General features: G+C 35.0%; 3 protein-coding genes and 1 long non-coding RNA gene across 5 annotated transcripts in view; 2 read left to right on the forward strand and 2 right to left on the reverse strand.

Moving 5' to 3' along the window:
* The window catches only part of LOC126969862 (G patch domain-containing protein 1 homolog), a 13092-nt gene extending 4206 nt beyond the window's left edge, over window positions 1-8886 (reverse strand). Inside the window, exons 1-7 of the mRNA XM_050815440.1 lie at window positions 8565-8886; window positions 8241-8431; window positions 6408-6546; window positions 6009-6190; window positions 4213-4434; window positions 2503-2652; window positions 1043-1190 (exon numbers count right to left, since the gene is read on the reverse strand). Coding sequence (XP_050671397.1) covers window positions 1043-1190; window positions 2503-2652; window positions 4213-4434; window positions 6009-6190; window positions 6408-6546; window positions 8241-8431; window positions 8565-8634 — 1102 coding nt within the window. The 5' untranslated portion in view covers window positions 8635-8886. The remainder of the gene's footprint in view (window positions 1-1042; window positions 1191-2502; window positions 2653-4212; window positions 4435-6008; window positions 6191-6407; window positions 6547-8240; window positions 8432-8564) is intronic.
* Window positions 8887-11513: 2627 nt separating this feature from the next.
* LOC126969970 (uncharacterized) lies at window positions 11514-13064 on the forward strand. Its single transcript, XR_007730510.1, has 3 exons — window positions 11514-11716; window positions 12259-12526; window positions 12610-13064. It is a non-coding gene; the product is annotated as an uncharacterized LOC126969970 (long non-coding RNA).
* Window positions 13065-26319: 13255 nt separating this feature from the next.
* On the reverse strand, window positions 26320-31562 carry LOC126970054 (divergent protein kinase domain 2A). The gene is made up of 3 exons (XM_050815735.1): window positions 30796-31562; window positions 27989-28170; window positions 26320-26840 (listed from the first exon to the last, which is right to left on the reverse strand). The coding sequence occupies exons 1-3, from the start codon at window positions 31405-31407 to the stop codon at window positions 26408-26410; spliced, it is 1227 nt and encodes a 408-aa protein (XP_050671692.1). The 5' UTR covers window positions 31408-31562; the 3' UTR covers window positions 26320-26407.
* A 3429-nt stretch (window positions 31563-34991) lies between these two features.
* On the forward strand, window positions 34992-102623 carry LOC126969923 (transmembrane protein 68). Of its 2 annotated transcripts, none has more exons than XM_050815558.1 (7): window positions 34992-35641; window positions 83502-83640; window positions 89051-89145; window positions 90201-90365; window positions 91072-91265; window positions 92641-92844; window positions 93965-102623. In XM_050815558.1, the coding sequence occupies exons 1-7, from the start codon at window positions 35584-35586 to the stop codon at window positions 94187-94189; spliced, it is 1080 nt and encodes a 359-aa protein (XP_050671515.1). In that variant the 5' UTR covers window positions 34992-35583; the 3' UTR covers window positions 94190-102623. The 2 variants fall into 2 exon arrangements, with proteins under 2 accessions (XP_050671515.1, XP_050671514.1); XM_050815557.1 differs by lacking the exon at window positions 34992-35641 and adding an exon at window positions 54441-54915.
* Window positions 102624-105748: the final 3125 nt, after the last annotated feature.

Here is a 105748-nt window from a genome sequence, read left to right on the forward strand (position 1 = left end):
TTAAAACAGATTTTTAGCCATACAGGCCTACTGATGGTGATCACCGCCGCCAATATCGTTTCTCTCTATGGTTAAGGCCAGAAGTCCAGAAAATAAGTGAGGTATAATGAATTAGGTAATTGTAATTGGTGCGATTTCATCATTGCACCACCATCCTCCACCTAAAAAACTGTCCTGATTATACTTATTGAGTACTTTTAGTTATACTTTATTAAGTGTTATTTTAAATGAAGTAAATTATACAACAAAATAGTAAATAGAAAAATTAATGTAATAAAGTAGGTATTTAGATAAATACACACACGCATTCATGTAGACATACACAATACACACATAGGAAAAGTTGCACTATCCAGCGTCCAGATATCTCTAACAGGTAAGAAAGTTTAAAGTGCCGAGTTGCCTATCTATATCAGTAACGAAAATTGTCGCGTAGCAACGCTTCGACGTATATGACGAGAGTAGTCAAAATTCAAGGCATATCAATTTCGACAGCTCCGTCAGCAATACTCGTAGCTGAGCGGATAAGTGTTTACTTCAGACGCTGTAGTTCGATAGACCTACCAGTGTATGGAATTTCTAGTAAGTTCAGGATCATATCGAACAGAGAAAAAAGGGTGGAAAATGTGTAAGCAGGATAAAAATAGTTTAAAAGAGATTTCAAGTAAAATTTAAATTTAAATATGGAATGGGAGAATTATTTTGAAAATAGAACAGATCCAGGGGTATATAAGCCATACTAAGCCAGGCCTACGGCAGTTCTAGTTCAGACTTCAAATAAGTAATAAAGAAAAGAAGGAAGAAAAGAAAAAGTAGTGCAAAGTGGAAAGTGATCCAGGAGAAGAAGAAGATAGAAGAGAACTAGTGTTCCGTGCCTTGTGATCTGCTGAGGGCACCGCCATCGACGAGAGGAACAGCGGCAGACCTGCGAAGTTCTAAAAGTGATCTCAAATAAAGACTCGTTCCTATAAGCGGAGTAATAACTCCAATCCCTGAGCCACTCTCATGTCATTATTGCTCTTATCTATGTACATATTATTACCTTGATCTCGCTGCTTCGCGGTGGTGGCGTCAAACCGGGTGCGCTTGTTACCAGCCGGGGCAGGGACGTACCCTCGGGGCAACATCGGGGGAGGGTACGACGGGACGGGGGGAAACGGCTTGGTGGCCTTCACGAAACCGGGCAATACCTGAAATGTTATACGAAAAACATTGTCTAAGAGCTGGATGTTATTTTATGTTGACAATTTTAGTTTTTTTTGTATGATAATAAGGGACGAGACGAGCAGGACGTTCAGCTGGTGGTAATTGATACGGATTGCTCATTACAATGCAGTGCCGCTCAGGATTCTTGATAAACCCAAAAATTCTGAGCTGCAATACAACTGCGCTCGTCACCTTGAGACATAAGATGTCAAGTCCCATTTGCCCAGTAATTTCACTAGCTACGGCGCCCTTCAGAGCGAAACACTGTAATGTTTACACAATACTGCTTCACGGCAGAAATAGGCGCCGTTGTGGTGCCCATAATCTAGCTGGCATCCTGTGCAAAGGGAGCCTCCCACTGGTTAAAAAGTTTTAAATTTAGTTTAGAATTTCTCGAGGTGCCATAATAATATAAGTATATATAGCGGCTGCGTAGTTATGATGACAATTATAAGCTTACATTTAAAAAGAAATCCACAAATACATTAATTAACCTAATGCAATGGATTTAACAATAGACTAAAGTGGAGATATTGAATCCACGTACTATGTGAGAGACTGTACGTGTGTGAGCAGAAACTGAAACTGAAAAGCTTATGGATCGCGACACGTCCTGTTACAGAACAAATTACGATACAGTGCTACTGAGACCTGCTGACCAATCCAAGGTTGTGAATGTGTTAAGTCTCCGTTGCTCAATATTTTTACACTCGTTTCTGCTCCGCCCAAATTCATTATCAAATTCAAATATTTTTATTCAAATTAGGATATGAAATTCGTCATGTAAAGAAACCCGACCTCTCTCAAATTAAGCAAACCATCGCCGCACGCAAGGTGCTTATTTCCCAAAAGCATTTTGAAGACACAGTCTTGCGGTGAGAGAGAACTTTTAAAATCATAAGAAATCATCGCTTTTTGAAATCTTTTCGACTTAATTCCATTTTCGTTGCGTACGCAGAACATTCATGTGTGATAAAAAACAACTGACAAATGATTTCCCGCCACTTGTTTTTTTTTATTACCAAGAAGGTTGCAAAGTTACAAAAAATATAACATTCGAAATTCAAATAGCTACGAATAGCTAGAAGTGCATAACTTTTAGTGTGACCTATGTAGTAACCACACAAACGTTTTTTAACAATTATTTCGAATTTCGTAATGCATTTGTTTGGAACATATACAAAAGCTTACTATTATTTAAATATTCAAGACAGATATTGGAAAATATGCAATGTTCCCGTTAGGTACAGTCAGACCCACAACCCGTTGCTAGTAAAAAGAAAATATTAAACTTACACTATTACTTGTCTTAACAGTTTTCTTAGTCGGTTTCTTGTCGCTATCGCCTAAGGTGAAGTCGTAGTGTGACATATCTTCCACGGCGTAAATATCTTCATCATCTACTTCGAAGGCCCCCACACCAAACGCATGGCCCCGAATTGATACCTGTAAATACATAACATATTATGCAAATGTTAGATTGCCATTTTATATCGCTTCATAGCTATTGGCTTGGCAGCTTCCATAAAAATTAGGATGGTCAAGGATCAGGGTCACATAGCGAAAGGTCTGCGAAAAAACTATTTTGAAAATTGGTTGATTTTTAATAAATTTGCATCCGCGGCAATGTTTCAGAGTTATATTATGTATGAAAAATGTTTAACACATTAAATAAAATTGTAAAATCATGTGGTGAGTATGATTTATAAAGACAACTGATTTTGGAAGGTCTTCTCTTGACGGACAAACAACCATCATCATGATCCTATTACTAACTGTTCCTGTTTTGTCATAGACATAAATTTCATAATTGTCAAACATTCATTGTTTAGGCATGCATAAAAATTCAGTAGGTGATATATAAATTATCTTTATGAAAACAGTTCTTTGCTTTCAAAGAATTGCCACACACGCTGTGTGACCTGCGGGCCTACCATGAACTCTTATTGCGATTCAATTGACAACCTAAAATGAACTGCTTTGCTATTTCGTACCACGACGTCATTGGAGCTATCCATTTTAGGTTGACGTCAAATCAAGAAATTGAAACGCAAACTGATTTAGTTCGTTCATGAGGTAATATTTCAATCTAAACTGGATAGTTTATGTGTCAAAGTGCTCACTTTGACACATAATAAGATTCGAAAAATGTTGCTACTTCTTAAGAGGAAAGTGAATCGTGTTGTTAATAACATTAAAAAATACTGAAAAATTATAGAAATGGAAAATTTTATTGATGAAAGATGAGATGAGAATATTTTGACGTTTTTGTAAAACAAAATACTGAAAATAAATACCGAAAATGAAAATACTAAAGACGAGGCAGTAAGGGCCCGTGCTATAGCCTGTTCGCAAGAACGAATTTAAAAAATGTACTCTGCGCTCATAACTCGTTATTTTTACCAAAACACCTAAGCAAACATATAATTTGTAATTCAAAGAACTATATATATAAAGTAGAAACGGACAGGACATGCAATCAGAGTCGGGCTACAAGAAATATGGTCAAAAACTTTAATAAACTGGTATACAGGGAATAAAAAAAGAAAGCGAAGTAGGCCCGGGCATACGATGATGGGTTGATGACAAATAAGGCATTGGCTAATGACAGAGGAGAATGGCAGTTGGAGACCTTTGTACAGAGACGTACACAAAAAGTTTCGGAGGCAGAAGATTAGTTTTACTTTTACTCTATTATATTTTGTTTATACTTAATAAAAAGCAGCATTACTAATGAATATTATTAATTAAACAGGCTTAAAATGAGTATATTTATAATGAATAGTTATTACAATCGTTATTTACAGTATATTTGGAGAAAGTAGAACATGCTCACTGGATCTTATTAATCATTCAGTTTTTGTGTGCTCAAAAGAGTCACATAAAGGTCAAGTTTAGGTTAAGCACTTTCACATTAGTGTTGCACAGTGCTGGATCGTATTTGTACGAATCAGCTTAAACAATCAATCCACGAACCCAGCATATAAAACAAAGAATACTATTTACCCGTCTTCCTTTATCCTTCATTATTAAGTGACTCCTTGTCTCTTTCTCTCCGTATTCCCCCGCCAAGTTTCCAAGCACTGAATGTCTGCTCAAGCCGCTATATCCAAGACCAAATCTATTGCTCTTATGTTGTAGAACATATGGCTCATAGTCGTCTGGCGCAAATAGCGTGTCATATTCGAATTCAGACTCCGAGCTGTCATCAGAGTGTTGTTGATTGTGCTGAAATATTAAACAACTATTAAATCATATCAATAAGTGTTACTTATTGATATGATTTGAATGTCAAAGTTATAAATACATTTTACCATTTATTACCACTGTCGAAATGTTGAACATTAATGAGACAAGAGGCAAGAAATTCACTGCCACTCTTCAGGATTTTATAAAAAAATATACAATTAAGTTAAAAAAAGCAATTAAATCATAAATAACCTCAAAAGAGTGTGTAATAAGTGCAATATGTAGGATATTGCACTTATTACAGAGGACAAATTTAAACTTTTTATTACAAACAAAACCCGAGTTTGCAATGACAAGATCGCCACTTCACCTAAAACAGCTATTGTTCACAAACATGCTGCATGGACCTGCCATATCTTTAAAAGAGGGAAAGAGATTGAACCACCTCACAACCTCCTAAATGTTATAAGATATGTCAATTGCACATGTAGATACTACCAAGCAAGAGAAAAGATGGGCTGATTACATTAAACAAATAGCAAGGAACAACTGACTTATTATAGTAGAAGAAAAAATTTATGATATGGAGGTGCTTTCATCAAATAGGTATCACTTTACAATATTTAATACTTCTACCAGACTTAATTCACTTTAATGACTTTTGATACTTTTAATTAAAATTTTCTTTTGCCCTCTTGTGGTCGAGGGGTTGAATGGACTAGACTTTGTTAGAAGACTGTTTACGAAAATGACTAGCAGAACAATTATTATCCAAATGCTTTGAGTTTTCTTGAGTATTTATTCCGCCAATATTCGTCTTCAAACAATTCGACACGTGTTTCGCCTCTACACGAGGCATCCTCAGGAGATGTTGGCTAGAGTTTGGCGAAAAATAACGCCTACTTCAGTAATTTTATTTTAGGAAAATTATTGTTAAATCTACATCTCACACACCGGCAACCTCACATTGTTGTTATTATGCCCCCTTCATAATAATTATTATGCTAGTCCAACTCTAATATCGGTAGGTAGATTTGATAAAAGTAACAGTAACCAAAGAATGACCAGCTGTAGAATGTATCAAATATGGAGTGTACTGAAAAGCTGTTTGACACGGTTCCTGCAGGTAAATTCTACCACACGCCACTAACTATAATATGCATCAACATTTCAATGAATGGTACAAATTAAATTTGTAACCAAAATGTATGACCAATGCGGGACTCAAACCCGGGACCTCTCAGGTTCCATCTGAGCTCTCTTCCACTGAGCCAACCATTCGAGTGACATATCATTCGTAAATCTTGATATGTCTTGTTCAACTCTCAGACTGGCTACATCTACAGGATCTACTTTACAGTTGATAACCTGCTCAACCCCAATAATAGCATATTAGGAAATTGACTTGAGATGTAGCACTTTCAAATCTTAATGGTTACCACTTTAAAACTAACAAATTGTTTGTATGAATTGTGTTCCTCTACTGTGCCATTATTTAGCGCTCCTGTATCTCTGGTATTGCAAGAGAGTATGATCAGGTACAGTGAGGTGATTGAATGCTTGTTTCTTTTCTTAATTCATTAAAGACTACTAAAGTCTAATTTTTGCATTACCTCCCTTAACTCCTTAGGTATATAGCACCCATATACTCTATGTTCCTCTTTAGCTTTCTTCTTCTCTCTCTTTCTAAGTCTGGCTCCTGTACCCTGTCCTTCTCTCCACCCCATAGCTTTAAGCATTCTTACAGCTGCTGTCTCATGGACAGGACGGAGTAGTTGTTTTAACACTGGTTCACCTACAGATGTTCATTGAAATTCATAAGCAAATTAAAATAATCAATCAACTATGAATTTATTCATCAACTATTCCTATTGATAAAATTGGACTAGAATAATTAAATGTTCAAACTGTAAATCAGATCAAATTTAAAAAAAACAGAATTTAGTTAGTAATTCAAGGGCATTATACATATACATTCGTTTTTTTAATTTTATTAAATAGATATGTTATACCTGGTATTGGACCTTGGGAGACTACTGCTGGTCGAGACCTCTTTTGACCGGAGAATTCTCCATGTGTTTGAACATGTTTAGGAGCAATACCAAACTCTCCTCGGTCTTCATCATCCATAAAATCTTCAGGTCTTCGGTTCTAAAGATGGAAATGATGAAATGCTATTATTCCTCTAAAATACATGTACATATGCAAAGACCAAAGTATATGCATGTTTCTCTTGCTAGTGAAATTTGATATTTCATTTATTATTGTGTGGTTATTAAAGTGGTGGTTTTACAACATGCACCCTCTCGCTCCCTCCTATCTTCTCAACACCCTATAAGGTTTGATACTTTTCTTAATGAATTTTGATCATTACTATGACCAGCTGTGGTCACAGAAACTCACCCATTGGTACCCGAGAGATGCTAAAAGAAAGGAGGCAGACAGATACTAAGGTGGGAAGATGACATAAAGAAGGTTGCTGGACCAGTTTGGAGTAGAGAAGCGCGGGAGAGAGAGCACTGGAAGGTCCTAGAGGAGGCCTATGTCTGTGGACAAGCTAGACACATTGTTAAAAACTAGAGGAAAAAAATATAAACATGTTCAACTTCATAACTAGTGTCTAGAAATAAAGGCTTTATCTTTATGACCAGCTGTTGTAGTAAATTTTAAAGTAGTTTTCCATAAATTGTAATCTGCCTAAATAATGATTCAGAGTCACACTGATAGATATAAGATTTAATTGATGGCTTGTATTCAGTTTTTTTCTTGATAAGTAAAATTGAGGGCCTAATGTACATTAGGATTTTTTTTTTTCCCAAAACCCTAAAGGTATTTGTCCTTGTAATCGCATTACTTGAATAATGCTCTTGTTGTTTAAGAGGCAGGAGGATTGAAACGAAAGAAGTTTCGAGTAAGCCAGTTTTTTGTTGCTTTATAAAAAAGCATGAAATATATAAGAATTACGCATCAAATATATAAGGCAAGTGTGTGTGGGCAAGTTGGTGACGTTTTGAGAAAAGGGGAGGTCCGAAGCACCGGCAACTGGCGAGCATGTATGAAAAGAGTAATGAATGTAGAGGAAGCGCGTGAGGTTTGTAAGGATAGAAGCAAATGGCATTCTATTGTCTCTGCCTACCCCGACGGAAACAAGGCGTGAGTATGTGTGTGTGTGTTATTCAAATGCTCGTTTTGATGTTGTTTGAGGAGTTCCCTCGACATAGACCAACATCAGGTTTGAACTTTTACTACAGGACTAATGTACATTATGCTTTCACACAAAATAAATCAAACCAGTCCATAAATAGTAGAGGTAAAAGGTAACAAACATATAAACATTAGGCAATTATTTCTAGAACAACCAAATTAGTCATTTTTCATTTTAATAATATTGGCTGGTGGTTTTTGATTCAAACTACCAACTGTTCAATTAATTTGAGATTTTGTTGATAAAAAAAACATTTTTTTTTTTAATTTAATAAGTACTCAAATATTAAAAAAAAAAATCAATCCAAAATTAAGTAGTTATATTATTATTATTTTAAACTGGAAACATACATTCATGTTTCAAAAAGTATGAGTAATTTAATACAACTAAAAACAACCTGAACATCATTAGAAAGATCATATTATTTTACTTATTATGTGCATCTAGAATTTTATTTTAATGTGAAATGTTATTAGTCAATATTAACACTTTATAGTGCACGGCAAAAAGTTTTAATTATAATAATACTTATGTATACTATACACTACACCTTCATGTGGCAGGATTAATTAAATACTTTTTAAGGATTTTTGCTCAATTCTACTTTAGAATAAAAAGTATAAATGGCAACTATACTGACAGCTAGTTGTGCTTTTTCACTCCGAGAGCTTTTGAAGCTGGATGGTGTCCATCCTTCCAATGTACCAACTGTATTGCCATATCCAGCTGAGAAGCCTCCAGTGAATGCTCCATGAAAACGTCGTCGCCCATGAGCATCGACAGCATATTGATCTGATGGTTCTTGAAACTTTCTTTTTGATGGTATTTCATCTTTAAAAAATTATAAAATTTACTGTTATGTTTCACTATATCAATATATTTTTGGATCTTATTAGTAATTTGCACAAGCATACATAAAACAAAGAATAGAGATTAGTACTAAATGTAATGCTATAATATTCACCTTCTTCGAAAGGCTCGAGTGGAGTACCATATCTTACAATATTCTCATCGTCTGAATCAGAGCTTGACATAATAAAACTCTCACGCGTAAAATAACTTAGTTAGTACTTTAAATCATTCAAATTTATTTTAAAACCACTAATATTAATTGTCTTTCAATATCAACAATCAAATCATTTTATTCATTTGTTGTTGTTATTTTATATATAGCATAGGGTAACAACACCATCAGGTCAAACCAAAATACAATAAAAGGAGAACATTTAAATTGTTTTATACTCGATTACAAGAAAACCACCGCCGTTAGGTTTCATTTCATTGATTAAAATTTTATTCTAATCAAATATCAAAATCAACATGTTTTTGACGTATTTTGAATTTTTTTTTTTTAATATATAATTCGTTCTTTCGAACAGGCTATAGCCAGGGGCCTTACTGCCTTGTCGTTAGTATTTTCATTTCTCTGGTATTTATTATTTTCACTATTTTGTTTTACAAAAAGTCCAATCCAGTTTTCTCATTTTATCTTACATCATTTCCATTTTCCTTTTCCAATTATGTATATTCGATAGCGAATATTTATAGTAGTTTCTTTCATCAAATCCAATCCAGTCTTAAAGTCATCAGTTATTTTACCATTTCCGTTAATGTATAATTCTCTAAAGAATATTTTCCATATTTTCCTTTTAGTAAGTCCAAATCTAGTAATATAGTCTCTAATAATTTCCCCCTTTTCTTAAAGTCAAATCCAGTGTAATTTGCATAACTTTTTAGAATAATACCTACCTATTTACATTATCTGTTCAGTTCGCGAATTGCGCTATGCTATTACTAGTTATATATGTACAAGTTATAACGTATTTACATAATTATAAACAAATTTACAACGTATGTATCTACAAATTACAATGTATTTACAGTACTACATACAAATTTATACAAGGATATATAAGTTGATGTGTCCTTTAATAGATCTATTACTGAGAGCGGGATTATATTGGGTGCACCATATATTTCCAGTAGCTCATCCATCAGCACAAGGCGCTGTATGCCAAAGGACGAACAATCAAAAAAGATGTGATCCAGAGACTGATCTTGTTGCTTATTACAATGGTCACAAAAAGGAAAGGAGACAATTTTTTTGCGATGAAGATGAAAATTCAATCGATAGTGACCAATACGCATTCGTGTTATTGTAGTATAGAACTTTCTGTGAGCGTAATTTTTAAACTTACAAAACCAGGGTGTGCTATTAACGGGATTATCTAACAAAGTATACGAATGAGCCTTATTTTCAACTTCTGTACAATTGTACCAATATCTTCCCCAAAGAAGAGTCATACGCTGTTTTAGATTACTTATTATATCTGTATATGGTATGTTAATGTCTAGATCTTTGCAATCAGGATATAGGGATAGATCGGATATATTAATGATAGTTCTAGCTAGAAAATCAGCGCTTTCGTTTCCTGCTACTCCTATATGGGACGGGACCCAAACGAAATCCACTTTAATATCGATTAAACATAGTTCGAACCACAATTCCTTTATAGCAAAAATGAGGTAATTGATGTTAGCACTCATTTTGTTATTTGACAAACTTTTTAACACACTCATACTATGACTAACTATTACCCACTTCTTATTAAGTTGATTTTGTTTCTTAATATGCTTTAAAGCAAAAAGAATAGCGACGGCTTCAGCAGTAAAAATACTGGCATATCTATGAATCTTAAAGCCAATACCCTTCCTAGTTTCAGGAAGGTAGATTGCAAAAGAAACATTATTATTGTTTTTTGCGCCATCCGTATAAACAAATTTACAATTAGACCATTCTGACAATAATACATGAACCTCCTCTTTTGAAGTTAAATTTGGATCTATTACAACATTAATTGCAGAATATTTACATCGAAAAGAACCAGCATGGCAGGGAAGTATATCATTATTCCGATGAATATTTAAATCTTGTAGAAATTGAAAAAATGAAGAAAAATCTTGCAAGATAAACAACTGTCTCTGAAATGAAGACGATTGATAAGCAATAAGATTCTTAAGAAGATTGTTCGTCGGCAAGCTATAGAGCTTTAAAATAAATCTTTCTTTAAGATAACTAAATCTAATACACAAAGGAGGAAGGTGGTTGGATTTGCATAGCAGCTATTGGGCTAGTTTTAAGTGCACCCAATATTGTACGCATACATTTATTTTGTATTTTATCCAGACTATTAACAATTTTGCTGTCTGCGGCGAAACAATGAAAGCCATATTCAAAATGACTACGAATAAGCGATTTATACAAAATTAACAATATTTTAGGGTCCGCTCCCCACGACGTTGCACACAAAGATTTTAATACATTATAAGCTTTATTCGCTTTAATTATAACACTATCTGTATATTTTTTCCAAGAAAGTTTTGGAGTGAATGTTACACCTAGAAATTTTATGTCACATGAAATAGGCAGTGGAATGCCATTGTATAAAATGGGAGGCAATATGATGCGTTTACGACCAATCACAAAGACTTTTGATTTGGTTGGACTTACATTTAAATTAAGATAAGAAAAGTATTGATATAAATTTACAAGTGCTTTATTAATAGTAGCTAAATTAATCAGATCAACTCCCGATACATAGACGACTAAGTCATCTGCATACTGTAGGTTTACTATATTTGGCCCCAAAATAAGGTTCAATCGTCTTATGTACATAATAAAAATTAAAGGAGACAATATTCCCCCCTGACAAACACCTAGAGAAGAAAATCGTGGTCCATACAAATGTTTATTAAATTTTACATATACTTTTCTGTCAGTCAAAAAGAATTGCATCCAATTTATTATTTTACCTGGTATCCCTAACATTGATAACTCGTCACAAAGCACGGCAATATTTACACTATTAAAGGCACCTGAGATGTCAAAAAATACAGACAAAAGATACTGATTAGGTAGGTAGGTACTTGCTAAACATTGATGCGCATCAAGCTGTAACTGCGCTATACTCTCCCTAGAAGACCGACCTTTGCGAAAACCAAACTGATTATTAGGCAAAAGACAATTTTGTTCTATAAAGAACTCGAGACGTTTTAGAAGCTGCTCAAATATCTTCCCAACACAAGACGTGAGAGCTATAGGTCTATAAGAGTCAGGTAACATTTTATTTTTGTCTGGCTTTAAAACTGGGATTAAACAGTCTGTTTTCCATTCTGCAGGAATAGTATTCTCCTTCCATAGGCGATTAAGAATATTTAAAAAGATGTTGAGACTGTGGCAATTAAGTTTTTGAGTAAAATATATGGAATGGTATCAAGACCGAAAGATGTATCTCTTCTAGTAAATAAAGCGGATTTTAGTTCTTGTAAAGAAAAAGGCTCTATCAAATATTTATTACTATCATTAACAACATTTACATAGTTAGTTAACTCATTTGATACAAAGTCAGAAGTATACTTTTGTAGAAAATCTGGAATCCAACTATCATTCAACACACTGTCAGGAATGTAAGTTTTGTTAAATTTGCGCATGTATTTCCAAATTGAAGACAAAGGAGTACAACGATTAAATGAATTGCACAAGCCTATCCAGCTTCTTTCACTTTTTAAGATAAGTTTCTTTAAAGCCCGCAATCTCTTAAACTCCACATAATTTTCATCAGTGGTGTTGTTTTTAAAATTAATGTAACCATTTTTAGCATTTAAAACTGCTTCTGTACACTTCTGATTCCACCAAGGCAACCAAGAATATTTAAAAGATTTTTGTGAACAAGAACTAGTAACATTATTACTATTAGAACTTTTGGAAAACAGACAGCTAGGGATTGACTGCTTGGCAGCAGAAAGTAAAATATTACAAATGGAATTAAAAGCATCTATTGAAGATAAAGTGTCAAATTTAACATCATCCAAATAAGAAACAACTAAGTTACTATACATATTCCAATTCACCTGCTTATAATTAGGGTGAGTGGGCAAATGTAGATTATTACATAATGTGTTTTGCAAAGTACTACTATCACTACTTACTGCCATTTTTATTATGACAGGGAGATGATAACTACTGCCCAGAGGACTGTCAATAACTGACCAGTCACATAAAAGAGCCAATGATGGAGTTACCAAAGTCAAGTCAAGAGCATTAGGACGCCAAGATGGAGATCCTATTGTGGTAGCTTGACCATTATTCAGAATAACAAGACCATTCTCATCTATAACCTCTAAAACATCTTTACCTCGAGGCAATGTATCAACACATCCCCACAACATGTGATGAGCATTGAAATCACCTGCAAATATCATTGGCTCTGGAATAGACTTAATTAAACTGTTTAAATTGTTTTTATTAAATGGAGGATTTGAATTGGAAGGACTGTAAAAACTCACAATACTCAGTTCTTTGTTATTAATTTTAATTTTAATGCAAACATTTTGTAGAGCACTATCAAAATATGTATTTATGTTAGAAAATGTGATATTATTATGAATAAAAATTGCTACACCATTGTGTTTATTACCACAATCATTCCTTATTGTGTTACAGCCTTTTATTAAAAAATACTGATGTGGTTTTAACCAAGTTTCCGAAATTATAGCAATATGGATATGATTTTCATATAAAAACCTTGTAAAAATAAGCCTATTACTAATAATACTTTGAGCGTTCCACTGCACTATATTCAATGTATCCATAATAACAATTAACTAGATGTCTTTTTTCTAAAAGTGTTATTCAGAATTTCCTTAATACTATTTGAATTTATAGTTAACTTATCTTTATTCGTACAAATCTGTAAAACTGCTTCAACCAAGAGGTTCATAAATTTGTCAGATTTTATAAGATTGCTCAGGTGTGTGTTAATATACTTTGAGTTTAATTGAGGGAAAGCAGATTCATTGAAGAGATCTGAGTATCTAACACTACGGGACCTCACTTTGTTTTCTTCAATTTTTTGTTTTTTCAGAGGACAGGTAGATGAGATAGCTATGTGATCTCCACCACAGTTGGCACATTTTGTTAAAGTTTTTGGACACGTTTTAATATTGTGATTGACAGAACATATGGAACAAACTTCATTGTTTCTACAAAATTTAGCAATATGGCCAAATTTCATACAGCGTAGACACTGTTTAATAGGGGGTACATATACATTAACCTCATGCCTCCAGTGATCAAGTGTTACATACTCAGGTAACAACGTTGATGCAAATGTGACTGCAACAGTTTGCGTTGGAACAAAGGAGACAACACCCTGTGGGTCCTTTACTCGCCGCATGAACCTTCTCACAGCAATAACTTTTTTACTCGATGCAATTAATTGATGAATTTTTTTGTTGGAGTAATCAGTGGGAACAGAAGTAAGAACTCCAGTGACCTCCGTTTCAGAAGCCGGAATTGAGGCAACCATCTCCAACTCGCTAAGTAACTTTTCATTTTTTAAAAATACATTCGCATTGTTAGGCAGGTCAAAGGTAACACCAACTTTAAAAGCATTAACGGACCTCAGGTGCAACACACCCGATACGCAATGCCTCCTGATTCCATTTGACAGACCCAACCTGTCCTTGTTTGATATTTTGACTTCACCCTGCTTGCAATTGAGAAATACAATAAATTCCTTCCTATTTGAATTTTCGTCGTACAACCTATAATAATTTGTCGCTCTATAAGGGGTATACTTCTCTTTATCCTTTCTTCTTACAACGAGACGTTCAGTCACCTCCGCGTCAGATACCGAGGATTCGGATAGGGGAAGTTCGTCTGCTGGTTCTGTGTCGCTCTGGCCGTTCTTCGGCCTTTTACCTGTACGCTTCCCCATGGCGATGGGGAAGCGCACTTAACAATTTATATATACAAAAATCGAATATTTATAAACCAGGATAAACAATTTACAAGTATGAAAAATATATGCACAATGAACAATAATTTAAACAATTTTTTTTGTATAAGCGCGCCTTCCTTCGTTCACTCGTTCCCGCCAAAAAAAAAAAATCGACGTATTTTGAAATTTGAACTTTTATTTATATTTTTTTTTATTTATTTAATGGTACGGGATGACAAATCCAAAGCCGTATTATTTATTCTGACATGTAGAAGCGGTGCTCCCAGCTCTGAAAAATATTTCCCAATGCTAAAGTCAAAAGACCATAATCAGTAGGTAAGTTGCTATTTTATAATACAGACTAGCTATGAATACCCGCTTCGCTGGGTCATTTTTAATTGTATACTTATTTGTTAATGTTAATAATCTATCACTACTTACTTCACAATTTTTTCACATAAAAGACACATTTTCTTTTTTCTTATTAATTTATTGATCTTACTTATTTTTACATTAAAATCTTACGACTAAGTAGACATTAATATCTTTTATCATCTAACATTAACTGATATCCTAAACATTTTTATTGAAATACATTCTTATATACTACATTTACAGTTTTGCATTCTGGTGCATAAACAAATAAATTTTCTTTCTGTCCTACGCGTGAAAAAGCTACATAGAGTTGACGATGTGAAAAACAGGATTCTTTTAAATTAACTCCACAAAATCGGAACGTCTGACCTTGCGCCTTATTGATAGTCATACTATAAGCTAATCGTACAGGAAATTGTAACCGTTTAAAATAGAATGGTAAATCATTCGAAATTATTGGAATTCTTGGTATAAAAACCAAGTTTCCTTTTTCTTTGCCAGTGAGAACTTCTGCCTCAATGATGTTGTTCAAAATTTGTTTTACGCATAATCTTGTACCATTGCACAATTTTGGTGTATTAAGATTTCGCATTAATATGACTGGTGATCCAATTTTTAGCTTTAATTCATAAGAAGGCATACCAGGTGGGTTTAATGAATTTAAAAATTCCGTTGGAAAGTTTAAACTTTCATCTTGATTCATCATTGTATCTATTGATTTATAGATTTTTTCCTCTCCCGGTATCATTTCCTGTATTTTTTCATTTATTCGTTTTACTGCATCATTTTTTGTAACCAAAATTGTTCGCTCAGACAACCATGTTTTATTTAAATAATTTTGTTGTATGGATGGATAAATTTTGTCTATAAGGTGTTCTTCGGTGTCTACCACATGACATATCTCTTCAGTTAAAATTATTTTACCTAGCTGTGGATCTAGTGGGTAGGTGCCATTCCCAATTTTCAAAAGATTGTCGGCAAACTCTTGTGCTTTTGGATCTCCAGTAATTAACGCTCGCATATTTTCTGTCAGTGATAACTTTTCAACATTGTTCCAAAAAATTGATCGCTTTAAACATGCATTTATTTCGTCAGCTGGTGTTGATTTTGGAATAACTGGTAAAGTTTGTCTAAAATCCCCTGATAGTAGCAATAAAGCATCTCCCATTAGTTTTGTATTTTTCCGAAGATCCTGTAATGTTCTATCCAGCGCTTCCAGTGATTTTCGATGAGCCATCGTGCACTCATCCCATATTATAAGTTTGCATCTTATTAAAATTTGGCCACGTACAGAAAATTTTGTGATATTACAGACTGGGAATTCTTGTTCAGCTACATTTAATGGCAAATTTAGTGCAGAATGTGCCGTTTTTCCACCTTCCATTAATGTCGCGGCAATTCCAGAGGATGCCAATGCTAATGCTATTTCATTTTTCACCCGAATTGTAGCTAGGACCAAATTAATGAGGAAAGTTTTTCCAGTAGCTCCGGGTGCATCTAAAAAGATTATTCCTCCTGCATTCGTCTCAATACGATTTATTATTGTGTTATATACTATTCGTTGTGTTCGTGTTAATTTTGGTTCATTTTCTTCAATGTAACGTTGCAATTCATCTTTATTATAATTAAGTTCTTTTGATAATTCAGAATTAGTCACGCTTAATTCGTTTCTTTTAGGAGATTGCACTCCGAGAGTAACTAAAGTTTGATTACATATTGCGAAACATCGATCTTCTAAAATTATCAAAGCTTCATTATAAATATTATCGTTGAGTGTAATATTCATATCTTGATTTTCTCTACGTAGTCTTGCTAGAATATCATCACTCATACTATCACGATATTTCAGCCATAGTCTATTCGGATTTGAAGGATTACACGATGTTAGAATTATAGCAAAGAGTTCTCGCAGTTGATTCGCTGTTGCTGTTTCTGCTGCCTCTTTCATTGCCTGCTCCCATTGATTATCATTTTCTAATAAACCACGACGCTGGCATGCTTCACGATACGTTTCGCAAATGTAACCATCTACTGTTCGAAGATCTTCAAAAGAAGTTGGTCCACGTACTTCATGAAGTAGTAGACGTAAATAGAAACATTCAGCATTCTTTGGATGTACCGTATATACTCGACCAATAGCTTTATCTTTAAAGACACCTTTAAATCCTTCGACCGAAACTCCTTTCTTTCGTCGATTAAATACTTTTCGCGATGAGTCCCATGTGTAATAACATCTCCATAAAGAAGAGTTCTAGCAAACAGATCACTTCGACACAATTCGAAAAATGCAGTTAACGTAGTATTAACAGGTTGGTTTGCAACTTTTTGTGCTGTTTGATTAGTAAAATATACCCGTTGCCCATTCTCAAGGTGAAATGCTAAGTGAAAAACAGCTGGATCCCTGCCATGAATCGGAAACCCCAATATACGCCAAGCTGCCTCATTACTATTTATATATCGTCCCATTTGATAACTTAAAATTTCATCATATCTATTTTCATTTGTAATTTCAAAGACAGCCATATCACTTCCTTTGTTAATATAGTTACACACATATTTAATTGACTGAACTGAACTGCAATATTCTACATTTATATGTGCATTAAACATTTTCGATAATAACGGATTATAAGGGACAACCCATCGATTATCAATTTCGATTTCTTCACCCCGTACTCTAATTTTTGCTGTAAATCCTCCTTCACTCGGTGGTCGACGTCGGTATTGCGGATATCCATCATTGCGTCTCACTCAAAAATGATCTTGGATATCGTTTTGAGCATTTATTATCTTTTATACAAGGTGATTGCATATTAAGTGCCCCGCAAGGTCCATGTATCATTTGTTTCACGATTATTTCATATAGGACAGGATCTTCAACCGGATTTGGGAATTCTGCTTTAATAACGTCATCGATTTGATTTGAGTGAATTTTTTCTTTCAGCCAAATTAAATTGTGTGAGTGTGGCAACCCTCTCTTTTGCCACTCAATGGAGAACATCCAGCTATTAACATTTCCGAAAATACAACTCTTCACAATTGCATTAATGAATTTTACTTGTTTCTGTTTAAACACGCGCGCAATTAAATCATGTCTGTCATGTGACTTTTGTCCAAATTGTAACTCATCTTTAATTTCCTTCCATGACGAATTGCACGTAAACGTTATGAATAAGTCAGGACGACCATATTTTCTCACATACGCCATTGCGTTTTGTGCATATTGAAGCATATGCCTAGGGCTACCAATGAATGTAGAAGGCAAAATTACTAATCGTCCCAAATTTTCAACGTCCCCATCATTGGCTACCGCATCTCGTAAGTGAATATATTCATCCGTTCGTAATTTATTTTGATTTAGACGAATAAATAACAATCTTTCTGCTTCTATTTTTGCTTGCATATCAACAATAAACTGTAAAAACAATTTCCGACAATTGAGTATATGATTGTATTTATTCACTCTCTCCATTATCCGATATGCGTAAAATTCCTTGGAAGAAACTTTTTTGTTTGTAGGGCTATTTGTTTGTGGATCAACATGCTGAATATTAAACTGGTAACCGTCTTCACCATGACAAAATATTAGTGGATACTGTAAGGCGTCATACATGTGATGAGTTTCAGCGATGCGTTCCAACTTATTACTTCTTCGTTGTACCACAATATCCCTATAACTACTTTCATTGTCCACCATAACTACGGCTATTTCATTTACTTGAGGTGCATTAAATCGTCTTTCGTGTTCGCCAATTGGCTTTTTATCTGCCCGAATTATTATTTTATAATTATCCGAAACCATTTTTTCCATCGCAGTCTTAAATATCTTTATCAACTCATTATTTTCATGTAGAAAGCGCTGTAAATGAAGAATTATATCTCGACGCAATTCTGTAAAATTTGAAAGCCTTTGATCCAGTTCGTCTTCTTCATTTCCTACAAAGTAAATTTGTAAAAACTTCGGAGTATTATTTGGGAGTGACAATAATGATCCAATTTTATGATATACTTGTCCCTGTATTTTAAATACTGGATTAAATCCTTTTTCTTCAATTACTGCAGTTGCTCCAAATGAAGTCATTTGAAAGCATGCATTGTAATTTCTAATTTGTTGTAAGAATTCTTTAGAATTTTGTGTTTCTCCTTTCATATATTCTAGAAATTCCGGTGGCAGTGATTTTAACTCTGGTAATTTAATTTTGCCACTTGAACAGCATATACTTTGCGTTTCTCCTTTGAATTTTTTAGCTTCACAAAATTTGCATACTTCATTCATTCTTCCGATCACTATACTTGAATGTTCAAAATAATTTCTAGTAGGATTATAATGAAACGCCTCTTGTTCAAGACTGTATTTTTCCCGACGTTTTTGACGAACAGAATATACAGTTGTTTTAGAAACTTGAGCCTCCATTTGTTCATTTAGTCGAAGATCACGCATTCTTATTGCATTTTGTATTCTTCTATCATCTGCCTGTTCATTTGTCTTTCTTTTTCTTTGCAATCTTTTTCTGATTCGGTCCGTTTCTTTAGAATCATTAAGCTGCTCTTCAGTCTGATAATTTCGACTTTGATGATAATTTTCTCGAAGTAATGTGAGACGTTGTTCTCTTTCGTCTGTAGTTTCATTTCTCCGTGACATTTTTTGCCTTTTCGATACAATTCGAGAACGTGAGAATACGCATTTACGTTTCGGCATCATTAGTAATATTTTAATTTTTTTTTCACCTTTTTCACACTGCACTAAAATAAAAAAACTAAAAAAAAGAAACAATATTGTGTATTACACTGCACGTTAAAACTTTTGATTCTTCACTTTAAAAAACACTATACGCTGTTATTTATGATTATTTAATTTTTAAAATTTTCGTTTTCGTTATACAATTCTTATAAAAAATCGACTGAAGCACGGGTTTGACATTTCGGCTTATATAGTCGCAAAAATTATCCCCACTACCGACCAAATTTTCCGGATTGTTCTAATAATTTCGACTTTTAAGTATCTCAAGAAATTTTAAAAGTTTCTAGAACGATCCAGCATATTTCTAATCTATCAAAAAGTTGAGATACATTTTGGAGCTTTCTAGATCATTGGAGGAATTTCCAGAACATTCTATATTGATCAGAAAATTAGCATACAATCTAGATCAATCTAGTAATATATAGAACATTCTTAATCGTGCAAAACCGTGGCATATAAATCATTTCTAAAACATTCTGGAATATTCTAGATCATTCTAGAAATTTCTAGGTGATTCTAGAATTTTTTCGAACATTTCAAATATATTTGATCAATCAGAGCCTTGGAATACATTCCAAAGATATCCAAATTATTCTTGGATGTTCTAGATTATTCGATAAATTTCTAGATCATTCTAGAATTTTCTAAATCATTTTTATTCAATCAGAATCTAAACGTAGATTTTAGAACTCTTTATATAATTCTAGAATTTTCCAGATCATTCTAGACATTTCTGGATCATTCTAGAATTTTCTAGAACATTCTCATTCGATTAGAATCTAAATGTAGATATTAGAACTTCCCAGACCATTTTAGAATTTTCTAGAACATTCTTATTTAATCAGAATCTAAACGTAGATTTTAGAACTCCCTACATCATTCCAGAATTTCCCAGATCATTCTAAACATTTCTGGATCATTCTAGAATTTTCTAGAACATTCTCATTCGATCAGAATCTAAACGTCGATTTTAGAACTTCCCATATCATTTTAGAACTTCCCAGATCATTTTGGAATTTTCTAGATCATTCTAGAATTTTCTAGAACATTTTCGATCGATCAGAACATTGGTATACATATTAAAGCTTTCTAGAACATTCCAGAAATTTCCTGAACAATCCAGACCATTTTAGATCAATAATAGTCACATTTTCAAAGTTAACATCTTTCAACCCCCGTATCTTTTACACCCTTATAATTATCGACTTGCAACCACCATAGTGCACAATGGGAACCTTGTACCTATTGCCACATACAAACACTTTTGGTCTGCGATGCGTAGTTTTGGCTGCAAGGTGAAATATAGGGACACACACGTCCAATTTTATATATATAATAATAATAATAGATAGATATAGTATTTCTCTTTCATTTCCAATACATTTACAAAATTATAATAATTTAATATTATATTTTGTTGATGTGATATGAAATCTCACAATATATACTTAGTCTGGCCATAAATACTGTTACAATTTAAAATAAACACAATGTTACATTTGAATTTGTAATTTTTATGATTGTTCTAAAGAGCAATCTCTTTGGTTCATTGACTATTGAGTTCTCTCATTTTGGCGCCAATACATTGTGCAATATTTTGCAAAATTAAAATGGAGTGGGGTGATAAAGAAAACCGAATCGCTGTGTTTGCATTACACAAAGTAGGTATGGAGCCAAATGTTATTTTTAAAACTCTTGACGACGACTAGTTTTCAGCTCTGATGAAGTCCGAGACGTTCCTTTCCAACCAAGCGTAGACCGAGCTTTATGACCCGGCGCCGAGTCTTGCTGGAATTCTTGGTTATTGAACATAGTGTTACTTTTTGAACTAATTGGACCATTTTTTCTAAGTTTTAACTACCATTGCATATACTTAACTAATCATGCATATACGGGCAGAAGACACGCGAGGGACCAGTAGATCGCCACTAGTTAACTAATGTAAGGCAAATTATATTACTTAAATAGAAGGAAACAGGCAATTAATTATGTGTATCCCTGTTACATTTGCATATATTTTTTTAAATTTTTTGTAAGTAGTTTATGTTTTAGTGTGCGATTGTGGGGTTCCGCATAAATCCTCCTCCTCCTTAGTCGTTCACTCTTGACAGAGTGGCCATGGTTGCATGATGAGACTGTAGGTACACAAGACGTATCTGTGGTGGATAATGCAGCCTTCGCAATGCTCCTCCACTTGCTACGATCTTCAGCGTTACGGGAACATTGGACTATGGTGGTTTGTGTCGCAGTTTTTATCAGATCTGTCCAACGCGTAGGTGACCGATCTCGTGACTTGTCACCACTTACCTGTGACCACTCGTCCTTGGACGACGAGTCGTTCCATGGAGTTTTGGTTTCGTGTAACGTGCCCAAAATACTTGAGGATTCGTATTTGTACAGTCGACAATAATCACTCCTATACCTTGAGTTCTTCTAATATCGAAACATTGGTCCAAAACGCAGTTCAAGGAATTCGCAGCAGTCGTCGCCAGAACCACATTTCTAGTGCGTCGATTTTGCGTCGGTCTTTCAGGCGCACCGTCCACGTTTCTGCACCGTATAAAAAAATTGGGAAGACTAAGCTTCTCATCAGGCTGACTTTCGTGGCTCTAGTGATGTTGCAGTTGCACCAGACCTTATTCAGTTTGTCAACAGTAGATCGGGTGATAACACATCTCCTACTGATCTCGTCTTCACACCCACCAGTGTTCGTGATCGTGGAGCCGAGGTATACGTAGCTTCGGACAACCTCACAGTTGCCAATCAGGGAGATATCAGGTTGATTTTGTTCCATTCGGTCCACGATCATCATTTTGGTCTTGACTCTGTTGATTGCGAGTCCAAAAAAGAGGCTTGTTGTCTCTAGGCATGCCAACAGCTGTTACATGTCTTCTCTTGTTTGAGCGAGAAGAGTTGTATCATCAGCGTATCTTAAGTTCGATGTTTTCCTTCCTCCCACTAAAGCCCCCTTGTTCCATTGCTCTAAAACAATTCTCATGATGCAGTCTGTGTATATATTGGATAAAAGTGGATAGAGAATGCATCCCTGCCGAACACCAGCGCGTGTGTGGAAAATTTCCGAGTCAACGTCATCAATCCGAACAGTCGCAGTTCCGTCCTCGTAGAGTCGATGTATGAGACGAACTAAATGATTGGGAACTTCCATCTCGCGTAGAACGTCCCAGAGCTTATGCCATTTCACGGTGTCGAAGGCCTTGCGAAAGTCAACAAAGCAGATATATAGTGTGATGTTAAACTCTCAAGATTTCTCGATTATTTGTCGAAGTATTAAAATCTGCTCCCTGGTTCCTCGACGAAACCTGCTTGTTCCTGAGCTATTTCCGGATTCAGAAAAGTTTGCAGTCTGGTGTTGATGACATGAAGGAGGACCTTGCTGGCTTGTGAGATCAGAGCTATGAGTATGTAGTTGCTACATTTTTTTGTGGGCCCCTTCTTGTGTAGTGGTACGAACACGGAGTGCGCCCAGTCTTTAAGCCATTTTTCTGTGTCCCAAAAACGATTACAGATTACATGCAGCATTTCAACTCCGTGTTCCCCCATTGCTTTGAAGATCTCTATCGGGATGTCGTCACTTCCTACAGCTTTGTTTTTCTTCAGGTGATGAATTGCGGCTCTAATTTCACTCATCAGCACCCTAGGTTATCATTATAGGTACCCTCCAAAGAAGCACTACTGTTAACCGATGATGTACTGCTGTCGGTAAAAAGATCCTCGCAGTATGCTCTCCACACATCCACAATATCCATGATTTCCGTTACAGTCACTCCATTTGAGTCCTCGACAGCCTAAGTATGTCTACTTAAAACAAGGTCTTCTTAGTCGGACACTCTTGTCAGAGTGGTCGTGGTTGCGCTGACGAGGTACATGGTGGTGTTCGGTGGGTCAACATCCTTTCTGAGGGTAGATCTCCTGGCGATGTGCTTCCATTTCTGACGGTTAAAGGCGTTGCGAGTACACTGGACTATGGTGGACTCAGTAGCCTTTGTGATGGTGTCTATCCAGCGGGTTGGTTAAAACAAGGTACCTAACTGAAAAGTACAATATTTTGTGACATTAAGTGTACTGATTTTGTTTAAACGCAATACTGCCGCGTGTGTGAGCTAGGATGAAGGAAGTAGGTTTTGAGCTTATCAATATTTTAGAAACCTGGGAGGAATTCCTTCCTTCCTTAAAGGCAGGCAACGCTCCTGTGATTCCTCTGGTGTTGCAAGATAATGTTTTTAATAAAAAGATTTATCTGAGGCTTTCGATTGTGGTCAACATTCAACGCCAGTCGGGAAGCCATGTCACTTTGGCATAAAAAGAACTGCGCTTGATCTCATGTTTAAATGATAGAATTCAGAAAGTCAATGTGAAGGGCTAGAGATGTCCTGAGACTCCTCTCGGTATAAGACTATCACAATTAGGTATACTTGGACCGTTCTTCTTCCTTATTCAGGTAAATGATGATGAAAGTGCCAAATGCCAAAAATGTAAATGCAAATATTTTGTTAAATGGAGAAGTGATAAATACGGTTCAATTTGCTATATTTCTTGATCTTACTCTTGATTCCAAATCACAATGGAGCCCTGATATTGAAGGATTGGCTAAAAGACTGCAGCATGTGCGGTTTGTACTGTATCTACAACCAATAACATCAATTAATATGTCTGCTACCTGTAACGTAATACCTTCGTAGCATTATAGATCGTAGAAACATAAATCGTGCATATTACGAGGGCGACACTGAAAATTTCGGGAATCAAGGAAGTGACACAACATTACTATTTAAAAATGTATTTACGGCTTTTCGAAGTAGGTATTCTCCGCGAAATTTGACACATTTTTCCATACGATGGAACCAACCATTAAAGCAACCATTCCATTAGGAAGTTGGGGTCTCCAAAATGGCCGTTTTGTAAGCGTCAACAGCTTCTTCAGGTGATGAAAATCTCTGACCACGAAATTTATTCTTTATTTTATGGAAAATATAGAAATCATTAGGGCTTAGGTCGGGGCTGTACGGCGGATGGTCTAACAATTCTGTTTTCTTGCTCTAAAAACTCTTTTGTTCAGTGCGTGGTGTGAGAACTCGCACTGTCGTGATGGAGGATGATGCGGCGGTTGCAGTTCTCTTTACGGAATTCAGAAACGACCTGTGGCAAACAAATGCTAGTATACCATTCTGCATTTACCGTTATTTGTCCCTCAAGAAGAATAGTCGCAACATGGCCGTCTTTGGAGACAAACGTGGCCACCATTTTTTTTGCAACACTCCGTGAACGAACAGTTTTTGTTGGCTTTAACTCATTTTAGAACACCCAAACTCGTGACTGGTTTTTTGTTTCGGGTTCGTACGCGTATATCGAGGATTCGTCATTCTATCCATCGGGAAAACAACTTTTTTACACCTAATTGTTCATGCAAGATTATTTGTATTTGACTCATGCCAATGTCTATAGTTGCCTGAATTTCGCGGTATGTCACATGTCGATCTTCCTCAATCAGCTTACGCACAGCATCAACGTTTTCTTTGGTGGCTGCAGTTTTTGGACGACCTTGACGGGGATCATCACTGAGCTTGACCCGTCCACGTTGAAATTCAGCAAACCAGCGATAAATTGTGGTTTTGGATGGGGCTTCATCACCAAATGCAGAAATCATCCGGTCAACACACTGTTTTTGTGTTAAACCACTTCGTAAGTCATAATAAATCGTCGCTCTAGAATTTTCTCGAGTCAATTCCATTTTCTCAACGACTAAACAAGTTTGACAAGACCGAGAATCTTTTTTTAAATAAATAAATGGTATTCGATTTTTAAAACCAAGGAGTTTTCAATTAAAAAGATTTTAATATGACAGTAACAGTGGAAATATTAAATTCCCGATACTTTTGGTGCAGCCTATGTATATTACTCATACTACAAGCAGTTGTTTTATTCAACCTCCAAAGTACAAACGCTCAGCCTCTGAAGGTTAAAAAGATTTTCCTAAACTTATATTATTAAATTAAACCGACATAGATACGGCGGGACTAGAATTCTTTTGTTATTTCCATAGTATTATGCCCTATCTTCTTATCTATCTCTTATCTTATAGCAACCATAGTTGTTATGGGGCCGTGCAGCCGATATTAATACCAACTTTGTGCTGCATAAGAGGGATATTCAAGTTATTTTTTATATTTATTTAAAAATGTTTGTGTGGTAAAGGTTAGTATTAATAATGTCTTTATGATACCACAGATTTGTAACGGAGCGACTGCCCTCTATGCTATGTAATAATAAATTTAATTGTAAGTACCTACATTATATTGTAATGAAATTTTATCAAAAAACAAATTTCTTAGGCCTATTCTTCTCAGGTCTGAGACACATTTTCGAATAGCTAGAACTTTACGACTGACTGATTTTGCATAATTTGAATGAAAATATTTGAATTTGATCTAGATTTCATCGATTTACATGCCCGTCACCCGAAAGAGACAATGAAACCTATAACACGGACAAATTAAAAAGCAGTCAAACGTGGTGGGTAAGCGTTGTCTTCGTTCCAAGAAAGATAATTGCAACTCACTACTGATTTTGTTGATAAATCCATTACAATACATTATTTGTAATGATGTGAAATTATTTATCACAATAATAAATGGTTGGTTTCGTTGATTTTTAAGTAATATAAGTAAACAATGTAATAACGCACAAAAGGTGCTTATAAAAAGCATTATATGTAAATGTTTTAAGTTCAGGTTCCATACCGAAGTTAATTTAATGTTTTAATAAAGAAAATAGCAAGGATTATTTAAAATAAAACCATATAGTACATAATAATTGTATATAAACGGCGGGATTTGCACAAAAATATCACAACTCAAAGCTTAAAATCATTCATCAAGACTAAAATAAGATTTATCTTATTACATTTGAGCCAAGCTTACTGTCAAGGAGATCATCAATTACATGTTGAAGTTTGGTAAAAGTTTTAAACCTATCATCACTATTCCTTAAACAATCTTCCAATAACCTATAAAGGTGTGGTTTGGTTTCATTTGCCTCACTTGGAATAGGGTAAAGGTAAGGTTTATCATCACCCGCTAATATGTAACAAGCGGCCCATAGATTATGGTCGCTTAAATGATGTTTGCATAAATTTTCAATAGAAAATGTGAACCCGGGTCCCAACTGTTCTCTACCGTAGCGTTTGTACCAGTCTGGAAGATCTCTCTTGGGTAAAATATTTTTGTCAACTATTACAACATCTTCTAGATCTACAAATGTAACGACATCATTATCATTTACCACAATGTTGTCTAGAGACCAGTCCATTAGGTAGAAACGAAATCTGTAACAAAAGATTTATATATCAATATATATTATATATAAAACACAAAGACGGTGTTGGAAAAATTTCCCTCAGCATCTACAATAGGTACATACCCTCATAATAGATCGTTGGAGAGGGACGTGCGGGTTGTCACTAGTAAAATAAATAAGTTTTATAGACAAACAAGATTTATGCGAACATAAAGAACTTAGAGTGTAATACTTCGAACATTACTGAAAATATAGACTGAAAATTTACTATCATTGAATCAAGAACACAAAATCTTCAAAAACAAGTCGAACTTCAACAAAAAACAATAGAATACTTAGAATGGCAATCCACGTACAATACCAGAGGTCCATAGTAATCATAGGAGCGTAATCGGCCTTTTAGAAAAGTGTACGAGTTTTTTTTAAAGTAGGTACCCATGTCATAACGTCCTGTAAACACAGTACTGTGGTGTTCTTCTGTGTTTCAATATAATCTAATATTAAACAATACAAAAATCCACTCAGAGCAGGAAGTTGCTTCTGCTTTTGAGATTTTTTTCTGACATTCCAGTTTCTATCACAAACACTTGCCTCTTGAACTAGTATTGCTGAGACACTTCTTCTGGGTAATGTCATAAGACACCACCCACCTAGGGGAAATCCAGCGTTCGCGGGCAAAAGGTCTACGCAATAAACCTTCATGCTGCGCCCAGTGAAAAAGCTGGATATCCACTTGCTAAAACTCGCATGAAAGCCATATAATGGAAGTTAAGAGATAAACACCTTGTGCCATACTCAATTGTGCGCTTAAGGCATTTATTAGCCAAGGCTTCTACTAGTCTTGCCTAAGTTATTCATTTATTATTAATATATATTAGTCGCGCCCATTTATGGGTAAGGTTCGGAGATCGCCTGTTGATCGACCATGGCGAAAGACAGACTCGAGATCGTTAATCAACTAGCGATCCTCTGAGATAACCCGTGGAAAACAAGGGCAAGGAATTAGAGTATCACTTTGAGAATCACTTTGTTGTGGGTTTACTGATTTTCAAGAATGCATATTGGTATATCAGGTTCAATGTAACAATAAAATTACCTATCGTTTCCCCTTTATCTAGTGAAAACTTATATTATAATAAAATATAGATATATTTTTCACTTTTCAGCAATACTCACCTATCATGCTTAAAAGTGAAGTCCATTGCGGCCTTCAGTATTTTTTGAGCATACTTCAGTTTTTTATACCATGTAACATCATTCAGTGAGGCCAGTGTCTCCCCTTCATAAGCAACCACTTCCAATCTTCCACAGACACCACCATAAGCTGGGACTGGCCATCCCTTTGATTTAGGTATCACCTAAGATTAATCGAAAATAATATGGTATGATTTATGCTAAGGACAAACTTCCAAAGTAGGTTTTTACCTATACTTCACAGGGGAGAGGGAACCTTGATAGTTGGCTATCAATCTGTTTATGAGGGTGACCCTGAAAGTTTATAGAACTAGCCACTTGTAATAATAATAAATTAATCAGTTTAATAGCACAAAATATTTATTAAGTACCTACTTATATTATACAATATATCTTTAAAAACCAAAAATCATTCAATTTCATAATTATAGGTTGAGTCTACTGGCCGATGTCGTGAGCGTGATTAGAAAGAATAATACAAAATTTAGGTTTATTTTTTATTTTAGTTGTTTATAAGAACACAATTTTAAAGTGATAAACAACATACAATAAGATAGTTGAATATACTAAAATCACAATTAATTGGTATTGAATTTGAAAAAATATATACCGTTTACGATTAATCGTAATAATGTATCAAAAAACCTTTCAATAACACACACAATAAACATTTTGCGAATACACTGAAGCAATGCTTAACACCTAATCAGCAGATCAGTAACAAGGAATAAATCTTACACTACCCTCAATCCACGTAAGATCTTTTTTCCTGAGGTATTCCGTAAAAAGGGACTTAATAACAAGTAGGTTAACATGGTCGCAGTAATCTCACCAACGATCTGCGTGAGGGAGTGCCTTCTACAACTGTAGATAACATCAGTGTTGTCCGACATTTAATATAGACTGATAAAAGAGTGACCAATCAGCAGATTCGGACAAGCTTATGCATTAGTATCAGTCAAGTACATAAAAACTGTTCATACAGGATTTAGTGGTCAGGAACCTTTGTATCTAGTAGATACCTCATAATTTTATGGAGGCCCAAAAACTGTTGTGTTGATTGCTGCCGTAAAATGGTTGTAAGAATTAACGGAGGTGACTCAACCAATAAAACTGTCTGTTACGAAAACTATCAATTAACCCAAAGGATTTGGAGTTTTTTACTAATATTTGTAAAAATATGATAAAAATGATAAATAATGCAAATTTAAGCAGTGGTCAAATTGTAAGTAGAGTTATCTAGTGATTATATAAATTAATGATATGTAGTGTAATATGTAACATAAATGAACATTCTTTTTTGTAATTGGTTTAGTTCTCGTGACTATGCTTGCTTAAATGTCACTGCTTGTGGGGGTGTTGTGGGACAGGTCAATCCCCAATAGAATAATCCCTAAAATATAATTGAGGGAGGCGATGGCTGGCCCATGCGTTATAAATTGTGAACAGTCATATGTCATACTTATGGTGGCAGGATAATCTTGTTACCAGCAATTGTGCTTCATGTTTTGAATTCCTGCTGAAGAGTTGCCAAATAAATTGGAGATCGACTATTTGGCGAAGACACACGTGAAATTATTGGGTCATCCGACACATAGTCCCCATACTATGGATGTGTGGCATTTCTCCACAGTGTGGTTTTCAAAGCACTTTAATTCACATACAACCAGTCTATGGAATAAGCTTCCTTGTGCGGTGTTTCCGGGACGATATGACGTGGATACCTTAAAAAAAACCAGAAAAGCTTTCTAAAAGTCTGGCAACGCTGCTGTAATTCATCTGGTATTGCAAGAGAATATGGGAGGCGGTGATAACTTAACATCAGGAGACCCAAATGCTCGTTTGTCCTCCTCTTCCATCTCTCGTCATCCAAACCTCGAAACTTGCGATTATTTATTACCGAAAATAAAAGAAAAACTTATAAGGAAAAATTTTTATGGATGCTGTTGCAGCTGTGGCTGAGTTTCAAAAGGCTGTAGAAGATTGATAATGATGAGTGGGCAGTGCTTTTCTTAGTCTTTTCATTGGATGCAGCCATGTATTGATGTGAATGGACACTACTTTGAAAAATATAACTATTTCAAATATAATAAAATTAACAATTACCTAGTTTATGATTTTCTTTCTATTCTGAAGAACTTAGAGTTAGACCATCATATAAAATTATTTTATAGCAAGCTAGTGGTTACAGGGCAATATATATTCACCTTAGTCTCTGGCATCTTCCAGACTCTTTATTCAAATAGACATTGACAATTGGTGGCTTATCCTTTCTGACCTTTTTTTACAAGGGGGCAAATTTGCAAGAGGCCTACATGATGGAAAGTGAGCTGAGTTAGAAATAAACACATAGTTTATAGTTTACTAGTATCTGACTGAAACAGGACATCCTATTGCTACCAAATCTTTTGTATCTGTTACAGCTTTGGCCAAAACAGAATCCAAAACTTTTTCAGACATGTTAAAACTCTACTGTTTACCAATAATTGGCTTACAAAGTCGGTTACAAAGAAATAACAAACATAATAGAATAAAGTGATAATAATATAATATATCTTCTTTTATATGACTGCTATAAATGTCAATAAATTTAAGGTGTGGCCTTATGATTTTTCTGAGAACAAAACAAACCTTCAGTCAGTCACTCATTTTTTATAAATATCTTTAGAAGTATTGTTTAATGCTTGAATGTGAGACAACAGTGATGCTGACAACTCGCCATGGACAAGCTATGAGGTCATCTGACAAAACAAAACACAGCTAAACAGCTAAATATATAACATACTCACCTGCAGGATAATAGGCTCTGGATTCAAGCTAAGCATTGTCCATATATTTAATAACTCTGCTTTATGATTTCTTTTTGGATAAAAAACTGGATTAAGTAAATCATAAAGGCTATAAGAATATGGACATAAAACCAGACCCTTCCTTGGCTCTTCACCTGGCCAAGATAAATTAAGGTTTACAATATCCAATATCTTTGCATCAACATTTGTAACATTCAACAACTGGTTTGGATTACAGTCTTGACTTAAATTCCACGTTTTGCATATTTTAGAATCGAATTCATCAAACTCCCAGTTGTGGGCAAGTTTTTTTAAAACAACTTTTCGATTTGTTCTCGTTAATCCGTAGAATATATTCTTAGCATTAAAAACATATGACCATTTACTGAAATCTAATAATATTTGATTGGAATATAATTCAGGGCAAACCGAGACGCCAAAACACGCTGGACATCTAGATAAGCTTGTTAAGTGTATAATTTGAGGCCCTTTAAAGTTACCAAACAATAATATTGAAATATAAAAGGATAATCCAAAAACTACAAGTGTGCAGAATACACGTTTGATGAATCTACGTCGTAATCGCATTTTAGGGTGACTATGATCATGCATTGTACTCTATTTGAATATCATATTTTATTATATTGGTTAATACACATTACACACGCAATTTCCATGCACATTTTGTAAAATTAAAAATTTATAATCATAAAATAAGATGAAAAACCACAACAATAACAAACACACAAAATAGTCACATTGACATTACAGCAACACAGACCAAAGAGAATTTAAGCACTACGTTGAACACAGACAGCCAGTTTTTTTTTCTTCTTTTTACAATAGCGTTTACTTTTTGCCATAACGATGATTTTTGCGACTAACAATAATACATTTTTGCCAAAAGAAGGAAAAAAAAAAAAAAAAATACATTTCTGTTGCTCAATGTTGCGAGAAAAAATATATTTGTTTTAATGAAAATATTATTAAACTGGAAACTAATGGTTTGCTCTCTGTTGGATGAAAAAGAAGTTATTAATCATATTATTCTTAGAAAATGGTCTTTCTTCTGCAGTTTAATTTGAATTATGAAGATTGGGAACCTAAGTTAAAAAAGGATACGGAACACGGGAAAGGATCAGATAAGAAGAAAGAAGATTGAAACGGATAATAAAAATTTCATAAATATACATATATACTTGCTACGTACACAACAAATATTTAAACTTTAATATGATTCTGAAGAATGAAAGATGACAATAGTTTATAAAATTTACAAGGATACATAATTAGACAGGATATACAGGTAGGAAAAGGAACATTAAGTGATATTAGATCATTCAGGAATGAGGAGCGGTCGTATAGAGAACATGAAAAGAAAATGTGATCTAGATCACATTTATCGGATTCACATTCACACATGTCAGTAGATACAATGCCTAATCTATTAAGATGAACAGGAGTGCAAACATGACCCAAACGCATTCTTATGATAGAAGAACATACTAACTTATTGCATTTGACACGGAAAAACCATGGTTTAAATGAAATAAGTGGCTGAAGGTTAAAATATTTCCTGCCTTTTGACTGACCAGTTTCAGTCTAAAGTCTATTCCAACAATCCTGAAGGTGAACTATAGGAAGACCACCTAGATCCTGGCAAAAAACTTTATAAGGGAAAATGTTGCCATCGACCACGGCTTCATTATTGGTCTGCTTTTATATTACCAGGAATGTCCCTATGGCTGGGGATCCATACAAACAACACAGAAAGACCAAAGTGATTGCATTTATTTAATAGATTTCTTATTTCTATGACAACAGAAGAAATATTTTTTGATTTAAATGGGAACCTATTGAGAGACTGTAAGGCACTTTTTGAATCAGAGAAAATTATTGTTTTTGGAAGTTTAAATAGAATAATATATTCAATAGCCTTAAAAATACCATAACATTCCCCAGTAAACACCGATGTTTCCGGAGGTAGTTTAATTTTCTGTGATATTTTAAATTGAGCGTGATAGACACCTACACCAACAGGATCCGAGGAGGAATGTTTAGACGCGTCTGTGTAAATATGATGGTAATCAACCCAAACAGTATTTTTAAGAAGATTAAACGAAAAATTTGTACAAATTTCGTGCTTATTTAAATCTGAGTTAAAATGAATTTCTGGAAGAAACATTAATGCTTCAAAGCTAGTACTGAAAAGAGGATAATTAATGGATCGATGAATGGGAGCTTTTATGTTGATAAATTTCTTAAATCTAATATCCAGATAAATCTATATAATGAGAAAGTTTCTGAAGTTTGTTATAAAGAGAGTGGTTAAGAAACTGAAAAGATCGGAATATAAATTTGTCTGCTAAATATTGACGACGTAGATGTTGTGGAGGATCACCACATTCTACTTGAAGAGCATTGATAGGACTTGACCGCATAGCACCAGAAACTACTCGTAAATCTTTGGACTGTATGAGATCTAGTTTTTTTAAATTCTTTAACACTACCAGGCTCCAGCAAGAATGTACCATAATCTAATATACTTCTTATAAGAGTATTATATAACAATTTCATGCAAAAACGGGTGAGAACCCAACCAAACACCTGACAGACATCTTAAAATATTAAGAGTACACTCACATTTAGCATTTAGGTAATCACAATGTGGAATATCAGTTAGTTTCGAATCTAAGACAACTCCCAAAAACTTAACATTATCTTTAACTGGAATCTGATAACCCTCATAAAATATAGAAATAGGAGGAGGAGTTCTTGATCTCGTGAATAAAACTATTGTACTTTTTTCAGGTGATAGATCAAGGCCATTTAAGTCCAACCAAGTTTTTAAATTTATCAGCAGTTGTGTTATAGATGAACTAGCTTTTTCAATAGAAATATCACGACAGTAAATTAATAGATCATCAGCATACTGAAGAACATTTACACTATTAAGTGATGATTTTAAATCGTGTGTATAAATATTATATAATATTGGGCTAAGTACTGATCCCTGGGGGAGGCCCTTTGAAACAAGTCGAGTAATTGACTTCCCGTCATCTAGTTTCAGGATTATGTATCTTTCGGAAAGCATGTTTATGATAAAATTTGTTAATAGCAGAGGTATATTAAGTTGTAAAAGCTTATTCTTTAAAATACTGATTACAACATTGTCATAGGCGCAATTTATATCTAAGAACGCAGCTATTACTGATTTATTATTTAAAAATGATAATTGAATATCAGAAATGAATATACTTAAGCTATCAATAGTACTTTTCCCACGTCTGAAACCGAATTGGGATTCACATAATAGACCGTTATGCTCAACAAACCATTCTAAACGATTTTTTATAAGATGTTCTGTAATTTTCATCAAAACAGAAGAAAGTGCGATTGGGCGATAGGCAGAATGGTCTGAAGAACACCTATTAGGTTTCAGTACGGGAATTATTTCTTGACGTTTCCACGTGGAGGGGATATTACCGGATGTCACTATGGAATTTATAAGAGATAAATAATAAAATAAAGCCTCATCATCTCAATGAGAGATAAAGGGATACAGATTACCGTCTAGTCCAGAAGCAGAATCCTTAACATGTGACAATACACCTTTTAATTCAGTGAGAGAAAATATACGGTTTAAATCAAAACAGTTATCATTATTTATATTTATTACAGGGTAACCATTTATGGTTACGTCTTCAGGAAGGAAAGGTGGAGCCAATTTATCTAAAAAGCTATTAACTAAATGAAAAGGGATTGATTTTGGAGATGAATCTTTGTATGCAGATCTAAACCTTCTTATATTTTGCCATACAAGAGATGGTTTGACATCAGGTGATATTGAATAGCAGAAGTTTTTCCAGCCATCAAATTTCTTTTTCTTTAGAAATTACCCATGTAGTATTGTCCCGGAAACACCGCACAAGGAAGCTTCTCAATTCGATCCGTATATTTTTTGGTTCAATTATGTTTCTTGCTTTTTTATCTGACCGTTTATTTATACATATACGTATGTATGTACGGGTATACCCGTACGTAATATATATATTAGAATGATTTTGTTTCAATTATTTGTGTAGGTATTGATCTCTAACAGTCAAGCAAACGGGGTCGTAACATAACCCAAAAATTCTTAAAAAACAAACTTAACTTATGACTCCCAACTTTATAAAAAAAAAAGAAAATGAATACCACATATTCCTAAACAATGATCTATTAAATGTAAATATTTCATGTTTCAACACGACTTTTTTTGGTATACGAGACTTCCACTGAATCCTGCTATGGACCCAACCTAATCGGCCACTAGCCAGTAAAAAAGTTGGCCTTGATTGAATATGCGGAAGAAGATTGAGCAGTGGCACCAACAGTTTTGCCGATGAGACTGTAATGAAAAACTGAAAATTAATAAAAATATGATAAGTCGTGGCTGTTTGGGCTTGAATCCTTTGCCCGTCTTAACATTGTACGAAGAAACCAAAAAGAAAATGTTAAGTCAACATCAACAATATCAATACCTACATATCGCGATTCGCGGAAACTTGACCGCGGAAGCAATAATTTTGAGCGCAACGGATGTACACTTTTTGGTGTTTTCGCCTTTGTTTGTACAAAATACCTAAAGAACATTATTATATGTATAATACCTGTCAATGCAAATAAAGCAAACTGGAATGTTAAATATTTGTGCGTGATTATAAAGCCCTTAATTAGTTAAACACCTAAGAACTTAGATGTGAACATTATAAACATTGGGTGAAAGTGATCAGATGTTTTGCAAAAATGAGTTTTATAACAGATTTCTTGGATAGCTACACCTCAAATTTTTACAGTATGATTGGTATGTAAACCATATTTAAATAAGGGTTAAGAAATACGTGCACTTTTATGAATTCCCGACTCAGTATTTATATTTTATCATTTAGTTATCTCTTATCATAATTTACTTTAATATCTGCTGTCATTAAAGTTAATATTTGTATTTATTTAGTAGGTTATTTAGTAAGTAGTTAATATAGATTTATATATTTTTGATACTAATTAGTTAGTGTAGTTTTTACATTGCATGTGCTACACATGCTTGCTGTTAACTGTATGCTTTATCTTATGATGCTTTGACTGTGTACTTGGATCTTCAGTTTAAATACCCCTATTTCACAATTATGCAGATTTTTGGTTTAAAATCTATCATTTCTAGTTTCACATCACCCTTTGTTTGATTAAATTCAATATAATACTATTATGTATATTCAATTGAGTGTTGGTCACAGTAAAAGGGTGGCAGATGAAGCACTTTGTGTCCAAGCTCTTTTAATAATTTGTCAACAATATAAAATGTTTTTGGTGGTTTATTATCGTAATGAGATGGTACATAGAATTCCACTTTTGCTTGGAGGATATTTCTTTTGGAGAGACACTTCTGCATTACACTTTTCAGGAACACTGGTAGATATCTTTTCCATTTGAGTAGAATAGTATGAGGAGTTGTCTATGAGAACAAGTAATTTTTTTTAGACATTTAGTATAATTGTTTGTATTAATTCCATGATGATAATCACAAGTGAAGGTTATGTATTCATATGACAACACGGTATAAATTCATTTTCTCCACTGGTGTGATTTAATATTCAGTGTTGATCCGGATTTGTATTTCTATAAGGCAGCGGGCATACTGTTCCACAACCATTTTCTCACTATGTAATGAAAATTAATTGATTTTTCATCTTAATATTAAGTAACATGGGCTTTTTTTGGCAATTTTCTTTATTGCAACACAAGGAACAAGCCTTTCAGAAAGAAAAATATTTGTAGTTATGTCAAAAATACATGGTATTATGAATATGTAATAATAAAACCAGCATATACATACTAGTTAAACAGCTGCACTAATAGCTATTTTATAACAAATTCCTCATTTTTGTCATGTAATGAAGGTTAAATTATTATTGTTACAAGTTTTAAAATGTTGAGTAAGTGATCTAATATAATATAAAAGTTAATTGTTTTTTGTTACTCTTTAATGTGCTGCCGTTATAATCACTCCATTGTAATGAAACTTGGCCAACAAATTGCTTGCACTTGCATGAAGGTTAGAAGCAGAGTTAAGGTCAAATATACTTTTCTTCCGTGGTTGGTACTTCATGACATTACCAGTGCAAGGCTCCTTTGCACAGGATGCAGGCTAGATTATGGGTACCACAACAGCGCCTTCTTCTGCTGTGAAGCAGTAATGTGTATTTACTGTGTTTCAGTCTGAAGGGCGCCATAGGTAGTGAAATTACTGGGCAAATGAGACTTGACATCTCATGTCTCAATATGACGAGCGCAGTTGTAGTGCCGCTCAGAATTTTTGGGTTTTTCAATAATCTTGAGTGGCGCTGTGTTGTAATGGGCAGGGTGTATCAATCACCATCAGCTGAACATACTGCTTGTCTTGTCCCTTATTTTCATAAAAAAAAAAACTCAAAATTGTTCTCACTTGTTCATTTGTATATGTTAACATGTTTGGCTGTGTATAGTTAGTATTATATTATACAAATATCCGGACGATCAAGTTTTTTTGTTTCCTTGATCATATTTTTAAGAATGTACAAAACTTGAACAAAAAAAAACTAATAGCACATCTAGATTCAAACCGTCTCTTCTGCTTTCCGCTACCCAATGTCCTATCTGAGCTATTACGGTCTTGTACATAGTGGCAAAATTTACCTTTTGTATTCCAATGTTATTGTAGCTTTTTCTCCTTAAAACACGGATAAACCTACTTTTTTTTTAATTAAAACCTAGCTAGATCAATTTATCGCCCCTGAAATCCCCTATATACTAAATTTTATGAAAAACATTGGAGCCGTTTGCGAGATTCAGATTATATATATTTATATACATATAAGAATTGCTCATTTAAAGATATAAGATTATACATAACATGGCCTAATCAAGAGGCTAACCCCCTTATTCATAATAGTCTGCTAACTTAAAGCATTGCTAATTCTCACTCTGTCTTCTTCTATTGACCTAAGTCAGAATGAGAAAAAACTGAAACTGAACAAAGATTTATATAGCAGTATTAACTTAGAACACTGAATCAAATATGATATATTAAGATAGATTCCAAACACTACTCACTTTATCAATATCTAGAGCTATTGATAAGTGCTGTTTATTTAGTTATTATTGCATGCTATTGATTTACCAATACTTAAAAATATTTGTATTGGTTTTAAGGTAAGCAGTTACTTATATGTTTGTTGACAGCTACAGTTTATTATTTATAAGTAAAAATAATGTGTTCCAAAGCAAAGCCTCACTTTCATAAGTGTATAGGTACAATAAATGAATTAAGCTTTAATGCCTTAGGCCAGATATTTTGCTATATTTGCTGTCACAGAACCATATTTAGTGGTTTAAATTAAAATGCGAAAGTTTCTTCTCACTTTAAGGTCATATTTTTTTGATGTGTAACTTATAGTATGGTTTTGAGTTTGAAATGTATTATTTGTTAGTTTTAACACCTTGTAATCTGACACTGCCTATTGCGAGATACCATGATGGTTGGTATATTAATTGAAACCTACAGAAAAGTTTTTATAATTCACATTTGCGTTAAACATGTCGTCTCACTGTCGACTTATAGACTTGGTAGAGACGTCACTTGGTAGAGAAGGGCAAATTGGCCTTAACGTTTACACTTGGTCTTCTTTTTTTCCTACATTAGGCGTTCCTCAGGGCTCACATCTTTGCCCAGTAAAAGGCATAAAAGGCATTTATTTTCTTAAAATTGATTCCTTTAGAATTCTTTTTGGTGTCATTTCTAATAACTACAAGATACTACTACCGCTTCGGAAACAAATGGCGCTCTGAGAGAGAAGAAGCGGCGCAAGAAACTCTCCCAGCATTCTTTTTTTGCGCTCTTTTCAATAAAAATATACAATATTGTACAATCATTTCTATCGCTATAAAATAATCACAATCTAGTCCCAGGCTGTCCGATCATTTAGATATTCAGCAGTGGAGTAATAGGATTTACGACAGAGCCATTTTTTATAAAACATTTAAATTTATTTATAGATAATGTCTGAACAGTGACTGGGACTTTATTATAGAAGTGTATACATTTACCCTTAAAGCTATTATGTATCCTATGAAGCCTACTAGAATTAGTTACAAGCAATCCCTTATTTCTAGTGTTATAATAATGAAAATCACTATTTAGAGCAAAAAGGTGACGATTTTTGTGAACGTATATTAAATTTTCATAAATGTACTGATAATGAACAGTCATAATATTTATTTCTTTAAATTTTTCTTTGAGAGACTGTCTATAACCAAGCTGATATATAGCACGAACAGCTCTCTTTTAACAGTACTTCTCTCTACGAACAGTACTTTTTATTAATCATTAATTAGACATCTAGCAAATCTTTAATTCTGTTTTGAGACGTCTTAAAAATCTATATAGAAATTAAATCTCAGAAAGACACCGTATTATTCTTCAAACTGAATTGGGCACCATTCGTCACTGGTGTGATGTAAATAAATGACACTTAATCCGAAAAAAAAATATATTTATCATGATCACTAGAAATAGAAATGAAATTGGCGCATTCTAAGTCGTTAGTAATGTTTCTTTGGAGCAAACACCATTAGTAAGTACTCTCTAATTCCAATATCACGAATATTGGCATACTTATTGACGAAAATGCTTGGTTTTATCTTTTTTTTTTATGGAATAGGAGGACAAACGAGCGTACGGGTCACCTGTTGTTAAGTGATCACCGCCGCCCACAATCTCTTGCAACACCAGAGGAATCACAAGAGCTTTGCCGGCCTTTTTTTATCTGCAAAGATTTCAGAATTGACTTGTAATTCTAAACAATGCTTTGGTACCAAGTGCACTTGAATACGTTTTACCGATTTTAAATTCCCAATATAAAGTTTAGCATAGAAAAGTTACAACGGTATTCAACGTAATTTCACACGCCTTCTAGCGTGCAGACTATAATACAAGACTTCATTACTACCATTTCAATATTAAGTCTTTGGAGATAACTCGAAATATGAATGATATTCTTAACGTTACATTATATTATACATCCCCAGAACGTCTAAAAATTTTAACCTTACCGTCACCAGTAATAGACGAAGATTCCCCATGATAAGATTTTTAGCAAAACATCCACCACCACCACAACGGCGCCTATTTCTGCCGTGAAGCAGTAATGTGTAAGCATTATTGTGTTTCGGTCTGAAGGGCGCCGTAGCTAGTGAAATTACTGGGCAAATGAGACTAAACATCTTATATCTCGAGGTGACGAGCGCTTTTGTATTGCCGCACAGAATTTTTGTGTATTTCAATAATTCTGAGCGGCACTGCATTGTAATGGGCAGGGCACGTCCTGTTCGTCCCGTCCCTTAATTTCATAAAAAAAACTAAGTTAAGAGTACCTAATCAGCCCTTATGATCACATAATTGCAATAAATAGTAATATAGATATTTTTCATATAAAGTATGGCTATTTTCAATAAATTCAAAATCGTTTGTATTAAATTATTTTATAAACATATTTCATGTCATATTTTAGTTGACTCTTTATTTCTTTAACTTGTTATGTATAAATTGTTCACATTGTTATGTTCATTACAATAATAAAATGCTGTTTACATTGTAAAGGCATGGCATGTTGCACTATCCCTTATAACATATGTGTTGTTGGTGTAACTATCTGTATATCTATACTAATATTATAAAGCTGCAGTGTTTGTTTGTTTGTTTGTTTGAACGCGCTAATCTCTGGTACTACTGGTCCGATTTGAATGATTCTTTCAGTGTTGGGTAGTCCATTTATCGAGGAAGGCTATAGGCTATGTTTTTTTTTTCAAAATTAGGGATCCGTAATAAAATTGCTATTTTGTAACACAAGGTGTAAAATCGAAAACCTATTTTTGCGTGCGCTGCAAAAACTATTGACAATAGAACAAAATGAAGTACAGGCTATAATATAGGCAATATTTTATTACTTATAAAACTATCGCGTGAATTATACTTTATATGGCAAAACAACGTTTGCCGGGTCAGCTAGTATAAAATAAAATGTATAATTATTCAAATATTTTTAATCACCCACGGGCGCAAATAACGGAACCCTTATGGATTCGTCATATCTGTCCGAAACTATAAGAACTATACTGTTGAAATTTGTTAAGTAGATGTCGGCCGTGAACCGCATTAAGATTTTCATACAAAAATAAAAGAAAAACAATAAATTTTGGGGGTTCCCCATACTTAGAACTGAAACTTAAAAATTGTTTTTTTCAGCAAAACCATACGTGTGGGGATTCATATACATATACTAGTTTGCGTGAGAGACACTTCAAAAGTGATAAAATGTCCCCTCCCCGTAACTTCTAAAATAAGATAATGATAAAACTGGATTTTTGAAGTGAAAACTTTTCTAGGCGCGTTGGGCGCTTTTTAGTAGGGGAAAATCTTATGGGTTTGCGTCACCGACATGCACTTGACTGGCACACGCGATAAATAAATTATTTTAAATTAAATATAAATATATATTAATATTAAATAAATAAATATAATAAATAATAAGTTTTAGAAATACATTGAAATTAATGGTTTAATTGTTTTTAAACATAATGAAATTTAAAATTTTAGTACTAAAAGTTCTAAGCGTTCACTTCAATCGGAAGTCTCTACAGCTGCAAATTTTTTTTATAATAATGTAATACCGTACAATAAAATTTATTATTTAATAGCCTGAGCGCGGTCGCTCCATTCCCAATCTGTGGTATCATTATAATATCATATTATATATTAGATGTAGGTATATATTTGTTGTGTTATGTACAAACATAATAATATTGACTTGGTTAAGTTTTATTAATAAATAATATTGACATTGTCATTCCCGATCGTCGATAAGATATCTTATGTTTACCATTTACTCTATATTTGTATGTACAATAATATATTTGTGTGAGACTCACAGACTAACGGCCGTTCCCAATATTCAGTCTATCTCTTACTTGAAATAAAAATTGTAACTATCGTTGACTTTTCTGTCCCAATAAACTTATCGACGGTAACTCACCTTATCCGTGCACGCTGTCTGTCAATGGGACGACGAATAGCTTACCAGCGATATAGAGTTTGTATGGAAATTACAATTCCCGCGTCCCAATATTACGGCCGTTCCCAATATACTATGTACAGATAGAGATAAATAACTACCTTCTACTGTCAGTAATTAGCTGTCAATAATCTGAACCTGTCCCAATATACCCGATAAGTCATTCTTATCGCCTTATATTGGGACGCGTGAGTTGCAGTCTCCATACAAATTTTTATATCGCTGGTAAGCTATACGTCGTCCCATTGACAGACAGCGTGTACGGATAAGGTGAGTTACCGTCGATAACTTTATGGGGCAGAAAAGTCAAAGATAGTTGCGATTTGTAAATGTTGACAATGTATCACGATTATTATATTATTCTACTTCGAATTTTTTTTATTTTATTACTTTATATGGCAATACAACGTTTGCTGGGTCAGCTAGTAATAATGTATAATTTCTCCTTTGAATGCCAGGCTGCCTCATCGTGTGAAATGCCGGCGCTTGGATTTCCAGAAGCTCTATTGAGACGCGTAGACAGTTCTCTGTAAAATTTCATCGCGTCTCGGTCCCATGGGCCAAATGGTCGACACCAAACGGCACAAAGTTTTAAATTTGCTGTTTAAGCGAAGCAGTCGCCCCAATACCTATTAAAGAGAAGTCGCTTCTCACACCAGCGCCCTTCCCGTGCCCAGGCTACCGTCGTCAGATCATCAGGACGCATCATCTTGGCTAACAGCCAAATAGCAGGTTTGGCTTGACGACTGTAACAGACTTCTGATAAACATTATTATCTTAATATATATAAATAACGTGATACGTTATTTGTCCGCGATGGACTCCTAAACTAATGAACGGATTTTAATGGGGATTACTTAGGATAGTTGTTATTTCGATTTGGGACCCATAATTATTTTTATTTTCAATATTTGTTTTGTTCCATACAATATTTCTATGAGAGAATTTAGTTACGCACGGTTTGACAGTTCCACTGTGAAACAGTTTCATTATAACAACAGGGAGCATTTTTTATGAAATAATTCTTGATGTTTTGAAATAATAATATATTGGCAAATTCCTATAAGACAGTATTTTATTTATTATGAACAGAACAACGTCTGTCGGGTCAGCTAGTATAATATAAAAATAGGATAAACGTAAAATCATTATTGAATTTAACCCTTCGCCAATCGATTTTACGCGCGCTAAAGTGTATCTATGCGTATTATTTTACGTATAGCAAAATAATGCTTATAGTTAGGATAATATCAATGAATGTATATGAAAGTTATCGAAACTATAAGACTATTACTAATTATTCCAGTCGTGTTTTATTTTATTTTACGCACACGACACAAAGGTGAAATGAAAAAAAAAATGGTTTTATTTATTAGTGTTTATGGTTTTATAATAATCTTTATAATTATGTTCTACTACAAAACTACAAAGAAATAATAAATACATGCGTTCATAGTAATAATTTGAGGTGTTCGTACCGAAAGACTAAGAAGAATCCCTTGACCTTGATCGACCTTGAAGTGCGAGATTGCTGTGTGTGAGTGTATGTTTTAAAATGTAACTATGCGATATTCGTACAAGATAACTACTAAAATATATTTTGCGATAGTTTTTCAAGTGAAGTAAAAATATTTCATCATATTCCAAAATAAATAAATAATAAATAACAGACAACGGACGGAAATGACGCTTCAAATCCGTTCATCCTTCTTAAATTTGAATGGACGCTATTTGAAGTTGAATTCATATGAAAAAAAGTATATATCATACCATTTTAATTATTGTAATATCTTGGAAATATAGTATAGACGTATTATAAATATAACATCTTACCAAATTAATATTGGGTGTAACTTGAAAAAAAAAACTAATTTTCTCCACACTTCTTTAAATCACCGCACGATAAGATGTAAACAGACGTTTCTTCCTAACCTTCTTAAAAATGACGCCATACACTTCAAATACTACCAAACTAAAATACCGAGGCGCGTTCACGCTCAGGTGAAGCCTGGATGGCCTGTTAGCTTACGGTGGACGCAACTCGCTCGTTACCCGCCAATTTACACCCCTATTCTATTTTTTTTTTATGAAGAAGTACAACTGAACTGGTCATTCAGCCGACAGCTCTTTGGCGGAGCACGCGTCTAGCCCGTAACTATGCCGCGCTGGTTGGATTTGCATCCTGCATGTAGACTAGTAAAACTTTGCTGAATGAATATTGTTCATAACATTTTAAGTTAAAAAGCTGACACAAATTATATTTATGAACGATACGGGACTCAAACCCGCGACCTCTCATGTTCATAAATCATGTCTTCAAGGATCTACTTTACAGTTGATCATCTGCTCAACTCCAATATTTTCTTAGGAAATTCACTTGAGGTCGCGGGTTCGAGTCCCGCATCGTTCATAAATTTTGTTTACAAATTTAATTTCTGTGATTAATCCCAGAAGTGAGGGTTATCACTTTAAAAAATAAGAAATTGTTTAAAAATGCGAATTTTCAGAATAACAATTAGATTGTATTGCGTCATAAAGCCACGGCCAGATCATCATCACAGTGTTAGAGCGACGATATAGTCGGGCTATAAATTATAATTGCATATTGTTAGCACCGAATCTGTATTTGGTTAGTGTCATTGGTCGTGGTAACAATTGATAAATGTCGTACACAGACGACGTTAGCTTGATGATTTTTCTTACCATCGAGGCATTTGAAATCTGATTCGGGCTTTTATACAATGGTTAGTTGTTGGTTTGGCGGAGAAGCGGGTAGAGCTAGAAACTAGAAATGAGTTAAAGAGTTTAGTTCCGATAGTTTTGATGATCACTCGCATCACTTGCAAATCCTGCTAGATTACCACAAAGGCGCCTATTTCTGCCGTGAAGCAGTAATGTGTAAACATTACTGTGTTTCGGTCTGAAGGTCGCCAGTAAGTGAAATTACTGGCCAAATGAGACTTAACATCTTATGTCTCAAAGAGAGCAGCGCAATTGTAGTGCCGCTCAGAATTTTGGGTTTTTCAAGAATCCTGAGCGAACGTCCTGATCGCCTTGTCCCTTATTTTCATAAAAAATCATAGCTGGGAGTTTCTCGGCAAGCTTTCTGACAGCCCTCATCATTGTGACATTGTCGGACATCTACTTTGACAGCACTTGTCGCTGCGACAAACTACTGGAGTCAGTCGCGGGCGCGGCAGCGTGAACACTCAGTGATCAGTTATTAAAAATATATCTCTTTGTCTCACAGAGGATTATTACATCTATCATATTACGTATTCTCGTGCTACTAAATATTCGATAGTTCGCTTTATGAATGGTGGTGTCTAAACAATTTGTTATGTTTTAAAGTGATTACCCTCACTTCTGGGATTAAGTACACAAATCAAATTTGTAAACAAAACTTATGAACGATCGACTCGAACCTTTATTCCTTAAAATAATATGTTTTACCACTTTAAGCTCTTATTAGTAAATTTTAATTTTTAAGGAATGATTCATTTGTAATACCATTAGCTCAGCTTTAACTAATTTTAGACTGGCTCTATTGCGCTCAAACATTTTGAGTTTGATGCCTGTTGCGGCACATCACTACTCACTAGTGCCTCGGGTGAGGTGCGAGAACGAAGCCGTCCGCACCACTCAGTTCGACAAGGACGGTAAACCGTCGCGTAACCTATCGGCCGCGGCACTCAAGTCATATTTGTAGAAGTCAATTAATAAACCATAGATTCAATACAGTTTTGGAGTATTTATTTATAAATAATGGAATGTATAAATATATTCCCGAGAAGGAATAATGCCATTGAAATATAGTAGTTTCACCTGCTTTATATTTTTTTCAGAAATATAGTAGTTGGGCGTCTGATACAATATGATACTATATTTTAAAGTATGGTTGGTAACTCTACCATCAGGTCACATATGACTCGTTTGCTGTTCCATAAAACATGTTGTAAAGTGGACCACCTGATGCGGCTACAATAACAAATTATAAAAAAGATAGTTTATTAAATTGTCGCTGTATTTATCAAAAATGTAAAATTACAAAAGTATTTAAGATGAGTGTTAGTTCTTTATGAAGGGTTCCGTATCTGTACGATGTGTATAAATAAGATGAGCTCATTCCATAGCTTTGTAGCACGTGAAAGAAAGCTCCTTGAAAACTGCACTGTGGACGACCGCCATACATCCACGGGGATGATATCCTAACTTGTGGCGTGTCGTGCGAAGGTGGAATTCGGCGGCAGGAATCAGGTGAAACAGCTCTTCGTAACACTCCCCGTGATAAATGCGGTAGAAGGCACACAATGTAGTGACGTCCTACGCAACGCCAAGTGATTCAGCCGTTCACAGAGCACTCTGCGTTGCACGCGGTCAAATGGATCGAGCTGATACTGGGGTGCGCCAGACCAGAGATGACAGCAATACTCCATGTGTGACCGGACCTGCGCTTTATAGAGCGATAGAATGTGGGCCGTATTGAAGTATCTCGCACTTTATCGTTTTATTTTAATTAATACCATAATAATTCTGTAATACTCATTTTTTTGTACCCTGACAAAAAGCTCTTTGAAAACTTTGTTAGACATTCCTCACTCCAGAACCGGCTCTGGACGTAGAAATTGAGATCGTTATTCATAACAAATTATAATGTTACGGGATGGTCTTTGCGATAATAGGGCCGGAGCACACTGGCGAGTTTTGCGATTTTTTAATATATTTTTTTTATGTTATTTGCTATGATTTCATTCAACGATATGAAATATATTTAAACAAATACTTGACCTCCGCTTAAAATTCGCAATGATACTGATCAGTTACTAAAACTTTAGAAAATGTAATTATTTATTTTCAATATTTAATTTAATCTACGACATAGTAGCAATTGTTTTTTTTGTGTAATTAATTAAATTTAAAAAATTACTTGACTTTACTTCACCAACAGATACGGCGTACGGTACGGTATACGTATACATAAAGTACAAGTTACATGGGCTGTGTATTATTTAAAAAATCATAGAGAGAGAGAGAATAATAATAAGAAAAAAATTTTATTATAAATCATAATGTAACGCCAAATTGCCTACTGAGCCTAATAGCCTCAGTTAGCAATGTGGCTTTGGCAGTGTGTCGCGAGCTCTCAAAGTGAAACATTATCACAAAATTAGGATTATATGTATACCAACCGTTCCCGCCCGCTTCGCTGGGCGTATTTTAAAAGGAATTTTTATTACAAATACAATAAAAAAATAAGTAGCCATAAACCATCTAGATTAAATTTCGCATCGAATGGTGGTAGTTTCATGGCGACACGATCAGTGGTTTAGGCGTGAAAGAGCCTCAAACAAAGACCATTTTCATTAGATATCCTGTATATAACATGATCCTGTATTACCTCGCCCACGTTCTCGTTTCACTTTTTGTATAGCATATCTTTCACGTCTCCCCAAAAGAAAAAATCTAATGGTGTAAGGTCCGGGGATCTGGCCGGCCATCTAATCGGTCCATTCGTACCAATCCAAGTAGGAAAACATTCATTTTACGTTGTTCCTTTCTTTTAAAATACTATGTTACTTAAGAAGAGTTATTAGTTTTTGGCCATTCTTTCGATTGGCATCATAAGAGTAGGGTTGTTTTATTTTTTTACATTTAAGTCGGTGCGATTCCCAGACGAGGCGAGTAATTTTTAGAAAATCTTTGAATGCAGAATTACTAACTTTTAAAAATAACATAAAGTCTTCTTTCAGTAAAATAGCCTATCTTCGATATTTAAGGTACTTTCCCTTCCCATAACTTTGGGACACCCTGTATACTAGCTGCCCCGACAGATGTTGTCCTGTAGATAATAAAAAACTGTTTTATAGGAATTTGCCAATAATATTTTAAATCATCAAGAATTATTTCATAAAAAATGCTCCCTGTTGTTATAATGAAATTGTTTCACAGCAGAATTGTCAAACCGTGCGTCACTAAATTCTCTCATAGAAATTATGTCCATACAAAACAAATATTGAAAATAAAAATAATTATGGGTACCAAATCGAAATAAAAACTATCCTATCGCTCAAGTTGGACCAAACTGCACTCCATGGAGTAAGCCCCATTAAAATCCGTTCATTAGTTTAGGCCATCGCGGACAAACAACGTGTCACGTAATTTATATATATTAAGATATAGATTCACTGTCATTTTTTGACAATTTTAATATCCGGTTAATCTGCGTAAATTGGTCGTTCGTTATTCCATATATTTTTGAGTTTTTGGATTTGTCCGGTGGTTAATTCGTCTTGGTTGGGCGTGCGAAAACTATCATTTTTTTTCTTCCTCTAGGGAACATAATAGTATAGTTACTATAAATGTTGCCCCTCTCACATTACAATCTAGCCTTAACTGAGACTAAAAACTAGACTTAAACTACTAGATAGATTAAACTAAGAATGTGTCCACTAACACATTTCTTAATGTCTCTATTAAGGGGAAGTCAGTTTGTTCAAGTGTCTTTTATAATATCACTTTTTTTTATATTGTATTACATTAATTCACTAGCACTACATACATATATTTATAATCGCTTATAAAATGCTCACAGAATACCTTTATTGATTTATGGTGCATGTGGATGATGCAGCTACTGTACTCAATAACTTTTGTATTAATTTACATTTACTTTTTTGACTTACTCGTGTAAGACATTGACTATTTGACGTTTGAGTATGTTTGTTGCATTATTTTGCATATTATATTGTAATTGGAATTATTTGTAAATCGATGGAAATGTAATCTTGATATAAAAGAGTGGCAATGAGTTTCTTGCTACTTCTTCTCATTAGCTCAACCCTTTACGAAGTAGCGGTAGATTCAATAACAATTTTTTTTTGACATTCATAAGTGTCATTTCCGTGACCCACTATGTGATTTTACACTAACTCAAAAGGTTTTGTCCGTTTTAGTCTTTGAAACTATGAATGGTAAATGAATTAGGCTTCGATATCATTTTGGTGAACTTAAAAGGAACAGAGACAGAACCTTGTCATATTGACGTTTCAGTGACGTACTCTTAAAACATTTGATTCGTGATTTTTCAAGTGTACTAATGCCTGGATATTATGACGTCACTACAATGGCGGCCTATCCCTGTCTCAACGCGTCGAATTTATATTATACTAGCTGACCCAGCGAACGTTGTATTGCCAATATTAAAATCGCGATACAAAAGTAACTGTTGATCGTAGATGGGTGAAAATTTATGTATTTTTTAATGCTGACTCATAATCAAACAAATTTAAAAAAATATGACAAAAAAATTAAAAAAAACGTTTCGTGTGGACCGGACCATCCTTAACATTTAGGGGGATGAAAAATAGATGTTGTCCGATTCTCAGACCTACCCAATATGCACTCAAAATTCATTAGAATCGGTCAAGCCGTTTCGGAGGAGTTCAAAGTTTAACACCATGACACGAGAATTTTATATATTAGAAATACGAAAAATATCAGGGTTTGCGGTCGGTGACGCCAGTGTAATCGAGCCCTAAGTACCCATGCAGCTGTTGTGATGTATTTATTTTGATGGGTCCCGTGTTTAAAGAACTTGTCCTGACAGGTGGACAGGATAAGGCAATGACCAACACCTGATAATTTCACCTTCTTTGAAATATGAATAGAAATTACGTTCGGCGTAATTAAAGGTCAATTGCAAGAGCGTTCAACCTTGAGCAGCGGCTGTTTAGTATTTTTTTTTATGAAAATAAGGGACGAGACGAGCAGGACGTTCAGCTGGGTACCTTCAAGAAAAGCGCGTACACCTTCCTTAAAGGCCGGCAACGCTCTTGTGATTCCTCTGGTGTTGCAGGAAAGTGTGGGCGGCGGTGATCACTTAACACCAGGTGACCCGTACGCTCGTTTGTCCTCCTATTCCATAAAAAAAAAAAAAAAAAGCTGATGGTAATTGATGCGCCCTGCCCATTACAATGCAGTGCCGCTCAGGATACTTGTAAACCCCAAAAATTCTGAGCTGCACTACAACTGCGCTCGTCACCTTGAGACATAAGATGTAAAGTCTCATTTGCCTAGTAATTTCACTAGCTACGGCGCCCTTCAGACCGAAACAGTAATGCTTACGCATTACTGCTTCAAGGCAGAAATAGGCGCCGTTGTGGTACCCATAATATAGCCGGCATCCTGTGCAAAGGAGCCTCCCACTGGTGAAAAGTATATCTTATGGTAGAGAAACTGGCTGATGTATGTATACAAAAAAAACAGGATGTTACAAAAGTACCCGTAAAGCCGAAAGAAGGTTAAATGGGGCCTTCTAACGGGTCCATTCACAATATTTAAGAACCGTAGTAACGCTGTATGGCATACCCAAAAAAATAAAAAATATTATTATTTTCACTGATGTGCAAATCCTATTTCGGTAAAATTAAAGAGTAAACTACGCAGAATGTACATACTACATTTCTACCTAATTCGCGGACTGACAAAAAATTTAACAGATCTAACCTAACGAAACAACCTAAACGAACACTTACTTTTTCAACATAAACGTCAAATTTACCCCTTTGTCCACTAAGATCCATTGAAAAGATCCATTGATGGATCTTTTTCCACTTTTATGTCCACTTTGATCCATTAATCAATACTGTTGTCGGTACATAGTGGATTTTTAAGCACAAATGAGTGTCAAAAAATCTCAGTCTTAGTGGACAAAGGGAAATTTACAGGAACGGCTCAAATTGTGCTCCGCCTTGCTCAATACACAATCTCTAGTCGGGATATGGCTTGTGTGGCATTTCGCACCATCGCCGTTGATTATTGATGCGAAATCAGATCCAACACGCTGTTCCATCTCGGCAACCGTTGGGCAATCGGAGATATACACTCTGTCCTTCACATAACCATTTTTTGAAGCCAGTACTTGAGTATAATGACATCCTTGTATTGAGGTAGCAATCATTTATGAATGATAAATAAAAAACTATTAAAATAGACAATTATTAGGTAAAATAGCTACGTAGGCCTTTCTGTTTAATAATCTGGTTCCCTGACAGCTTACAAGGGCTGACAAAATTTTTGGCCTTGATAATTAATTATGCAAATCATTGCAAAATTCTACACATGCTTCAGATTCACTACATATAAAAATAATAAAAAATTAACAAAACAACAACCCACGTAAAAATACTATTCCAGAATAAAAGATATAATGTGCACTAAAAAGTAAAAAAAATGTGTATTTTTATACAATCTAATTAATTAATCTAATTCTTGTCACAATCATTGTTATTTTTGGAGTCGGTGTCAGCCAAGGTAAGGTAATATACATAGTTAGGTGAGATGTGCTTGCGTCGCACGCGCAGCGTGATAAGGCGAGGGGCGAGAGCGGGTCGCGGCGGAGGGACACTGATTCCTAAAATAACAGTAATACTAACTATGTAGAATTATATTAATTAATTAGATTGTATAAAAAACCGCAATTATTTTATCACTTTTTAGTGCATATTATATCTATTGTTTAGAAATAGTTTTGTTTTTGAAGTCGGTTGTTTTTTTGTTAAATGTTTTAGTAATATTTTATTACTATAACAACTAGATTCTCATTATAACTGAAACACCACAGTTATACATTGGTACTCCTGTAGTCAAAGTCAAAGTTAAATAAACTTTTTTCAATTAGGCTTAAACTAAGCGCTTTGGAATCGTCACTGCGATATATATATATATTTATCGAATATTGGATGCAGCAACCTTTAGAGCTTGAACTCATTGTTTGTGTAAGGATGCTTCATGAACATGATGGTCGTGATTACTGTCACAAAAAGTAATTGCCTCCCACAAATAAAAGGCATTTATTTTCTCAAAATTGATTCCTTTAGAATTTAATTCTAATTGAGAGTAGAAGCGGCGCAAGAAACTCTTCCAGCATTCTTTTTTTGCGCTCTTTCAATAAAAATATACAATATTGTACAGTTATTTCTATCGCTATAAAATAATCATAATCTAGTCCCCCAGGCTGTCCGATCATTTAGATATTCAGCACTGGAGTAATAGGAACGACAGAGTCTTTTTTTTTATAAAACATTTAAATTTATTTATAGATAATGCCTGAACAGTGGCTGGAACTTTATTATAAAAGTGTATACATTTACCCTTAAAACTATTATGTATCTTATGAAGCCTACTAGAATTTGTTACAAGCAATCCCTTATTTCTAGTGTTATAATAATGAAAATCACTATTAAGAGCAAAAAGGTGATTGAATACAAGCAGTAGTCGTTTAGAAATAATCGTAAATAAATAAGCACTAAAAGCAATTAATTCCAAATATTTATATTGTCAAATATTTTCGTATTCAAAATAGTGCATTGGATAAAGATCAATATATACACATATTGCAAGAAATTAACATATTATAAATATGTAACAGGTTCTTTCGCGCTTATATTTAAATTTTTTAATGTCAAACATATAATTCTTGTTTTATTTTAAAATTTTAGTGTTAGTGTTATCGAATTTATTTTTGTTCTAAAAACATTTATATTTCCGGCTTGTATTTCTGTTTTTCAAATTTGCAGTGCTTCAAAGAGCGCTCAAGCTGTCATCCTATGGACAAATTCCTCCGCGCGAAAAGCGAGTCGTAACTCTGACATTACCTGATACATTACACTAATACCCACCGCCCAATACCATACAACGCATCTCAGGATTTTAGAAAAACTGAATGCAGAGATTACCCTCATCGTCTTGAGGCACAATAGTAATTTAACAAATTTTGGCGCCCTTAAGACCAAAATAAACATAGAGCCAGTGGGAGGCTCCTTTGCACAGGATGCCGGCTGGATTATGGGTACCACAACGGCGCCTATATCTGCCGTGAAGCTACTGCTTAATTACAGTAATGTGTAATCATTTTAGTGTTTCGGTCTGAAGGGCGCCGTAGCTAGTGAAATTACTGGGCAAATGAGACTTAACATCTTATGTCTCAAGGTGATGAGCGCAATTGTAGTGCCGCTCAGAATTTTTGTGTTTTTCTACTAGAAAGCTGAGCGGCACTGCATTCTAATGGGCAGGGCTTATCAATTACCACGAACTAAACGCCCTGATCGAATCGTGCCTGATTTTCATAAAAAAAAAGGTCTCAGGTGTGAGAGTGATTTTAAATCATATTTTGAATAATAATATTTGAATTTGAACACTATTTGCTTTGGTGCAGACAGATCACCCTTCATTTCCTCTAGCCGGCAAACTGCACTAGGCATAGGTAGGTTTCGCTGCTATAATTATTTGCATTGTATTTTTTTATGTTGTAATTTTTTATTTGTTAACCGACGTCAAAAAGGTTCTCAATTCGATCGGTTTTATATGTATGTACACCGATAATGCTGAGATTTATTATCCGATTTACGTAGTTTGGCCCAGTAGTTTTCATTTTGTAAACATTTTTTATCTTTAGCTTTAAATCCTTTATTAAAGATTCTGAACCAGTTAGCTTATTGCCAACATTAAAACACCCAATGTTCTAATAACCATTACATCATCCAAAAGAGTGTTGTAATGTTGTACTGAATTTCATAACAACACTCCAATGTTTTTTTTTATCCCTTCATGCGCAAAGAGTTTCAACATACAGCCACATTCTTATTGCTCGATGCGTGGTATCTGTATGAATTTAAAAAAAAAAATAACATTTTCGTTTACGCGCGCCCCACACTCCCAGAAAGTCGCGCGTCGTAAAAAAAATTAAGTCATTCGAATCCCCGCCATTTTTCTTCGATATTTTTATTGTTTTGTTTACAAAAAATGAGCGATTCATTTTAAATGCTGCAAAAGAACATTATATTCGAGTGAATTTTAATTGTTGCACTATACAAAATGTAAATTACTACTAAAATAAATAATTGTTTCATTAATACTTATTTTATTTGTATATAATAATCAGTAATGAATGATATTAGGTTACTACTAGGACTGGTGTTTTAATGTTAGCAGCAAGCTAACTGTTCCAGAATCTTTTACAGGATTCATATTCTGGGTGTAGATAAAGTCTTGTATGCAACTGTTGATAATTAGGAATTAAAACACTCATGTGATACTATTATCACACTCGGCTTCGCCTCGTGAGATAAATCCACATTAGTGTTTTAATACCCCTTATTACACAACAGTTGCATAAATAACTATTATGATACGTTGTTGTTTACGTGATGTTATGGTTTTTTGTGTACTTTTTTAAGCTTTAAGCTTATTCAAATTGATTATATATTATTATTATTAACTGACACTAAAAAGTAAAAAATAAAAATAAAACTACACTTAAAAAAACCGACTTTAAAAACTGAAAAGTATAAAATAACTAAATAAAAATTTAATTTAATACACATTTTATGCAAAGGTACCTTTATTATTAAAATAGCATTATTTGTATGCGTTACATATTGATAGCTTTGAGGTCGGTGCCAAGCCGTAATAGTAGGTACCTACACTCGCCACGCGTGACATTGAGCGGGATCTAGCTTCGTCTAGAACAATACAACCCAAGCGGGCAGACACATGCGGCCAGACGAATACAAAGGGATTGAAGAGGCTTAGTATAGTAGGTACGTGTACATATAATGTGCATCAGCATAGCAATAATCGGTTTGGTAACCGGCGCGGTGACCGCCGGCCACGATGCCTGGGTCAGCACATTGCCGCAGACGTGAGCCAGTAGGAGTTACGCCAGTCAGTCACCGAGACCATTCAGAAGCGCGCGGCCGCCTCAATCAAACGCATCGTCCCGTTATCAGCGGGCGCGGGTTATCAGTGTGTGAGACTCGTAGTTTGGGAGCCATGGTCGACAGCCCTTGCGGCGCTGGCGTGGTCAAGGCTTGCATCATGAGCGATCTGCTGAAGAGGTTCAACCTGGACGCGACCAACGATGTCGCGAAGCTGGCCATCGCCGTCGCCGGCTTCTACGTGGGAATATTCTATAGTATGTATTTATTTAATTTTTTTTACTGAAAATATACATTGAAGTTATACATCGTGTACTGCTGTAGTCAAAGTCAAATAAACTTTATTCAATTAGGCTTAAACTAAGCGCTTTTGAATCGTGACTATAAATATTTCTTTTAAATTACTGAGTTTACCATATATTTGTAAATAGTTGAGCTTGTGAGAAGAACATATAAGAAACTCAACGGCCACTCTTTTCAATCAAATAGAGTATTTTATATATATATACATAACAAATTAGTTCGTAAGATAATTTATAAGATAAATAATTTCATAAAAAGTAATAAAGAATTAACTGTATAAATACAAGTTATCGTATATTGGATGCATCAATCTTTAGAGCTTGAATTCATTGTTTGTGTAAGGATGCTTCGTGAACATGATGGTCGTGATTACTGTCACAATTAGTAATTGTATCCAACTAATACAATTAGATGTCTCGAACTGGAAGACTCGAGGGTGAGACACTTCATATCGGGTTCCAATTTTTGAAATATGAATCAAAAAGCGGCTAAGTGCGAGTCGGTCAGAATATAAAAGTTCTTGTAGTATATTATGACTGAGTAGAGTATTCTGGTCATTGTTTAAAATTTGACCAGTGGTTGGTTTCCCAGCAATGATGTTAGATGGACACCACAGTGGCTTCTTTTTCTATACCGTCAAGAAGACGTGTATTTGTGTTTCTGTAGAACGTCGAACTAGTGGTACTACTACTGGGCCAATAGAACTTAACAAGTCAAATTTTAATGTTACAAGCGAAAATTGGATGCCGCTCAGAATTTTTTTTGAAGTTATACTTCTTTAGGTGCGTTATGAAAAAATTATGAGAGTGAAATTTTAAGATGCGCGCGCATCACTGTTAAACAAAAGTAACAGGGTGAAGTTGGTGCCTAAATTTTTCTGACGTTTGCGTTCGTTTTTTTTTTTGGTTTCTTCGTCCATTATTAGGAAAGGCAAAGGGTTCAAGGCCATACAGCCATACAGCCATATTCATTATTTAATAACTAATTGTCAAAGCAGTTTTTGCAAGATTTTTACAAAATTGTTCATTCTCAAAATGTAGAATAGCACGAGGAATAAATCATTTGAATGATTTTGTCTTCGTTAAGCCAAAGAAGTATAACTTCTTGCGTGCATACATAAGTACACACACTCTTTTTTTTCATAAATCCTGAGCGGCACTATTAGATTGGGCGCGGACCGGGGCACATCACCAGGCGAACACCTTGCTGGTAACATCACTAGCTCTCACATAAAATTCCCTATGCAAATGGCAGTATTATAGGTGTCGCCCCCTCTCACCCCCCTCCACCGGCGACACGATATTAAATTCTTACCAAATTATGTTTAAGTCTTACCAAATAAACCTTATAAATACCAAAGAATGTACTTTTTGTCATTTCACGGAATCAACTCTGGCATTTGGTCAAATCACTAGATTTGTTTAGAGAAATTATAAAATCGTGTTGTTATTTTAACATCTTTCAATTCTATCCCTGCGACATATATATATGTAGCGATCGTTACCAATTATACTGCTGTAACTTGTTATATTATCAATACTACAGCCCGAGTCAAGTTGAGCGACTAGTTTGCAGATATTTATATTATAATTGAGACGGCATTTTTTCCTTGCGGCCATCTGATAATAATCAGTATAGAGGATACACAACAAACTCTACATAATTGATTCCTGCTTTTAAAAAAATATTACAGAATTATATAATAACTAGCTGATCGGACAGACGTTGTTCTGTAAGTCTTGGTATTTTTTTCAACAATAATTCATTCTGTTTATGGATTCTTATGAATAAGTGGGGAAATTACTTAAAATTTAAAATAGTTTTGAATATAAAAAGATTTGTAACTGCTCTATTGATAAGGTCACATATAACTAGATAACAGAAATCTCTATGTTCTATGTATTTCAACAAACTGAATTCGTCTATCTTATTAAAGACAGTACAGATAAAATTGTTGAGAATTGTAAAAACACAATTATTAATGATTTATTCGTCAATGTTAGTTAAGTTGCTTTAATGTTATTATAATATTAGTCAATGATTTAATTTACCATGGACATGGTGTAATAATAAAAAACGTATATAGTTTTGACTCGTTTTGGCAACGAAATATGGCCACCTTGATTAGGGATGTGCCGCACTGTGCGTTAAGATCGATTGTTATCGGCTATCGAATTGCGTCACTATAGATCTTTTTAATTGTGGACAAGTCAATTATATCTATAATTTATTAATATAATTTCCTTGCATAGGACAAATTAACAGAGGCTGAATTTTGTTAGCCCTAATAAATTGTTTTTTTTTTTTTTTATGGAAAAGGAGTAACAAATGAGCGTACGGGTCACCTGGTGTTAAGTGATCACCGCCGCCCACTTTATTTTGCAACACCAGAGGAAAGGAAGGTGTACAACTGTACACGCTTGTTTTGAAGGCACCCATGTCGTGCCGAAGCTCATCCCACAGCTTTTTAATATGTGGAAGAAAGCTCCTTGAAAACTGCACTGTGGTGGACCTCCACACATCCACATGGTGGGGATGATAATAATAATTTTGAATTGATTCGACAGTTATTGTTATAAAGTGGCTATAAAAGTCCTTTAATTATTCTGACAGTTGACAGATGGTTGACGCTTGAGTTGTACCACAGATAGAGCAACTAAAACGTCTTCACAATAAATATAAAAAAAGAATACTAGATAGCGTATAAGTGTTGGGACAGCTACGAGGTCATAGACTGGCTCAAGCGGAAGATAGGCGCTGGACATGCATGATATGTGTGTCAGCATATGCCAAGCTTGTGCCTATTTGCGGCCGATGTTTTAACTAGTTTTATTTTATTATGTATTTATATATTTGTTCAATCCATCAGTGATATTTACATTAATTCAACCAACAATACAATATCTAATCTAAAGTTTTTTTAAAAAATTGAGAAAAAGCGTTCGATTCTTTGTTGAATGTTGTTTTGTTTATATTAAATATATTCAAGTACTATTTAACATGATACTTCGCATGAAATCGTTTTGGCGAGGGCGATTTGTTACCATTGAAAGTAATTAAATATTTCAAAGTTTCTGTTTTATTTTTGTGCTGTTGTTTTTGTTGCTGTTAGAGTTTTTGTCATCATCGTTATATTTCAAAGTGCAATTTAATTGAAGTGGAATGTTTTGATGACTAGAGATGTTAATACGTCGGCTTTGCGTCAGAATTTGTCTCCGCTGGTACCCTTGTAGTCTGCCTCCCATAGATTTCAGTATTTCAAATTCAAATATTTTTATTCAGAATAGTATATAAAATCACTTATTGACAGTCAAAAACTACCACCCAATCTAAAAGGTATGACACAGACCTGCGAAGAATGGGCGCAACAAACTCAGCGGGCTTCTTTTTTTTATATAAAAACATGGTTACAATATAAAATCGTACAATAAAATTTATTATTTAATAGCTTGTGGGCGGTCGGTCTATTCACAATCAGTGGTATCATTAAGAAAGTCATTTATGTTATAGTAACCTTTACCACACAAACGTTATTTAACAATTCTTTTGAATTTCGTAATAAATTTGTTAAAAATAAATTTGTTTTGAACGTTATCTGGGATCTTGTTCTAAGAGCATATACAACGCCCCACAAAAGACTTGCTAACTCGACTTACTCGAGTAGTAAGCATTATAAGTTTATGTCTGTTCCTGGTGTTAACATTATGGTTATGACAGTTTCTGGCAAATTCACTTATGTGCCTATGAACATACATTACATTATCAAGAATATATATATCTTGTGTATGACTTTTAGTTTATGGCGGAACTAATTTCGAAATAACAATTTCAACGTTGTTTTTCGACATGGTGTTATGGAGTTAGGCCGGTGCTTCAATCTCAGACAGTCTCTATCGTTCCTGTTACGATTTAATAATGTGATTTTATGAATTTGTCATGATAAGTATTGTCTTGTAGGGACCGTAATGATTGTGACAGTTCAACTGTTCCGTTAACCACATAACCGCATGCAACATGCATAACTTTCCTTCAATTGCTATTGCACATATTATATTTTACTTCTCAGTTTCAATCGTGAATGTTACATAATTATTATCCTGGTATATAATAATATAATATTGACACACTTTTACACAAATTATCTTGCCCCAAACTAGGCAAAGCCTGTACTATGGGTGTAAGACAACGATATATTTAATACAATATAATTACTTAAACATACATAAATACGTTTATAGATCCATGACTCGGAAACAAACATCCATATAGACCATATAAATGAATGCACCTACCTGGTTTCGAACCTAGTACCTCTAGCTTAGTAGTCAGGGTCACTAACCATTCGGCTATATGGCTATATACAGGATTGTAATGTTTAATTATTGTTCTCAGGCGATTATTCCTGTGCTACACTTCGCTGTTGCTCAACCTTATAGTAAAAGGAAATAATGTTTTCAAATGTAAATCGAAAAAAATATAAGAAAAAAATTACCAGTGGGACTTACTTTATTATTTACTCCTTTGCACAGGATGCCGGCTAGGTTATGGAAACCACAACAGCGCCTATTTTTACCGTGATGCAGTAATGTGAAAACATTTTTGTGTTTCGGTCTGAAGGGTGCCGTAGCTAGTGAAATTACTGGGCAAACGATATTTAACAATTCAAGGAGACGAGCGCAATTGTGGTGCCGCTCAGAATTTTTAGATTTTTCCTGAGCGGACTACATTGTAATGGGAACTGAACGTCCTGCTCGTCTCGTTCCTTATTGTCATAAAAATATACAAAAATAGGCATCTAGTCTATATAACCATTATCTACGAAAATTTTCGCATTTAATGGGCACTATCCATAACCTGTTTAATATGATAGGTATTAGGTAAACATGACCAATGAGCATTCAAAACCTGCGTCTCCTATTAGTTGGTTTTTTGATTTGTGTACTCGCAACAGTACCTAATAGGGATCTAGTGTGAATATCTGTCTGATATATAAATTTCTCGGGTCCCGGTGTTTGTGACCAAACTCCTCCGAATCGGGTAAAACTATTTACCACCCTTAAATATTAATCACTTTTTCACCTGTCTCGTCATTTGTTGATCGTCAACACCTATTTTTGTATCGCAATTTTTATATTATTCCGTTCCATCAAAAATCCGATATAGGGTTGCAAGATGGCAATCGCATACAATAATTGTAGTACGATATATTTGGTAGGTCTGAGAATCGGTTGCATCAATTTTTTTCCCCCAAAATTTTTCAGCTAGTCAAATATTATCAATAATAAAACTTGAAATATCCAGTTACTATGTGAAACAACTGCCATATAATGTAAATTATATATTTATTATCGGCCGCTCCCAATATTCAGTCATCTCTTACTTGAGATAAAAATCGTAACTATCGTTGACTTTTCTGTCCCAATAAACTTATCGACGGTAACTCACCTTATCCGTACACGCTGTCTGTCAATGGGACGACGTATAACTTACCAGCGATAGAAGTTTGTATGGAAATTGCAATTCACGCGTCCCAATATAAGGCGATAAGAATGATTTAACGGGTATATTGGGACAGCTTCAGATTATTGACAGCTAATTACTGACAGTAGAAGGTAGTAATTTATCTCTGTCTGTAGATAGTATATTGGGAACGGTCGTATGTTATTCGTAAAGCTTACTTTAGCTTATAATATTATATCTAAGTTTTAATAAGGACATAACTGTTAATAAATCTCATTTGTCAAATTTTTCCTAATCACGTTATATCGCAATTAGTAATGTATAGGTCAAAAATTAAACATCGATTATGATCATTTTGTGTATACAGTTAGTTAGTAACGATTTATCGAATTAGTAAAGCATCTTAAGCTGGAGCCACATACAACGATCAACTACGAAAGAGAAAGAATACATCACCAGTGGAAGGCACAGGATGCCGGCTACTTTATGGGTACCACAACGGCGCTTATTTCTGCCGTGTAGCAGTAATGTGTAAACATTACTGTGACTCGGTCTGAAGGGCGCCGTAGCTACCAGGGGCGGATCTTGAATTTGTGAGGCACTGGGCTAATACTGCTTGTGGGCCCTACCTAATTACTAAACCAATTCCCATTTATATTCCATATATAATATATTATGCTAAGTACAGGAAGAAAAATGGGAAAACAAACTATATTATTTATTTTATAAAACATTATTTATTGCAAAATAAATTGACAGGTTATGAATGGTTATGTTATATAAATTATAAAGCAACCTTTCTGCATTTTTGTGCTGCAAATTCTTTTATTTGGTAATCGCACTGTATACTAAAATTAGATTTCTTCCTCTGAACCTCTAAATGCTAAGATAATACTCTGTTTCTTTATTTAATTGCTCCTGCAGCTGCATGTCTAAAACAGACTTATTTTCTTTTCGTGCCAACCACACTTACATTTTCTAAACAAAATCCTATGTGTTTCCAATCAGAAAATCCGGTTGTGTATTGAGATTGAGAAGGAGTTTTAGAAAAAAGTTTGCAAGTCAAACAAAAAACAGTACCTACCCTTTTTGAATAACCTAACCAAGATCTTTCTAGTAATTGGCCATTTTTCATTTTCCTAGTGAAATACCTATTTGAAAAAGATCTGTTTTGTTCTTTGTATTTCTTTATTGAAGTTTTCGGATCTTTATATGAAAGTCGGTCATTTCATGTGAGAGGACATCATTAATAAAATCATTATTTAGCTAATCTGGCCACAAGCCCACGTCAACATATCTCTAAAACGTCTACTAAAAACTTAATATTTTCTAAATTTCTTTCCACCTCGGTATCGGTATTACGTTCCTTTTGCTGAACACCAATGTCTTTTTAAGAGGAACCAGAGGGTTGCTAGAAGTTAAGATCTTGCGCATTTCATAGTTGCTTTTTTTTCTGGTTTTCAAAATCTTGTAGGTATATTTTCATCATTTGATTATTTTTTCTGGTTTTGCGATTTTTTGCTCCCTTCGGAAGAGAATCTAAATTCTCTTCGCATAAAATACCTTCCTTTACGTCTTTTATAGATTTGTCGCTATTTCATTCACGATTTTATGTTCTGATTTTAAAAAGAGTCTCAGTTTTTGCCCATTTCTTTTTTTCTTTATCTCGATCAGACTGTAATTTTCGTTTTCCAGCCCGACTTTTATTTTATATTCTTATTATTATTTTATATTATATTTTCTAGCAGACATATTGTAAAATAGGATATTTTTCTGAAAATAAACAAAGAACTTGAAAAAACTTTTAATTTTAATACCTACTTTGTAATGAGTGTAGCAATTCACAAATTATAATTAAATATCAAACGAGTTCGATTCATTTAGTTTTGAAAACTGAAATGAAAATAAAAAAGTCATGTATTATGATTCTTTTTACTTACCTACTGCCTGCTAAAAGCAGGAAGTCTACTTATGGTGAACACTTTCAATTTTAGTTAATTAAAAGAAAGGTCCGGGCCTTATTACTTTTATGTTATCTATCACTTAGTAGACTAAACAACATTTCTAACAATAACGAAGCCAATTCCAACGGATCGACTATATCAACATATAGTCGACGATAGCAAAGTGCGGAAAAATAACAAAATTGCGTCGGGCCATAAGCCGAGGGAAGTCCCCAGTAATAGACAGTACCTACACGGAATACACGTTTCACCGTTTGATAGATGCGCACACGGGTTGATTGATCGCAGTGTTGCCAACCTTATGATCAGATTTTTTTTTAATCTAGATAAATTTTATTATTGACAATATCGTCTATTGTTTTCAGTTCCGTTGGGGGCCCTCTGTGTCCACGGGGCCCTGGGCTGCAGCCCAAAAAGCCTTTAAGTAGATCCGCCCCTGGTAGCTCCTGAAATTACTGGGCAAATGAGACTCATTGTGTCAACTGTCTCAAGGTTCCGAGCACACTTGTAATGCCGCTTAGAGTTTTCGGGTTTTTCAAGAGTACTGAGCGGTACTGCTTTGTTATGGGCAGGGCGTATCAATTACCATCAGCTGAACGTTCTGCTCGTCTCGTCCCTTATTATCATAAAAAAGTCTAGTGAACAAGAAGGTAGACCTTGTATTAGGCTCTCATTCGCCTTCGTTGTCTGTATGTGGAACAGCTCTTATAATACGTCTAAGTAAGAATTCCACGTAAATGCAGCTTATAATGGTGTTAACCGAAACCTCATTTATTAATGTTTGTGCTTGATGATGTGTCATTTCACTTTCATTTCATCTTTGTCATAATAATGAGCCTTTTAATATACTGTGTCCACAAGTTAGTAAAGTCGTTAGCTGACCCAGCAAACGTTGTATTCCCGATATTAAAATCGCGATACAAAAGTAACTGTTGATCGTATATGGGTGAAAATTTGAAGTTGTATGTAATTTTTAAATGTAAAAATAAAAAAAAATAAAATTCGTGTGGACCACACTTAACATTTAGGGGGATGAAAAATAGATGTTGTCCGATTGTCAGACGTAGCCAATATGCACTCAAAATTTCATGAGAATCGGTCAAGCCGTTTCGGAAGAGTTCAAAGTTTAACACCATGACGCGAGAATTATATATATTAGATATTTTTTTTATTATTATTTAATTATTTTTGTTACTGTCATTGTTTATTTTTAGCAACATTTTTTGTAAATCTATTTTTGTATAATATTTATTTTAGTGCCACATTTAATTATTATTTGCTTTTAAAATATGTCAGTTGAGCTCCAAACTTCGCACAATGGGGTCACTGAAAATCAGTGTTGTGTTCATAATGTATGGACACAACAACAACTGAGTGGACTCCAGTTTTGGAAGACCATTGCCACGTTAAGTTTTGCTTTTGTTTCTTTTGATTAAGTAAGTTAAGTATTAGATTAAGCATTTTGTTCTCATTAACTTTTTTGTGTGAATGTGTTAGTTTTTCTTTCAAAATAATTTCATTTTCATTTCATTTAATAAGCCTATTAATATGCTGTATTTACAACTTAGTGATGTTAGTTAGTTTCATCTTATTGTCTAGTTGTTAGTATTGTTAATGATTGAATTTTTCTGAACTCATCGTCGGGTGAAGGCCTCCCCATCTTCTTTTCCTTCTTCTCCTGTTTTTGCTCAAGCGAAGGAAGTCCTTGTCCACAATCTGAGTTAGGTGACCAGTCCACGTCAGTTTGGTCGGCCATCATTTGTTTTCACTTCTGGTGGATGAGTGGCCATGTCGCTTTGAGTGTCCCCTTTGATCAGTCAAGCGAGATGTGCAGTCTAGTTCCATTTAAATTTTAAGGCATGATTAAGTCCAATTGTTTTTACATTTTATTTTATCACAGGAGCGTCGCCGCCCTTTAAGGAAGGTGTACGCGCTTTTTTTGAAGGTACTCGTGTCGTATCGTCCTGATGGTGGGGATGATATCCTAATTTGTGGTTTGTCATGCGAAGGTGAAATTCGGCGGCTGGAATCAGGTGAAACAGCTCTTCGGAACACTCCCCGTGATAATTGCGGCATACAATAAAGCGACGTCTCTACGCAACGCCATGTGATCTAGCCGTTCACAGAGCAATGGGTCTCTGACAATTCGAGCAGCTCTCCGTTGCACGCCGTCAAATAGTTCGAGCTGATAGAAATAAACTATGATATAACATTTAATGCCGATAATAATGCTCTTAAATGATACGCAGGAAAAACCGCGAGGCACATATAGTCGATAGAACTCTAATTGCATTGACAAATATATCTGCACTAATAGAATGAATACATAGAATCGAAAACTGCAAGACATATCGATGTACAAGTGTGTTAGTAGAACGGTCTGTGCTGCTGCCTCGCTCTGGCGCGTGTCATGTCAGCGAATTTCATGATATGACAACTGTTTGCGTAATGTAAACAAAACTCTAAATCACATTTTATAGTCACATATTATTCATAAATTGAGATTTTTTACGAGTTGCAAGATGCTTACTTGTGCAACCTGTTTTGTTTCGTTTCATCTATACTTATTTCTTCGTTTTATCTTTACTTAAAGAGAAGATCTGTATTTAGTTATTTTTTTGTAGTGATTAATTTTAAGAATCTAATTCACGAAGTATGTTAGAAACTCTATCACCAATAATAAATATTTATTTTTACACGCTTTTTATTAGCTTCACCAGTATGTTTGTTTTGTAACCGACTCATTTGCTCGCGATTTAGACCTAAACGGCCAGATTTCGTCCAAACTTCGTAAATTTATCGAGGACCGGTGACAATACATTAATTTGATAAAATTATTCCATTATCCAATTTGCAACATAAGATTTCTGTTATTTTATGTAATTTCCATCTAACGTCTATAAGGCAGGAATTGATGTTTATTTTAAATTTCTTTTCTAGTTTTAGTTCGGTTTTCCATTAAAGTGTGTTTATAAGTTTTTTTAACTACTATTTATTTTTTCTTTTTGTTATCATCAAAACCTACACATCCAAAAGTCGGTCGGTATACGCGGTTTTCAAGTGACTTTGTGGAACTATCTTCACGTCGCGGTGTCTCCACGTCAACTTGACATGTATATTGTATTTTTTATAAAACGCAAGTGTTACACATTGAAATAAAACACTTTTGATAAGATTAAAACGCGTGTAATAGTAACTGTGTAGTTATATAAGTCCTCTTACCTCTTACATACCAACAAACATGCCATAAAAAAGGACACTGTCAGTAAATTTTGCCAAAAACCATCTGTCTACAGCAAATACCACCTCCGACGCAACAAATGGCGCTTAACTTCTTAAATCATTTCATCTCCAGTCCCCCTGCAAACGAGATCTGGAAAGGTCTTGACACGTCGGGTTAACTAAAATGATAATGAAAATGTAACTTTTACGCAAAAATGTAATGTAAAAAGCAGTAACAATTACATGCGTTTTAATCCTTTAAAAAGTGTTTTATTGAAAAGACATGATTATTTACAAAAGTATCGCCTTCTCTCATTTGAAGATCACTATCTTAAACAAAATACTTAAAGGCTATCTTGGGCTGGATCCTCTAGTTTCACGAAGGTTTAGCGGTCCATATATACCATAGGTGCCCCCCAACCTCATTAAACCTATTGCATAGGAATAGTACATGAATAAAGCTTTTTACGAAGGAAAACTGAGGTTAAATAAATATTTTAAGTTCACTGCTGGCTACGATATTGTCATTTATGAAAATTTTCCACTTAACGATGAGGTTACCAGTGGATTTAGCTGTGCGAGGCTCCCTTGCACTGGATGCCAGCTAGATTATGGAGTTTTTGGGGTTTTTCAAGAATCCTGAGTGGCACTGCATTGTAATGGGCAGGGCGTATCAATTACCATCAGCTGAATGTCCCGCTCGTCTCGGCCCTTATTTTCAAAAAAAAAAAAAACGAGGAAAGGTCAAAGAATCACCCTTGGCGCGTCCCGATATTCGGAGAAGTCGAGTTCCAGAAAAAAGAAAACAGATCGTCAGTCACCGGGCGTGTGTATGTACACAAGATAGATTGGCAAGTACCAAGTGATTAGTTATCGGAGTAATAGTTAAATAATACTTTATTATCAGTTATATTTTCGCTGGACGTATTAAAAACCGTATCGTGATCTTGAACCCTCGGTGCGTGTCATTGTGCTGCTCGGATTCAATGTCAAGTTGTATCTTATCGGAGAGAGCCTCGCTGTTACACAGGGTGTCGCAGTTTTGTGCTAGCGGTGTATTTACTGCGGACAAGTATCAAATATTAGCTCATTCGTTATTACTTAGAGAATTGCGAAAGGAACATGCTGCTCCTTTTGCTGGTGTGGACAATCTTTTGTTATGAAAATAAGGGATGAGACGAGCAGAACCTTCCGCTGTTGGCAATTTATACGCCCAACCCATTACAATGCTGTGCAGAGGATTATTGAAAAATCCAAAAATTCTGAGCGGCACTACAACTGCGCTCGTCACCTTGAGACAAAAGTTGTCAAGTCTCATTTGCCCAGTAATTTCACTAGCTACGGCACAGAATGAAACATAGTAATGCTTATACATTACTGCCTCACGGCAGAAGTAAGCGCCGTTGTGGTACCCATAATCTAGCCGGCATCCGGTGCAAAGGTGCCTCCCACTGGACAATTTTTGGCACTCGTCCCTCTCGCCTCTGCGAATCAAGTACCCCATTCCATCTAGGCACTCTCAGCGTAAGGTTCCCTGCATGATGTTATGTCGAGTTGGCCCGGATATATTTTATTCATAATATCTAACAGCAAAAATGTATCTAATTTAGAAGTTGTTTTTTTTTAAATTATCTATTGCAGCACAAAAATGGTACAAACAAAGTAGTAAATGTGACCTTCTATTAACTTGTGCCAGAAGGCCACGCTCTTCCAATTTATATTCTTCATCCAAAGAGAATATGGCGCTTCTCTCTCAACCCTGTATTTTCCATCGAGGTATAATTCTTCTCTATAAGAAGGTTGCGAAAAGGGTTAAATCGTAGATGAACACCAGAATACTCAGATTTAAGCATTTACCATTAAAATACCCAATGCTCTTCGCTTGAATAATTATTTTTAATGTTAGAGCAGACACATAATAAATTGGCCCACGATAGGTCGCTCTGAAAAATCAACATGCCTACAGTACTAGTGGTTGAGATCGTTGCCGGTCTTTGGTATATATACCTAGTCTTGCCACAAAATACTGAAACAATTAAAACAAAATGTTCAATTGCAAATAACATTTATGACTTTTACTTGTGATAGTTAAATACATACATATAAAACAATCTAAAATATGAAAAGCCTATTCGAAGTGGTCTCCATTGGTTGCAATACAGTCCTTTAAACGTTGAGGCCAGTTATCAATAGAAGCACGCACTCTTTGTATGGGAAAATTTTTCACTGGCAATCTTACGGATTGTTTTAGGGACTCCAAATTATCAAGGCATTTAGAGCAAGCCGTACTCTCTAAAACTGACTATAAATCATGATCCAGCGGATTAAGATCGGGACTAGACGACGGCCAGTCTTCAGCTATTATGAAGTCCGAAACGTTCGTTTCCAACCAAATCTGCGTAGATCGAGCATTATGACCCGGCGCCGAGTCTTGCTGGAAGGACCATTCTTGGTTATTGAACATGGTGTTGTTAAGAGACTTCACTACCTTCTCAAGAATGATATCTTGATACACTTGTGCCGATGTTTTCATACCTTTTTCACAAAAGTATAGCTCAGTCACTCCATTTAGGTTACAGATGCTATCTTCATCTCCCGAGATAAAATCTTTAGCTTTCCTACAGGATTTCTTCGAATTCTTTACCTTACTACTTTGACCACCTTTTTCGTACAAATAATCTGTTTCTGTCACAAACAGCTTTTTTTGCTAACACCAAGCGTATAGAGACTTTAAAAAATTGCATTTGGCTCCATACCTACTTTGTGTAATGCAATCATAGCGATTCGGTTCTGTTTATCACCCCACTCCATTTTAATATCGCAAAATATTGTCATTTATTTACTTTAACTTTGTCATTTATTTACTTTTGTAAAACGTTCGAGTGTTTGTGTTGCGTCAACTTGCAGAGGTTGTGGTAATATTTTGTAAAATGCTGAAGCTGTAAATATTGGTTAGCGACTGCTGAATGGAGATTTCTAAGTATTCCTGCCATACAGATGTCTGCCATATTGTATTGCACTATCGCTAGTTCCGTGCACTGTCTGTAAAGGTTTGTTTCTTTAGGATTTGGTAGGCATTAAAGGAATACTGTTGACTACTGAGGCCCCGCTGTCTGTTGTTCGCCTGTGAGTGGGATGTGTCTCATAAACTGCACTGTGACTTTGAGAGTTTGGCAGGGTACGTATTACTACAGTAATAACATTCACAATAAAAACAATAATTATAAAGGCATATAATTTATTTTGTACTATTTACTCTAACTGCTTGCTACCAGTAGGAGGCTCCTTTGCACAGGATTTCGGCTAGATTATAGGTACCACAACGGCGCCTATTTCTGCCATGAAGCAGTAATGGGTAAGCATTATTGTGTGTCGGTCTGAAGGGCGCCGTAGCTAGTGAAATTACTGGGCAAATGAGACTTAACATCTTATGTCTCAAAGAGACGAGCGCAATTGTAGTGCCGCTCATAATTTTTGGGTTTGTCAAGAATCCTGAGCGACACTGCATTGTTATGGGCAGGAGGTAACAATTCAGCTGAATGTCCTGATCGTCTCGTCCCTTACTGTCATAAAAAAACCTTACCTTAGTCGAATCGATCAGACCCAAACGAAACGCCTTTTTTACTTCAATAATATGACATCCTTATTCCTTAAGAAATTGTAATAACCAGGCGTTATAAAACTCTAAGTGAGCGAAACCACGGGCTGCCGCTTGTATATATAATACATTCCTTAGATATTATGCAAGTGAAAACATAACATTGATTCAAGCAGTTTGACCTGAGACATTTTGAATATTGTTTCGAACGTAAAATATATTTAGTTGGACAGGTTTGTCAACTCAAAGTCAAGGGCAAGTTTTTATTCGTGCAGTGTAATTTGATAAGTTATGGTGGGCAGTAACGATGTTGTTAATGACAGAGTGATCTAAAAACATCATTACAATATAACGAACCGGTGAGGCTTTTTTGCAAAACACTAACGGTCGTTTTGTTGCATCTGTTCGGCGTTACTGCTCGTTCACATTATGTAGGATAGACAGTTGAACCGGAACGAATAGGATGCGTATTGTCCGTTACCGGTCCGTGTTCCACGCGGTCGCGGCGTCCTTGGCTAAGTGTTATGTTGCCACTGTCTTCATAACTGTGTATAAACATGACATGATACAAGATCAAGTTCACTTGACGTATGAACTGCGGCAGCTTCTGGAATTGTAGGAGTTAAAGTAAAACACTATAACATATTTGTATGCTAATCCAAGAATTTATCCTTACTATATTTGTGCCATCTCTCGAGAAGATCATTAAATGCCTTCGTGGTAGAAAATTATAAATGAGGTGATGGGTAAAACAAATAAGAGAAGTAATGAGTTCAAATTAAAGGTTGGTAACAGAAACATAAAACCAGATTCTGAAATAGCAAATGCATTTGAAAACTTTTTTACTGATATACCGGTCTCTACTTAAAAATATTTAATTTCCTCACCTATATCTGCAATTAAACTGCTACAGAAAAACGTATCTTTATGTAATACAAACTTTAAAGTTAGGCATGTTGATCGCATAGAGATTACTAAAACGTTTAGACTACTAACTAATTAAACTAGTTAAAACTAAAGATCTCTGGGGAATCTCTGTTAATTTAGTGAAATCTGTAATAGAAATTGTAGCCACACACTTAGCTTTAATATTCAATAAGTGTGTAGATTGCGGTATATTTCCAAACCTAATGAAACAGAGCAAGATCACCTATCTATTTAAGTAAGGAGATAAAGCTGACCCCACCAATTTTAGACCCATACCTGTACTACCAACCTCTAGCAAGATTTTCAAAAAAAATATGTTAATGCAACTAATTAAACATTTCTAACCTCATCAGGTCATGTGATGATCAAAAATTCATGTGATGCGTTAAGAGTGTTTTGTGATTTATCCAAGGCATTCGAATCCATCCATCATGAAACTTTACTTTAAAAAATCCCACTATGGGGTTAGAGATGTTTCTCTCGATTTTATAAAATCATATTTGTGTAGTAGGATGCAAAGAGTAGACATAAATGGAAAAAGATCAACTGGCTCTATCATATCAATGGGTGTACCACAGGGCTCAATATTGTGTTCTGTTTTGTTCCTGGTTTACGTCAGTGATTTGCCATATCTTTAAATCTTTGAATTTTTGAAATCAGTCCAGTTGTTTTTGTGTGAAAACATTACAATCATACATACAAAAACATTTGTGTTTCCTCTTTATAATATTAGTTTAGATAATGTTACGTTCAGTATATATTATAATACACAATGGAATGGAAATAACTTATTTGGACAGTCGCTTGGTATCATAATAAAAGATAACTTTTAAATTTTTCCTATAAGAATAACATCTGCGCACACAACAACTTTTATTTAGTTTTGATGCCTTTTTTTATCCTTAATTACGTGCATGTGGTTAAGACAATTTCTAATCGAAAAATAATAATGTTTGAGTGTGTAGACTGCGGCAGCGCTCTCTCTGGCTTACTATCTCCCCGCGCGGAACACACACCAGTATGTTGCTTCTATCTTGGGTGCTGATCAGGGCATCGAGGACCGGTTCTGGTTGAAAGAACCGGTATTTTCGGTACTCGCCTATGCTGGCACCGGGACTTATCGGCATTCTCGGGATTATTTTACAACCGCTTTGCCCGCGTAAGAATAAGTTATATCACGTTTCTTATTTTATCTCTCAAAAGCATTCAATAGGGATGAAATATATTCCACGTGTTTCACCATGTAAGAAACTATCTGTTTTCTAAATTTCACCCAATTCCGTACAGCCGTTTTGTTGTGACTGTGTAACAACTAACTATCAAACTACCTCACATTCAAACATAACTTTCGCATTAATTGTATCAAAGGACGATAAAGTAGGATACTTATAGCTTTCGTAAATAAAACACATTAATGTACCTATAAGTACTAAGTGTATTATAAAATTGAATAATATAACATTTATAAGAAAATAGTCTACTATTATTATTAAAATCACACAATTTTATTCTAGTCTTTAATAAGATAACGTTCCTAACCATTCTGTTATTGAATGAAAAACAGGTATGTAACGTATTCATGAAATATAATTGGTATGTACTTATCATTTTTTAATATTTGACTAAATATAAAAAATACCTCTAAAAATCGAAAATAAATCTTAATATTTTTGAATTGAAAATAGTGTAAGAAAAATGATTTTATTGTAAAAAATAAACGCGGGGTGCATGGTATCAATACTTATAAATATTTTATGAACAGATATGAGTAGAAGGGTTATTTTGATAATGTCCTGAAAAGCACACCAACGCTTTTTTACATGCCAAATTTATTAAGATTTATTTTTTATTTTTTAGTGGGATTTTTTATAAAATTGTATTTTTTAAACTACTAGCTGACCCAGACGTTGTTCTGTCAGTAAACGCTTCGAGAGAGGTCGGTCATTGAGATCGGTCGAATAGTTTAGGAGTCATTAGGGAATATACAAACATACATTCTCTTTTTTTTTTTTTTTTTTTGTTATATTTAATTGTCATCGGTCCGTAATAAGTATGCCGAATTTCGAGTTAATCCGACGTTTTGAAGGGGGTCAAACTCATGTTCAAAGATTATAAAGATGAAGCTAATAAAGGCGTTTTAAAAAAATAAATATGTCCTCTTACTAAAATAAAAAAAAAATGAAATTTGAACGAATGAGATATCGTGTTTTTAAGTTTATTTGGAAAAAAACAGTAATGTTTACACATTACTGCTACACGGCAGAAATAGGCGCCGTTTCTTTGCACAGGCTTCCAGTGCAAAGGAGCCAAAATACGTTGGGAATATGTTGAATTACCAATAACTCTATGTTATAATACTTCTCCGATTTATAATATTGATGAGTAAGATTATTAAGTTTATATTAAGATAGAGATTATAATTTAAGTACATTCTGTATAATTAATATTTTTTTGACCCTCGCTCAGGTCAATTCGACGATATTGTTTAACTGTTTTATATGATATAATAATATCTTGTTTTCTTAACTTTCTATTTTCAAATATTACACAATAGTGTGTAGCTATTACAATTTTATAGTTAAAACTTTTTTAATGCATGGAAAATATGTATTTCATATGTATCAATATATTGTATAAATGAGTAACTGCCTTTATTCCCGCCTGATCCGGGGATTGTTGAACGGAGCGGTAACTTATAGTTATTTATGCAACTGTTGTGTAATAAGGGGTATTAAAACACTAATGTGGATTTATCACACGAGGCGAAGCCGAGTCACATGAGTGTTTTAATACCTAATTATCAACAGTTGCATACAAGATTTTATCTACACCCAGAATATGGATCCTCTAAAAGATTCTGGAACAGTTAGCTTACTGCTAACATTAAAACACCAGTCCTAGTAGTAACCTAATATCATTCATTACTGATTATATACAAATAAACTAAGTATTAATGTATCAATTATTTATTTTAGTAGTAATTTACATTTTGTATAGTGCAATAATTAAAATTCACTCGAATATTCAGCGTTTAAAATGTATCGCTCATTTTTTATAAACAAAACAATAGAAATATCGAAGAAATATGGCGGGGATTCGAATAACCTACTTTTTTACGACGCGCGACGTTCTGGTAGTGTGGAACGCGCGTAAACGAAAATGTTCTTTTTTTGAAATTCATACAGATACCACGCATCGAGTAATAAGAATGTGGCTCAATTGAAAGTCTTTGCGCATGAAGGGATCAAAAAAAAACATAGGAGTGTTGTTATGAAATTCAGTACAACATTACAACACTCGTTTGGATGATGTAATGGTTATTAGAACATTGGGTGTTTTAATGTTGGCAATAAGCTAACTGTTTCAGAATCTGTAATAGAGGATTTAAAGCATGGGTGTAGATAAAGATTATTATCGCTCTCGTGTACAGCTTTATAATATGTAGAGTTCATATAGTCAAAATTTCAGCTGTGCAGCTGTTTATGAGATTATTTGCGCTGGTAGACAGACAAACGGACAGCGGTGTCTTAGTAGCAGGGTTCCCGATTCTTGCCCTTCACTCCTTGGGTATAGAGCCCTTCACTACGTCAAACTGTTTGAACCTACGACAACGTCTACTCGAGGCAGCTGCAGAGGATATACCGGCTACTATCAGAAACGGACGTCCTATAGTCGTCGGCCGCTGAACTCAGTAGTATCCCATATAAGTACTTACTGGGTGGAAATACATAATAATACTAATAAAATCATTAACACACTCATACACAAATAATCTTGCTCCAATCTAGGCGTAGCCTTTACTATGGGTACAAGACAACGATATATTTAATGCAATATACTTAAACATCCATATTCATCATATAAATGATTACCGGGATTCGAACCCGGGACCTCTAGCTCAGTAACCACCGTGCTAAAGGGGTCGTCAAATGTAATATATAATATAATAAAAATGTACACGTCTTTATGGAAACAAACGGATGCAATAGTGAACCTATTTACAATTCCGTCTGAAAGACAGGCACGTACTAGACCGCTCTTGGAGATCGGTTCAGAGTTGAGTGAATAAAGAAGTACAAGGCGCCAGCTGACCAAGAATTACGGTAGAAAAAGGCTACAAAGAAGAACTAAGTCTATCTCACATATGTGCTACCTGTATATTTCAACAAACCCGATTAATTGCCAAAACTTAAATAGAATTCATTTTTTGTGACCTATAATCAAGTGGTGATCCCGTAAATATTAAAATACTTGGTAAAGCTTAATTAATTATTACAGTTCAGTTAAGTTAATCAACGTGCTACTCGTAGGAGTCATAGGCAGTGGCGTAGCGTGCCTTGTAAAGATTTCTAACAAAAGAAAAAAAAACCTTTGCCTAAAATTAAAAGAAATATTTATTCATCATAATTATCTATCAGTCACTTTTTTAAAATTCTTTTCAAAACAATTCAAATTAACTATGCACTATCCTTGGGTTAAATGATTAATTAAATCATATTATATATAGCTGATGATGACTTTTGTTTTGTTTTTATTTTTGGTTTTTTTGACATTTGTCACATCTGAAAAAAAATATTGGGAAGTTTTTATTAATTTTTGCTTACACAATTCGGGGGCCCCGTATAATTGTTACGGCAGATAAGGCGGTAGCTGCGCCCCTGGTCATAGGTATAGATGGAGTGGTAGAACACTATTACCACCAATATGGTGCGCTGGATTTTTCGTCTTATAGATCAGCTTATTGTCCACTACGGAAATGCTGCCAGTATTCGTGGTACACTTCCTCGTAGTTACAGTTTTTTCTTCATTTATCTATATTTAGTATTGTAAATGTACTCATAAGCATATTTATTGACTCATAAGCATATTGACTATACTGAATACTCGCGGAGGAACAATAAGAGTGACATGCAGGGATCGAAGGCAATGAATACGCCGACGAACTTGCAAGAATTGTTGCTAAAAGTACTCAATTTGGCCCTGAACCCTTCTGTGGTGTCCCAAGGCCTCTTGTTAAATCAACCCTTGATACATTATGTTCACAAGAGTGCATAAACTCTGGAGCAACACTCCGGGCTTAACCCATTCCTAAACCCTAATCCAAGCCTTCAACAAGAAGGCTGCGAATGAGGCACTAGGGCTAAGTAGAAAAAACACGACACTAACGGGTCACTCCAGATTAAACAAACATCGCTCAAACAGGTCTCAGAGATTGCAGAGCGTGTAGATTCTGTAATAGTGCAGATGAAACCTCGCTAAAGATTCCCTCTGAATGTGGTCCTTTAATGCGTAAACGTAGCATCTCTTTGGGAAATCCAATTCTTCAACCACTTGAGATACGTCAGCTCACTGTAAAATACATAATAAGATTCATGAAAAGAATCAATGTTAGCAGTGACCTATAGTTAATAGTGGCTATCACAATAGATCACATTGGTTGCAGTAAAACAGGGCTGCACTGAACTGTACTAAAGCCACTTTACAAACCATAACCATAACCATATCTTGTTGTAAATGATGGCTATTTTGCTTTTATCGTGTTGACGCAATTGCTGCAATCAAATATTTCTCTTTTACAAAATATATATATTTAAATCTGATGTTTGTTTATGCGAAATCGTAAATCATTTTATTCTGTACGTAATGTTTTGGAATGTTTACTCAAGATTTTGTCCACATACATTTTTATTATAGCTATTTATAAAATTGACAAGCAGTGAAGTGCAACCGGTTTTTAATCAATAATTTTCTAAACATATACATACTAGTAGTTGCCCGTTGCATTCGCAACTAAAGTTTTTATCTCAATAAAATGTTTAATATGAGAATAAATCATGTCATAAACACGGACTAGTAAAGAAGTACTCCGCGCCGTGATATTGCAGCAAGTGAAGCACCGTTGTGCTAGTGTGTGTGCGGTTACGGGGGATACTAGTTACACAATGTTTTCTACCTTAAATAATCATATATGGCCACAAATGCTTATATAGTTTTTACACTTTTTCACAACGCACGACGGCATTTTTAAAATATTTTATTGAGACGCAAACTGATCTTTCACAGACGATGACAATTCTCATAATGGCCGCCTATCGGCATGTAGTAGTGTAGGTGTGCGCGTGGGGCTATGTATTTACACGTTAATCGGCTTGTTTTGGTGCAACACTGTTATGTAAGGTGACACAGAGTTCTTATTTTTTTACTAGTCCGTGGTCATAAACAGAGGCGTCTGCTAATTCAATTATCATCGAGTTGTCATACTGAAACATCCAGGGCAAGCTTGTCAGCCATTAACGGCCGTTCGCAATATTCAGTCTATCTCTTACTTGATATAAAAATCGTAACTATCGTTGACATTTCTGTCCCAATAAACTTATCGACGGTAACTCACCTTATACGTACACGCTGTCTGTCAATGGGACGAGCGACGTACAGCTTACCAGCGATAAAAGTTTGTATGGAGTTTCAATTCACGCGTCCCAATATACGGCGATAAGAATGACTTATCGGGTATATTGGGGCAGCTTCAGATTATTGACAGCTATTTACTGACAGTAGAGGGTAGTAGGAAGTAGGAAGTAATTTATCTCTGTAGATAGTATATTGGGAACGGCCGTAAGTTGACATAGCGACATCCCAGTCTGCATGGACGCATGCCAAGAAAGGGAAGATATTAGTAGGATATATAAAATGATAGAGATTTTCTTCCGTATCACTGAAGAGCTACTAGATTTCAGTTAAGTCTTCTATGTTTTATTTCTTACACTTGACCCTTATTAAAAAATATTGTCATATCTTCATTATAATAATATATTATTATATTCTATATCTAATATATAAAATTCTCGCGTCATGGTGTTAAACTTTGAACTCCTCCGAAACGCCTTGACCGATTCTCATGAAATTTTGAGTGCATATTGGGTATTTTTCATCCCCCTAAATGTTAAGGGTCCACACGAATTTTTTTTTTAATTTTTTTTCACATTTTTTTTTAAATTTGTTTGATTATGAGTCAGCATTAAGAAACACATAGAACTTCAAATTTTCACCCATCTACGATCAACAGCTACTTTTGTATCGCGATTTTAATATCGGCAATACAACGTTTGCTGGCTCAGCTAGTTCTTTATATATTTTTGTATTAATATTTTATATTAATAGTATAGATAACGATTTTTGTATCGGCAACAAGCAATTATTTACAAGACATTAGTTATTTGCTAGTAAGCAAACTATTATAATGGTTGCAAGGTTCGCAAATAAACACTTAGATCGTAGAATGATTTCAAAAACATAACTTATAAAAAAATAATAGTTTAATAAAACTAAAAAGCACGCTTTATATAAAATTCATAGAAGTAGAAGTATTCGTAGAAGAATTATTATTCTAATAATATCTTAAAAAGCACCCCACGCTTTTTTTACAATAAAATTTATATTTTTTACACTGTTTTCAATTTAAATTTATTCAAATTTATTTTCTATTTTTAGTTGAATTTTATAGAAAGCGTGCTTTTTAGTTTTTCTAAACTATTATTTATTTTTAATTTTTTAGTTAAAGTTTCTATAAAAGCGTATTTTTAACTACTACGTACTTTAAGCTATTAAGTACTTTAACATCAATTTCTGCCATATAGATAAAAATTATATAAACTGACAAAAATCTTAGTTGTGGAATTGAATAATCTTATCAAAGTAATGTATTGTCATCGGTCCTCGATAAATCTACAAAGTTTGAATGAAATTTGGCCGTTCAAAGTGGGTCAAAATCGCTTCTAAAGGAGTCAGTTACAAACAAGCATACAAGTGAAGCTAATATAAAGCTTATAAAAAATCAACTCTCGCAGCTCAGTTCGTCTACCATCAAAGGTTGTGAGATCAATGCCTTTTTGCTCTTAATAGTGATTTTCATTATTATAACACGAGAAATAAGGGATTGCTTGTAACTAATTCTAGTAGGCTTCATAAGATACATAATAGTTTTAAGGGTAAATGTATACACTTTTATAATAAAGTTCCAGCCACTGTTCAGGCATTATCTATAAATAAATTTAAATGTTTTATAAAAAAATTACTCTGTCGTTCCTATTTCTCCACTGCTGAATATCTAAATGATCGGACAGCCTGGGGGACTAGATTATGATTATTTTATAGCCATAGAAATGACTACAATATTGTATATTTTTATTGAAAAGAGCGCAAAAAAAGAATGTTGGGAGAGTTTCTTGCGCCGCTTCTTCTCTCTCAGAGCGCCATTTGTTTCCGAAGCGGTAGTAGTATCTAGTATATTAGAAATGACATCAAAAATAATTCTAAAGGAATCAATTTTGAGAAAATAAATGCCTTTTATGCCTTTTTAAAGCTTTTTACCAGTGGCAGTTTAATACTGGGTGTATTTAGCGTAAGCTATAACTTACTGTTTGGGTGTTAAATAGAAATTTAGTTATAGAATAACGGAGCTAAATTAACTTTAACGTTAGTGGTACATATTTAGGTTCTACTACTAGGAGCTTTCTTCCACGTACTAGGTACAAAGCTGTGGAATGAACTTCCTTGTGCGGTGTTTCCGGGACGATACGACATGGGTACCTTCGGCAACGCTCCTGTGATTCCTCTGGTGTTGTCCTCCTATTCCATAAAAAAAAAGGTTCTTATTAAGAAGGCATTGCCATAATGCCTATATGTAATACACGCCCATGCCTCAGAGTTGACTTGGAAGTAAATATCAAAGCAAACTCGGTTTAAATTAATTTAAAAACATATTTCTTAATGGAATTACTTTTATGATACAAATAAATGTTACATCGCAAGTTTTACCGAAACATTAGCTTTAGTCTTCTTTATATTTGTATTTATAAAAGGGTAAAAAAATTGTATTTTGAATCTTAGTGTATTATTACCTTATTGTTAAAAGAGGCTACTTGCCCTGTTACTGTTACTGTTTGGAGCTGAAATGTGCATGTGTGTCTGTCGTTTGCAAGAATTATTGTATGTGTGTGTATGTGAGGATGATGTTATTAATGACAGCTGTTTGTTTACAACTTGCGTGGCGGTGTGACGTCATATCATAGCTATAAGATTATCTATTTCAATATTATGGACCGAAACTAACTGCACTAAGCTCCGTGGTATATTACATTACTTACCAGTGGGAGGCTCCTTTGCACGGGATGCCGGCTAGATTATGGGTACCACAACGGCGCCCATTTCTGCCGTGAAGCAGTAATGTGTAAACATTATTGTTTCGTCTTGAAGGGCGCCGTAGCTTGTGAAATTACTGGGCAAATGAGACAACATCGTATGTCTCAAGGTGACGAGCGCAGTTGTAGTGCCATTCAGAATTTTTGGGCTTTTTTCAAGAATCCTGAGCGGCATTCTCATGCTACTAGAGAAAAATACCTTGTTACTAGGCTATTACACTTTATTTATTTATTTATAGGACAACCAGTAGTTGTTACATTCTAATATGCTTAAAATATTTCAAATATTAACAAATAATGAGTTGACTGTACAACAAATTAAGGTGTCACAACATGCACAGTCTTTGCTTCCGTGACACCAAGAAAAAAATTATATAAAATAAAGCAAAAAATTATAAAATCAAGATACGAATTTGAAAATAAGGAAAAAAAGAAGAAGAAAAATATTAATCATATTTTGGAGCCTAACAATCTCGTAATATTTTTTTTTAAAAGCAGGTAAAGAATCTTTAAAAATATCTACTTCACCACAGATGGAGTTATAAGTTCTTGATAGACGTGATATGGGAGAACGAAGGTTACTTAAGGTTAGTTTTGGCAAATGGCTGATGGAATAGGCCAGCTCCGACCTGCGCACGCCTTGGTACTCGGCGGGGAACTCGTAAGCTGATGGAGTGCACGTATGATGGACTGTCGAACTGATTTCTAATTATTTTGTATAAAAATATTAGATCTAGCATTTGTCGTCGAACAGAAAGACTTTTCAAGTTAAACTTAGCAATGTGACGAGCTAATTGCGATGTCGCTAAAAATTTAGTGTCCAATCAGAAACCCTGAGCGGCGCTGCATTGCAACCAGGTGAACGTAGCGTAAGATAATCAGGAAAAAATAATTTTTAAAAAATTTATACGATAATACGGATATTCAAGAACTTATCACTGTTTTTAACATATCCCTGCGACATATACATCTAATTACCATACAGTATACACTTATAGGCGGAGGTGGCGCAAATGGTAGCACCAGCGCCTCTAACGGCGGTGCCCCGTTACGATCCTCGCCCACCGCGTACCAATGTGTTTTCTCTTGCTATTCCTCTAGTTTTTTTCTTTCGAGAGAGAAGGAAAATACATTTTCGTATTATAGACACCAAAGCGGGGCCCGACTAAAAACCTCCTCTGTCCTGATAGCCCTAAAGGCTTTTCATAAAAAAAGCCTTTTACAGCGGGGCCTTGTAGGCCGAAAATGTAGCTCATAGGCGCGGGGCGTCTCGGAAGGAGGCTCGAACCTCGGACCACTGGGCTGGATGGAGAGAAGATCGCTAACGATATAATATATCTGTTAGTCCAATGGACTCTAGGTTTGATAAGACAATATATTATATAGTATTAGTGGTGATAGTAATGTCTTTCATAGCGATTGAAATCATGTGTCATCCTAGCAACACGTACCAGGACTTCACATGCAGCTAAGAGGTTCATGCACAATGCAGGTTTCACTTCTGACATGTGTACTTTGTACACACGCAATTTTTTTATCATTTAGCATCTAGACAACAATCTTGGGACGCCTGCAATCTATGCGTGTACAATATAACTGACCTATTGCCTAATGTCTTGATAATTATTCAAATATAAATCCATAAACATCGCTAGTATATAAACATAGATATAGCTGTCGGTGAGCGAGGCTACATGCACATGACAGACGCATGACCGGGGTCAATGTTGCATGCAGACGGTACGCTGATAAACCCCGGATACTTCGGTTATCAGTAAAAAAATATTTCCACTCTGCTTCGATAACGGTTGCACTATGAGCCGAAATGTTTGTCTCGATAAATCTACGGAAAATATTATCTTTACAAAAAACATGCGTTCAGTAAGTTAGGATATCATCCCCACCATCTGGATGTGTGGCGGTCCTCCACAGTGCGGTTTTCAAGGAGCTTTCTTCCACGTATTACAAAGCTTTGGAATGAGCTTCCTTATGCGGTGTTTCCGAGACGATACAACATGGATACCTTCAAATAAAGCGCATACAGCTTCCTTTAAAGCCGGCCACTCTCCTGTGATTCCTCTGGTGTTGCAAGAGAATGTGGGGGCGGTGATCACTTAACACCAGGTGACCCATACGCTCGATTGTCCCTCGTTTCCATAAAAAAAAACTTTCATCCTTGTACAACCACACTATCATATGAACGTGGTATGTTTCCCTAACAATGCGTACGCGTCCGGGAAATTCTCGTATGTTTCCTCTGATGTGCGGTCGTTTGTTCTCCTATTCTCCTATTGACTGGAGATAATAGAAACTAGGCGTGTCCACGTTGTGTCTACTGATATTTATTTAGCTTTTTTTTTTTAAGTGAAACTTTTATTACATCGTCTCAAACTTTTTCGTCTTTGTGTTGCATGTCGCGTGACGGTCGGGCGGCGCCTATAGTTCGCAGCAGCTGACCGTGTAGTGTATCGACTATTACTCATTCCAATTTTCTAAGTTTAAAATTAAGATTGATAAAGCGATTTTTATACCCTTAATGGAATATTATTCCAAAAAATTTTAGTTAAAGGTCTATAATGTGAAAAAAAAGTTTCACTTTTACCGTGGTTTCATAAAACCAAACAATCTTTTTTACGTTAGGCTCGTCAGAATAATCGAAATTGGATGTACAGCTTCGCAGATGGCCTCGTATCTATATCCAAAAATACAAACAAAAAAAAACTACGTTTAAAAAAACCGACTTCAAAAACTCAAAAAGTATAAAATAACTTTATAGAGATTTAATACACATCTTATGCAAATCTTACCTTTGATATTACTGAAATACCATTTATTTGTATGTGCTACCTATTGCCTATCAATAGGTTATAGGTTTATGATAGGATAACGGACTAATGACAGGAAACCTAAGACCCACTTATCGGTAATAATAACATCATCCACGTAAACAAAAATATTCATAAAATGAGAACTACTGGGCCAAACTATGTAAATTTTTTATTTATTTATTGTTTATTGAAACCTCCTCCTTTTCGAAGGTGGTAAAAAACAACGCTACCGCCGGACATAACACGCCGCGGTCTTCTTCCACAAGTTTTTTTGCTTGAAAGCGACTTAAATAAAAATCGTTTTAATTTTAAAACTTTGTACGTACAGTTCACTGGTGATTGACCTGAAGGCAACGACCGAATGATTGTAAAATGGTAAAAAGACATTTTTTTTTTCGGAGTTATCAGGGAGATAACTGAGTTACGTTGAAAGTGCTGCTTTGCATGGTTGATCTCTAAAAAAATTAAAAATAATTTCAAAAATATATTTTTGAAGTTATACATCTTTAGGCGCGTTATGAAAAAATTATGAGAGTGAAATTTTAAGATGCGCGCGCATCACTGTAACACAAAAGTAACAGGTTGAAGTTGGTTACTAAAATATTCTGACGTTTGCGACATTCGTTATTTTTTTTTTAGGATCAAGCCCGTACAGCCATATTCGATATTTAATAATTAAGCCATCTTTGCAAGATTTTAACAATATTGTTCTTTCCACAAACGTAGAATAGCAGGGGCAATAAATAATTTTAAGGATTTCTGCTGTGTTCCGCTAAAGAAGTATAACTTCTTGCATGCATACATAAGTACCCAGACAGTTTTTTTCAGTGCTTTTTATAGATATTTATAATCATCAATCAATTTATAATCATGATGCTATTGTCAGTCGTTGCTTTTCGGATATAATTATTTAACACCTACACAAATTAAATAAAAAAAAAAAAAATTTTTTTGTACGATGCGGGATTCGAACCCATGACCTCCGGCATTCCGTGCCGGTGCTCTAACCAACTGAGCAAATGTTCGAGTACCGCCTCGTTATAAAATTCTGTTTGCTTTGTTCAACTCTCAGGTTGTGGCTTCATCTATAGGATCTACTTTGCAGTTGATAACCTGCTCAACCCCAATATTTGCATATTAGCCGGAGGTCGTGGGTTCGGATCCCGCATCGTTCATAAAATTTTGTTTTTCAAATTTTATTTGTTTATTAATCCTAGAAGTGAGGGTTATCACTTTAAAACATAACAAATTATTTAACATCTTCTTTCTTATCGTATCCTTCCTGACACAAAACCAGCATCATAGTAATAGAACAGAGAGTGATGGTTTCTTTTGTTGCAGTGGAGTACGTGGACACGGAGTACAGCTTGTGGCTGACGTGGTTCCTGACTCCAGTCATCGTCACCTTCTTGCTGCCGGCCGTCATCATTGTGCTGATCTACCTGAGCAGTATCATATTCCATCTGTACAGGCTCTACAGGTATGACTATACCGTGTTTTTAAAATTCAACTTTAAACTTATAAAATGTAATAGTTATAATTTGTGGTACGATTTGACTATAAAAAGCACCCGCTAAGTTTTTTTTGTCCTCGTCCTTCTCAGGGCTTGGGTTATAGATGATGCTGGCGGTAATTGATACGCCCTGCCCATTCAATGCAGGGCCGCTCAGGATTCTTGATAAATGCGCTCGTCACCTTGAGACATAAGATGTTAAGTCTCATTTGCCCAGTAATTTCACTAGCTACGGCGCCCTTCAGACCGAAACACAGTAATGTTTACACATTACTGCTTCACCGCAGAAATAGCCGCCATTGTTCCATAATCCAGCCGGCATCCTGTGCAAACGTGCGTCGCACTGGTAAAGACATATTATTTCTTTACAGAATTACCAAATGCAAATTACAAAATACACAATGTAAACAAATTATAAACTTACATAAGTGCCGTAATTATTTATTTTATAATTAAGGCTGCAGTACGCAATTCAGTATACAATCTTATATATAAAATTCTCGTGTCATGGTGTTAAACTTTGAACTCCTCCGAAACGGCTTGACCGATTCTCATGAAATTTTGAGTGCATATTGGGTAGGTCTGAGAATCGGACAACATCTATTTTTCATCCCCCTAAATGCTAAGACGATATGTTGGTCCACACGATTTTTTTTTTTAATTTTTTTGAAATTTTTTTTTAAACTTAATAAAATACATAGAACTTCAAATTTTCACCCATCTACGATCAACAGTTACTTTTGTATCGCGATTTTAATATCGGCAATACAACGTTTGCTGGGTCAGCTAGTGTATATATGTAATCTATGAATCGTATGTTGGAAAATGTATCTCTAAATAATTTCCTAAAAAACATTGATTTTCGTTGATATGTATTTGTTGTTTTTAATAAATACATCACTATGCACAAAACCCACTTTTCTGAATACATTCGATTAAACGGATTTTCGATTATCCGAATGCTTCACGACTACCATAAGTTCGGTTAATCGAATTTCTACTGTATGTAATCTATACTCTTGAATAAATAAATATCCTTATTATTACTGACTGTGTGATAATTTTTTTGATTCATGAAAAAACCATAAAAGTCTTGTAAATAATTTGTTATAACTATACGAGTATGCGCGACAAATTTACGAATAACTCAATATCGCGCCAACCGATTTCGATGATTATTTTCTTATTGGAATGGATATATACTTCAATAGTAGTTTGGTGAGAGTTTGGTTAGGTTCTGATTATTGGATCCATGACAAAGTAACGGAAATCTTCAATTCTTAGGAGCAAATAAACGATACTCGGCCGATTCTTTTTTATGCTATCTGGATATTTGGGTCACCTACCGTAACGTCTCGTAATGGTCAAGTTATTGTCGTAGTCGAATATAGAACTCCTTAACAACTTACACTAAGAGTGCTATCTGTGGCCGGCGATTCTAACTGTCTGTAATCAAAATGCAATGCGCTTACGTTCATTGCTGCATTGCGAAATTTTGTAGATCGACAAATATATTATACACACTCAAGTTTGCGCGTTTACCTCTAAAAAAACCCCATTTGTAGTATCACCGCTCTTCGACAACATTTCCTTTAAAGCCTCGCCTAGTGTCGGAATACTTGTTGTATAAGGCAAAAGGCATAAAAGGCATATAATTGATTCCTTTAGAATTCTTTTTGATGTCATTTCTAATATACTAGATAGTACTACCGCTTTGGAAACTCTTAAAAACGAAACCCTGCATTCTTTTCTTGCGCTCTTTCCAATAAAAATATACAATATTTTACAGTCATTTCTATCGCTATAAAACAATCATAATCTAGTCCCAGGCTGTCCGATCACTTAGATATTGAGCTGTGGAGTAGTAGTAGTAGGATTTACGACAGAGCCATTTTTTAATACGAAACTACTTACTACTGTAGTGTAACGCCAAACACAGATGTGGAGATGATGTTTAGACGATAGAATGGATTATAAATTAAATTAAAATTTTAAATTCGCTTGAGTAGTGGCGGTTCATTGAAACATCCATGAGAGACGCACGCGGCACCGCGTGTTCAACAGCGAGCCGTTTATCACGAGGCACGCCCGAGCTGCAAAAGAATGCTAATTAATAGGAAATGATAAATTTTAATTTGTTTGGGCGACTTTGATAATGTGGGTAGACATAACAATAACCGGATTTGTGGACACGGAGTTTGCATTAACAGTACAATTATACTTTTGATTTATTTGATCATAAGATATGCTTCATTTATTTGCTGAATAATTATTGTACTTGATAAAGTTCACCAGTGGGAGGCTCTTTTGCATAGGATGCCGGCTAGATTATGGGTACCACAACGGCGCCTATTTCTACCTGTCCTGTACCTAGCGCCTGTACCTAGCAGTGATGTGTAAACATTATTGTGTTTCAGTCTGAAGGGAGCCGTAACTAGTGAAATTACTGGGCAAATGACACTTGACACGTTGTGTCTCGAGATGACGTGCGCAATTGTAGTGCCGCTCAGGATTTTTGGGTTTTGCGAGAATCCTCAGTGGTACTGCATTGTAATAGGCAGGACAGGACGTATCAATTACGATCATCTGAATGTCCTGAACGTCTCGTCCCTAATTGTCATAAAAAATCAATATTGATTTACATTTCATTCAATTCAATCCATAAAAAAACCTTTACGTTCCGAAACCATTGATTAGCGGCTATTTTCAATAACGTATCTCTAGTTACGGATACATTGCTGTCACCGTTAACGGCCGTTCCCAATATACTATCTTTAGATTGAGATAAATTACTACCTTCTACTGTTAGTAATTGGCTGTCAATAATCTGAAGATGTCCCAATATACTCGATAAGTCATTCTTATCGCCTTTTATTGGGACGCGTGAATTGCAATTTCCATACAAACTTCTATCGCTGGTAAGCTATACGTCGTCCCATTGACAGACAGCGTGTACGGATAAGGTGAATTACTGTCGATATGTTTATTGGGACAGAAAAGTCAACGATTGCTACGATTTTTATCTCAAGTAAGAGATAGTCTGAATATTAGGAATGGCCGTTCATGACAAGATCTTATCTATCCATAGTTATATCCAGTATAGTTATAGTCCAATGCATCATGTCGATAGGTTATTGAAATGTAAGTAAGCGTTAAAGGATAGATTTGTCTACCTCCAAAAGTTAAACTAAGGATAGATAGGTTATTGAAAACGGCCGTAGATGGTGATGAAACTTTGATAGATTGTTAAACGAAATTTTTATCACTCTTAATTTATTGATACTTAAAGTGGCATTGCAACGCATAATACAGTTATTATTATTCAAGCCAAAGTAAAAGTCAAATAAACTTTATTCAATTAGTATAAAACTTAGCTCTTTTGAATCGTCACTATAAATAAATAAATAATAAATTCTTTATTTTGCTAGAAAACATGTAACAATGGGTGTAAATAGTTTTAATGTTTCAATGTTATCGGCCATTTCTGGCATGCAAAATTATTATTAACAAAATTCTAGTTATTATTATAATTGATTAACAAACTCTATATTTTTAGCACTTAGGTTAATTTAAATTATAATTATTATTTTTAAATGTCATTATTTAAAGACTAGAATTAATATATATTTTAAAATCAATTTAATTTAACCTAATGTGTCAACATTTCATTTATGGAATAAAAACATTTATCTATAAGCCATGTAAAAAGATCCTTTTTAAATCGTTGGACGGGTAATACGCGTAAGCTTGGAGGAGTATATATATCCCCTGGCACATTCCCTATTTGGGGTCGGCCCTCCTGATACAAGATCGCCACTGTTTGCGATCTTGGGTCATTACTGGCGTTAAGCCTAGCATCGTCATATCTTTGTTAACAGTTCTAGTCCAGGTAGTTGGTGGGCGGCCTCTGCCTCTCTTTGCCTCATCCATATCCATGACTCGTCTCGTCATATGGTTTTCGTCCCTACGCATTACATGCCCATTTTGAATCGTCACTACAAAAAATTTATTTTAAATTACTGAGTTTACCATAATTATGTTCGTAATAAGTTGAGCTCGTTAGAAGAATATATAAGAAACTGAACGGCCACTCTTTTCAATTAAATAGAGTATTTTACAATGGCTGTAATATACATAACAAATTAGTTTGTAAGATAATTTATAAGATTTATAATATAAATTATTTCATAAAAAGTAATAAAGAATTAACTGTATAAATATAATTTATCGTATATTGGATGCATCAACCTTTAGAGCTTGAATTCATTGTTTGTGTAAGGTTCTTCATGAACATGATGGTCGTGATTACTGTCACAATTAGTAATTGCCTCCCTCAAATAAAAGGCATTTATTAACTATAACAGATCGACCTGACACCACAAGCAGCGCCCGTTCACGAGTTGACGCATGGACCAGCCATCGTTCCACTCGCAAGTTATACAAACAAAATAAGCAGTCGTAATTAAAATTGAGTAAATGGAGCTTTTATTACGTAGAGCGATTTACAATCTTATATCTGGCCATTTGTAAGACAAATTATTATTATTAGCTTCACCTGTGTGTATGTATGTATGTTTTTATCATTTTTGCGCGATTCAATTGGGGCGCGATTTTGACCCAGTTTAAACGGCCAGATTTCGTTCAAACTTCGTAGATTTATCGAGGACCGATGACAATACATTAATTTGATAAAATTATTCCACTTTTTAATAAAGATTTTTGTTAATTTGTATAATTTTTTCATCTATCGTCTTTATGGCAGCAATTGATATTCAATTTAAATTTCAACCATTATCTTTTCAACCAAGCATGTTTTTTATTTTTTTTTATACATTTACTAGCCGTTCCCGCCCTCTTCGCTGGGCGATTTTTAAAAGAAAATAAATTAAAGAAGTAACATTGTAATTCGAAAAATAAGTCGCCATAAACCATCTAGGATACATTTCGCATCGAATGGTGGTAGTTTCATGTCGATACGATTAAGGGTTTAGGCGTGAAAGAGCCTCAAACAATGACCATTATATATACAGGTGCATTTTGAGCATTTAATTAATTAATTTACAAAAAAATACCCACTTAATTGATTACTTTCTCATATCTACATATCATAAAAGTAGGGGTGTTTTTTTTACATTTAAGTCGGTTCAAGTCCCAGACGAGGCAAGTAATTTTTAGAAAATCTTTGAATGCAGAATTACTAACTTTGAAAAATTACATAAAGTCTTCTTTCAGTAAAATACCCTATCTACGATATTTAAGGTACTTTCCCTTCATGTCCCATAACTTTGGGACGCCCTGTATATAGAAGATAGGTAAGTTTGGTATTGCTTCTGTTTGGTGAGCGGTAAAGGTTGAGTGTGTCACGTGTACGTTGCAGGTTGCGGGTAGTCGGCGGAGTGCACGGCGACTGGCGTCACGCGGCGCGACTGGCGGTGTGTGCTCTGTGGGACGCGCACGGCTGGCTGTGGCACGGTCGGTACAACTTACATTATTAATATGCACAAATAAAATTGCCTTCTTTGTCTTTTCTGAATTCCTGGTAGCGTGTGTGCAATTGTATGATGATCTATTTATTAGCACATAGTCAAAGTCAAAGTTTTTAATGCATAAACACGTTAGATTAAACTGGGAGAGTTTCTTGCGCCTGGGAGAGTTTCTTGAGCCGCTTCTTCGTTCTCAGAGCGCCATTTGTTTCCGAAGCGGTAGTAGTATCTAGTAGTATAAGAAATGACATCAAAAAGAATTCTAAAGGAATCAATTTTGAGAAAATAAATGTCTTTTAATGCCTTTAATGCATTTTTAGATCGATGTTACATAAATATTATTAAGTACATGTTTGCCACATTTATGACGTGCAAATTTAATAAAATACATTTCTAAATCATTAGTTACAATAATATAAATTTAACAAAAGATTAGTAGCAGTATTATATATATAGTCAAGTTTTTAGTTGAAAATATTCGTCTAATGAATATAAGCAGTTTTTACTAAGGTGTATATTCAATACATTTGTTATTGTTTTAAAGTGATAACCCTCACTTCTGGGATTGATTACACAAATTGATTATTGCTGGAGAAACGCCTCTCTAAAATATTTCCACGACGATCGGTCCTGCGCTGCCCTCATACCGCAACGTATTCCGGCGATCTTGACCAGATCTTCGGTCCATCTTGCCTACCAATACCGGTACGTGGTCGCCATTCGAGGACTTTACTGCCCCAACGGACAGCCGTCGAACTATGTGCCCTGCCCACTGCCACTTCAGTTTCGCAATCATTTGGGCTATGTCGGTGGCTTTGGTTCTCATTTCTGACTCGATCTCGCAGGGAAACTCCGAGTGATAGTCCTCTCCATTGCCCTCTGAGCGAGCATGAGCTTTCTCATAAGGCGACCAAGTCTGCGTTTATTAGTGACCATATTTCTCTGGCTGTTCATCTGGGAGGTACATATTTTGCTTCAGCCATCATCATCGCTACCGGTAGCGATGTCATAACTCATAATGTACTAGTAATTGTTGGGTTTCAGGGTACGACATCTGCGGGCTGGAGAACATTCCCGATGGCCCGTTTCTGGTGATATACTACCACGGTGCGCTCCCCATCGACATGTACTACTTCATAGCGCGTATGATGCTGTTCAAGCGACGTCACATACACACCGTGGCCGATCGGTTCCTTTTCAAGATTCCAGGTGAGACGCGTACCGCCACGGATAATACACACTATGCAGGACCTTATCTGGAGCACCCTACCTACTAACAATTATAAAGCTTATATCAACATAACCTTTTTTTATGAAAATAAGGGACGAGACGAGCTGGACTTCAGCTGATGGTAATTGATACGCACTGCCCATTCAATGCAGTGCCGCTCAGGATTCTTGAACAACACAAAAATTCTGAGCAGCACCACAATTGCGCTCGTCACCTTGAGACGTAAGATGTTAAGTCTCATTTGCCCAGTAATTTCAGACCGAAACACAGTAATGTTTACACATTACTGCTTTACGGCAAAAAGAGGCGCCGTTGTGCAAAGGAGCCTCGCACTCCTCGGATTCCTCTTTCGCACGACACGCCACAAGTTAGGTTATCATCCTCACCATCTGGATGTGTGGCGGTACTCCACAGTGCGATATTCAAGGAGCTTTCTTCCACGTACTAGGTACAAAGCCGTGGAAAGAACTTCCTTGTGCGGTGTTGCCGGGACGATACGACATGGGTACCTTCAAAAAAGCGCGTACACCTTCCTTAAAGTCCGGCAACGCTCCTGTGATTCCTCTGGTGTTGCAAGAGATTGCACTTAACAACAGGTGACCCGTACGCTCGTTTGTCCACCCGTTCCATAAAAAAAAGCCTCCCACTTGGGCCTGGTGTTGATGATATGATATCCATCTCCAGGGTGGCGGTCTCTTCTGGAGTTATTGTGCGTGATCCCGGGCACTGTGCAAGAATGTGCGGCCGTGTTAAAGTCTGGCAACCCTCTCGCCATCTCCCCTGGAGGGGTCTACGAAGCGCAGTTCGGAGACCACGACTACCGTCTCTATTGGAAGTCGAGGATTGGCTTCGCTAAAGTGGCTCTGGACGCTAAAGTGGTGAGTGAATGAGCACCATTCTTATGATACATCTATTATACTCAGTCTCTCAAAGAAAAATTTAAGGAAATAAATATTATGACTGTTCATTGTCAGTACATTTATGAAAATTTAATATATACGTTCACAAAAATAGTCACCTTTTTGCTCTTAATTGTGATTTTCATTATTATAACACTAGAGATAAGGGATTGCTTGTAACTAATTCTAGTAGGCTTCATAAGATACATAATAGCTTTAAGGGTAAATTTAATACACTTATATTGTAATATAGGCCCAGCCACTGTTCAGGCATTATCTATAAATAAATTTAAATGTTTTATAAAAAAATGGTTCTGTCGTAAATCCTATTACTCCACAGCTGAATATCTAAGTGATCGGACAGCCTGGGACTAGATGATGATTATTTTATAGCAATAGCATTGACTGTCCAATATTGTATATTTTATTTTAAAAAACGCAACAAAGGAATTCTGGGAGAGTTTATTGCGTAGCTTCTCAGCTCTCAGAGCGCCATTTGTTTCCGAAGCGGTAGTAGTATCAAGTATATTAGAAATGACATCAAAAAGAATTCTAAAGGAATCAATTTTGAGAAAATAATATAAAGTGACTTGACTTCCATACTTACCTACTCACAAATGGTAACTATATTTATTGTAGGTCGCTTCATTTATTCCTATCGCAAAATAGTACTTAGTACTTGTATTGTGTTTTGTGTTACCCGGCTCATTAATAACACTAATTAATACTACACCTGTCACCTGTAAGGCGACATCCTAGTACCTATATTTGTGTGAGGTCATATCATATCGCACCTCAAGTCGTTTAGAGTTTGGATTCAAAATCAAACATTTTTATTCAAAATAGAATGTGACATCACTTTTTGAAAGTCAAAAACTACCGCCCATTCGAAAAAGAATGCCTCGGACCTGAAAACAACATTTTTACTGAGATACCTATAGTCACGGTTATGGACAGATAATTAATCCTCGTTTATCATTTACTCCTTTATTTTTATATTAGAATGTCCTAATCACCATTACATAACCCAAACGAGTGTAGTAATGAAATTCAGTACAACATTATATCATCCATTTTCATAATAACACTCCTTTGGATGATATTATGGTAACTAGTAGGACTGCCTTTTTTAATGTTAGCAGTAAGCAAACTGTTTCAGAATATTTTATAGAGGATTCATATTATGGGTGTAGATAAAGTCTTGTATGAAACTGTTGATAATTAGTTATTAAAACACTAATGTGAACTATTATCACATTCGTGTTTTAATACCCCTTATTACACAACAGTTGCATAACTCCTGTTGTTAAAGCAACATTGCCAACAAAATAGTTAGTATTCGCGTGAATTCCAGCCAATAGTCCCGATGTTCACACAAAACGTCCGGGAAGCGTTCCGCACTGTGGGCTGGCTGCGCGGCGTGTGCCTGCGTCTGTATTCCGCCACCAGGATCCCGCTCACGCCGGTGTACGGCGGGTTCCCCGTCAAGCTGGTCACGCACCTCGGGAAGCCCATATACCCTGACCCCAGCCACACACCCGACCAGCTGAAGAGCATTGTAAGTCTAAACAATTTTTGTTATGTTTTTGAAATGATAACCATCACTTCTAGGATTAATACACAAATAACATTTGAAAAAAAAAATTATGACCAATGAGGGACTCGATGCGACTCTCGCGTTCCGTGCGTGTGCTCTTGCACCTGAGCTAACTGTTCGAGTGACGTCATAAAATCTAGTATGCTTTGTTCAACTGTTGTCAGGTTGTGGCTTCATCTACAGGATCTACTTTACAGCTGATAACCTGCTCCACCCCAGTATTTGCATATTGGGAAATTAATTTGAGATATCGCTCTTGCAAATCTAAACAATTTGTTATTGTTAGCCTACCGATTATCACATTACAGAACATACTTTGATTCACGTAAGTGGACTTAGCTATAGTTAATATAATTATTATTAAGGTTCAATTTGCCCTTAAGGTGTAACTGCTGGAAATAAATTAGCGTGACGTAATTGTTCTTAAGTGATCCCCTCAGACTAACAACCTCTTAAATAACACAAAGACGAGCCACACCCCTAAAAGATCACTTTTCGGTACATGGTTTAAGAAAGACATAGAAAGCTTATTAGATAGTACCAATCCATGATTGGTGAACCTTGTCATATTAACGCCTGCGTAAAGCCAACACCAAATAATATGGAATAGTACAAGTACAAAAGTCTCACTCCGCAAAATCAATTAAAGAAATAGGGACTTTTGCGGCTATACAATAAGGTGTAATTCAAATCGCACAGCGCTATTAATCTAAATTTTTATTCACCTAGAAGTTGCCTCTCTTTCTATCGCGTGACTCTTGCCTCTTCGGACGACATTAGGGATGTCTTCTTAACATAAAACTGTACCTACCTAGTATAAGGTCATCTTATAAAAAGTAGTTATCAGTTTTTTCTATAATATAGTAGTCTTAATTTACGGGGATTACTTACTGACCCTTAAAACTTGTGCGACTGTTGGCGATGTGACGAATGATTTAGGTGCCACATATATATATAAAGTAACCACATCAAAACGCAATGGTGGTAAAGTCAAAAATCAATTCAACTTGTCTGTGTTATATATAGTATACATGTTCAGAATGAAACCATTATTTAATTAATTCTATTTATTAAACCTCAGGTGGCAAGCGCAATAGAAGAATTAGTATTAGAACACCAAAGAGTTCCTGGCAACATACTACTTGCGTTAGTAGAGCGAGTTTTAGAGCTGCCCAAGCCAAGAAAACACAATAAGCATCCAGAAACCAATGGGAATTGCCGCAATGGCGCTTGTAAGAACGGCAAGATAAAGACAGAAGACAGCTTAAATGAGAAGTGCGATAAAGACAAAACGAAAGTGTCGTAGTGGGCGTGGCCTAGTGACTGTGTTTGTGTAGCACCGCCCCCGTGTGTGAGTAAGACAATTTGTGAGTATGTTTGAGTCGTGATAATGGTGATGCGATACGATCAAACCAATTGATTTAAACAAAATTATGAATGCAGCGATAACATTATTGCTATGTACAGCTTTTATTCACAAAATGACGCCATAATGGTGATTCAGTGTACCTACTATACATAATATATCGTGTTGATTTGTAATATCAGCAGCTTATGCTCGTATGACCAGTGTGGATACGCAAAGTCTAACCTGGATCGAATATATCTGTTTATCCGGGTTAGTCTCTGCGTTCCCGATTATAATAATTATAATTAGTAAGGCTAACTTGCGGTCATTGATGACTGGGGCTGAACTCTAATACATACACCCATAGCAGTAGAGCTCAGCTTATTAGTAATCATAAAAGTACAACATTGCATTTGCCAATATCTTAATATATCTATATAGTAATAATAATAATATTGACACACTTGTACACAAATTATCTTGCCCCAAATTAGGCATAGCCTGTGCTATGGGTTGCAAGACAACGATATATTTAATACGATATACATACTTAATCATAAACATCTATGATTCGGAAACGAACATCCATTTTCATCATATAATTGTTTGCAACTACCGGGACTCGAAGCCGGGACCTCTAGCTTAGTAGGTAGGCTCGCTAATCATTGGGCTATGCATTTACATAATATTATTAATATGTACTTATTTTCATCACGATAGAGAATGATAATACTGAAATATTAATCAAAAATTTTGACAAAATCAATAAAATTACAGACAGAATGTAAGGATTTAATGACTGATAATTGAAATGATAATCAGCTTTGTCAATGGAAGTGCGCAGTAGAAGCGGGCTCACTTGAACCGAGTTCTGTTGAGCAACTATTGTTGGAATTGCTAATCACGCAATATTACTAGATATAAAAATGGCGTCCGAATATCAGAAGATCAATTAAAATACTTCCCATTCGTTAGATCGTTGAGTCTCTTTCATTAGTTGAGCGCAAGCGCCGACAGGTTCGTGTGTTCGCCTCCCGCTTCATCTTCCGCGCCCCGCGGTTTCCATCTAACAGGTTTTACATCGCACGGAAAGAAAGATGATTTAATCGTTTTATGAAGTAGAAGCCCATTAAAGGAACAATTAGTAATATAAAACGGTGTGTGATAAGAGATGCGGAACAGCTGTCTTTGTTTTTTTTTATTAATATTATTATTTCCTTACCGTAGGCTAATAAAGAAGGACAAGACGGATACTACACTCAAAAGCAAATAAGCCAACCACCAGACAGTCGGCCGCTCGCGATAAGAGGTTCTGGATCGCAATGAAAGAAAAACGCCAATTTTAATGTTTTATGGATATTAAATATAAACTTTATATTAGTTACAATAATAAGGGACGAGACGAGCAGGACGTTTAGCTGATGGTAATTGATGCAGTGCCGCTCAGGATTCTTGAAAAACCCAAAAATTCTGAGCACTACAATTGCGGTCGTCACCTTGAGATATAAGACGTTAAGTCTCATTTGCCCAGTAATTTCAGTAGCTACGGCGCCTTTCAGACCGAAACACAGTAATGCTTACACATTACTGCTTTAAGGCAGAAACAGGCGTCGTTGTGGTACCCATAATCTAGCCGGCAACCTGCGAAGCCTCCCTGGTTACTCCCTGGTTACAAGATATTTAACTCGTATACTTTGTTTAACAACTGCGGCTAATGTTCCGTCTTATTTTTTATTACATTGTAATATATCTAAAGATCTAATTTATCTTCATAGAAAAGTGAATAACATTTTAATCGAGAATTAATTTGTGCGTGATTGTACTCATGGGCAGCCATAATATACACATCTCGGCCTCAACTCCTATGCGCTGTATTTACGCATAAAGTTGCGCAATTATTTGCGTTTTAATTTAAAAGCTAGAACTCCTATTGGCTCAATTTTGGACCGTGAAATCTGTTTTTTTTTATGGAATAGGAGGACAAACGAGCTTACGGATCACCTGTTGTTAACACACAATCTCTTGCAACACCAGATAATTTGTTTAGTACGGGGCCAAACGATTTGAGTTCATGACCTGTTATGATTTGAACTGTTTGAACAGTATGAAGTTGAAGCGATAATACCCGACTCCACAAAACACCGACACCGTTTAAATTCTGTCTTCTCAACGCTGTTTACTGAATTTCTAAACTTGACGACTTCTATTTTTTTTGTATGGAAATGGAGGATAATCGAGTGTTCGCGTCACTTGGTGTTAGGTGATCACCGCCGCCTACATTCTCTTGCAACACCAGAGAAATCACAGGAGCGTTACCGGCCTTTAAGAAAGGTGTACGCGCTTTTTTTGAAGGTACCCATGTCATATCGTCCCGGAAACACCGCACAAGCAAGCTCATTCCACAGCCTTGTAGTACGTGGAAGATATTTATTTATTTACGCTTTAATAACGTAACGTGCATTTATTTCGAGATATTTCATTAAATAATATTTCTTTTGTTGCTTTTGGTAAAATGTCACAATTACCTATTAAACATTGGCGTCCAATTTCGAAACAATTGAAAGTGCACCTACAGAAAGTGCTGTTCCGAATTTGTTCAAATGATCTCCACCATGTGAACCCGCTGTTATGCAGTCTATCCCGAGACTTAAGGCAAATGAGACTTAGATCTTATCAAGGTGGCGAGGTGACGAGCGCAATTGCAGTGCCGCTCAGAATTATTGGGTTGTCATGAATCCCGAACGGCACTGCATTGTAATGGGCAGGACGTATCAATTACCATAAGCATAAAATGTTTATTTCCTTTTAAATTAGTAACCAATAGATCTCGTTGGTTATACATATCTCCGTATTCTCAGCTGCATAAAAATCTTAGTAATATTCTGTAGTCATTATAAGTAACTAAAATATTCGCGCGAGCGTCTTGAGCGCCTTAGATCATCGGTGCGCTCGTGGTCGATAAACCCACACCGATTACAAAAATAAAGCCTGTTGTTAGTTTAAGAGGCATTAAGTTTCTCAAAATTGATTCCTTTAGAATTCTTTTTGATGTCATTTCTAATTTACTAGACACTACTACCGCTTCGGAAACAAATGGCGCTCTGAGAGAGAAGAATCGGCGCAAGAAACTCTCCCAGCATTTTTTGTTGCGCTTTTTAATCAATTATACAATATTGTATTGCTATTACTATAAAATAATCATAATCTAGTCCCAGACTGTCCGATCACTTAGATATTCAGCTGTGGAATAGTAGAGTTTACGACTGAGCCATTTTTAATAAAATATTTAAATTTATTTATAGATAATGCCTGAACAGTGGCTGGGACTTTATTATAAAATGTTGCGTGTGACAAAAATATAGTATAACTAGTTAATAAGTAATGAAATTAATTACATGGCATATTTATAGCTTACAGCGATAATCTTCAAATATTTTATATATCTTATAGTAGTATTCTTTTAACTATGAAGAACATGTAAACATGTGCCAAATTGTACATGTTGTACTAAGCAACGAGGATGTAAATACTACGTAATAAGAAGCGGGATTGCCTGAGTAAAAATTGAAATTTAGTTTAGTATGAAACGTGCCGTAAATTGACATAAGTTTGAAATAGTATAGTAATTACAGTATGGCGACGTCCACTGACCTCTACTATATACCACTGGACTGGCGGCTGTAAAAATGCTTTTGTGCCTGTTTGATATTCGCCATTTTGGCGCTATTGGCTATGTAGTGATAGTCTGTGGTACTTAAACTAGTGATGACAACATTGATAGTGGGAAACTATTTATAAAAAAAATGTCTACTTTATTAAGTTGATTCTCGATGTATAAATAAAACGGAAAACGAAGGAAATTAATTCAAAATGTAAAAATACTTCAGAGTATTGTACGTTCCTTCGCAGTCGTTTGTGTTATACGTTAAAATTAGTTCTCTGGACGCTCGCGAGTGACGCTTCAAATAGGCACAAAAAGTTTGCTGTCAGACATATAGAACAGCCTGTCCAGTGGTATTTATACAGATCAGTCGAGACAACGTATAATTTGGCTTACACGGTTGATATACTTACCCTTAGATACTCGAACAGTTGCTTAGCGGCCGTTTTCAATAACGTATCTCTAGTTACGGATACATTGCTATCATCGTTTAATGATAAGATCTTATCTATCCATAGTTATGTCCAATGCTATCTGTCGATAGGTTATTGAAATGTAAGTAAGCGTAATAGGATAAATTTATCTAACTCTAGTAAGTTAAACTAACGATAGATAGGTTATTGAAAAAGGCCGTAAAACGATTTGGATTTCGGATCTTTACATTACTTTACTTTTGGCATTCTTTTACAATATTATAGCCGTCATCTGTCAATCTATCAATGACTGCACGTTTCATACAATCGAGTGAATCGCTTTTTTCTTAGAAAGTTTCGCTAGGAGGGTACTGAGTTCATGTTTTAGTATGAGCCAGTATAACCCGCCCGTTAAGACACGGACGGAAGTCGGAACCTTGTCATAGTCAACAAGCGAACGACATATTTTGATGGTAATATTAGAAGTGTCTGGCTGTACCTGTCGCAATTATAACGTCGCTGCATCGTTCTTATTACGCCTTGAAAATAGCGAACTCTTAGCTTAAAATATTATCAAAAAAAATATTAGAAAAACAGATTTTACAGGTACGTGTAAATCCACAGTAGCCAACAGCGATGGTTTACGATATGTTGTGAACGTTACCTGACCAATGAACAGTGAGCACTCACTTACCCGCGGCTGATACTATGAATGCTACTGCATTATATTAGGTCGATGGTCACAGGTGGCGGCTATATACTTAAATAAAACAAATTTTAATTTTAGAATACGGTCCTATACAGGTACTAAGTTTCATAAAAGTTAATAAATCGCACGCTGGACGCAGCTTTCGAATAGCGTGCTATCGATACGTACGTGTGCGTACGGCGTGTACGAATACACACATGGACACACGTCTTGATTCAAACGAGGCGTGTTAATTAATTAATTAAAACGAGGCATATATCTATCTTAATTCACTAGGTGCCTGATTTATTTAAAAAAAAAGGAATTACCATGCCTTGTACAGATCTTGAACTGTGAGTGATAATAATTTCAGACATATTCACCTAACTTATCACCACAGATTATAAACGGAACAATTATTTTTGACTTATGCGCATTTAAAAATTGAAGTAGAACAATCTTTAGCCAAGTTGTCCACTGCGGTGACCGTCGCGTTGATCGCCTAGTTGACAACTCGCTGATACTGAATCGATAGTTCTATCTGGAAGGGTATTCGATTGGCGTTGAATCGGTGTAATGTGCGAAGACCTTTACGCAAAAGATAAGGTTTTAGCTAGTAAATAATAGAGATAACTGAAATAGCTACGTAGATATAAATTTGTGTTGTAATTATCATGACAACAGCGCACTGGCCAGTGTGAAACCTACTTAATTTTTTGTTGTTGTAAGTATATTTGTGATTTTATAATTAAGTTTTAGATTTTAGAAATGTTTGTCTTGTATTTGAACTTTACCAAAAAAATATGTGACATTACGGTAGCAAAATTTAAGAACGATCTTGTCAATAAGTATATGATTTTTACAATTGGCAAATCTTAATAAGCTTAACTCAAATTCAATCAACGTAGAGCCGTTGATGATATTTAGCGTAAATAATATGTGTGCTTCTAAAACAGGATTTTCAGCTGATGGTTATTGATACGCCCTATCCATTATAATGCAGTGCCGTTCAGGATTCTTGAAAAACCCAAAAGTTCTGAGCAACACCACAATTGCGCTCGTCACCTTGAGACATAAAACGTTAAGTCTCATTTGCCCAGTAATTTCACTAGCTACGGCACCCTTCAGACTGAAACACAGTAATGTTTACAGATTACATAATCTAGCCGGCTTCCTGTGCAAAGGAGCCTCCCACTGAACTTAATTATATAAAATTGTATGCGTTATTGATTCGTATAAATGAAATGTAAAATATCTCGTGAAGACTCATCGAAACTTTATGAATGGGTCTTAAAGTCTCGTATAGACTTGAGGTGCGCTGAGAGCGGCTCGGCTGTGTTGAATTATTTACATTATCTAGTCAACGTTTCTTTGTCAAATTCACGAGTAATACATATATGTCGCAGGTATATTGTCGATGCCGTGATATTACAATTGGACGTTATTCCAGAAAATGGTTCCAAACCACAATCATGTCGAAATTGAGTTAAGAACACAAAACTGGTCACGTGATTCATATGATATAAAAATGACAGCCCTACTGTCACTCTTTAAATGACATCATGACTTAGTAGCCCAACCCACATGCATGGAATATACTAATATTAATTATTAAACTTTAAACCGAATTCCTTAAAATGTGATGTTTGTGGATTGGAACGTTTTTCAGGAACCACGTCCAATTTCACTAGTGATATTATAATAAAACGGTAGATTGTCAATCGACTTCATTTCAAAAAAAATTTAAAAGCCTGGTTTAAGTGACATTATAATTTCACGGTTACACTACAGTGATATTGAAAGGCAATGATATTTTGACAATTTTATTGGTCGTTAGTTTATGAGGCCGTGTCTGATTGGTCTGTTTCTTATATTGGTATACTAGTTATTATTTTTTAGTTATACATTACTGTAATCAACTAAATGTTATCTAAGTGAATCGGCCTTTGTTCACTAATACGTCCCAAACTGTTTATCGCAGCGCAGGAGCCGAGCGTAGCGTGCCGCGGCAGAGGAAGGCGAGTGCCAAAACCGAATCGGCCCTTGTTCACTACTATTTCAACAATATTTATTGATTGAAAATTGTTTGCACGCCGCAATGTCTATTATTATTATTATTTTGCAAATTGGGTATGAAAAAAAATTGGCCAATCAGAACCCTCGACGTCTCACACTACTAACTTCATTTATATTATACCTAGATTTATTATAATATTACTATAGTGTACTCGTGACATTACAACGCCATGTAATCCCAGTTCGATACATAACATAAAAAGGTGAAAGAAAGCTAATGAACAAAACAGAAATATAGCTTGTATTTTATTCATAAGTCTTTCTGATACATTATTATTTGCTTCCTTTCAATTATTTTTAGTGAAAAATATTCAAACACTCATTCTTATATTTATCATAATTCTTGAGATAAATATTAATATTGATTATTGACTCGGAAACTTAAGTTTGATATTTTTTATTATTGAAACTATAATTGTCTTAAATAAAACATGCATTACCTAGAAATTACTTTGAAAATGAATTAGGTATTTTCTTTTCTTATGTACGAAACTCACGACCCGACGAAAGCAGTTATGCCAAAACAATGATTGAAGTTTTATTTTAGATGTAATTAAAGAAATATTTAATGTTTTCTTTACGGCAGTTCTTTATTTTATTATTATATATATTGAAAAATATCTGCCATTGGAAACATTAAAATTAATTAATATGTTTTATATTATATTTTCGTATGCGCTGAGATTATTTTGATAATAAATTGTAAATTGAACTGTGTAAGTAGGTATTTGGTACAATATTGCATTTAATTTGTTAATTATTATATTTACGTAGATATTATTGTGATATTTATTATCATGCTGTATATTAGTAGGGCAGTAAATAATTTATTAGTAAAAATTCCATGATAAATAAGTCACATGAAGTCACTGAAACATGGTTGTAACTTCGGGACAAAGAGTAGGTACCATCAATAGCCATGATCGCTGTCAACGCACTCACGCTCTCGCTAATGGCGATAACGTGGTGACGCGCCGGCTTACTGACATACTTACATCATATATATATAGGTATGTTTATTAGGTTATTCGACAGTTTTGTTTGAAAATACTGTTTAGAACATAGACATTTAATATACTAGTTTATAGTCGACCTGAGTACCCTGTATCAAAAATGTTGATTTGTCGAAGTGTGTGTGTTAGCTAGTGGTCTAATATTCAAAATACTTTGGAGCTAATGTAAAGCTAGGCTGTCTCACGTATTCACGACTTACCTTCTTATTTTATTTTTTTACTTGTCAATCACAATACAGGTTACAGTAACAATCGATTCTCTTTTCTTTTCTGGCTGTATCTCCGTTCGAGATTTCCTTCTATGTCCACGAACTTGCTATTCGATACGTGGTAGCGCGAGGTATATGTTTTGATATTGAGGAATAATATATATTTAAGAAGTTTGTGTCATTTATATTATAATAAATTTGTAGATATATTTTTGCTTCGATGTATATTTTAGGAATTCCCTATTACATTAGTGTTTATACAATATAGAATTTATTCGTTTCTAAGTAATTTTAGTGTTTAAATATTAATAAAATAAATATTTTACAATGTGTTTAATGTATTATTTATTCTGCACTCATATTCAAGATATAAACACACGTGACCTTCCGATCAATTCAAGTGTATTTTCTAAGCATTCTTAATATAACTGTATAATATTTTTTTTAAATGCTATCAAAAAGAATTTTATATTACCATTTGTATTGTTTAAACTTTAACTTCCTTTATGAGAACCAATGTCGACAAAGCTCACACATTTGCCAATTAAAATTATTTGTTTTACAAAGAAAACAATGATACACTTATTATAATTGTTGACCGATGCTACTCTTCAAGAGTTTTCTTTTCTGCCGATAGAAGTGAAAAACTTAGAACTTTTAGCATTAAAATATGAAATTTCAAAACAAATAAAATATTTATTTCGATTTCTTTTTCATAATATATTAATCAAATAAAAACACTATTTCAACAATGCACAGCATATAATACACATTGAACTTTTCACTAAATCCATTCAATTTCACGTATAAGATATTAGTCCAGTCATTTAAGCTTAAATTAGGTAAGAATCTCGGAATTCGAGATACCCAGCTGTAAGTACTTGTATATTGACACCCTAAAATTTGTCTCAAAATCTACATAATATGGTAGGGTGTACGCAACTATTAAATTTCAAGGTCAAAGGTCACAAAAATCGGTTTTTTGCGCTTTTGTAAATATCTCATTTCCTATGGGTTTTTTGCTATTTGTATTTATGATCAATATTGTAGAATACAAAATTCTCTACAAATTTTGTATGAAAAATTTTTTTATACGATGAACCGTTTTCGAGAAAGAGGGCGGAGAGCGCGCGGTCACAGCATCACTTCAGGTCAACCGGTGCATCCGGTCGAAAACGCGCCATATATAGTTGATGAACTATTGATAAATCAATGATTATAAATATTTGACAATTTTTATTAAGGCGCTATAGGACTATAAATATTAGACTATAATATTATTAAAAGTAACATTTTTGAAAATCTAGTTCCAATTTTTTGACAATAGGCTTTTATATATGAATTGTTTTATATTATCATAAAACTATGATTTCTATAAATACAAAACTTATTTTACTCGATAGTTTATTAGTATTTATAAATATTCATCGTGGGTTTTATCGATTCGCTTTGTGAATTATTTTATATTAATTTTTTTCGTAATAAACCAAACGCGACGCCTTGGTTGCATGCTCGCTCATGCCAGCAGTACGCCCGTGACCACTGTCAAGGACGGTACTGTGTTCGTTTCTCTCGGGCTCGCATTACGTAAGATTTTAGCAAACAAGTACAAATCGGGAATCATAGTAAAAAATGACGATGATGCGACAGCATATTTGTTTCCATATATAAGTAAATGGAAGTCGAAAAGTACTAAAATAAAATGTACGTAATATTATTATTTAAAAAATTATCCCAAATTCGTTCTCTGCACCCTCGAGAACCTCGGATACGATACCCATATTGTTGAAATCATAATTTTGCGCAGCGGCATTCTTGGTTTTCAAAAATGATCCCAAATTCGTTCTCTGCACGCTTGAGAACCTCGGATACGATACCCATATTGTTGAAATCATAATTTTGCGCAGCGGCCATCTTAGATTTCAAAAATGATCCCAAATTCGTTCTCTGCACCCTCGAGAACCTCGGATACGATACCAATATTGTTCAAATCATAATTTTTCGCGGCGGCCATTTTGGATTTCAAAAATGATCCCAATTTAGGTCTCTGCACCTTCGAGAACCTCGGATACGATACCCATATTGTTGAAAAAATAATTTTGCGTGGCGGCCATCTTGGATTTCAAAAATGATCCCAAATTCGTTCTCTGCAGCCTCGAGAATCTCGGATACGATATCCATAATGTTGAAATCATAATTTTGCGCGTAATATAACATTTCTCTCATAAGCCGATAAAAAAGATTTCCTTCAAAAATGCATAAAAAATATCACTGTAATTCCATACTCTAGCGCAACTGTTTTAAAAAATTATACGCGGTCCTTAGGGGTCGGCGGTCGTTGAACCGCATCGCTCGGTTCGTTCTCAGCCATGCCCGACGCCCGTGTCCATGCGTACCTATTACGTCTAGCGATTTTTACCTAGTGCTGGGAAAACCTCGCCTTAACTATTAGGGGAGGTACGTACAAAATGACATATAGTTTAGGTTTTGGGTCATAACTCTTTAATGGTAAATCACAGCGCATTCACATTGCACACCAGTAATCTTAGGTTACATATCTTTGAATTATAATAGATACTTAAAAGATAAACAAACTAGAAAAAATAATAAGTAATTTAAAATTTAACTGAGATCAACGAAATCCATTTTGTCCATATGCTATGGACAAAATGACATACCACATACGGACTAAATGATATACACGGCAAAAGTTATAAAATTAAAGACAAAGCTCGCAAATGAACCGCTTGGTTCGTTTAGAAACATTCGCGCAAGAAGCGTGTGCCCAATGTGAACATTTTAAACACCGCAACCAGTCTTCTCCAGGTTTTGATCGCGAATAAAGATCGTTGCAATAAATACATGCGCAATCCTCTTCGTCATCTTGAGCGTAGTTTGGCAAATTTTCTTCTTCGCTGTCTTCTTGGAATATGGTTTTGGTAACCATTCGTCTCTTCTTCTCTGAAGGAGCTTTAGGCTCATTTTTTGCCTTAATTTCTTTCATATTTGGAGTTGAAGTCAAAACTAAAGAGGTTTGTTTCTTGCGCTTACGTTTGCCTTGGCCACTTACGTAATGTCCTTTTGGGACACGAGATGTAACTTCAATAGGCACTGCTAACGTATAGGATGAGGGATGTTTAGTCATTACATATAGATGGGCGACTTTGATTTGCAGCAGGTAAAATAAGGTCTTGACTAGTGTTTGCCGTTGAATTGTCTGCTGGTTCAGTAGAGTCGGTTGTTTGACCTGTTGTGTCATTATTGTTAGGTGTTACGGCGCGGATTATTTGTTGCTGAGTTTCAGAAGCTTGGAGATCGTTCGTTCCGGGAAGTGACATAAAATCGTCTAGCTGTTGTGTGGAGGGTCCTGCTATGGGAACTGGAATAGGACCTATTCGCTGATGATATTGCATATTGGAGGTGTCTTCCAGTGGTATGTTTGTAGTCTCTGCAGGTT

Source organism: Leptidea sinapis, chromosome 19 (assembly GCF_905404315.1).
Source record: "Leptidea sinapis chromosome 19, ilLepSina1.1, whole genome shotgun sequence".
In the NCBI taxonomy this organism is placed as follows: Eukaryota; Metazoa; Arthropoda; class Insecta; order Lepidoptera; family Pieridae; genus Leptidea; species Leptidea sinapis.

Bases quoted from the DNA above. Each gene is read 5' to 3' on its own strand.
- LOC126970054 (XM_050815735.1), bottom strand. From the start codon at position 31,407: ATGCATGATCATAGTCACCCTAAAATGCGATTACGACGTAGATTCATC. The intron at 28,171-30,795 runs GTGAGTATGTTA...GATTAATCTTAG, and splicing joins CAGAGCCTATTATCCTGCAG to GTGATACCTAAATCAAAGGG. The intron at 26,841-27,988 runs GTGAGTATTGCT...CTTTTGTTACAG, and splicing joins TTCACTTTTAAGCATGATAG to ATTTCGTTTCTACCTAATGG.
- LOC126969923 (XM_050815557.1), top strand. From the start codon at position 54,615: ATGCCTGGGTCAGCACATTGCCGCAGACGTGAGCCAGTAGGAGTTACG. The intron at 89,146-90,200 runs GTCGGTACAACT...GTTGGGTTTCAG, and splicing joins GCACGGCTGGCTGTGGCACG to GGTACGACATCTGCGGGCTG. The intron at 91,266-92,640 runs GTGAGTGAATGA...CGTGAATTCCAG, and splicing joins TGGCTCTGGACGCTAAAGTG to CCAATAGTCCCGATGTTCAC.